The sequence below is a fragment of the Tamandua tetradactyla genome, chromosome 17 (genome assembly GCF_023851605.1).
Source record: "Tamandua tetradactyla isolate mTamTet1 chromosome 17, mTamTet1.pri, whole genome shotgun sequence".
Taxonomy (NCBI): Eukaryota; Metazoa; Chordata; class Mammalia; order Pilosa; family Myrmecophagidae; genus Tamandua; species Tamandua tetradactyla.
Window position 1 is genome coordinate 63067512 of NC_135343.1, and position 131067 is coordinate 63198578.

The window sequence follows — 131067 nt, forward strand, 5'->3', positions numbered from 1 at the left end:
TGAACTTGGCATATGTTTCATCTACTAATTACTTCATCTGCGATTACTGAAACTGTTAGACTGAAAAGGTCTTGTAGGGGTGTCAATCCCCTGTCTGGTGCCTGATTGTTGGAAATAGTTTTTGTGTGAGGAAAATATCAGTGATCTGGTATTGAACTAACTTTAAGATGTTCAAAGGGAACTTCAAATATGTATTTAAAATTGAAAAGAGTCTGAGATAGATGTCTAAATATTGCACAGTCTATGCAAAGGTAGAATATGCTTGAAAAATTTTTATGAGGTTCCATCAAGTTCTGAAATTATTCATGTGTATATGTTCTGTTATTAAATTAATTCATGTTTTCAAAGTAATTATAGCTGGGAAGAATACAGATGAAAATATAAACATTTTAATTTTTGCAAATTTGCAGTACCTTACTGAAATTTATTGTCAAGTTGATTTCTTGACCTATTGCATTAACCCAATTGCCTTTCCAGTGGAAATATTTTCTTCCATCCTTTCATTATTTGTCTTCAAACCCACTGCACAGACACTTTTCCTTTTATACCTTCTGACACTCTGCATAGGCTCCTTGGGGACTAGGCTGGATACTTAGACTCTATTCATGGGGATTCCCTGGAGATGTGTCCTGAGTGCAACAGGGAACAAGGTGGTGTCATGGTCCCAACTCCTCCTCTTCTGCATGCTGTAGGTCTCAGGTGAGAGGTTCAGAAGAGAAATATCCTTATAAAGTTGGAGAATGGTTTAACATGTAGATTGAACTGACAATTCCATTTCAAAGAGAACTGATTATATATGATACATATAAAAAACCTGCTGGGTTGGTTTGAATCAGCCGTGTACCCAGGAAAGCCAAGTTCTTTAATCTTCATTCAATATTGTTGGGTGAAAGCTTTATGATTGTTTCCTTGGGGATGTGACCCATCCAACTGTGGGTGATAACTTTTGATTAGATGGTTTCCCTGGAGATGTGTCTCCAACCATTCAAGTAGGGGTTGTTTCTGGAGCCCTGTAAGAGGGAACTATTTTGGAGAAAAAATCAAGAGTCAGGAGAGTTTCCAGGACTGACAAAGCCTTCAGAATGGACAGAGCTCTGGGAAAGCCAGTGAAGAGAAAGCTAGCAGGTCTCACGATGTGCCTTTCCAGCTGATAGAGAAAGCCTGAACATTATTGTCCTTCTTGAACCAAGGTATCTTTCCCTTGATTCCTTAGATCGGTCATTTTCATAACCTTGCTTTAATTTGGACATTGTTATGGCCTTAGAACTGTAAACTTGCAACTTAATAAATTCCCCTTTTTAAAAGCTGTCCATCTCTAGTATATTGCATTCTGGAAGCTAGCAAACTCAAACACCTACACTTAGGTTGTTTTTTTTAATTTCTAAATATTGTGTGATCTATGTTATTTTCTGACTGCAGCTGCCTGTAGGGACATCATGATGATCCATTGTCCAGTGTACGTGGCTTGGTCTCCATGAGAGACTGTCACTATTAGTTGAATATCCAGCCTGAATATTAGCTGCTACTTACCCTAGTACCAGCAGAAACCATGACAGCCTTCTAAAGAGTGCAACTATGGTGCTTTCAACTGGGCATTTGGGGTCTCTGACTGATTCAGTGACAGTGTGTTTGAAACAAATTGCACTCTGACCACCAGCAGGTTCCAGGCTAATGGTGTGGCAGATTATTACTGTCAGAGGGTAGCAGCTTTCCTCACACAGTGCTTCAGACTCACACACAAACCTCGCCAGGACTGTAGATCAGTGGGTCTTATAGCCTCAGCTGCTTCCTACACACACAGACACGATCTTGTTTGCTTCCTCCATCTGTCTGAGAAATCACATCTTTCAGGGGATTCTGTCATTGAACCCACATGTTTTCACAGATGGATCAAATGACTGGGTATATAAAGTTCTGTGTCTTACTTTCTGGTGGAGGGTTCAGTGTTTTTTACATCCACATGGATTGATTCTTTCTTGCATGTGCCTCCTCCCACAGCTTGTTCCTCATTTATATTGCTTCTGTAAATCACTCTCTGCTCTGTATAGCTCATTTTGGGCCCTGGGCAGCTTCTAGCACTTTAAAAATGGGTCTTTCCCTTGCATTGTGAGATGAGCAGTGACTGGCAGGGAAATGGCAGAACAATCATGTCACAGACCTGCTCCTCAAGTCTTCATTGTTATGGTTCTCAGGTGAAAAATTTAGCACTTAAAATTTATTGATATTGCTAACTTTGCCTATTAGGAAATAAATGCCTTTAGATAAAGATTGAAATAGTTATATCCCAAGATTTTAAGGAAATGCTTCATATACAATATATATGTTTTAATTTTTTGACATAATAATTTTTGTATGATAATTATACTTCTGATTTTGGATTCAGAAGGGACATTTTGATGAATGCAGTCCCTGGTCTCCATGTCTGTTCCTACTGTTGAGAAGGTCACTATCATCTGAGTCCAGTCAGAGTATTTTCTACGCCTCCAACCTGAAGAAGTACTGAGCCTGGGACCAGCAAACCACAGACACCCCCTAAACTGTCATTTCCTGTACGTGCACCTGGTTGTGTGGAATTCTCCATGATTAAGGGGCCGTGGGTCAGATAGCAACAAGGTTCACTCTCAGCATCAGCAGGCTCTGGGCTGAAGACGTGGTGGATCCTTCTCCTCAGTAACATTAGAATTGTCTCCTCACAGCCCTTCAGCCGCAAGCACAACACTTTCTAGACCTCACCTCATGCTTCCTTTCCACGCAGGCCTGGATCATCACACCTGGTCAGTTTTCCTGAAGGATGTGCATCCTGAGAATTAAGGGGCTCAGTGTCTCTTGGATCTCCTAGAATGGGAGGGCACTGTGACAAATCCTGTGGAGACCTCTGTATCACTTTTCTGTTGTGGATGAAATAAATTACCAACAACCTCAGAGCTTAAACATTAGAAACTGATCATTAGCCCAAAAAGGATCTCATTGACCAAAACCCACCATGTCAGCATGCCGCATACCTTCTGGAGGCTTGAGGGGAGATTCTGTTTCCTTGCCTTTTCCAGCTCCTGGGAGCCTAACTCTCCTGGAGCTTCTGGAGACCCTCTTTTTCCATCTTCAGTTAGAGCAACACTGCATCTCCCATAGTCAGACCCCTCTCCCTTAGTCACATCTTCCACTATTCACTGTCCTGAGACGTTCTTTGTTTTAATGGCTCATGAGATTAGATTGGATCTATCCAGATAATTTCCCTGATTCAAGATCTATAGCCATAAGCACATCTTCAAAGTTCCTTAACATTCATATATAATTCTGCACCATGACTTAGTGTCACATTTTATAAATGCTTATTGGGACTGGGGCCATGTTGGCCTCAGGTAATGTTTGAATCTTTCCACTCACCTGCCTATAGCATCATTTCTCACTCACATGGCCTCTTCTAATGTGTTTTACCTCCTTAAATAATGAAGTTGTGTCCTACTGAAAAGGCCCTCTTTGTTCCCATGCGTTTCCTAAGCAGCTATTAATATCTCAGGTTGTATATCAGATACCATATACTAACAGTCCAAGGTGCATTGTACTGGGCAGAGTAGCATCTATATCAAATTTGTGTTTACCTGAACCCCTGCATATGTCCTTATTTGGAAGTCGGTTCTTTGCAGAGTGAACAAGTTAATGTAACATCATTATGGGTTAGGGTGGGCCCCAAATTTAATATAACTGCTGTCTTTATAAGAAGAGCATTGATTTGGACACAGAGAACCAGGGAGAACACCATGTGAAGCCAGAAGCAGAGACTGAAGTGATGTGACTACAAGCCAAGAAATGCTGAGGATTGCCAGCACCTGCAGAAGCCAGTAATTCATTGGTTTAGAGCTTCTATTTTTATTAATTTCCCTGGGGTAGTTTGTGGTTTTCTAAGCTATTTTCCATTACACATAGGTTATCTAATTTGTTGTAATATCATTGTAGCCTCTGTTATATTATCAGAGATATTTGAATCAGCATTCACTGCCTTTTCCATAGAGATAGATGCTCATGACAGAACAAGCAAAACTGTGGCCCTGCCCTCTGCTATGTAAGATCAGAGAGTTTTCTCCCCTGATGTATCAACTTCCAATTCCTTGTTCCTTCTTGACTTAAATGTTCCTATGTTAACTCCCCCTCAGTCTCCTTCACTTCGTCTGTTATTAAAACCCTCCCTGTTATCATCCTCCAAGTCCAATATCTTTTGAAAGCTGGCCTTCTCAGGTTCAAAATTTCACCAAAATCTTGTCTGCCTGCCTCTGACCTTACCTACTGGAAGCTCATTTCCAGCCAGGCCTTTCTGCTCAGGCTTTTCTGACTGTGCTTGTACAGTCTTATCCTAATGCCTTTTCCCATTTCTATGCTCTTTTGTAAAAAATTGAAAGATAGAAATTTATTGCTCTCAGTCATTCTCTTCCTATGAAAGGTCATCCCCTGGTTATCTAATGCTACTTAGAAATGTGTGCAAATTCCCCAAGGAATTTTTTCCATCAGGTATCTATTTTTTTTTTTTTTACATATCTGACACTTCCTTCCCATGTTCCCTCGAGTAAATGACTTAACTTCTCAATGGAAAGGTTTTTCAGATGTATAATGGTTATAAAATTTGCATCTCTTTTGTAGGATTTTTTACAAAATGAATCACTATGTATAAAATGCTTTGAGAAGCACCTGAAACACAGAAAATACTTGGGTACTACCATTAATAGTATTTTCATGTCTCATTCAAAAATGCCTTTGGATTCTTCATTATTTATTAGGTTTTTCCCATATTATTTATTCATTTTTACTCCATAATATTTACTTATCTGTAAATATCATAGATAAAAGGAGCACGAGAGCAAGGTTTTCACAATCACTAAGTCACATTGTGTAAGCTACATCTTTATACATATATCTTCAAGAAACATGGCTACTGGAACACAGTTCTACAGTTTCAGGTACTTCCCATTAGCCTCTCTAAAACATCTTAAACTAACAAAGGGATATATTTGAAATGGGTCAGATTAACCTCCAGTATATCCTCTCAACTCTACTCAAAATCTCTCAGCCACTGACACTTTAACTTGTCTTGTTTTTCACTTTCCCTTTTGTTTGAGAAAATATTCTCAATCCCTTGATGCTGAGTCCCAGCTCATTGTTGGATTTCCATCCCATGTTGCCAGGGAAGTTATACCTCTGGGAGTCATGTCCCACGTGGGAAGGGACAGGGCAGTGAGTTTGTTTGCCATGTTGGCTGAGAGAGAAATAAGCCGCATCTTATTTCTCTTGACTCTTAGGCCTAATTTTATGTAGCTTTAGTCTATCCTTTGCACAGATGTTTCATGTGGGAACAAACCTCAAGATTGAGGGCCCAGTCTATTTCTTTGGTTGTTCCTACTGCTTGCAAGAATATCTGGAATTCTCCAATTGGCAAAGTTGAATTTTCCACCTTTCTCACCATTCCCCCATGGGGACTCTGCAAATACTGTTTTATTCACTGTTCACACAACTCTGGGATCAGGGCATCACTCTTGACAACATACAAAATATTGTCCCTTTTTCAAGGTTCCATGTATTTATAATGTTTGATTAAACTGTCTGTGTAAGTTATATTAGGAAATGGACTAAGTTTTAGTGATTAAATTATGTTTCTTTGGCTGGTTTAACAAATTACAAGGGTCCTGATGATTTATCATAACAAACATCAACTCTCTCAAAAGTTTGGAGGTTGGGAAATTGAAATCAGTATCATTAGTCTGAAATCAAATTGTCTCCCTTGGCATGTTCCTGGGGAGAATATATTCCTCGCCTCCACCAGCCCATTGTTACTGCCAGAACTACCTTTTTTTTTTTTTACTACATTTCTCCAGTCTTCAAGTCCAGCATCCTCAGATCTCTTTTTTGCTCTGCTGTCCATTACATTCCCTTCTGAGTTTTGGCAACAGCTATGGGTACCAGATTTTAAGACCAGGTATTTTCAGGTTATCATTCATTCTTCCATGTGTACCCTTCTGCCCCAATTTTATTTACTTATCCCACATGCAAAATAAATTCCTCCCATCCCAACATCTCTAAATATCTAAATCCATTGAAGTCTCAATGCTCATCTAAATAGCATTAGCTCAAAATTCTCAAATCATCATCTAAATCATCATTATCAAGTATGGGTGAGACTCTGTGTAGGATCCATTTTCTATCAATATTATCTCTATCTGTGGAACAACTAGGTGGAAAATAAGTTTACTGATTCCATAGTACTATGATGAATGCATAGTGGAAAGTTTTAAGACATTGCCATTTGAAATGTGTTAATAATAACGGTATTTACAGAACTCATGATGTTTGCATTTACTGTTTATTTGGCCTTTTACTCTCAGTTTCTGTCCTGGTTTTACTTTATGAGAGTCCTGTGTAGAGAACAGAGCTCTCACTCTAACCATTAGTTAAATCTGAGAGAGACCTGTAAAATCCCTTCTCTCTTTCCTGGCCTTATTCCTTTGCATCTTGGGAATGCTAAGTCCATGTAGCCTAAGGAGGTGATGGGTGAAATATTTGATGCATCTGTCCCTCCTACCTGTTGGTGCAGTAGCCAATTTTGCTTTAGTCTGTATTGTGTCCTGGATGTACAAAGATGCCAGGTTGACCTTGGTCTGAACAGGGGAAAGCATTGGAATTTTTTTGGCTTTTATAAAAGGGATTTATTAAGTTACATGTCTACAGTTCTAATGCCATAAAAATGTCCCAACTAATAAGGCATCAATTGAAAGTTACCTTGACTCAAGGAAGGCCGAAGTCTGTAATAGTTACAAACTAGCACATTAGACCTCAACTCACCACAGCAGTGTCCAGCTCTCACTTGCAAGTGAGATATTAAATTCCAGAGCAATTCTTATAATGTCACTCCAGATGGGGTCTAGCTTTCAGGAATGTTAACTTACACTAGGTCATCTTTAGCAGACCTCACTTGGTAACACTGTAGTCTCACTCACCTCTCCCCAAGCATCATTCCATTTTTTTAAATTTTCTTTTTCTTTTTGAGTAATTTTAGATCAATGGAAAAGTTGCAGAGACAGTTCAGAGAATTCCTGCACACTCTCATCCACTTCCTCTTGATGTGAACATCTTACATTATCATGGTTAGTGGCAATCTGAAGAATGCATATTGGTAAAATAATATTAACTGGGCTCTAAACTTTATTTGGGTTTAACCATTTTTTTTCTAATGTATTTTTCCTGTTCCAGCTTCTATCCAGCACCATATGCTGTGCAAGCTTTCCATGAATTTCTTACAAGAATGTTGGGTGACTTTTACAGAAGAACATTATGGGCGCTGCTAATGAATGCTTCCATTTGAAATGAAAGCATAGAATTTTATTCTATACATGAATATTAAATGTGTTTTTTAACCAATCTCAAAATTTAATATGAAAAACTGTTTTTTTTTTGCCTGTTTAATAGCAATTTGCTAAATCATCACATGCACTCATTCATCAAAACACGTAATTGGGCACTTTCTTCAGGGCACTGCAGCTACAACAAGGAGTGAACATTACATAGAATACAGCAATTATTTGAGCCCTCTATGCATATTAAAGCTGTCTGTGTATGAATTGACCCTTATAACTCACTTAGCCTGATGTTACATCTGCAAGAGGAACATGTGTGCTGAGTCCTCCCAGGTAAGGGCATGGGGTAGTGAGAGCAATGCACAGGCAGCAGAGAGGTTCAGGTCTTCTAGGGATGTCCAGATCCCTCCCCTTTATTACAGATTCTGTCCAGAATTCCTTCAAGTGTCTGAGAACATGGCCTTATAGTCAAAGAAGGGACAGATTCCGACCATCTTTAAATCTAATTCTCCTCTTCCCTGTGTTTTCATAGCACAGTATTCAGCCCTGAACCTGTGGATGTGGACTAATGCCAGGAAATCATCCATGGAGGAACGAGGTGTAAAACCCAGTCATTGCACTGGAGGAGAGAGGAGTCAATATCCCACAGCAAAGAAGTCAATGAGACAGTTTCTTCTCTCTGTACTCAGGAATCTCCCTTTACCATGAGATTGATTGATAAACCTACATTCACTATTTTCAGTTAATAACCAGTGAGCAGTCTATTAGTTCTCAGTGCTGTAGGTCAGGAGTCTGGCTGAGCACAGTGTGAAGGGTTCTCTGCTCAGGGTCTTAGGATAAAATCAAGTAATCAGTGAGACTCTGTTCTTTCCAGAGCTTGGAGTTCTCTTCCAAGCTGGTGTGGTTGGACAGAATCAGCTCCCTGGGTGGTAAGATTGAGATCCTATTCCCTTGCTGGCTGGGTGTCCTCATCTCCTAGAGGCTGCCCTCATCCCTTGCCATGTGGCTCCTCAACCTCCACAGCCAAAATCATGTGCCATGTCAAATCCTAATTATCTATGAACCCTACTGAGTGTTTATTCTCTGGCTGATACAATAATATTTAAAAGTTCCTGTGAAAGTCAGGCCTATTTGTATAATCTCTCCTTCTTAATGTCATCAGATTATATTTCATATGTATTTAAAGTCCAAAGAATTTCATTAAATATGCAAAATTACTTCACAACAGAATCCAAATTAGTGTTTGAACAACTGGGATAGGGTTTGTACATGCCAGCAGCCTTGAAAGGTGTGGGCTGTCTCAGAATTCTACTTACCATGATGCTCTTTTTACATCTTATCAAGTATTGCTTTTTCCCCGTTTTATTTTTGGCAGTGGTGAGTTTCGGAAAATTCAATTAAAAATCATTATTTGATTTTAGAGGGGAAGATAGAAATACTAGCTTCCCAGGTCTCACAGAAAGGATAATGATCTCATACATCCTGCTTTCTAGCAGTGCTAACGCACGTAAAATGACTTAGAATGTATCCGCTGAAAAAAAAATTAATTCTGATTCATGTTCCTTGGATTCTCACTGCGCTTATCTAAACACTCAGCTTTCATCCAGTCTTTAAATTTCCCCTGAAATTAGGCCCTTGTCTCCTTTTCACAGTTTTATTTCTCTTTTGTATTCATCCAGGGGCACGTCCTATGCATATTTTACAAGTGTTCTTCCCTGGGTTTTGCAAGCCAACTCCCTACTTCATTCTTGCATGAGGTCCGCTGTCCACTCTTCAAAAAGGGTATTTCCATACACACCATTTCATGTGGACCCCTTTGTCTCAGTCATTCATATGAGACAACCTGTTTCGTCAACATATTTCCATGACTATCTCATATTTTTTTAATATATATATGCATTGGAAGGAGATTTCATTGTGTTGAAGCAGGAAACCTGTCAATTACAAAGTAGAAATTTAAATTAAGAATATATGTGTGTTAACTTCATGGAAAAGCAGGAAAAATACCCTGGGAGATGAGGGCAGACCTGAAGAAAGTCCTGGCATCTTCCAAACCCATATATGTGTTGGATCAAGAACACGGTGGATCTTTGACTGAGTAGGAATGTCTTCCTGGGGGGTTGGGTCTGTGCCACCCCATTCCTGTGCTTGCAATGGCACCTTCACCTAAGGTAATGGACCCATTAGGAGACAAGTTATGGAAAACTAAACGTATTATTAGTTAGAATTGGAACAATACATGACTTAGGATGATCCACATTAAGGGAAATTTGTTGGGGGTGGAAGGGTGGTTGCTTTGCAGGAAAAGTGGAAATCATGAGGCAGGAGGGATTATGTTATGTATAAAATTGTCAATCTGTCTTGATTTTTACTCTTCTCCTCTAAGTCTGCTCATGGTGATGGATGACCCACGAGGGGGACCTGGATGTACCTTGCCACACTTGTATTAACTGTATTAACAAGTTTGCTTCAGAAGGTAAATCTCAGAGAAGCAGAATAGGTGAGTCTGCAGAAATATCCTTTGTTTGTTGACTGTCCTTCCCTGATAAATTAAAATTTTAAGAGGCCAGGTGTTATGTTTTATTTCTTCATAACCTAATGTTCTCAGTCAGGAACGATTCATATTGTTATGTGAATATTTCTATAAATATATACATGTGTTTTTGGTAGGAATAAATGAGGAACCGGCTCTGAGATCTTGGGAGGTGGAGTTATATTACCTATTACCACTAGGTGGTGCAGTGACCCTTAAGGTCTGTGAATACTTCATTTGTGCTATGAGAAACTGGTGGACCTAAAGGGGCAGTGCCAAGGGTAACTTGCAAGTATCTGGTGGCTCATTTTCAAAGACATTGTTTAGGTTGGGAGAAATATCATCAGTCTGTTTTTGAACACATTGAGGTGACTTTGAGATGTCAAAAAAGAACTTCAAATGTATTTAAAGTTCAGAATAGGCTGAGAATGAAACACACTTTGTGAATTACATCCTCATTCTATTCAATAATATGAATATAGTATACATAGTTCCTGGCACCGTATTTCTAAAGTTCTACGAAGTTCAGACATTTTACATTCACTGACATATTCTATTACAAAATTAAGTATGCAAGAATATTGCAGGTAGTTTGAAGCATAAAGTTGATAAAAAATACTTTAAAGTTCATTATTTTGCTAAACTTTGTTGAAAATTATAGTGTTCAGTTGATTTCTCAGATGTTTGCAGGACTCCAATCACATTTTCTGTGGTAATGTTATTTTTGTGACTTTTTCTTTCCCTTATCTGTCTTCACAGCTCATTGCACAGTGCGTTTCCCTTTATACCCTGTGCTGATTTGCATAGACTCCTGGGGACTCTGCTGCTGCTCAGACTCTATTAATGGGGATTCCCTGGAGATGGGGCCTGAGTGCACCAGACAGTGAGCAAGATGCTGTCACAGTCCCAACTCCTCATCCTCCTGGGGCTCTGGGTCTCAGGTGAGAGCTTCAGAACAGCAATGTCTTTATAAAGCTGGAGAGATGGTTTTCACATGCAGAGTGTACAGACTGTTCCATCTCAACACATCTGATTATATATGATAGATGAGGAAACCTGCATGTGAATATACATTTTATATATGTCTGTTTTATTATATGATCTTATTCTTTTCTGCCTACAGGTGCCAGTGGGGACATCGTGATGACCCAGTCTCCAGCCTCTATGGCTGTGACTCCAGGGGAGACCATCACCATGAACTGTAAGGCCAGCCAAAGTGTTAGCAACTACTTAGCCTGGTACCAGCAGAAACCCGGACAGGCTCCCAAACTGCTCATCTATGGTGCCTCCACCCGGGCATCTGGGGTCCCCGACCGATTCAGTGGCAGTGGGTCTGGGACAGATTTCACTCTCAGAATCAGTGGAGCCGAGGCTGAAGATGTGGCCACTTATTACTGCCAGTATTACAGCTATCCTCCCACAGTGCTTCAGCCTCGAACACAAACCTCTGCTCCCAGCTGTGGGGCACTGAGTCCTGCAGCAGCAGTGGCTCCCCCTCATCCCACCTCTGAAACTTTCTGCCTAGACGTTCATCTTCCTGTCTTACTTGTTCCTCACCAGGCTCTGTCTTTCCTTCAAATCTTCTTTCCCTTGTTATTGAAGTAATTATACTCTACCTCTTTTCTAAGTGCCAATTTTCTTCACTGCTTCTCTTTCAGTTATACTCATTCCTTCAAAGGCAACTTTGTAGTTCTTTACCTCTGTCCCATGATCTGTGATTGACTAAATCATGGCTTTTACCTCTGCTATAAGTGGAATATCTTGGAAAATATTTAATTAAAACACTTATTTCAGCTGTGGAAACAGAAAAACTTCAGGTCACATGGTATTATTTCTGCACACCTTTCTGAAACACATGGGTTTAGGACATTCAATTTCAGGAACTATGTGAGAAAGCCAGAGTAGTGTAAAGCAAAGACACCTACATAACCATTCCTTGTTAAAGTTGATATTAAAGAATCCATGCCTTTAAAAATATTTCTTGATTGCATCCTGTGTGTCAGAAGAAAAGATCATTCCTTGTTGAGAGAGAAAATAAACTCACTCAAAAGTATTATGATCCCTATGTCATTTTTCTATGAAGAAAAATAAAAGTGAGGTGAAATGTTTTGCTGTAGTAAAAGTGGATAGCTATTTAAAAGAGGGTGATGTATCATCAATTGCAATGTCATAAACGTCCCCAAATCTCAGTGCTTAAAATGAGAAGCATTTTCAACGCTGCCTTGTGGATTGGTTGGTTCTGTTGATATTGACAGGGTTGACTCATCTTGGTTGGGGTTGCCCTTGTGTGTCACATTAGCTGCCAGGCCCTGCTGGACCTCCCAGACCTAGAAAGGCACAGACATGTTTCTTGTCTTTCACATGTCTGTTTTTGTCCATCACCTTGGTTTTGAGTTGACTGGGTCACGTCTCTCATCATCTATGAGAATAATTCTAGCTGATTCTGCTGGCTCTTGGCAGGTTTACAGGAGAAAATGTAAACGTTTATAAAGTGAAGGTTAATTGAAGCCTAGACTCTATTCTTTTGACCAATGTAATTCACAGGACCATATTGTATTTAAGGAGAGTTTAAGTTGCCCATACTTGTTATTGAAGAGGCTGCAGAAAAAAAAATCACAATTAAAGGCATGGATTGAGGACCTGTAAGGCTGGTTTGGTGGTCTCAAGAATCAGAATCCTTGCTTGCAATGTGGAAGACCTGGGTTTGATTCCAACCCCATATGATTCTCCAAAAAAAAAGCAAGCAAGCAAATCTAATCCAACAAATGGTGCTGCAATGATGTGACATTCACGTTGAAGAAAATGAAATGTGATCCCTGCCACACAGAATATAAAAAAAGAAGACATGGATCCAGGGAGGCATGAAGTATTTGGGACATTATTGCAATTGATCAATCACAGATTGCCACAGGGCATGCACTGAGAAGGTATGATTTGTCCCAAATCAATGTTGTTGAGGAAATGAGAAGGGATTAGTCTCACATGCAGAGATGCTGTGCCTCTCAGGGGCAGAAGGAAACATTATGCCATAATCATTTATAGCTATGATAGGTGGGTAGGTTGTGCTGCTTTAGCATTAATTCCCTATTTCATTTTAATACCATGGATCTATCTGAATAGAAAGATGACTTTGGAGGAAAAACCATATTTCTAAGCTGGTAAATATGTTTTTATCTGGAACACAGTAGAGTTGAACCCAGAGGCTCTGGGCTGGTGAAACCATCTGACAGTCTCTCTTCTGACTGATGTTCTCCAAACCCCAGAAAAGGCTCCATTCATGAGGCTCAGATCATCAGGGTTGATGCCAGGTGCTGCCTGGGGGATGTTTCTGTGAAGAAAAAGGGAGGAGGAAGTTGAAACCACATGGTTGGATTAAAAATGGTGTAAGTCCTCCACCTTACTTTGGTTTTGATGATTAGAGAAGACAGTACCTTTTGCCTGAGGTTTTCTAAAAAAACCAAGAGGTATATATTGATATTTCAGTGCTGCTGGTACAGTTGCTAGTAACAGAAATATGTTCATGATGAACCATTTGTCAGAAGAATTCATGTGGAAATTGTCTTAAAAATAGTGCATGCCATGGTGGCTCAGCAAGCAGAGTTCATGCCGGCCATGTCACAGACCCAGGTTAGATTCATGGTGCCTGCCCATGCCAAAAAAAAAAAAAAACATGACATCTAAATGTTGGCAAACAGAATTCTCTCCCATGCAGGGAGAAATAGAGGCTTCCACTTTCCAATGTCCCATGACTGGTGTCCACTGTGAATGAACCATCAGAATCGTCCACTGTCAATCCATGCTAACAGTTTGAGCATATGAACCCATTTCTGTGATTTGTTGGACTCCATCTATGCCACCCACATCCAAGTACATTTTCTCCACCATGTTCCTAAACTCCTCCTCAAATCTGTAAACTGCATATTCCGTCTGCCATTTCAGTTTTAGCTTTGAGGGGACCCAACTCCTTTCCTTTGGTGGCATCCAAATCCTTGACCAATATGGAAGAATGGAAACTGGACCGGACAATGTTCAACAAGCCACAGTGACTTTATTCAGGACCGTTCATAGCAGGGGATGGGGAGTAGACCTCACCTCTGTTTAAACAAAGGGCAGCAAGCTTTAAGGGTTGTGAGTATGTTGGAGTAAAAGCACTAGGTTCTCACGGGTTGGTCACTAGAGTGAGGGAGGGACTTACTGAGGTTGCTTTTTTGGCTGGTTTGGTGCCACAGAGGTGGAGGAGGGATGTACTAGGTTTCCTTTAGGACCATGTGGTTGGGAATATTTTCCTTTGAGGTAATGGGGCTGCCTGGAGCTTGTGAGAGCAGAGAGACAGGAGGAGGGAGAGAAGGGGCTGCCTAGTTAGGAGTATTTCAGGGAGGAAACATGAGGGGCAATTCCCGGTACATTGGTATTTAGAATAGTTAGGATTCGAATGTGCCATTTTTTCCTTCTATTCCCCTGAAGTTCAAGTTCTTCTTCTCCCACACCTGGTTTCAAAGTGGTGAGGAGGAGGGAGTCAGAGGGAAAGGGGCATGAAGGAGAAAGGCTCTCAGCTTGGTCAAGAGATGGAGAACAGTCTTTGTAACAATGAAACAGTGTTTTCATATTTGACAGCACTAGATGTCCATCAAATTTCTTTCCCCAGGGTATTAATTTAATGCTAAAGTCTTGACACTTTCATTAAACTTAAAATATTTTACATATTGCATTACACAATCCATTGTTCTATTTTAATGTTATATTTCTGAATGAATCTGCTTTTCTTTATTGATTTCTCTTTTCACTTTGCATTTATTAAATAAAATCTAGTTGAGAATCTACTGTATGTCAAGTATTTTTATGGATATTTGCTTTATAATAACAATAATAACCAATGAAAGACATGAGTCTGTCTCTCAGAGTTTAAGTTTGAAGGGGTAACAGATTTTGTTAAGGAATATCAGAAATTGCAATTTTTTCAAGGGACACATATGTATGAGGTCAACATTGGGAAATATGTGGTTGTATGATTGACAGGAGGTGGATGTGAGTGCTGAGGTAAAGAGTGTTGTCGAGGATGACTCCACTGATTCTGGATTAGACGACAGGATGTGAGCGGCTCCTTCCCTTGGGTGGCAGTGGGTGGGGTTGGCTTGTGTGGACGTGTAAAGATTATGAGATAGGTTTCAGAGATACTGAATTAGAACTGCCATAGAAAGATTCAAAATGTTAAACTTCAGAAGAGAAGTTTGAACTGCAAATATAAATAAATTAGAACAGGATAAAACTGTTCTATCAAATAACATGAATATTGATAGAATTAAAGCTTTCTTCTATCCAGTTTATTTCTATTTATTGATTTATTCAACAAATGTTAAAGTTACCAAATCCTCTGTGAAATACAGTACTGGGTAATTTTAGGATATTATTTTTCATATGCAGCAGTAAATGTGTGAAATTATATAGATGATAAATATATATTTAATATTTAATTTTTATTATAAGAGACGACAATGAAAATTGCATGAAGCATAGGCACCATACACATTTTTAGTACCTAGCAGTCACCAAGATCTCATCATGACCTGGCGCATTTCTACCCCACATCCTGTTAAAATCCACCCCTCCCGTATCAACCATAACCCTCCCTTCTTGACTTCTCTGTATCTCATAGTAATCACTTCTTGGACTCACATTTTTTAATTCCAGATAGACATCACCAAACCATATAGTTTTACTTGTTATGGAACTTTATAGAAATGGAATCATCCTGCACACACTATTTTGTTGCTGGCATGTTTCATTCCATATTTATAGAACATCTAGTTTTTTATATGCATCTGCAATTTATTCACTTTCATTGCTGAGTAGAATTTCACTGTGTGAACCTACCACAATATATGAAATCAACTCTTTTTTAAACAATTTTCTTCACACCCATATATTCCATGGGCTTGAAGGTCCCTTCAATGAGACCACTGTGGGCTCCAGGCCTGTTGCCTGCCCCTGTGTCCCCTCTCCCTGTGCATACCTGCGCTCTGCCCCTACCTCTGTTTCTCCTGTGCCCGACCCACGCCTGGGTGGTTCCTTCCTGTTGACCAGAGACGCTGAGAAGCTCTGGCCTGTGCAATCCAGAGACCTTCCCTGCCATTCAGGGATTGAAACTACACCTTCTCCAAGAAGGTCTAAAAGCCAGTCTTGGGGAGGGACTCCCACATCCCTGTGTTTCCCTCAGGGGTGTTCCTTTAGCCCTAGGGTGCCATGTGGAGTTCTCTTACATCTCATAGTTACTCCTCTATCATAGTTTAATAATTCTTTATACTAAACTTTCCTTTTCCCATCTGTTGACTCTCTTCTAGAACCTGTCTGGTTTTGTTCAGGATCCAGTGCTTCTAGTATTTTGAATTTTGTCATGATTTTATTGCTATCTGTCGAACATTCTACCTGGCAGGTGCTTTCTTGTGCTTTTTAGAAGTTGAACACTGACATGAAATTACTATTTTATATATAGAAGAGATATTTTAAAATCATGTTTTATTATTAATCTCTCACTTAATTCCCTACAGCTCAGAGAACAGATTTTCAGAGCCTTTAGTGTTTTGAAATGTATTCATGTTTATTTGCTGTTTTTGCTTATGAGCATTTTTTAGGTGGTTCCATGTGGAGAGCCGCCTCCCGGGTTAGGCCTAGTGGTCGCGCTGCAGCCTGCTCTAGAGTTCCCCCCGCCCATCGAGTGAGCCAGGATGGCGCCCACATCCTGCTTCCGCTTATGACACATACACCCGCCAACCCAATCCTCCAATCACCCTTGTAGACGTGGCGATAGCCTATTGGCCTTGAATCATGTATATAAGATGTTACCCGGAAGGAGCGGGGGGAGACGACCCACAGGGAGCCGTACCTGACGGCCGCATAGAGGTTGTCCCCCCGCGGGGTATCTTGTCCCGCGCGGAACCTGTAACAGAGAATGCAAGCTTAACTCCAGTAAAAGTCTGTGCTCACAACCGCCGCGTGTTACGGATTCGTGTCTGCCATTCAAGTCGGTTTGTCTGCGTCTGTCTCTCTCTCCTCTGTCCCCTTCGCCGGCCGGGGACCAGAAGCTGAGCGAGACGGCGCCGGACAAGTGGTGGCCCGTACGGGGAGCCTCCTCGTACCTCCCTCCTGCGAGGAGCGCTGTGCTGTCCTTTCTCGAGCTGGTGAGGACGCGCATCCTGAGTTCGCGGCGGACTTTCCACGCCTGATCACCGCGGAAAGGTGAGTGCCGCTTGTTACGCGAGAGCTAAGGGCCGCGGGTTTTCAGGTAGCCCCGGTGACTCGGGAGAGCTCCCCGAGTGATTAAAAGACAGTGCCGACTGCAATCATGGGGCAGTCAGAAAGTTCGCCTCTGCTAGCTCCTTTAAAAACACTCTTAAAGCAGCGGGGTATTTCAGTTAAGAAAAGCTCCCTCCAGCGGTTCCTTGATGATGTTACGATTTTTGCCCCTTGGTTCGCCCAGACTGGGAGCCTCAGTTTGCCTTCTTGGATGAAGCTTGGTCGTGATATAGATCGAGCGCGCCAGACGGGCTTATGTATGGACCCAATCCTAGTCCCTGTATGGGAAACCGTCCGCGCTTGTCTTGAGGCAGAGGGTGCTACGGGCCTCGGCCCGTCCCTTGCCCTGCAACAGGCGCGGCTCGCGCTTCGAAAAACTCAGTCGATCTCGTCTGCAGACGGCTCCTGTGAAAGTGAGCCGCCCACTTGTAAGCCGCCAGAGTCTGGCGCTAGTTCAGACACCTCTGACTCAGAGTCAGATGGTGATGAGACCGAGGGTGCAGACGCGCCTCCGCTGATCGATTGGGGGAGGCCCCCTGTCTCACCCACGCAGCCTTCCGCCCCGCCAGCGTCTGCTGCAGGGGCGCGGCGGCTTCCGGTGAATGGTTTTGGTGATCTCGCCAAAAACCCTCACCACGGGCTCCCTCTGGTGGCCGAATCAGGTAATTACAGTGGCTGTTCTCCAACTTCTAAGCATCTGTTAAAAGGAATGGGATATGTCCCCGGCAAAGGCTTAGGAGCCTCATTGCAGGGGCGCGCAAGGCCTATACAAGCTGTCTCCAATTCTGACAGACGAGGCCTGGGTTTTTCCTAGGGGCCACTGAGGAGAGATTCCCACCCACACCTATAAAACTAAAGTGGAAGACCAGTACCCCGGTGTGGGTGCCTCAGTGGCCCTTACCAAAAGAAAAGCTGTCAGCATTGCATACTCTAGTGTCTATACAGCTAAAAGAGAGCCACATCATTCCCTCCACATCACCTTGGAACACCCCTATTTTTGTCATAAAGAAAAAATCAGGCAGATGGAGATTGTTACATGATTTAAGAGCCATTAATAATTGCATGGAGTCCTTAGGACCTGTTCAGATGGGGTTGCCCCTTCTCTCAGCTCTGCCAGAGCATTGGTCTATTTTCATCTTAGACATCAAAGACTTACTAAAGAAACAGAAAGGGGGAATAGGCCACGGCCTGTCCCCGAAGGCTCAACTGTCTGTAGCCTTATTTACATATAATTTTTTAAATGAAAATTCACTAGGAATGACACCTGCTCTTCAGCATACTACTCCGAGTCCTCCACATAGAGGTCTAGTCCGTTGGAAGGATGTCCTGTCAGGACAATGGCAAGGCCCTGACCCAGTGCTCAGCTGGGCCAGAGGCTCTGTTTGTGTTTTTCCCCAGGAACCAGGACGTCAACCTGTGTGGGTTCCGGAAAGACTGGTGAGAACCGTGACGTCGCCCGAGGACGCCAAGGAACTGTTGCCCAGAAAATTGATAAGCCTCCAACCAGAGCCACCAGATCCGGTCTCCAACTCTGCTGATGACGGCGGCGACTGACGAGATGGCAACGAAAACGCCGGTCACCCTTCGATTGTTTAGAAGGGGGACCAGTTTTAATAACCCCCGTTGCCTTCGACCTTTCCAAACTGGGCGAGACTGTACAAAGTCTGTGGAACCGAGTCACCTCTTGGTTCTCTTGGCCCAATTTGACTACTTGGATCCTCGTGGCAGTGGGACTATTAGTGGGTTTAGTCACTGTTAAATGTTTGTTAGAACGCTTGTTCCAGACACAGCAGCAATTACGTGTCACTACCATGTTGGCTATGTCACTCGCCCCTGATGCTCCTGGCAACGACCGTCCCGCTGCCCGGTCCTCCCCCTCACCGGACGGTCCATCCCGGCCACTCAGGGCGGGGCGCTCGAAAACAGGATCTGCTGCAAAGCCCATGGCTGTGTCCCGGGTGTAAAAGGCGGCACCAGAAGTCATAATTTTTGTCTAAAGGATGATCTCTAAGGCAGAGTCACGGTCCTGGCCAGACTAGACTCCGGCCATTGCAAAGAGACATCTAGTGACACTCTCGACCCTGGTTGCCGCTCTCCTGAGCCCCGCTTAGCCCAGTTGCGAGGCGAAGCACTGCAGGGAGAGTCACGTGGTTTCCAGTTCACGGGCTCTCCGGTCTCTATATGAGGAGGCATTCTGGTTGGTGCCTAGCAAGCCTAGTCCAGACTCCCCAAAGCACCAAAACAAGTAGTGGGCTAATCAAGCTCACGGGAGCTCACTCATCAATGGAGACACTGGGTCTAAGAAAGGGTCTACGGACCAAAAATAATAAAAAAGGGGGAGATGTGGAGAGCCGCCTCCCGGGTTAGGCCTAGTGGTCGCGCTGCAGCCTGCTCTAGAGTTCCCCCCGCCCATCGAGTGAGCCAGGATGGCGCCCACATCCTGCTTCCGCTTATGACACATACACCCGCCAACCCAATCCTCCAATCACCCTTGTAGACGTGGCGATAGCCTATTGGGCTTGAATCATGTATATAAGATGTTACCCGGAAGGAGCGGGGGGAGACGACCCACAGGGAGCCGTACCTGACGGCCGCATAGAGGTTGTCCCCCCGCGGGGTATCTTGTCCGGCGCCGTCTCGCTCAGCTTCTGGTCCCCGGCCGGCGAAGGGGACAGAGGAGAGAGAGACAGACGCAGACAAACCGACTTGAATGGCAGACACGAATCCGTAACACGCGGCGGTTGTGAGCACAGACTTTTACTGGAGTTAAGCTTGCATTCTCTGTTACAGGTTCCGCGCGGGACAAGATACCCCGCGGGGGGACAACCTCTATGCGGCCGTCAGGTACGGCTCCCTGTGGGTCGTCTCCCCCCGCTCCTTCCGGGTAACATCTTATATACATGATTCAAGCCCAATAGGCTATCGCCACGTCTACAAGGGTGATTGGAGGATTGGGTTGGCGGGTGTATGTGTCATAAGCGGAAGCAGGATGTGGGCGCCATCCTGGCTCACTCGATGGGCGGGGGGAACTCTAGAGCAGGCTGCAGCGCGACCACTAGGCCTAACCCGGGAGGCGGCTCTCCACATCTCCACATGTAGCTGGGAAGTGAATATATAAACCTACTAATGTTCTTATAATTTTTTCCGCTTGTTGTTCAGATTTTCCTTTTTTTATTTATTTTTCCTGGTTGTTTTACCAAGCTAAAATTTGGGAGCTAATACGCTGCCTTTATCACTGTGTTTGGTTATTAGATTGGTAAAATTCAGTATTATTATATATCTTCATGGGAAATTGGAGCATCTATCACCATGGAGTAAAGTGTTTTACATAGTAATGATTTTTGCTTTAAAGCATATGCATTTTGGATATTACTGTAACTACCTTTTTTGGTCTAAATTATCATTTTATAAATACATGTGTATAAGTTTTCATTCTTTATCTTTCAACCTTTCTATAGTTTTGTGATGTTTTAGATGTGTCTTCTTTTAGCAACCATGATTCTGGTTGAGTGTGATTCATAAATGTGACAAACTTTATATTTTAGTCAGAGAATCTGAAATGTAATATAATTACCAATATATTTATTACTTCCTAGCATGCTTTTGTGTTGCCTGGATAATTTTTATTATTCCTTCTTTTTTGTGCATTATATATAATGTGCTTTTACTTCTTTTAGAGTTTATTCAACAAATTATAGTTCACATAACAATATTAAAGTCTAAAATTAATTAAAATCTTTGTGCTGGTTTGAAACTATTGTGTACTTCAGAAAGCAATTCTTTAATCCTGATTCAATATTGCTTGGTGGGATCTTTAAATATGTTATATTCATGGAAGTGTGACCCACTCAGTTGTGGGTGGGTCCTTTTAAACAGGTGGTTTCCATGGACATGTGTCTCCACCCATTCAAAGTGGGGTTTCTTACTGGAGTTGTTTAAGAGAGAACTATTCTTGAAAAAACTTCAAAGCAGACACAGCCAACAGAGTTGTCAGAGTCAACAGGAGACCCAGATGTTTCAAGATGCAGAAAGAAAATGCTCCAGGGAGGCACTGGCACATTTACCTTGATACCCTCTGGTGCTTTACATAGGTTCCTTGGGGACTAGGCTGGCTGCGCAGACTCTATTAAGGAGGATTCCCTGGTGATGGGGCCTGAGTGCAACAGATGGTGAGTAAGATGGTGTCATGGTCCCAACTGGACTTCTTCCTGGAGCTCTGGGTCTCAGGTGAGAGGTTTAGAAGAGAAATGTTCTTATGAAGTTGGAGAATGGTTTACCATGCAGTTGTACAGACCATTCCATCTCAAAGAGAACTGATTATATATGATACATTAGAAGCCAACTGGGCTGGTTTGAATCAGCCATGTACCCAGAAAAGCCAAGTTCTTTAACCCTCATTCAGTATTGTTGGGTGGAACCTTTATGATTGTTACCCTGGGAATATCACCTACCCAAATGTGGGTGGTAACTTTTGATTAGATGGTTTCCATGGAGATGTGTCTCAACCCATTCAAGAAGGGCTTGCTTACTGGAGCCATTTAAGAGGGAATCATTTTGGAAAAAGCTTGAGAGCCAGAAGAGATTCCAAAACTGACAAAGCCAACAAAATGACAGAGTGCTAGGGAAGCTGGTGAAGACAAAGCTAGCAGATTTCACCATGTGTCATTCCAACTGAGAGAGAAAGCCTGATGATCATTGGCCTTTGAACCAAGATATCTTTCCCTGGATTCCTTAGATTGGTCATTTTCATGGCCTTAGAACTGTAAACTTGCAATTTAATAAATTCCCCTTTTTAAAAGGTGTTCTGTTTTAGGCATATCACATTCCGGCAGCTAGCAAACTAAAGCAACTACATTTAGGTTTTCTTTTCCTCTCTCTTTAATTTCTGATTTATTGTGTGATCTATGTTATTTTCTGACTGCAGGTACCAGTAGGGACATCATGATGACCCAGTGTCCAGTGTTCATGGATGGGTCTCCAGGAGAGACTGTTCCCATCAGCTGAATATCCAGCAAAAGTATTAGCAGCTACTTAGCCTGATACCAGCAGAAACGATGACAGCCTTCAAAAGAGTGCAACTATGGTGCTTCCAACCGGGCATTTGGGGTCTCTGACTGATTCAGTGGCAGTGTGTTTGAGACAATTTACACCCTGACCATCAGCAGTTTCCAGGCTGATGATGTGGCAGATTATTACTGTCAGAAGGTAGCAGCTTTCCTCCCACAGTGTTTCAGACTCACACACAAAGCTCGCCAAGACTGTAGGTCAGTGAGTCCTATAGTCTCGGCTGCTTCCTATACACACAGACATGATCTTGTTTGCTTCCTCCATCTGTCTCAGAAGTCACACTTTCCGAGGATTCATTGAGCCCACATGTTTTCATGGATAGATCAAATGACTGGGTATATAAAGTTCTGTATCTTCCTTTCTGGGGGAGGGTTCAGTGTTTTTTACATCCAGATGGATTGATTCTTTCTTGCATGTGCGTCCTCCCTCAGCTTGTTCCTCATTTATATTGCTTCTGTAAATCCCTCTCTCCTCTGTATAGATCCCCCTGGGCCCTGGCCAGCTACTAGGGCTTTACAAATGGGCCCTTTCCCTTGCACTGTGACATGAGCAAGAACTGGCAGGGAAATGGCAGAACAATCATGTCACAGACTTGCTCCTCAAGTTTTCATTGCTATGTTCTCAGGTGATAATTTTAGCCATTATAATTTATTGATATTACTAACTTTGCAGATTAAGAAATAAATGACTTTAGTAAAGATTGAAATAGTTATTTCCAAAGATTTTATAGGAACACTTTGTATGCAATATATCTGATTTACATTCTTTGGCTTAATTTTTATACGGTAATTGCACCACTGTCCTAGGTTTCAGAAGGGACATTTTGATGAACGCAGTCCCTGGTCTCCATGTCTATTTCTACTGCTGAGAAGGTCCCCATCATCTGAGTCCAGTCAGAGTCTTTTCTGCACCTCCAACCAGAATAACTACTGACCCCAGGACCAGCAAACCAAAGACACCCCCTACACTGTCATTTCCTTTGTGTGCATCTGGTTGTGTGGAATTCTCCGTGATTACGTGGCTGTGGGTCAGAGAGCAACAAGGCTCACTCTCAGCATCAGCAGGCTCTGGGCTGAAGACATGGTGGATCCTTCTCCTCAGTAACATTAGAGTTGTCTCCTCACAGCTCTTCAGCTGCAAGCACAACACTTTCTAGGTCTCACCTCATGCTCCCTTCCTACCCAGGCCTGGATCATCAGACCTGGTCAGTTTTCCTCAAGGATGTGCATCCTGCCAATTAAGGGGCTCAGTTTCTCTTGGATCCCCTAGAATAGGAGGGCACTGTGACAAATCCTGTGAAGACCTCTGTATCGCTTTTCTGTTGTGGAAGAAATAAATTACCGAAAACTTTTGAGCTTAAACATTAGAAACTGACCATTAGCCCAAAATGGATCTCACTGGTCCAAAACCACCATGCCAGCATGCTGCATTCCTTCTGCAAGTTCAAGGGGAGAATCTGTTTCCTTGCCTTTTCCAGCTCCAGGAGGCCTCACCCTCCGGGAGGTTCTGGAGACTCTCTTTCTCCATCTTCAGTTAGAACAACATTGCATCTCCCATAGTCAGACCCCTCTCCCTTAGTTAAATCTTCCTCTAATCACTGTCCTGAGAGGTTCTTTGTTTTAACTGACTCATGAGATTAGATTGGATCTATCCAGATAATTTCTCTGATTCAAGATCTATAGCCATAAGCACATCTTCAAAGTTCCTTCACATTCATATATAATTCTTCACCATGACTTAGTGTCACATTTTGTAAATGATTATTGAAACTGGAGCCATGTTGGCCTCAGGTAATGTTTGAACCTTTCCACTCACCTACCTCAAACATTATCTCTGAGGGATGATCCATGAAGTGGACCTGGATGTACCCTGCCCCACTTGTATTAACTGTATTAACAATTTTGCTTCAGAAGATAAATCTCAGAGAAGCAGGATAGGTGAATCTGCAGAAATATCCTTTGTTTATAGACTGTATTTCCCAGATATATGAAAATTTTAAGAGGTCAGGTGTTATGTTTTACTTTTTCATAACCTAATGTTCTCAGTCAAGAAAGGTTCATATTGTTATTTGAATATTTCTATAAACATATATATATATTTTTCAGTAGGAATAAATGAATAACCTGCTCTCAGCGCAAGGAGGTGGAGCTATTTTACCTATTGCCACTAGGTGGGTCTGTGGATCACTTCATTTGTGATATGAGAAACTGGTGGACATAAAAGGTAGTGTCAAGAGTAACTTGCAAGTATCTGGTTACTCATTTTTAAAGACATTATTTAGGATGGGAACAATATCATTGGTCTGGTTTTGGAGACATGGAGGTGACTGAGATGTCAAAAAAGAACTTCAAATGTATTTAAAGTTCAGAATAGGCTGAGATGGACACATAGTTTGTGAACTATATCCTCATTATATCAAATAATATGACTATATTACACCATGATAATCTCACCATAATTTTAAATTTCAATGAAGTTCAGAAATTTTATATTCACTGACACCGATTCTGTTACAAAATTAAGTATACAAGATTGTTGCAAGTAGTTAGAAGTATAAAGTTGATAATAAAATATTTTAAATTTCATAATTTTGTTAAACTTTGTTGAAAAGTATAGTTTGCAGTTGATTTCTGAAATGTTTGCAGGAACTACACTCACATTTCCTGTGGTAATATTATTTTCTACCTTTCCTTCCATTATCTGTCTTCACAGCTCACTGCACAGCACATTTCATTTTATGCCCTGTGCAGATTTGCATAAACTCCTGGAGACTGCCTGCTGCTCAGACTCTATTAATGGGGATTCCCTGGAGATGGGGCCTGAGTGCACCAGATGGTGAGCAAGATGCTGTCACAGTCCCAACTCCTCATCCTCCTGGGGCTCTGGGTCTCAGGTGAGAGCTTCAGAAGAGCAATGTCTTTATAACACTGGAGTGATGGTTTTCACATGCAGAGTGTACAGAGTATTCCATCTCAAACAGATATCATTACATCTGAATATATATTTTATATACTTCTGATTTATTATATGATCTTGTTCTTTTCTGCCTGCAGGTGCCAGTGGGGACATCGTGATGACCCAATCTCCAGCCTCTGTGGCTGTGACTCCAGGGGAGACCATCACCATGAGCTGCAAGGCCAGCCAGAGTGTTAGCAACTACTTACACTGGTACCAGCAGAAACCAGGACAGGCTCCTAAACTGCTCATCTACTATGCATCCAACCGGGCATCTGGGGTCCCTGAACGATTCAGTGGCAGTGGGTCTGGGACAGATTTCTCTCTCAGAATCAGTGGAGCCCAGGCTGAAGATGTGGCCACTTATTACTGTCAGCAAAGTAACAGCAATCCTCCCACAGTGCTTCAGCCTCGAACACAAACCTCCTTTCCCAGCTGCGGGGCACTGAGTCCTCCAGCAGCAGCTGCTTCCTCTCCTCCCCCCTCTTCATATTGAAACTTTCTGCCTAGCAGTTATTGTTCCTGCCTTACATTTTCCTTCAGTGGGTTTTGTCTTTCTCTCAAGCCTTCTTTGTCTTTGTTACTGAGGTAATTATACTTTAGCTCCATTCATTGCCCATTTCCTTCACTGTTTCCCTTTCATTTACACTCATTCCTTCAATGGCAATTCTGCTCTTCTTTAACTCTGTTACTCTTTTCCCGTGATCTGTAATTGACTATATCATGGCTTTTACATTTGCTACATGTGGAATATCTTCAAAAATATTTAATTAAAACACTTATTTCAGCTGTATAAACAGAAAAACTTCAAGCAACATAGTATTATTTCTGCACTCCTTTCTGACACACACAGGTTTAGGATATTCAGTTTCAGTAACTATCTGAGAAGCCAGAACAGTGTAAACCAAAGACACCTACACAACCATTCTTTGTAAAATTGATATTAAAGAATCCAAGGCTTTAAACATGTTTATTCTTAATCTGTGTTAGATGCAAAGACCACTCCTTTTATTCTAGTTGTTGAAAAAGAAAATAAATCCACACATAAGTGTAATGTTTCCTATATCATTTTGCTATGAAGAAAAATGAAGATGGGGAGTAATGTTTTGCTCTAGTAAAATTGGGCAGCTATTTAAAAGAGGATGGTGTATCAGCTATTTCCATGTCAGAAACCACCCCGAATCTCAGTGCTTAAAATGAGAAGCATTTTCAAAAATTGTCTTGTTGATTTGTTAGTTCTGTTGCTATTGACATGGTTGACTCGTCTTGGTTGGGTTTGCCCTGTATGTCCAGTTAGCTGCCAGGCACTGTTGGACCTCCCAGGTCTAGAAAGGCACAAACATGTTTCTTGTCTTTCATATATCTGTTTTAGGCCATCAACTTGACTTTGGGTTGGTTTGGCCCTATGTTTCTCATTATCTGTGAAAATAATTCTAACTGATTCTGATGAGTCTTGGCAGGTTTACAAGAGAAATGTAGAAGCTTAAAAGGTGAAGGTTAATTGAAGCCTAGATTCTATTCTCTTGACCAATGTAATTCATAGGACCAGAATGTATTAAAGGAGAATGCAAGTAGCACAACTTGTTTATGGGAGAGGCTGCAGAGTTAAATTTCAGAAAACATGGATCTAGAGGGTACAAGGTTGGTTTCATGGTAGAATTCTTGTCTGTCATGTTGGAGACCAGTTTTGATTCTAGGCCCATGAACTTTCAAAAACAAACAAACAAACAAACAAACAAGCAAGCAAATGAGCAAATAAACAGAAAACCAAAAAATCCAACAAATGATACTGTAATAATGGGATATTCACATGGCAACCCAGGATACAAAAAAGAAAAAAAGAGAACATGGATTCATGGAGGCATGAAATATTTGGGACAATATTGCAATTGATGAACCATAGAGGGCCATGGGGAGTGCACTAAGAAGGTATGATTTGTTCAACTTCAGTGTTGTTGAGGAAATGAGAAGGGAATAATGCAGAAATGCTGTACCACCCAGGGACAGAAAGAAAAATAATGCTGTAATAATTTGTAACTGTGATAGTTGTATAGGCATGTGCTTCTTTAGAATTAATTTCATATTTCATTTTAAAACCATGCATCTATCTGAGTAGAAAGTTGACTGGAGGAAAAGCTATATTTCTAAGCTGGTAAATATGTTTTTATCTGGAACACAGAGGAGTAGAAGCCAGAGGCTGTGGGCTGATGAAAGCATCTCACATCCTCTCTTCTGACTGATGTTTTCCAAACCCCAGAAAAAGCTTCATTCATGATGCTCAGATCATTAAGATTGATGCAAGGTGCTGACTGGGGGATATTCTTGTGCAGAAAAGGGGAGAAGGAAGAAGCCACATGTTTGGCTAAAAATATTATAAGTTTTCATTTCCTCTCTTAGGTTTTCACAATGAGAGAAGACAGTACCTTTTGCTTTGGATTTTCTAAGAAAGCCAAAGAGGCTTAATTTCTTAATATATCAAGAGGGTATATTAATATTTCAGTGCTACTAGTATAGTGGCTAGTAACAGAAACATGTTCATGATGAAGCATTTATAGAAACACTGCATGTGGAAATTGTCTTAATTCTAAATCATGAAGTCTAAATGTTTAGACTCTAAATAAACTCTGATAGTTTCAAAATCTAAAGTATCAGGAGAAATGGATGTGTTTTCAGAATTTCCCACCTGTGAGGGCTCTGGGCTCTTACTGCCATGGCCCTTACATAGATCTGGAGTCCAAGGCACATTTAATATGAGGTTCTTATTTAGATTGTCCTGTATTGTTGATTGTGGCTTGTGTAACAAGAAAAATGCTATACATTTTGAATGTGTACTTAGTTTAAAATAAATTATTGCAAATTACAATTTTGAAGTAAATTATTGCATGCTTCGTGGTCAAAAAGTCACATTTTCTGTGATGATATTTTTGGGATTAAGCATTCTATCCTTCCAGAATCCACCATGGAATTTGTTTCTATAATCATTGATTACTTTGCACAGCCCCCTCTGGCACTGCCCAGCCGCACATAGATTTCCAGCTGGGCTCCTGTGCCTTGGTGATGGGAAAAGAGCTGTGACTGGCAAGGCAAAGGAGACTGATGATGGCACATCCCTACCTCTTTCTGATGTTGCTGTTCTGGGACTCTGGTGGAAGGTGCAAAAGAACCTCAATCAAATAAGGTTTAAATCTTCAAGGATTAGGAAAAACTACTTTAGATGCTCACTGAAATAGATGTAACTTCCAGATAATATTGAATGTAATCAGTCTCTGAGGTGCATATAATCACAAGGAAACAATGTGTGAACAAGCTGTTTTTGAGTTTGTTGGCATAATCCATGCATCTGTGTTAATTGTTCATTCTGATTGCAGGTGCCTGAGGGGAACTTGTGAAGCCTGAGTTTCCAGTGTCCTTGGATGGGGATCCAGGTCTGAAGGTCACCTTGAGCTGCAAGTCCAGTCCTAGTATTTTATCCAGTCTCAGTCAGAACTACTTAGCCTGGTACCAACATATGTTAATTTGCATGATGCCAGAATGTGATACACCAGTATCAAATGGCTTTTAAATAAGGGACTTTAATAAGTTACAATTTTACGGTTCTAAAACTACAAAAATGTCCAAATGAAGGTCTCCAAAGAAAGATAGCTTAATTCAAGGAATGCTGGTGGGTTAGGAACAGCTCTGTCAGTTGGATGGTCATGTGGCATCTGCTGGTCCCTTTGACCTGGGCTCTATTGCTTTCTACCTCTCTTCTTGTGGGGGCTCCTCGCTTTGCTTCTCCTGAGCTGGCTTTCATCTCTTGGCTTCCCTCAGCTCTCTCCAGGTTCTGGCTCCCTTAACATCTCATGGTGACATATTGTAGGCTCCAAATATCTCCTAACGTCCCTATATCTGGTCTCAAAGTGTCAGCATCCATGATGGGTCTGGGTTTTATTGGCTCTGAGGCTTTGGTCATTTCTGACTCCCTACAAAATGATTCTGCTTTAAAAGGAATCCAGTAAAATAATCAAGATCCATCTAAAATGGATGAAGTCACATCTCCATCTAATCAAAAGTTTGTACCCACAATTGGATGTACCACATCTTCATGGAGATAACCTAATTAGAAAATTCCAACATCCGATATTGAATCAAGATTAATAGAAATGGCTTCTCCCACAATACTGAGATCAGGATTATCACATGTCTTTTCTGGGGTTCATAATACTTTCAAACTGGCACACAGCAGAAGCCAGGACAGTCCCCTAACTGCTCATCACTTCAGCATCCACAAGGCATCTGGCATCCCTGACAGGTTCTTGTCAGCTGTTCACAACAGACTTCCCTCTCAGCATCATGGGCTCCACACTGAAGATGGGCAGATTACTTTTGTTAGAAGTAGTACAGCTTTCCTCCCCTTATTATACACTGTTGAGTACAATGTTCTCCTTTGTGCTGCTTGTCAGGAAGTCTCTTACAAAGTAGCTGCTTCCTGTTCACACAGCCCTAGACATATGAACCTCCCTTATCTTCCTGGGGGGTTGCCTTCTGCTTTTTTTTCAAGATGGGTTTCAGGATCCAGGGGAAAGTTAGTGGGTCTGGTCTCTTTAATCCCTTTTTGTGATGGTCACATTCGGATAATGCAGTAAAAATCTCTGTTTCAAATTTCTATTGCTCTTGTAACAACTCCCATAAACATTAAATATGTCTCATTTACAGTTCTAAAATCATTAGAGCAAAATGGATCTCACTCACCTAAAATCCTGGTGTGGCAGTGTCTCCTTGTGGTAGCCTCAGGGAAGAATCTGTTTCTTGCCCTTTCCAACTTGTGGAGACCTCCCAATTCCCTGGTTGGTGTGTCCTTTCATTGGTCATCATAGTAATCAGCACTTTGTGTCCTGACCCTGCTTCTGTTGTCATGTCTTTCTCTGACCACAGTCCTGAGCGGTTCTTTCCTTTTAAGGATTCATATAATTTCACAGGGGCACCCAGATAATCCAGGCTGATCTCCCATCTCAGTGTCTGTGCACTTCATGATATTTTCAAAGTTCTTTTTGCCATATATGGTAACAGACTGTAGGCTTGAGAATTAGGTTCAGAACATCTTTGGGGTTATTGTACTGACTCCACAAACCTTTTGTGTTCCTTACATTGTCAGGACCATTGCCAATACTTTCTCTACAGATGGATGCAATGACTGAAGCAAGAAAAGTCCATGCAGCCCTGACTTGTTAGAGGCCCAGTAAGATTTATACTCTGATGAATCAATATTAAACTTTCCTGTTTTAATTGTTTACAATCTCCTTCTCTTCCACTGTTCCCTGCCATTTTATTCCACATTAAAAGGTTTACAAAATATAATCCTGGCCATTTCAGGTTCAAAATCCCCACCACTGACCCTGCACTGCCTCTGGACCTCCCTATTGGACCCTCTTTCCACCCAGGACTTTCTGCTCATCCCCTTCTGACTGTAGTTCTCTGTTGTCCTACCTCAGTTCCTTTGCTCAATTCTACCTTTTTCTACTAAAAACAAAAGAAAACAGAACCAAAAAGATGGAAAGTCATTTCTCTCATTCATACTCCTTATTAGACCTTTCTTTAATTCTCTAAACCTAAGTGGTACTTTAGAGCTGTCATGTACCCCAAAAAAGGCCATGTTCTTTTAAACCATCCTGTGGGGATTGTTTATCGATTGTGAATTGGGGATTTTGGTTAGGATATTTCATTTGAAATGTGACCCAGTCCATTCAAGGTGGGTCTTATTCCTTCATTGGAGCCCTTTATGAGAGGTTAAAAGGTAGGTGTGCCAGATTGAATCTGTTGTCGATGCAAAAAGCTGTATTCTTTAATCCTCATTCAGTATTGTTGAATGGGAGATCACTGATTGTTTCCAAGAAGATGTGTCTCTATCCATTCAAGGTGGGTTGTTTACTGGAGCCTTTTAAGAATGCACCCTTTGGAAAAAGCTTTCAAGCTCACATAGCCAGAGATCTTTGGGGATGAATAAGGAAAATGCCCCTGGGGGAGCTTCATGAAACAAGGAGCTTGGAGACAAAGCTAGCAGATGTCACCATGTCTGCCACATGCCTTTCCAGTTCAGAGAGAAACTCTGGACATCATCACCCTTCTTCAACCAAGATATCTTTGTATGTGGATGCCTTAGATTGGACACTTCAATATCCTTGCCTTAATGTGGACATTTCACAGCTGTAGAACTTATAAACTTGCAACTTAAGAATAAATTCCCCTTTGTAAAAGCCATTCTGTTCTGCCATATCTCATTCTGGCAGCTTGCAAATTGAAAAACAGGTAAAGCAAGAGAACAGAGTGAAAAATACCTATTTTGGAGACAGCCAATGAAACCAGGACCAGTAGAGAAGGACAAACAGACATCATCATGTGTGGTCTCATATGACATAGAACTCTGGTTGCCATCATCCTTACCTTAGGTTACTGAGGATTTCTTCCTTTTGATGCCTTAATTTGGACATTTTCATGGCCTTGGAACTGTAAATTTGTGACGTAATAAAACCTGAAATAAAAATCAACCTATTTCTGGTATATGACATTCTGGCATCTTTAAAAAACCAAAACACCATCAATGAGTATGTCATGAGCTTGATCCCTAAAGATGAAGTTTATTTTCTACTATTCTGACCCTTGCTAGCTCTTGGAATTTAGTTAGTTATTTTACTACACTATGGCTAGTTTTCACATATGTACGATGACTGAAATGATTGCATCTATTTTACAGAAATGTCATGGGACAAAATTCGACAATGCATTTAAACTGCTTTGTGCAATTCCTTTTACCTGGACCACATTCGGGCACTGCCATCATTTCCATACTACACAAGGGCCTCTTTATTCTCAGTCAATTACATCTTTAATTTTTATGAAAATATAAATATATTCTCCAACCTCAGAGTCCTCTGTTTACTTCCTTGCATCTTTGTTCCCATATGTTGCTTAAACACTTGCGACCATAGTGCTTTTCCACTCACCCTTACCCCACACACACAGTGAATTCAGCCATGGATTTTTAATTTCTACATTGAACAGTCATGTTTTTGTCATTAGCTGTGTTGTCAATACTTTAATATTTGGACAATTCTGATAATGATCAACACCTATGATATGTTTCAAATACCTCCTTTAATCATCATATAAACCAGGTGAAATAAGTTTTATTCTTGTCCCCAATGTTGCTGGGAACTGCTTATGTGTTGTGCAGTGGGTCTCTAAATGCCCGTTCACTGACTGGTGAGACCGGCTACAGTAATAAAATCTTTAGATTTTGTTAAAATGCAGATTAACAACTCCCAATTTTGAGAATTTGGAACTGTTTGACTGTATAGTAGCTTAAGAGTCAAATTTTCAACTTTTCCCACCTGATTCTGATATGCAGCTAATTTAGGGAACAGTGACAATCCTTGCAGATGATGTGTCCTTGAATCATTACACTTTGTGGATGAACTCATTTCTATCTAGGAAACCTTTTCTTCAAGCCATTCTAAAAAGTGCTGTTTATATTAATGTACTAAGAGCACTGTCCAGTTGTGCTTTTGCTCAGCTTTATAAGTTTTCTATTAGTGTCACTAATAGCTACATTTAAAGAAACCATGGCAAATGTAAAGATATTTTATTTATCAATGATTTACTCTCAGTCACTGATACAATTAGTTTATAAGATCCAAGTGTGGTTATGAGTTCAATCTCTCAAGACTGCAACTCAGTCTGAGAGAGACCTGTGAGAACCTTCTTTCACCCCTGGCCCTTTCCCTTTCCATCATGGGGCAGCTGGTTCCTCCTGGTTGGTGTGTCTGTCCCTGCAGCCTCTTGGCACATTGTCCAGTTGTGCTTTGGTCTCTTCAGTGTACTCCTAGGTGCACGAAGTGTCCAGTTGCCACTCAGTCACTGTATTGTTAATGTTGGAAATTTCCAGTTATTTATTTGAAAAATACTTGTTGGAGAAAAGCTCAGGAACCCCCTGTACAACTTTGCAAATAATAGAGGACAGTTTGTTATCTTACTACAGTGATTTCATATGGCAACTTGGCCAGGTGATGATGCCTAGTTGTCTGGTTAAGGAAAGACTGGCCTATTTGTTTCTGTGAGGACATTATATGGATTTAAATCAAGAGCAAGTTGGCTGCATCCATGTTTGCAGTAGGCTAAGGGGAGTGTCTTCTGCAATGAGCGATGACTACTTTAATCACCCAAAAGTTTTAAGGAGAATTCAGAGTAGAAAAGCTCCCTTTCCACTTTAACCAGCCTTCCTTTCCTGGGGAGTTCTTTGAGGACCTTCATTGGAGCTGCCAGTCCACAGCCTGCCTATAGATTTTGGACTCTAACATCCATATAGTTGGGAGATACTTTTATAAATCTCATGTTTAGAGAAGATTCTTTTGGTTCTGTTTCCCTAGAGAACCATGACTAGTACATAAGCATGGCCATGTTTCCCCTTAAACTTGTAGGGGAGAATATTTTGCATGGCTCTGTCTTCATTTTTGCCATTAGCTTCCCAGCAATGTATAATATTTTCTGACTTCCTTCTCACATGGTAACCTTCTTCTGTCTGTCGATCTGAGTTAAATTTCCTCTTCTTAGGAGGCTACCAGTCATATTAGAGAAAGGCTCACCATAGTCCCTTTTTGGCCTTACCTTATCCAACATCTTCCAGAATCTTATTTCCACACCTGATCACATTCAGGGGATTTGGCTTTAGGACTTGAACATATCTTTTTGTAGCATACAACAAAGTCCAGAACACAGGGTTAGTGGAAAATGTTGGAAATTATAGAATAGCTTGTGGTCAGTATTTGAGGGTAATAGAGACTGAGCAGTGCTGCCATAGAAGAAATAGGGAATAGTGAAAAGACACTTGCTTAGGTGGTTTTCTCATCTTGTGGATGATACAAATCAGTGACTGTTTATAGTTTGTAATAATTTCCTCTTTCCCAAGAAATCATTTTTTGCAGCAATAAGATAAACAGAATTGAAAATTCATCCTTCACAAACAACTAACTACTGATTTTGTTCTCAACCAGTAGAAAATAATAAATGTGTGACATCAAAAAAGTTGGCTGATATTTACTGTATGCTATGATATTGATCTCATGAAAGCAATAATGCATGAATCTGTTAAACAACATAAGCATCCAATTCAGATATAAGTATTGATTTTAAGAGCACTAGTTCCCAAAACGATTTACTGTGTGTAGCTGCTGAAGGTGAATTTATGTGCCACTATGAATTATGAGCTTTCATTTAGATAAATAAAGGTTCTTATAAAATACCTTTGCTCATTTTGATTCTCTGCTTGCCTGAGTGAAAAAATAAAATGATAGCTATTATGGGTTGCTGCATTAGTAGAAGAATAATTTTGGAGATAATTAAACAATGCCATTTTTATGTCAGTAACCTCATGTTTCAAATAGAAAATCAATATTTCTATGATTATTTACTTGTTCCTCATACAATTTTTGACACCTTAAAAAGGTTTGGAGATTCATTCTGGTGGTAGTGAAATATCTGATACTACAGTTGACTATTGTTAACTAAGTTAAAGTCCTCAATGTTTTTGTGAAGTTGACAAAAATTTGGTAAAGCAAAACTGTTGGGGAAAAATTAATTTTATCCCCATAACCATGTGGCCATGGACACATTTAGGAAATTTTTGTGGGAGAAAGAGCACAGAAAGCACATCATCTTGCATCAGGCATCAAATGTTAAGCATCTCATCTTCACCATAAATGTAGTGTAAATATCATTTATTCTATCTGGTTCAGGAACCATCTTTTAATATGTGGTTCATTTTTATCTGTGTCTGCTTTCTATTGCTTCATAATGAATTATCAAGCAGCAATATATTAGTTCAGAGTTCTGTAGATCCTAAGTCCTTACATAGGTGGTCAGTTTTTCTCTTGGGTTTTTGCAAGGCAAAAATTAAGTTGCTGTTGAGCTATGTTCTTTCCAGGATTTGGTGCCGACTTCCAATCCCAAAGAGTTGTCACTCCATAATCTGCCCATTGCAATTGTAAATTTGAGGTCCCTCCTTCTTTGCTAGCTCAGATCTAAGAAGCTGCCCTTAGTCCTTGTCATTGCCTGCTCCATTCCATGTTCAGCTTCAGAGAATCTTCCACTCATTGAATGCCTCTCATATTTTGAATCTTTCAGACATCACACACTCTGACCTCTCTACTCAGAACAAGCACTTATTGATATACTCAGGCTCTCTCTGATAATCTCCCTAGGTAACTGAATTTCTTTTACCTCAACAACCCCCTCACACAGAATATAAATTGCTGTTGCATTGAAGAGCTGAGAGAGGTATGTATACATCAGCAGCACAGCAATTTTAATACAATTGTAGAATTCTGCATAGTATATTATCCTACTCTATTATTTACCAAATAACAATTGACTCAAATTATATCTTTGGCCTTAGGTTGTGTTTGGGAAATTTCACTGTCAAAAAGCATCATGCAGCAGTTAGACAAAATGATGTGTGAAAGCACATAAAAAGATGCATGAACTTTGAGTACATAATGCTGAGTGGAATTAGCCTGACACAATAAAACAGATACTGTACAATTCCACATTTATGACCAGAAAATAGGTATAATGAGAAGCTTATAATTCAGAACATAGGGGACTTAGAAGTATAGAAGCTAGGGTAAACCATTAGGTAATGAGGTTAAACTCCAATATAAGGGAATAGATAGGAGTGAAGGTGATTCTCTAGCGGGTCTGTAAGTAATATTACCATACTGAAAATGAACAAGTTTGAAACGGGTTGTATAGACCTACGTGTCCCACTGATTCACACTAGAAAAGCGAATTAGCTCTTGCAAGAATTGCTTCAAAGATTTGATTCTTGTATAAGAGTGTTTAAATCCAGGGTGCGGGGGGAAAACTGCTATTGTATGCTGTGAAGTTCAAAAGGAAATTATCAGAACTACTGTAGCAACTGCAGAGGTAAATAATGGAGAGAAGGATAAGAGTTAAGAGGAGGTTTAGATTTCTTATTCGGAGAGGGTGTGTTTATTAGTTTCCTTTCTCATGGGAGCAATGAAATTATCTAAAATTGAGAATGTTGATGGACTGTGGTCTTTGGGCTCTACATGAGGTCTGATGAATGCAGGTGGCTGAAGGATGCACTGACCGAGAAGTAGATTGGCGAATGATGGTGTATACTTATCAATCATGACTGCGCTGCTACTAGAAGGAACAGAGTCTTGAGGCATTCAATGGTGTGGATGAACATGTGAGACATTTGGTGAGAGAAAATAAGCCAGAAACAAAAGAATAACAATGGTATGGTCACCTTTAGAAAATGCTTATAAGAATAACACAGGCCTAGACAATAAGCTTTTAGAGCATCTGCATTATTTCTGGAGTGCTGATATTATTTCTGGATTTTGAGATTATATGAATATATATACATATAATCTGACATTTAGAGATAAGAATGAAACCAATCATATTGGGGTTAAAATAATTCAGAAAGCAGGAGTAGGGAAGACAGTGTCTATATTTTAGAAGCACGCAAACTCTTTGAGACCAAAGGCAAAAAGATTTATTTGGTCTGGAACTGAAGTTTTCTGCAACACATAATCTAACTCAATCTACCTGTATATCTCATTTCAACAATTGAAGCACAGAATGAGAAAGCAGTGCTTTTAACCCTTTATAGATTATTGTGATGCCTGGATACATTCTAGAGTATATTATGCAGATAATCAAAAAGTACTGGTAAAGTCCTTGAGGGAGGTAGAAAGAAATAGAATGGAACTATTGAACCTTACCATCAGGGAATCCCCTGATTCTGAGGCTAACATTAGGGACACCCAAATCAATAAGCCATTCTCTCGATCCTGAAGCTTACTGTTGTGAAGCTTATGTAGGTGGCAGAGAAGCTTAGACTACCTATAGTCATGCCTAAGAGCTACATCTGGAGAGTGAGATGTGGCCTCAGTCTCTCCAAGCCCAACTCTACAAGTGAAATCACTGACCTTCCCCTACATGGGACAAAACATCCAGGTCTGTCTTTAAACAGAGAGAGTTGAAAAATTGTTGAGAGGTTACTCTGGAGGTTGCTGTTATGCAAAGCTTTAGTTAGAACTTGCTACCTATCAGCACCTGCCAAACACCATCCAGGACCATTCCAGCCAATCCTAAAGAACATCTAGGGCAATAGATAAGATTCCACAAGTGTTCCATGCACTAGAGTAACTTTCCAGAAACCTGCAACCTCCAGATGGGTCCCTTGTCCAGATAAGTCCTGAAACCTACAGGGCCCAGCCTTTCCAGAACATCAGATAGTTCCATCTTCCTACCCCATATTAGTGATAGACCTTTCCAGCATGAAAAATTTAGAATAGCCATAATCCAAATACCCATAAAGAGAGGGATGGAAAGATCAAAGGTGATGGTGGAGTTATACAGTGAAGATTGGATTGAACAAATGAATATGAATGCTGAATCATTAAATTGATATTGTCTTAGTCTCCAGAATCTTACAGCAGCTAGAAGTGAGAACATAAAATTGTGGAATTGTAACCCATGTCAAACTCTGAAATATGTTCTACAACTTATTGTGGTGCCATGCTTTGAAATTTATTGCATTTGTGTATGTGTGTTTTTTCCTTAATTTGAAAAATATTGTTCTTCAATTTATGTATATATGTTACACTATACCAAAAAAGTTAATAAAAAAGAATATATGTATATTAAAAAAAGAATATGTGTGTATTAACTTCATGGAAAAGAAAGAAAAATAAATCATGGTGTATGAAGGCAAACATGAAGAATGTTCTGGCACCTTCAAAACCAATGCATGTGGTGGACCAAGAACACGGGGGACCTTTAACTGAGTAGGAATGTCTTCCTGGTTGTTTGTGTCTGTGACACCCCATTCCTGAATGCCTGGAGATGGTACCTGGACTAACATAATGGGCTCATAAGGAGACAATCTATGGAAAAATGAGTGTATTGTTAATTAGAGCTGAAACAGTGCATGCTGAAGGATGCTCCACATTAAGGGAAACTTCTTGGGGGCAGAAGGGTGGTTGCTTTTCAGTAAAAGCAGAAATTGTTAACATTGCTAAACTGTCTCAATTTTTTATCTCTTCCCCTGACTCTGTTCATGGTGAGGGATGTCCCATGAAATGGACCTGGATGCACCTTGCCCTACTTGTCCTGTGTTAACAACTTTGCTGCAGGCAGAAAATCTCAGAGAAACAGGATGGGAGAGGCTGCAGAAATGTCCTTTGTTTATTGTCTGTTTCTCCTAGATAAATGAAAGGTTAAGAGCTCAGGAGTTCTGTTTCATTTATTCTTAATCTAATGTCTTAGGCCTAGAAAAGCTCATATTATTATTGTATAATTCTGTAAATTTTTAATTTAATTTAATTTTTTTTTGATATGAGTAAATAAGGAACCTGTTCTGAGATTTTGGGAGCTGGAGCTATTTTACCTATTACCACTAGGTGGGGTGTTTGCCCCTTAGGCTGTGAATCTCTTATGATTTGAGAAACTTGTGGACCTAATGGGCAGTGCCAAGGGTAACTTGTAAGTATCTGGTGACTCATTTTCAGAGACATTTGGGTTGAGAGCAGAATCAGAGGTCTGGTTTTGGACATATTGAAGTGACTTTGAGATGTCAAAGAGAAGCTTTGAATACATATTTAAAATTCAGTATAAGCTGAGATAGATGCATAATTTGTGCACTACATCTTCATTCTATCCCATGATATGAATATATTCCACATAGTTCATGGCACCGTATTTTAAAAGTTCAATTAAGTTCAGCTACTTTACACTGACTGACACATATATTCTATTACAAAATTAATTTAAGTAACACAAAGTGATTGCAAGTAGTTTGAAGCATAAAGTAGATAAAAAATATTTTAAATTTCATAATTTTGCTAAAGTTTGTTGAAAATTGTAGCGTTCAGTTGATTTCTGGGACATTTTCAGAACTATACTCACATTTCCTGTGGTAATGTTATTTTGTCCCCTTCCTTACAGTATCTGTGTTCACAGCTGACTGCACAGTGTGTTTCCCTTTATATCCTGTGCTGATTTGCATAGACTCCTGGGGACTTGGCTGCTGCACAAACTCTATTAGTGGGGATTCCCTGGAGATGGGGCCTGAGTGCACCAGACAGTGAGCAAGATGCTGTCACAGTCCCAACTCCTCATCCTCCTGGGGCTCTGGGTCTCAGGTGAGAGCTTCAGAAAAGTAATGTCTTTATAAAGCTGGAGAGATGGTTTTCACATGCAGAGTGTACAGACTGTTCCATCGCAAACAGATCTGATTATATATGATAAATGAGGAAACCTGCATATAAACATACATTTTATATATTTGTGATTTATTGTATGATCTTGTTCTTTTCTGACTGCAGGTGCCAGTGTGGACATCATGATGACCCAGTCTCCTGGCTCTCTGGCTTTGACTCCAGGGGAGACTGTCACCATGAGCTCCAAGGCCAGCCACAGTATTAGCAGCTGCTTAGCCTGGTACCAATAGAAACCAGGACAGGCTCCCAAACTGCTCATCTCCTCTGCATCCACCCGGGGATCTGGGGTCACCAACTGATTCAGCAGCAGTGGGTCTGGGACAGATTTCTCTCTCAGCATCAGCAGAGCCCAGGCTGAAGATGTGGCCACTTATTACTGTCAGTACCATAAGCTATCCTCCCACAGTGCTTCAGCCTTGAACAGAAACATCCTCTCCCAGTTGTGGGGCACTGAGTCCTGCAGCAGCAGCTGCTCCTCCTCCTCCCACCTCTTCATATTGAAACTTCCTACTTAGTAGTTAGATTTTCTGACTTGCTTTTTCCTTCAATGGACTCTGTCTTTCCTTCAAGTCTTCCTTGCTATTGTTACTGAAGTAGTTATACTCTACCTCCTTTCTAACTGCCCATTTCCTTCACCCCTTCCCTTTCAGTTCTACTCATTGCTTCAATGACAATTCTGTACTTCTTTAACTCGGTCACTCTTTTCCCATGATTTGTGATGGACTAAAACCATGGCTTTTATATGTGCTTTAAGTGGAGTACTTTGGAAAATATTTGATTAACACATTTATTTCAGCTGTATAAACTGAAAAACTTCAAGTGACATATTATTTCTGCACACATTTCTGAAACACATGGGTTTAGGACATTCAGTTTCTGTAACTGCCTGAGGAAGCCAGAGCAGTGTAAACCAAACACACTTACATAACCATTTCCTGTGTTCGTTGATATTAAAGAATCCAAGCCTTAGGAAACACTTATTGATTGCTTACTATGTGTCAGATGCAAAGATCACACCTTTTATTCTAGCTGTTGAGAAAGAAAATAATCTCACACATAAGTATAATGTTTCCTATGTCATTTTGATATGAAGAAAACTAAAGGTGAGGGGAAATGTTTTGCTGTAGTAAAAGTGTGTGGCTATTTAACAGAGGATGATATATCAGCTATTGGTATGTCATAGACCACCCCAAATTTCAGTGCTTAAAATAAAAAGTGTTTTCAAAGGTGCTTTTTGATTGGTTAGTTCTGTTGATATTGACAAAGTTGACTCATCTTGGCTGGGTTTGCCCTGTGTGTCAAGTTAGCTACCAGGCCTTGTTGGACCTCCCAGGCCTGGGAAGGCACACACATGTTTCTTGTCTTTCACATGTCTGTTTTTGGCCATTGGCTTGCTTTTGGTTTGACTGGGCCACATGTCTCTCATCATTTGTCAGAATAAATCCAGCTGATTCTGATGGCTCTTGGCAGGTTTACAACAGGAAATGTAAAAGCTTAAAAGGTTAATTGAAACCTAGACTCTATTCTCTTGACCAATGTAATTCACAGGCCCAGATTGTATTAAAGGAGAATGCAGGTTGCCCTACTTCTTTTTTTTTTTTTTTTTAAATTTTTTTATTAATCAAAAAAAGAAAAGAAATTAACACAACATTTAGAAATCATTCCATTCTACAAATGCACTCAGTAATTCTTAGTATCATCACATAGATGTATGATCATCAATTCTTAGTACATTTGCATCGATTTAGGAAAAGAACTAGCAAAACAGCAGAAAAAGATATAGAATGTTAATATAGAGAAGAGAATTAAAATAATAATACTAATAATATATATATATATATATAAAGGAAAAAGAAAAAAAACAAAAACAAAAGATACAAACATACAAACAAACAAACAAAAAACCATATTTCAGGTGCAGCTTCATTCAGTGTTCCAACCTAGTTACATTACACTTAGGTATTATTGTGCTGTCCATTTTTGAGTTTTTGTATCTAGTCCTGTTGCACAGTCTGTATCCCTTCAGCTCCAATTACCCATTATCTTACCCTGTTTCTAACTCCTGCTGGTCTCTGTTACCAATGATATATTCCAAGCTGATTCTCGAATGTCGGTTCACATCAGTGGGACCTTACAGTATTTGTCCTTTAGTTTTGGGCTAGACTCACTCAGCATAATGTTCTCTAGGTCCATCCATGTTATTACATGCTTCATAAGTTTAGTCTGTCTTAAAGCTGCATAATATTCCATCGTAGGTATACGCCACAGTTTGTTTAGCCACTCGTCTGTTGATGAACATTTTGGCTGTTTCCATCTCTTTGCAATTGTAGATAATGCTGCTATAAACACTGGTGTGCAAATGTCCGTCTGTGTCTTTGCCCTTAAGTCCTTTGAGTAGATACCTAGCAGTGGTATTGCTGGGTCGTAATCCATTCTGCCATTCTATGTCTTTTGATTGGGAAATTCAGTCCATTAACTGTTAGTATTATTACTGTTTGGATAATATTTTCCTCTACCATTTTGGCTTTTGTATTATATATATCATATCTGATTTTCCTTCTTTCTATGCTTTACTCCATACCTCTCTCTTCTGTCTTTTCATATCTGACTCTAGTGCCCCTTTAGTATTTCTTGCAGAGCTGGTCTCTTGGTCACAAATTCTCTCAGTGACTTTTTGTCTATAAATGTTTTATTTTCTCCCTCATTTTTGAAGGACAATTTTGCTGGATATAGGAGTCTTGGTTGGCAGTTTTTCTCTTTTAGTAATTTAAATATATCATCCCACTGTCTTCTAGCTTCCATGGTTTCTGCTGAGAAATCTACACATAGTCTTATTGGGTTTCCCTTGTATGTGACAGATTGTTTTTCTCTTGCTGCTTTCAAGATCCTCTCTTTCTCTTTGACCTCTGACATTCTAACTAGTAAGTGTCTTGGAGAACGCCTATTTGGGTCTATTCTCTTTGGGGTGCGCTGCACTTCTTGGATCTGCAAATTTAGGTCTTTCATAAGAGTTGGGAAATTTTCAGTGATAATTTCTTCCATTAGTTTTTCTCCTCCTTTTCCCTTCTCTTCTCCTTCTGGGACACCCACAACATGTATATTTGTGCGCTTCATATTGTCATTCAGTTCCCTGATCCCCTGTTCAAGTTTTTCCATTCTTTTCCCTATAGTTTCTGTTTCTTTTTGGAATTCAGATGTTCCATCCTCCAGTTCACTAATTGTAGCTTCTGTCTCTTTAGATCTACCATTGTAGGTATCCATTGTTTTTTCCATTTTTTCTTCTTTGTCCTTCACTCCCATAAGTTCTGTGATTTGTTTTTTCAGATTTTCTATTTCTTCTTTTTGTTCAGCCCATGTCTTCTTCATGTCCTCCCTCAATTTATTGATTTGGTTTTTGAAGAGTTTTTCCATTTCTGTTCGTATATTCAGCATTAGTTGTCTCAGCTCCTGTATCTCATTTGAACTATTGGTTTGTTCCTTTGACTGGGCCATATGTTCAATTTTCCGAGCGTCATCCATTATTTTCTGCTGGTGTCTGGGCATTTGATCAGATTTCCCTGGGTGTGGGACCCAGCTGGTTGAAAGCTTTTTCTGTGAAATCTCTGGGCTCTGTTTTTCTTTTCCTGCCCAGTAGGTGGCGCTTGTGGCACTCGTCTGTCTGCACGGCAGTCGGCCCGGGAAACCGCGCGTGGAGGCGGGGGTCGCTGGCCGCCGCGGCTTGGGAGAGTGCTGGTCCTAATTGCCCAGCTGGCCTGAAACGCCAAGTGTGACGGGAGGGCCCCGCTATCCAACGTTCCCAGTCAGACCAAGGAGCCACGTGCGTGGAGGGGACCCCAGTCGCCAGCCGCCACGGCCGGGAAAACGCGCGCCCCTCGGGTATCTCACCGCAGCAGATATTCCCTGCCCGTTCAGCTGTTCCAGAATGGGGTACGCTGTCTTTTTGGTCTCTGTCATGACTCCGGGAACTGTTTCAGATTGTTTCTGTTTCTTTAGTTGCTTTTCTGGAGGAGGAACTAAGACCCGTGCGTCTTACTAAGCCGCCATCTTCTCCGGAAGTCCGCCCTACTTCTTTATGGGGGAAGGTGCAGAGTCACATTTCAAAAGACAGGATGGGAGAGGTGCAAGGTTGGTTTAGTAGTAGAATTCTTGCCTGCCATGTGGGAGAACTGAGGTTGATTTCTGGCCCATACAATTCCCCCCAAAACAAGCAAGGATGCAAACAAAATAAACAAACAACAAATCCACAATAGTGCTGCAATAACAGCATATTCACAAGGGAAAATAATGATATGTGACCCCCACCATACAGCATACAAGAAAATAGACCATGGATCCAGGGAGGCATGAAATATTTGGAACATTATTGCAATTATTCAACCACAGAGGGCCTTGGGGAGTGCAATAAGAAGATATGATTTGTCCAATATCAGTGTTGTTGAGGAAATGAGAAGGGACTAATGCAGAGATGCTGTGCCACTCAGGGACAGAATGAAAAATAATGCTGTAATAATTTGCAACTGTGATAGGTGGATAGGCATCTGCTGGTTTATCATTAATTTTATATTCCATTTTAACACAGTGGATCTATCTGAAAAGAAAGTTGACTTTACAGGAAAACCATATCTCTAAGCTTGTGAATGTTTTTAACTGGAATACAGAACACTAGAACCCAGAGGCTCTGGGCTTGTGAAACCACCTTACAGTCTCTCTTCTGGCTGATGTTCTCCAACCCCCAGAAAAGGCTCCATTCATGAGGTTCAGATCATCAAGGTTGATGCAAGGTGCTGGCTGGGAGATGTTCCTGTTAAAAAAAGAAAGGGGAGGAGGAAGTTGAAACCACATGATTGGGTTAAAAATATTACAAACTGTGATTTCTTAATTAGATTTGATGATGAAAGAAGATGGTCCTTTTGCCTTGGATATAATATACCATGACATCTAAATGTTTACAGACAGAATTCAATCCCATGAGGGCAAAAGTAGAGACTTCCACTATACAACGTTGCATGACTGGTGTCCACTGAGAATGGGCCATCAGGATTATATACTGTCCATCTGTGCTGGCAGTGGAATCATATTAACCCATTTCTGTGATGTGTTGGACTCCATCTATGCCACCCACATCCCAATACACTTACTCCACCATGTTCCTAAACTCCTCCTCAAATCTGTAAACTATGCATATTCAGTCTGCAATTTCAGTTTTAGCTTTGAGGGGACCCAACTCATTTCTGTTGTTTGCATCCAAATCCTTGACCAGTGGCAAAGAATAAAAACTGCACCAAACAATGTTAAACAGGCCAGATGACTTTATCCAGGACTGTTTATAGCAGGGGATGGGGAATAGTATTCACCTCTGTTTAAACAAAGGGCAGTAAGATTTAAGGGTTGTGAGTACTTTGGAGGAAAAGGACTATGTTCTTACTGGTTGGTCACTAGGATAAGAGAGGGATTTACTGAGGTTGCTCTTTGGATATTTTGGTTCCTTAGAAGTGGAGGAGGGATCTACTGAGTTTTCCTTTATGACCACTTGGCTGGGAATATATTCCTTTGAGGTCATGTGGCTGCCTGGAGCTTGCAAGGGCAGAGAGATAAGAGGGGGAAGATAAGGAGCCTGGTCTCAAGTCAGGAGTCTCTCATGGAGGAAACATGATGGGCCATTCATGGTATTTAGAATAGTTAGGGTCTGAATGTGCCATATTTTCCTTCCTTTTCCCTGCAGTTCAAGTGCTTCTTTTCCCACACCTGGTTTCAAGTTGGTGAGGAAGAGGGAGTCAGTGGGAAAAGGCCATGAATGAGTAAGGTTGGCGACTTGATCAAGAGATGGAAAACGGTCTTCATAACAACCAAACAGCATTCATATTTGGCAGTACTAGATATCCATCAATTTTCTTTCCACAGGGTATTTATTTCATACCAAAGTCGTTACACTTCCCTTAAACCTAGAATATTTTACATATTACATTCAACAGTTCATTATTCTATTTTAGTGTCATATTTGTGAACGGATTTGCTTTTCTTCATTGATTCCTCTTTTCATTTTGCATTATTAAATGAATTCAAATTGAGAATCTACTATATGCCAAGTAAACTTCTTGTTATTTGCTTTGAAATAATGGGAATAACCAATTAAAGACATGAGTCTGTCTCTCATAATTAAGTTTGAAGAGGTAATAAACGTTGACTAAAGAAAACACAAATGTTTTGTAGGATGTATGTATGAGACCAACAGGGAGTACCTTCTATGTTTGTGTGTGTGCCATTCCTTAAACATAGTGGAAAGATTTGGTAGGTGTTTAAGTAGACAGATAGCCTGGCCAATTCGCCTTTTTAAAAACACTCTAGTTTTAGTGGAGTTAAATGTTTTCTTTAAAAAGGCAAAAATAGGTGTACGAAGTCTAGTTAGGAAGCTATTTCAGAAATGCAGGAGAGAGATGTTGGTGGCTTGGTCTAAAGCCATGGCAGTGGAGACAGGAAGAAGTGGATGCATTGGGGAATATGTAATTGTAAAATTGAAGGAGTTGGATATGAGGGCGAGGTCAAGGATGACTCCACTGATTCTGGCTTAGGCAACAGGAGGTGTGCTTTTCCTTCCCGTGGGTGGAATCGGGTGGGGTTGGCTTGTGTGGAGGTGTAAAGATCATGACATAGGTTCCAGAGATACTGAGTTAGAAGTGCCATAGAGATGTTCAAGAATGTTAAAGTTCAGAAGAGAAGTTTGACCTGTAAATATGAATAAATTAGAACATGGTATATCTGTTCTATCAACTAACAGGCGTATTGATAGAATTAAAGCTTTCCTCTATTCAGTTTATTTTTACTTATTAATATACTCAGCAAGTATTGATTGACCAAATACAGTGTCAGATCAGTGCTGGGTAATTTGAGGATATTATTCTTCATATGTAACAATAAATCTGTGAAATTATATGTATCATAAATATGTATTCAATGTTTAAATTTTTATTATAAAATGTGGCAATGAAAACTGCATAAAACACACGCACATGCATGTTTTTGATTAACAACAACCTAGCAGTCACCAAGATCTCACCATGACCTGGCATGTTTATGCCCCGCATCCTACTCAAATCCACTCCTCCCTTATTGACCATAAACCTTCCTTCTTGATTTCTCTGAATCTCATAGTAATCACTTCCTTGATTCACATTTTTAGATTCCAGATAGACATCACTAAACCATACAGTTTTGCTTGTTATGGAACTTTATGTAAATAGAATCATCTTGCACACATTATTTTGTTGCTAGCATATTTCATTTGATAATTATACATCTGTTTTGTTGTATGCATCTGCAATTTATTCACTTTCATTGCTGAATAGAATTTCATTGTGTGAATCCACCACAATATACCAAATTAATTTTCTTTTCAAAAATTTTCTTCACATGTATACATTCCATGGCCTTGAAGGTCCCTTCTATGAGGCCACTGTGGGCTCTAGGTCTGTTGCCTGCACCTGTGTCCCCACTCCCTCTGCACACCTGCACTCTGCTCCTACCCCTGGTTCTCCTGTGTCCCTCCCATGCCTGGGGTGTTCCTTCCTGTTACCCAGAGGCTGCAGACCAGCTCTGGCCTGTGCAATCCAGCAAACTTCTTCAGGGGATTGAATCTATATCTTCTTCTAGTAGGCCTGAAGCAAGGCTTGGGAAGGAACCCTCACTACCCTGTGTTTCCCTCAAGGATGTTCCTTCAACCCTAGGGTGCCATGTGGCATTCTTTGCATCTCATAGTTACTTCTCTCTCCTAGTTTAATAATTCTTTATATTAAGTTTCCCTTTTCCCATCTGTGACTCTTCCAAAATCTGTCTGGTTTTGTTCAAGACCCAGTGCTTCTAGTATTTTGAATTTTGTGTGATTTTATTGCTATCTGTGGAACGTTCTATCTGGGAGGAACTTATTTGTGCTTTTCAGAATTGGGACATAGACACGAAATTACTATTTTGCATATATATAGAGAGATATTTCATAATCACATTATATTATTAATCTCTAGCTTAATTGCCTACAGGTCAGAGAATATACTTTCAGAGCATTCAGTGTTTTGAAATGTGCTCATGTTTGCTTGTAGTCTGTGCTGTTTTGAAAGGATGTATATACCTTAGAAAAGCCATGTTTTAATCCTAATCCTGTTTTGTAAAGGCAGCCATGTCTTCTAATCCTTATTCAGTATTGTATGTTTGAAACTGTAATTAGAGCATCTCCCTAGGGATGTGATTTAATCAAGAGTGCTTGTTAAGCTGGGTTAGGTGGAGACATGTCTCCACCCATTTGGATAGGTCTTGATTAGTTTACCAGAATCCTATAAAAATGGAAACATTTTGGAGAAAGAGAAACTGTAAGAGAGCAGAACGATATAGCCATGAGAAGCAGAGAGTCCACCAACCAGAGACCTTTGGAATTGAAGAAGGAAAATGCTTCCTGGGGAGCTTCATGAGAGGAAGCCAGGAGAGAAAGGTAGCAGATGATGCTGTGTTCACCACATGCTTTGCCATGTGCCTTCTCATTGGCAAAAGCGACCCTGAGCTTCAGTGTTCTTCTTGAACCAAAGTGTCTTTCAATGGATGCCTTTGATTTGACATTTCTGTAGATTTGCTTTAATTAATTGGGAAGTTATCTCAGCCTTTGAGCTGTAAACTAGCAACTTATTAAATTCCCCTTTTTAAAAGCCATTCCATTCCTGGTATATTGTATTCTGGCAGGTAGCAAACTAGAACATTGTCTTTGCCTATTTGCAATTTTTTTAGGTGTTTCCATGTGTGGCTTGAAGTGAATGTGTAAATCTGTTAATATTTTCATAATTTTTTTCTGCTTGTTCTTCAGATTTTCTTATTTTTATTAGGAATCCCTTTGGGGATCGAGTATACCTCCTTATCATTTTGTATTTATGCCTTTTCTCCTTATAATTGTTCACTTTTTGCTCTCTATCTTTTGAGGTTTGATTATTAGATGGGTAAAATTCAATATTGTTATATCTTCAGGGTTAATTGAAACTGCTGCCATCATAAAAGAAAGTGTTTTACCTACTAATGATATTTGCTTTAAAGCATATAAATATTGGATATTATTTAAACGACCTTTTTTGGTTAATGTTATAATTTTATAAATATATATATAATTTTCATTCTTTTACTGTCAACCTTTCTATAAATTTATAACACTTTAGATGTGTCTTCTTTTAACAACCATGATTCTTGGTGAATGTGATTCATAAATGTCACAAACTTGATATTTTAGTTGGAGAATCTGAAATATAAGATAATTACTAATATATTAATTATTTCCTAGCATGCTTTGGTGTTGACTGCATAATTTTTATCATTCCTCATTTTTTGTGCATTATATATAACTTGCTTTTAATGTTTATTCAACAAATTATGGCACACATGACAATAGTCATGTCTATAATTAATTAAAATCTTTGTGCCTATTTGAAAGTGTCGTGTACCCAACAAAAATGATCCTTTAATCCCGATTCAATGTTACTTGGTGGAATATTTTGAGGAAGTTGTTTCCATGGAGATATGACTCATCCAGTTGTGGGTGGGCATTTTGAACAGATGTTTTCCACAGAGATGTGTCTCCCCTCATTCAAGATGGGGTTTCTTACAGGAGTCCTTAAAGAGAGAACCATTTTGAAAAAAGCTTCAGAGTTGACACAGCTGACACAGTTGTCAGAGTCAACAGCAGCCGAGATGTGTCAAGATGCAGAAAGAAAATGCCTCCAGGGAAGTTGTTTGAAATGAGAAGATTAAGGGTCAGCAGATTCCAGCCACACCTGACAGAGAGGCCTGCTGGACCCACCAGCCTTTCTTGAGTGTCTTTGTCAGGATGGCTTTGGATATTTTTCCAAGATCAGATGAGATCACGTGCATTCAGGGTGGTATGGCCATAGACACTTTAGATATTTTTAAAGCTTTAGAATGTAAATTTAAAACTTAATGAGTTGCCTTTTTAAGATCCATTCTATTTCTGGTATATTGCATTCTGGCAGTATTCACAAACTAATGCAATCTTCAAACATCCTCATGGCTAAACAAATATCTTTAGATCACTTAAATTCTGTTTATTTTCCATATTGACTTATACAATTTTTCAATTACTTTAAGCACATCCCTTTTCATTTACATTCATTAAATATCTGTGTTACTGTTTATGTAATTAATATGCATTCTTATTACCCACATTCATCACTTTCTGCTTATCTTTGTTTCCCAGCATTCCACCTTGGATATTTTTGATCAGCCTAAAGATCATTTGGAAATCCTCTGGAAAGTTTTGATAGTAATGCATGCTTTCATTGGTAGTGTTTTATTTTTACATTTTTTATTGTATAGTATAACATATACTCAAAGCAAAGTAAGAAAAAACCAATAGTTTTCAAAGCACACTTCATATGTGGCTGAAGGACACATCCCAGAGTTTGTCATGGGCTACCATATGATTCTCTGATATTTTTCCTTCTAGCTACTCCAGAATATAGGAGGTGAGAAGGCTTAATAATTTTTATCAGCACAATCAACTTTCTTCCTTTATTTTGTGAAAAACATATATACAAAAAAGCTATTTCAAAGCACAACACCACAATTATTGCAGAACATATTTCAGAGTTTGACATGAGTTATAACTCACAACTTTAGGTTTTTACTTCTAGCTGTTCTAAAATACTGGAGCCTAAAAGAGATATCAATGTAAGGAGTCAACATTCATATTCATTTGTTAAATCCTATCTACTATGTGTAACTCTACCATCACTTTGATTTCTCCATACCTTTTTTGGGGGGGTGTTTGGGCTATGACAATTCAAAATTTTTCATATTGGAAGGGTCTGTCACTAATATGGGGTAGGGAGATGGAACTATCTGATATTCTGGAGAGTTTGGGCTACGTTTTAGGACTTATCTGAACCAGGGACCCATCTGGAGCTTATAGGTTTCTGGAAAGTTACTCTAGTGCATGGAATCTTATCTATTGCACTAGGTGTTCTTTAGGATTGGCTGGAATGGTCCTGGTTGGGGGTTGGCTGGTTATGATAGGGAGGAAGGTCTAACTGAAGCTTGTGTAAGAGCAACCCTTAGAGTAGCCTCTTGGCTCCATTTGAATTCTCTCTGACACTGGCACTTCATTAATAATTACACTTCTTTTACCACTTTTGGTCAGGATAGAATTGTTGATCTCATGGTGCCAGGTCTGGATTCTTCCCTTGGAGTCATCACCCACATCACCAGGAAGACTTTCACCCTGAATGTCTTGTCCCACATAAGGGGGAGGTCAATGATTTCACTTGCAGTGTTGTGCTTAGAGAGAGTGAGGCCACTTCTGAACAACAAAAGAGGTCCTCCAGAAATAGCTCTTGGGCATGCCTATAGGTAGGCTAAGCTTCGCTGCTACCTACATAAGCTTCACAAGAGTAAGCTCTATGATCGGGGGCATCGTCTATTTATTTGAGTGTCCCTAAAGTTTGACACAGTATCAGGGGATTCCCTGATGGTAAGGTTTAGTAGTCCCATATTCTTTCTCCCATCCCTCAGGGGACTTTGCCAATACTTTTTGTCTATCTGCTTAGTATACTCGAGGACGTTTCCAGGCATTACATTAACCTACACAGGATTAAAGGAACTTTTTCTTATTCTGTGCTCCCTGTGTTTCAATTGTCCAAATGAGTTAAACAAATAGGTCTAATTACATTATGCACTACCAAAAATTTCAGATCCAGATCAAATAAACCTTTCTTCCATTGGTCTCAAAGAGTATGTGTGGTTCTAAAATATAGACACTGGCTTCCCTAACTCTATGTTCTGAATTACTTTAACCCCAATCTGATGGGCTTTGTTCTTATCTTTGAGTATTGGTTATATTTATAAAACAGCCTCGCAAAGTCCAGAAATAACAATCACCACTCCAGAGTCAATATGCCTGCTCTAAAAGCTTACGGTCTAGGCCCATGTTTTCTTATAAGTATTTTTTAAAGTTGACCATACCATTGTTATTCCTTTGTTTCTGTCTTATTTTCTCTCACCAAATATCATTGCATGACTCACAACTTTGTTCCTTTTTGTAGCAGCACAACCTTTGTTCATAAGTACACACCATCATTTACCAATCTATTTCTGCATCAGTGCATCCTTCAGCCACCTGCATCCATTGGGCATCATGTAGAAGGTCCAAAGTCCACAGCCCATCAACATTCTCAATTTTAAATAATACTGTTGTTTCCAAGTGACAGAAAACCAATAAATGCATGCTCACCAAATAGGAAATCTAAACTTCTTCTTAATTTTGTCCCTCTCCCCATTATTTACCTATGTTGCTGCTGTGGTAGTGCTGATGGTTCTCTTTTGAACTTAGCTCATACAACCCAACAGCAATTTTCCCCCTGTACCCTGGACTTAAACACTCTTTATATAAGAATCATATCTTTGAAGTAATTCTTGCAAGAACAAATTCATATTTCTAGTGTAAATTATTGGGTCATGTTGGTCTACACAAACCCTCTCAATCTTGTTTATCTTCAATATAGTAATATCACTTATAGACCCACTAGAGAACCACCTTCGCTCCTACGTATTCCCTTACATTGGAGTTCAATCTCATTAAATAATGGTTCACCCATCTCTAGCTTCTATGTATCTCTAAGTCTCCTTTATGTTGTACTATAAGCCTCTGATTATACCTTTATGCTGTTTATAAAAGTGGAATCATACAGTATCTATTCTTTTGTGTCTGGCTAGTTTCACTCCGCATCATGTCCTCAAAACTCCTCCATCTTTTCATGCGCTTCACGATGTCATTGTCTTACGGCTGCATAATATTCTATCATATGTATATATCACGTTTTGTTGTTCCACTCATCTGTTGATGGGTATTTGGTTTGTTTCCATCTTTCTGAGATTGTGAATAATGCTGCTATGAACATTGATGTGCAAATGTCTGTTTGTGTCATTGTTTCAGCTGTTCTGGGTATATATCAAGAAGTCAAAGGAGAATTCTACATTTAGTTTCCTAAGGAACCACCAAAACAGTCTTCCACAGTGGTTACACAATTATACATTGCCACTAGCGGTGCATAAGTGTCCCAGTTTGTCCACGTCCTCTCCCACATTTGTAGTTTCCTGTTTGTTTAATAGCAGCCATTCTTATAGCTGTCAGGTGGTGTCCCATTGTGGTCTTGATCTGTGTTTCCCTTATAGCCAATGAAAATGAGCATCTCTTCATGCGTTTTTCAGCCATCTGTCTTTGCTCTTCAGAAAAAATGCCTGTTCATATCTTTAGCCCATTTCATAATTGGGTTGTTTGTTGTTTTGTTATTGAGTTGTATCATTTCTTTGTATATACAGGAAATCAAACCTTTGTCTGAAATGTGATTTCCAAATATTTTCTGCCATTGAGTTGGCTGCTTCTTCATCTTTGGCACAAAGTCTTTTGAGGTGCAGAACCATTTGATTCTGAGGAGTTCCCATTTATCTATTTTTTCTTTTGTTGCTGTGCTTTGGGTGTAAACTTTAGGAAGCTACTTCTGTTACTAGGTCTTGAAGATGTTTGCCTGAATTTTGTTCTTGAAGCTTTAAAGTGCTAGTTCTTATATTTGGTGTTTGATCCACTTTGAGTTAATTTTTGTGTAAAGTGTAAGATAAAGGTCCTCTTTCATTCTCTTGGCTATTGATATCTGGTTCTTCCATTCCCAATTATTGAAAAGACTATTTTGTCCCACTTCAGAGGATTTGGGGCCCTTGTCAAAAATCAGTTGACCTTAGATTTGGTGGTCTCTTTCTGCACTCTTGATTCTATTCCATTGGTCAGCGCTTCTGTCTTTGTGCCAGGATCATGCTGTTTTGACCACTTTGACTTTAAACTAGCTTTTAAAGTCAGGGAGTGTTAATCCTCCCACTACATTCTCCTTTTTATGATGCTTTAGCTATTAGGGTTTTCTATTCTTTTCTTTTCTTTTTATGATGCTTTTAGCTATCACAAAAGCTATGATAGCTTTTATGATAGCTTCTTTTCTTTATCTTCCAGATAAATTTGGTAGTTAGCTTTCCCAAGTCTTCAAAGTAGGATACTGGAATTTTGATTGTTGCTGTGTTGAATCTGTAGATCAATTTGGGGAGAATTGACATCTATATTTAGTCTTCCTATCCATGAGAAGGGGATGTCTTTCCACCTATTTAAATCTCCTTTCATTTCTTTTAGCAATGTTATTTAGTTTTCTATGTACAAGACCTTTATGCCTCTAGTTAAGTACATTCCTAAGTATTTGATTCTTTTCGTTGCTATTTTGAATGGAATTATTTCCTTAACTGACCCCTCAGCTAAGTCATTTCTTGTGTATAGAAATGTTACTGATTTTTGCACATTAATTTTATATCCCACTACCTTGCTGCATTTGTCCACTACCTTAAGTAAATTTGCTGTAGATTTCTCAGGATCTTCCAAGAATAGTATCATATCATCTGCAAATGAGAGTTTTGCTTCTTCCTTTCCAATTTGGATGCCACTTATTTCTTTGTCCTGCCAGAGTGCCCTAACTAGAACTTCTAGCACTATGGTGAATAATAGTAGTGACAGTGGCCATCCTTGTCTTGTACCTGATCTTAGGGGAAACCTTTCCATCTTGCTCCACTGAGTACATGCTGGGTATCAGTTTTTCATATATTCCCTTTGTGATACTGAGGTACTTACTTTTGATTCCTATCTTTTGGAGTAGTTTTATCAGAAAAAGACGCTGAATTTTGTCAAGTGCTTTTTCAGCATCAATCGAGATTTTCATGTGATTTTTCCCTTCTGATTTGCTAATGTGCTGTATTACATTAATTGATTTTCTTGTGTTGAAACATCCTTGCATTCCTGGTGTAAACTCCACTTGGTCATAGTGTATCATTCTTTTAATGTGCTGTTGGATTCGATTTGCTAATATTTTATTGAGAATTTTCATATCTATGTTCATTAGGGAGATTGGACTGTAGTTTTCCTTTCTTAGAATATCTTAACCCAGTTTTGGTATCAAACTGATATTAGCTTCCTAAAATGAATTAGGTAGAGTTCCTTTTCCCTCAATTTTTCAGAAAAGTTTGAGCAGGATTGGCATTAGTTCTTTATGGAATGTTTGATTAAAATTCCCCTGGGAAGCCATCTGGCCTTGGGCTTTTCTGTGGAGCAAGATTTTTGATGACTGAGTCAATCAATTACTTGTAATTGGTGTGTTGAAATCTTCTATTTATAGAAGACCTTCTATTTATAGAAGATATAATTATAGTGGGCCATCAGAGGATCCACTCTTGATTGACCCTCCCCCATACCCAACAGCCCCTCTGCCCCCTCTAAGATCAGAGGGGAGAAATACCCAAGAGGTGGCAACCACCCCCTCTGATAGCTGTAAGGTGACCTTCAGTCTCCCCCATAGCAGAAGTGGCTCTGCTTACCACCCTTCTTCTGGTTCACAATCACCAGATTCTTCCAGAGCTCCAATTTTACAGTTGAGGCAGGTTGGCCTCATAAGGGAACCACAGATCTATCTGTGGCTTATAAAGTCCAAAGGACTATTTTTGGTCATCCAGGCCACCTTGATCAAATCCCCTATATACTAATTTGGATTGAAATTTTAACACCCACCTTTCATGGTCTATATCTCCTTTTCCTCTAGCAACATATATAATTGGAAAAACAAGAATCCCTCTTTTTCTGAAAAGCCCCAAGTGCTCATCTCCCTCTTGGAGGTTCTCTTTTTACCCACCAGCCCACCTGGGATGACTGCCAACAGCTCCTCCAGGCCCTCTTCAACTCTGAGAAATGAGAAGCGAGGAAGTTAATTCTTGGACCTGATGGACAACCAACCTCTGAATCAACCTGATTAGAGGCTGTGTTCCCCTCTACCCATTCCCAATGGGACCCCGACACTGATAGACTAAGGAGGCTCTCGATCAGTATTGCCAGACTCTGCTGCGGGTAATATGAGAAGCGGTCAAGAAGCTGACCAACTTGTCTTGGGTAAATAAAACCATACAAAAGCTGAACGAATCTCCAGCCACTTTCCTTGAATGCCTCCTTGATGCATACCACTTGTGCACCCCTATAAATCCAGAGGCACCCAAAAATAGGCGAGCCATAAATATAGCATTTGTCATCCAGTCAGCCATAGATATAAGAAAAAAATTACATAAATTAGAAGGATTTAAAGATAAAGTGCTGTCTGAACTGATAGATGTTGCCCAAGAGACTTTAATAACAGAGATAACCCCAGAACCACGCAATCCAAAAAAAAACCAAAATTTTAACATCTACAATGGCTGAACAGGAAAAACAAAAAGGTAAATGGAAAACCATTGAAAAAAGAAAAGGAAACCAAGGAAAAAGTTTGGGCCTAGGTGAAAACCAATGCACCTACTGCAAAGAAAATGGACATTGGAAAAATGAATGCCCAAAAGAGGACTTAAAGGACTGAAACCGGCCCCCATTCTAGTTGAAGAGGTGAATTGATGGGGCTGGGATTTCATTCCGTTGAGACCCCAGGAGCCCAAGGTCACCTTAGAAATTGGGGAAAGCCTATAAAATTTCTTGTGGATACTGGGGCGACCTTCCCCATTCTCCAGCAGGCAGAAGGGCCCAGATCTAAGGAAACAATCCCCATACAGGGAGCACCGGGAAAGACACAGTCTCACCCACGGACTAAGACTGGGATCACTAACCTCGGGGGAGGAACCGTCACCCACTCATTTCTTGTAATGCCAGAGTGTCCATACCCCCTTTTGAGGAGAGACTTTCTCCAGAAATTACAAGCCACCATCTCTTTCAGAAATGTTTCAGTCAAGCTCTCCTTCAATACAAAACCCTCGGCAATCCCCCTCACTTGCTCCTTATTGGAAGATTATTTATTTACTGCAGAGGTGGTGCTGCCAGCCCTAGGCCCATATTTGTGGGAATTAAAAAAATAAATACCAGGCATATGGGCAGAAACTAACCTACCAGGATTAACCACCCACTGGCCCCCCATTGTTGTTCAGTTGACTAGCACTGCCACCCTAATCAAAGTCCGATAGTACCCAATAAGCTTAAAGGCTAAAAAAGACATTGCAGCCCATATCAAAAGTCTTCTGGAGGTGGGTGTCCTAGTCCCCTGCCATTTGGTCTGGAACACTCTCCTTCTCCCATCCAAACACCCAGGACCCATCATTTCCAGCCAGTGCAAGAGCTCCAAGATGTAAACAAAAAAATTGAAACCATTCACCCCACTGTGCCTAACCCATATATGCTCTTGAGCCTGTTACCTCCCATCCAGCAGATCTACACTGTTCTAGACTTAAAGGATGCCTTCTTTTCACTTTCCCTGGCCATGCTAAGTCAACCCATCTTTGCTTTTGAATAGACTGACCCAGAGGGGGTTTCTCTGGACAACTAACCTGGACTCGGTTGCCACAGGGTTTCAAAAATTCTCCCACCCTATTTAATGATGCCTTAAGCCAGGATCTGGCTAATTTTAGGTAACAGCATCCAGAGATAACCCTTCTACAATATGTGGATGAACTCTTCCTGACAGCTAATAGCCTGTCAAACTGCAAAAAGGCAACTGAAAACTTATTACAGTAACTAGCCCAATTGGGCTAGCTGGTCTCAGCAAAAAGGACCAAACAAATAGCTCTGACCCAGGCTCTAAGGTGGAAAAAAGGGAAGGCTGTCAACATGTGTGCAGACAACAAATATGCCTTTGCAGCTGCACACATCCATGGGGCACTATATCAGGAGAAGGGACTTTTAACATTGGGAGGAAAGGAAATAAAAAATATACCAAAAATACTCGCCTTGTTAGAGGCTATATGGTTGCCAAAAAGGGCAGCTGTTATACATTGCAAAGGACATCAGACTGCTGAAACTCAAATCACCAAAGGAAATGTTCTGGCTGATAAAACGACAAAAGAGGTTGCCCAAAAACCAGTGGGGATGCTGCAGATACTTCCTGTTTTACCAGGGCAAGTGCTGCCGAGCCCTCCAAAATATACTGGGGAAGAAATTAGACTGGCCAAAACTCTGGGCACTAAAACAGATCTGGATGGTTGGAAAATTCTCCCAGATGGGAGAATCCTAGTGCCAGAGCACCTGGGGAAAAATTTGGTTATCCAGGTTCACCAAAGTACACACCTGGGCAGTACAAAACTAACTGAACTTTCCAGAGAGATTACTACATTCCTCAATTGCAGCAACAAGCCCAGCAGGAATCATCTAGATGCCACATCTGCACCCAGGTAAATTCCAACCAAGAGAAAGAAATGTCCCAAGGAACTAGGCTGAGGGACAAGCCCCAAAGGAACAGTGGGAAATAGACCTCATGGAAATATTACCTGGTTCATATGGATACAAATATCTGTTAGTCTTCATTGACACCTTCTCTGGATGGACTGAGGCATTTCCTACGAGGACCAAGACAGCACAAATAATAATAATAAAAAAACTAATTTCTGAAATTATCCTCTGATTTGGCCTCCCAACTACAATGGGGTCCGACAATGGGCCAGTGTTCATCGCCCAAGTTACACCATTATTAGCAAAAATATTAAACATCAAGTGAAAATTAAGTTGCATTCATAGGCCACAGAGTTCAGGGCAAGTTAAAAGAATAAATAAAACAATAAAGAAAATTTTAAATAAACTAAAACTCGAGCCTGGCGAAAACTGGGTGAGTCTCCTACCATTTGTCCTCCTAAAAAGTAAATGTACTCCCTATATTAAGGAAATTACCCCATATGAAATCATGTTCAGGCAACCACCCCCACTAATCCCTAAGTTGGAAGAAGAAAAAATAGCTAAATTAAATAACCATTCTCTTCTAAAATTATTACAGGCCCTGCAATCTGCCACCCAGAAAACTCTGGAACTGGTGAAGGCAGCCCATCTGGGACCAATAAATCCTGCCCCTAAAAAAGATCTATTTCAGGTGCAGCCTGGAGACCTGGTCTGGATAAAGAAGCTTCAGCCAGCCATCTTGGAGGCCCGGTGGACGGGACCCCTGCCAGTGATATGAAAACTTATTTTCCTGGTCCCCAGGGCTGACCATGCTCTTTTCTGCTGTAGCAGGGCCCCTAATTCTCACATTATTGAGCTTGATGTTTGGACCTGTGTAATCAACTGTCTAACCTCATATGTGCAAAGAAAAATACAAACTGTTAAATTATTAGTCCTTGGAACCCAATATCAGCAAATTTATAATGGAAGTAAAGAACAATGATTTAATTCTCTCATAAAACCAGTGTGGAATGTGGAGGGTCTGGAGCAGTCAGTCAGGTCCAAGCAGGAGCAATCAGTCAGGCCTGAGCAGGGAAAGTCCCCACAACATTGGGGCGGAATATCCCCAAGGGTTAAACAGTAACCAATGTTAGGAAACTGAGAGAATGGGATAGGTTTTGGCCACAGCTAATGTCATTTTTCTGCTTTGACGATACGCTTGCTTGCTAGCAACTGCAAAACCACAGCATGATTTTAGCCTTTATAAGCACACCTTGAAAACCTCTGGGGGCTGCTCTCTGAATCTTCCTTCTTGGAGGTTTCTGAGGCAGTCACCAGCCAGCTATTAAAGACTCCAAATTGGCTTGCAGTTTTGAATTATGTGGTCTCTCTTTCAGCGCGTTCCACAACAAAAGGTCATTTCTTTAGTTCATACTCCTAGATCTTTCTCTAATTCTGTAAACCTAAGTATCCACATGTGCTGTTTTAGAGCTGTTATGCATCCTCAAAAAGTTCATGTTCTTTTATTTCATTCTTCTGGAGTTAGATGTTTTCTGGATTGGACACTTTGTTAGGATATTTTCTTTGAGATGGGACCCAGCCCATTGAAGGTGGGTCTTAATACTTCATTGTAGTCCTTTCTGAGAGGTTAAAAATGTGGGTGTACCAGTTTGAATCTGTCCTGGACCTCAGAAAAGCCATGTGCTTTAATCCTCATTCAGTATTGTCAGATGGGAGCTGTTGGATTGTTTGCATGGAGATGTGTCTCCAACCGTTCAAAGTAGGTGGCTTACTGGAGCCCTTTAAAAGAAACTATTTTGGAAAAAGCTTTAGAGTCTATTCAGCGAGAGGCCTTCAGAGACGAAGAAGGAAAATGCCCCAGTGAGGGCTTCATGAAACAAGAAGCATGGAACGAAAGCTAGCAGATGTTGCCATGTTTGTCATGTGCCTTTCCAGTTGAGAGGGAAACTCTGGACATCATTGGTCTTCTTAAACCAAGGTATCTTTCCCTGGGTGCCTTAGATTGGATACTTTTAATCTTGGACAACCTTGCTTTAATTTGAACATTTTCACTGCCTTAGAACATGTAAAATTGCAACGTAATGATAAATTCCCTATTGGAAAATTCATTCTGTTTCTGGTATATTGTATTCCAGTAGGTTGCTGTGTTAGTTAGATTCAGTTGTCAGGTGAGCATACCTAGTCTTGTTGCTGCAGACATAAGCCAATGGTACGTGAACCGCATCTGTTGCTAATTACATCTGCAGTCGGCTAGGAGGCGTGTCTGTTGCAATGAGCAACGTTTGACTTAATTGGCTGGTGCTTAAATGAGAAATCGCAACATAGCACTGCTAAGCAGCTCAGCATTCCTCATCTCAGCACTTGCAGCTCATCCCAGGCCTTTGGAGATGCAGAAAGAAGTCACCTCGGGGAAAGTTGTTGGAACCCAGGGGCCTGGAAAGAAGATCAGCCGAGACCATCCTGTGCCTGCCACGTAAGAAAGAACCTCAGTGGAAAGTTAGCTGCCTTTCCTCTGAAGAACTAACAAAATAAAGCCCCTTTTATTAAAAGGCAATCCATTTCTAGTGTGTTGCATTCTGACAGCTAGCAAACTAGAACAGTTGCTAACTAGTGCAGCAGGTAAAGAAGGAGAACAGATGGAGAAATGCCCAGACACGTTTTGGAGACAGCCATTGAAACCAGGACCAGTAGGGAAGGACAAACAGACACCGCCATGTGTGGTCTCATGTGACAGAGGAACCCTGGATAAAGCAGCAGCCTTTCTACAATAGCATTTCTTCCTCTTGATGCCTTAAATTGTAAATTTCATGGCTGTAAAACTGTAAATTTCTAAGAAAATAAACCTGAAATGAAATTCAACCCATTTCTGGTATATGGCACTCTGGCAGCTTTAGAAAATAAAAATACCATAAATGAATATACACTGATCCCTAAAGTATGAAATGTATTTTATACTGTTCTGACTCTGCTAGCTATGAGAAGTTAGTTGATTTACTACTCTATGGGTATTTTTCACATGTGTATAATGGCTGAAATAATTGCATCTATTTTGTAGGAATGCTGTGAGACACAATAAGCTAATTCATGTAAACTGCTTTGAGCAATTCCTTGCACCTGGACCATGTGTGGGCATTGCCATCATTTCCATGCTGCACAAGTGCCTCTTACTTCTCAGTCTACTATATCCTCAATTTTTATCACAATATAACTATACCCTCCAAGCTCAGAGTCTCTTGTTTCTGCCTAACATTTTCATTGCCATATTTCATCTGAATACTCAGCGTCATGGTGCTTTTCAATTCACCTCATCTCAAAGTGATTTCAGCCATGGATTTTTAATTTTTGCATTGAATAGTCATGTTTCAGTCATTGGTCAAGTTGTCAATACCTTAATATTTAGATAATTATGACATGACTAGTATCTATGATAGGTTTCAAATATCTCCTTTAATCTTCATTTAAACCAGGTGAAATAAGTTTTATTGATATCCCTAATGTTGCTGGGAACTGCTTATGCATTGTAGAGTTGGTTTCTTAATGCTCATTCACTGATGAGACAGGCGACAAAAACAAAATCATTAGATTTTACTTAAATGTAGATTCACAATCCGAATCTGGGAATGTGGAACCGTTTGACTATATTTTACCTTAACAGTTATATTTTCAATGTTTCCCACCTAATTCTGATATGCTGCTCATCTGGGAAACAGTGGCAATCCTTGTAGAAGATGTGTCCTTGTTTCAATTACACTTTGTGGGTGAATTCATTCCCATTTAGGGTAACATTTTTCTGCATGCCATTCCGACACAGTGCTGTCTATACACTTTTCCTGAGATGACTGTCCAGTTGAACATGTTTCAGTTTTTTAAAATTTTTTCTTAAAGTGTCACTAATCACTGTTTTTAAAGAAATCAAGGTGGGTTTAAAACATTTTATTTATTAATATTTTACTCTCTGCCTCTGATACAATTAGTTCATGACTCCAAGTGTGGTGAGGAGATCACTCTCTAAACTGCAACTCAGTCTGAGAGAGACTTGCAAGAACCTTCTTCCACCCCTGGCCCTTTCCCTTTCCATCATGGGGCAGCCGGATCCTCCTGGTTGGTGTGTCTGTCCCTGCAGCCTCTTGGCACCCTGCCCAGTTGTGCTTTGCTCTGTGCTGTGCACTCCTCGGTGCATGAAGTGGCCAGGTGCACTCAGTGGCTGCAGTGTTAATGTTGGATATTACCAGTTAAATATTTGAAACATTTTTTGGAGAAAGTAGCAGGAGTCCTGCTGTACAACTGTATAAGTAACAGAGGACAGTTTGTCTCTATATCGAGTAATAGTGGACAGTTGTCTATTATAGTGGTTTCTGTTCTTCCATTTAGTGTAGGTGTATATTGTGACAATATTATTATTTGGTAAAAGTTTGCTTTTAAATTTCATGGCATCCTTTTGAGGAGTAATAAGGTAAACAAATAAAAGTGAGAGCTAAGAGAAAAATCACCTGCTGAATTTTTCTTTCTCAAAAACAACAAGATGATAAATGTGTAATTTATGTAAAACACTTGCTGCTATTTTCCAAATATATGTCTTAGGGCTGAACACATGAAAACTAGAAGTCATTCTTCAGTGCAAGGATGTTTACAACTGGTTCTCAAGGAAAGATTTATTTTAAGAACAGTGGGTCCAACAGCAATTTGTCATTTATATCTCTTGAAGGGTTAAGTATGACTTCGAAGCATGATTTTTCCTTAGATTAAATGAGGGTTCTTCTAAATTTGTTTTCCTTATCTTTGATTCCATATTTTCTTGGGCAAATATGAAATGTAAAGTGACACATCTTTTGCTTGGCTTCATTAGCAGAGTAATAATTTTGCAAACAGTAAACTAGTGTCTGTTTTATATGAATAAACTCACATGCTTCAAAACAACATATTTTAATTCCATTAATCATTTGAATTTTCTGCATCAAATTTATACTATTGAAGAAAAACTTCTCGACTAAATAGTGTTTTGGGGCAGGAAAAAGAGAAATTCAGCAAGGAGAACTCCAGCAATTACTTAATTTTCCAATTCCATGATTGCATTCTGGAATATTTGGGCAGACAATTCAATTAGATCCTCCTTGGCTTTTCTTGGAAGCAAAACAGTGGCCACTACAGGACTGTTCCTCATCTCTGAATTCATAAATTTTCTTAATGTCCACCCTAGTGGGAGTGAGAATCATCCCTTCATTTGATACTGCAAAAGTTCTGGTTCCAAAGGAAATATCTGTGGTGAGATGAGTGCTGGAATTTCTTTTTATATTAAAGCAGCATAGGGTGACAGTGTACTTGGAAATGGGAAGGGGTGTCAGCAGCACAACTGGGCTGTTCTTCCCCTTACCCATTTTAGGAAAGAGTTTGCACAAGACACAAAGATCTAAAATTTATTTGCATTAAAGCTGTTTGTGGACATGAACCCCTGAGATAAACTTGGTGTCACCCAGAGGGACACTTACCCGGGTTTGAGAAGGCTGCTCTGAGTGATGCATGCTTGGGCAAAAGGGTCTAATGAGATGAGGATAATCAGCTGTCAAAGAAGCATATTTTGCAAGTATTGCCAGGTCTCACTTGCAAGGAGAAAGGCTGAATGTCTAGAACAAGGCCTATAATGTCACTCCAGATGGGGTCTTGCATTTAAGAAGGGTCACCTTACATTATTTCATTCATGACAGACTCCCTTGGTCCCATCCAATATTCACTCAGCTATACTAAGGAATCCTTCCCTGTGTTTTTAACATTAAGTTTTGATTTTGTAATATTTTTAATAGGTGGAGACATAGTACAATGTTCCTATACATGCCCAATCACTTGTCCCTAAATTTAACATGTTACATAATCACAGCACATTTATCAAACTAAGAAATTTACATTGGCACAGTCACATTAACGAAAATCCAGACTTTATTCAGGCTAACCATTTGTTTTCTCATGTCCTTTTCCTTTTCTAGGTTCAGTCCAAGACACCACATTGTACTTGGTTTCCATGGGTTTGTTACGAAAAAATTATATGATCTTTAGAGAAGAATGTCATGGTCACTGCTAATGCAGTGTTGCAATTTTAAATGAATAGCATCAAATTTTATTCTATGCATCAATATTTTGTGAGTTTTTCCATCAATCTCATTATTTCATGATTACTGATGAGCTTTTGCCTCTATGCTAACAATCATCTAACTCATCACATTCCCTCATTCATATGAAAGAAGTAGTTGGGAATCTTCAAGGGGACCCGGGGATTCCACAGACCATGAACAGTTATTTGAGAACCCTGATGCATGATAAAGCTGGCTGCATGTGAATGGGCCCTTATAACTCAGTCTGTCTGATGATATGTCTGCAACAGGGACCCTTGTGTTGAGCGTCCCAGGTAAGAGCACGCAGCAATATAGCTATGCCAAGTAAATGTATCAGGGGGTGTCAAGTAGAATTTTATCTGTAATTAAGAGAGAGTTCCCCTGTTAATATTGAAAATATCCAGAAGTAAACCTAAGCTTAGAATTACACATTCTAAAAGAAATTGAAGAATAATACTTTTTTTAGAGATGAAGACAAAAACTACAAACAGTTATATCATGCCCCAGGTGGAAGGAAACATCCACATCGGTGCATCTGGTGCTTAAGCAGTATGGTTCTGGTCTCCTTGGGATGTGCCCAGCTCACTCTCATCTCTTACAGAAAGCCCTGCTGGGGAGTTTTTCCTTCTTAAGAAGATATGTCCATGAGGACAATCAGGGACAGACCATGACCAAGTTCAAAGTTAATTCTGCTTTAATTTTTATAGTACAGTATTCAATCCTGATTGTGTGACTTGGACAACCATTAGGAAAATATTTGTGGGTGAAATGGACAGATAACACATTGCTTCAGGAGATAGAATTGCCACCAGAATCTTGACCAGAGGCTAAATGGGATGATTATTTCATTTCTGGGGATTTGTGCTTCTTCTTTTAATATGAGGCACGTTGATATACAAATTTTAATCATTGAATAACCAACTAGCAACTTATTAGCTCACAGTGTTACAGGTCGGGAGGCTGCCTGGATGCACTGTGGAATGTTCTCTGCTCAGGGTCTTGCAAGCCTAAAATCAAGGAGGCAGTAGAGAATGAGTACATTCTTTCTAGAGCTCAGAGGTTTGAGGCAGCAATCCCTTCCTGAACACTGAGGAGGATGGCTCACCTTTGGGGCAAACTCATCCCTCCCACCTGCATGGAAGGATCCACTCTCCTTTCTGAGATACCTGAGATGCAGACAGAAATAACCTGGTTTTAAGTAAGCACTCAGGAATAGCCAGAGCATGGAGAGTGCAAAGGAAAACTAAGCAATGAAATCCAGAGTTTGCTCCAGAGAAGCTAAGTGAGAGGCTACAGGTGTTGGAGAGAGTGACACTGGCTTCCCTCTGAGCAGGTATCCTCATGTTGGTTTCCTAATTTGGACATTTCATGGCCTTAGAATTCTAACTTGCAACTTAATAAATTCCCTTTATTAAAGCCAATCCATTTCTGCCATATTGCATTCTGGCAGCATTAGCAAACTGAAGCACAAGCTGACATGATTTGGCAGAATCATTTCCTTAGGTGGTAGGACTGAGATCTTTTTTCCTCTTCCTGATGATATATCAATAGAACTGCCCAAAATTTAAAGATGAAGTGAGAAAAGAGAATAATGGAGGAATATCTGACAACTGTAAGGCAATTAAAATGTGTGACATGCATAATATGAATACTAAATGGACGATGAAGAAAGTGACAGTTTAAAATATTTGATGAAGTAATAGCTGAAAATTGTCCATAATTAGTGAAAAACATGAGACCTCAGATCTAGGGAGCTCATAGAATACCAGGAGGATAAATCACCCTCAAATACAGCCATGAGTATTATATTCAAACTGCAAAAAAAAAAAGAAAAGAAAAGAAAAACAGAGAAAATTTTGAAATAGACCACAGGAAAGATATATCCTACCTTAGAGAAAGAAGGGTAATTATTACATTGGCCATCTATTCATAAACCATGCAATCAAGAAGAGGTGAGTGAAATACTTAATGACAGAAAAAAAACACACATACCAACCTAGAATTCTGCATCCAGAACTAGCCTAAAATTGAAGAAGAATTAAAGACTGTCTAAGACAAACAAAACTTGGGGATATTTGCAAATTATCCATGTAACAAATGTTAAACAAAGCTGTTCAGAGAGAAAGGAAATGATATAGGTTGGAAACTCTGATTTATGTAGAGAAAGGAAAAGCAATTGAGAAGGAATAAATGTAGGTAAAATAGAACATTACTTTAAGAATGTTATAGAGATTTAGAATGTTATACATTTAGAATGTTATAAGAGATGGGGGGAAAATTGGGATGACACTTATGTTACCTGCACTGCACATGAAGTGCAAAAGTGTAGGTTGTAAATGCATGTAGATAAGTTGTAAATATATATTGTAAAGACTAGGACAACCAGTAAAATAATTTTAAAAATAATTTAATTGATATGCATAAAGATGAGAGAAAATCGAATTATATCTAACACAAAATGAAAACTAGAGATTCTAAACATCCCCAGAAGGGGTGAGAGGGAGAAGAAAAAAAAGAGAGATTTCTGAACAAGGGAGATGACAACTGTCCTAGAGGTTGACATGGGTGTTATGGAAAGGCAAAGACTGATCAGTTTGGCCTGGGAAGCTGGGGAGAGACTCCCCTGAACAAGGAGTGGAGGCTCCCCACCCACTGGATCTCTCTGGGCCTCGTGTAACAGACAAGGTTCCACCAAGTAAATAACAATTCCATTTCCCATCTGACCGTATGGAGCCATTTCGCTAAGCCTCACAACCGCCCATCCAGGGAGGTCTCGTTCTTTCATCGTTCATATTTTAAAAGCGCTTCTCGAGGTGGGGCCAAGATGGCGGCTTAGTAAGGTACGTGCATCTTAGTTCCTCCTCCAGAGCAACTACTAGGTGAACAGAAACAGTGCAGAACAGCTCCTGGGGCCATGGCAGGGAATGGACACACAGCGTACCCCAGTCTGGACTGGCTAGTCTGACTGCGAGACTCGGCTGCAGTGAGATCCCCCAGCGGCGCATGAGTTCCCGAGCAGCGGCAGCTGTGGCGGCCGGAGCTCCTCCCTCCCTCCTTCCCAGGCCGGCTGAGAGTCTCGGAGAGGCAAGTTTCCCAAGCCACGGCGGCCGGCGCCCCTCTTTTGCGGGCGGCTTTCTGGACTGGCTACGAGTCTCGGATCAGAGGGCTACCCAAGCAACGGTGGCCCTCCCCCGCGGGCGGCTTCCTGGTCCGGTGGCGAATTCCCCGGGCCCGCTGCGGCCGGCGACTGACACCCCTCCAGGGAGAGGAGGGAATTTCCGACAGTGGCAGGGACTGGGTCCAACCAAACACCAATAGGGGAATTAATAAAGGAGCCACAGGGTCCCCTCAAGCCGCGGCGGCTGACGCCCCCACCACGCGCGGCCCCCGAACGAACTGAGAGAATTGTATCGGAAATCCCCAGGCCGCGGAGATCGGTGACCGGGGGGATCCCTTCCAAACACGTGAGATAAACGTGTGCCACGAGCGCCACCTACTGGGCAGGATAAGAAAAACAGAACTCAGAGATTTCACAGAAAAATCTTACAACCTTTTTGGGTCTGACACCCAGGGAAATCTGACTAAATGCCCAGACGCCAGCAGCAGAAGATAACGGTCCATGCTCAGAAGATTGAGAATATGGCACAGTCAAAGGAACAAACCAATAGTTCAAATGAGATACAAGAGCTGAGACAACTAATGCTGAATATACGAACAGAAATGGAAAACCTCTTCAAAAATGAAATCGATAAATTGAGGGAGGACATGAAGAAGACATGGACTGAACAAAAAGAAGAAATAGAAAAACTGAAAAAACAAATCACAGAACTTATGGAAGTGAAGGATAAAGTAGAAAAGATGGAAAAAACAATGGATACCTACAATGATAGATTTAAAGAGACAGAAGATAGAATTAGTGATTTGGAGGATGGAACATCTGAATTCCAAAAACAAACAGAAACTATCGGGAAAAGAATGGAAAAATTTGAACAGGGTATCAGGGAACTCAAGGACAATAGGAACCAAACAAATATACGTGTTGTGGGTGTCCCAGAAGGAGAAGAGAAGGGAAAAGGAGGAGAAAAACTAATGGAAGAAATTATCACTGAAAATTTCCCAACTCTTACGAAAGACCTAAAATTACAGATCCAAGAAGTACAGCGCACCCCAAAGAGATTAGATCCAAATAGGCGTTCTCCAAGACACTTACTAGTTAGAATGTCAGAGGTCAAAGAGAAAGAGAGGATCTTGAAAGCAGCAAGAGAAAAACAATCCATCACATACAAGGGAAACCCAATAAGACTATGTGTAGATATCTCAGCAGAAACCATGGAAGCTAGAAGACAGTGGGATGATATATTTAAATTACTAAAAGAGAAAAACTGCCAACCAAGACTCCTATATCCAGCAAAATTATCCTTCAAAAATGAGGGAGAAATTAAAACATTCTCAGGCAAAAAGTCACTGAGAGAATTTGTGACCAAGAGACCAGCTCTGCAAGAAATACTAAAGGGAGCACTAGAGTCAGATACAAAAAGACAGAAGAGAGAGGTATGGAGAAGAGTGTAGAATGAAGGAAAATCAGATATGATATATATAATACAAAAGGCAAAATGTTAGAGGAAAATATTATCCAAACAGTAATAACACTAAATGTTAATGGACTGAATTCCCCAATCAAAAGACATAGATTGGCAGAATGGATTAAAAAACAGGATCCTTCTATATGCTGTCTACAGGAAACACATCTTAGACCCAAAGATAAACATAGGTTGAAAGTGAAAGGTTGGAAAAAGATATTTCATGCAAATAACAACCAGAAAAGAGCAGGAGTGGCTATATTAATATACAAAAAATTAGACTTCAAATGTAAAACAGTTAAAAGAGACAAAGAAGGACACTATATACTAATAAAAGGAAGAATTAAACAAGAAGACATAACAATCATAAATATTTACGCACCGAACCAGAATGCCCCAAAATACGTGAGGAATACACTGCAAACACTGAAAAGGGAAATAGACTCATATACCATAATAGTTGGAGACTTCAATTCACCACTCTCATCAATAGACAGAACATTTAGACAGAGGATCAATAAAGAAATAGAGAATCTGAATATTACTATAAATGAGCTAGACTTAACAGATATTTATAGGACATTACATCCCACAACAGCAGGATACACCTTTTTCTCAAGTGCTCATGGATCATTCTCAAAGATAGACCATATGCTGGGTCACAAAGCAAGTCTTAACAAATTTAAAAAGATTGAAATCATACACAACACTTTCTCGGATCATAAAGGAATGAAGTTGGAAATCAATAATAGGCGGAGTGCCAGAAAATTCACAAATACGTGGAGGCTCAACAACACACTCCTAAACAACGAGTGGGTCAAAGAAGAAATTGCTAGAGAAATTAGCAAATACCTCGAGGCAAATGAAAATGAAAACACAACATATCAAAACTTATGGGACACAGCAAAGGCAGTGCTAAGAGGGAAATTTATTGCCCTAAATGCCTATATCAGAAAAGAAGAAAAGGCAAAAATGCAGGAATTAACTGTCCACCTGGAAGAACTGGAGAAAGAACAGCAAACTAATCCCAAAGCAAGGGAAAGGAAAGAAATAACAAAGATTAGAGCAGAAATAAATGAAATTGAAAACATGAAAACAATAGAGAATATCAATAAGCCAGAAGTTGGTTCTATGAGAAAATCAATAAGATTGATGGGCCCTTAGCAAGATTGACAAAAAGAAGAAGAGAGAGGATGCAAATAAATAAGATCAGAAATGGAAGAGGAGACATGACCTCATGAACTACTGACCTCACAGAAATAAAGGAGGTAATAACAGGATACTATGAACAACTTTACGCCAATAAATACAACAATTTAGAGGAAATGGACGGGTTCCTGGAAAGACATGAATAACCAACTTTGACTCAAGAAGACATAGATGACCTCAACAAACCAATCACAAGTAAAGAAATTGAATTAGTCATTCGAAAGCTTCCTAAAAAGAAAAGTCCAGGACCAGACGGCTTCACATGTGAATTCTATCAAACATTCCAGAAAGAATTAGTACCAACTCTCCTCAAACTCTTCAAAAAAGTCAAAGTGGAGGGAAAACTACCTAATTCATTCTATGAAGCCAACATCACCCTCATACCAAAACCAGGCAAAGATATTACAAAAAAAGAAAACTACAGGCCAATCTCTCTAATGAATATAGATGCAAAAATCCTCAATAAAATTCTAGCAAATCGTATCCAACAACACATTAAAAGAATTATACATCATGACCAAGTAGGATTCATCCCAGGTATGCAAGGATGGTTCAACATAAGAAAATCAATTAATGTAATACACCATATCAACAAATCAAAGCAGAAAAATCACATGATCATCTCAATTGATGCAGAGAAGGCATTTGACAAGATTCAACATCCTTTCCTGTTGAAAACACTTCAAAAGATAGGAATACAAGGGAACTTCCTTAAAATGATAGAGGGAATATATGAAAAACCCACAGCTAATATCATCCTCAATGGGGAAAAATTGAAAACTTTCCCCCTAAGATCAGGAACAAGACAAGGATGTCCACTATCACCACTATTATTCAACATTGTGTTGGAGGTTCTAGCCAGAGCAATTAGACAAGAAAAAGGAATACAAGGCATCAGAATTGGAAAGGAAGAAGTAAAACTATCACTGTTTGCAGACGATATGATACTATACGTCGAAAACCCAGAAAAATCCACAACAAAACTACTAGAGCTAATAAATGAGTACAGCAAAGTAGCAGGTTACAAGATCAACATTCAAAATTCTGTAGCATTTCTATACACTAGCAATGAACAAGCGGAGGGGGAAATCAAGAAACAAATCCCATTTACAATTGCAACTAAAAGAATAAAATACCTAGGAATAAATTTAACTAAAGAGACAAAAAGCCTATATAAAGAAAACTACAAAAAACTGCTAAAAGAAATCACAGAAGACCTAAATAGATGGAAGGGCATACCGTGTTCATGGATTGGAAGACTAAATATAGTTAAGATGTCAATCCTACCTAAATTGATTTACAGATTCAATGCAATACCAATCAAAATCCCAACAACTTATTTTTCAGAATTAGAAAAACCAATAAGCAAATTTATCTGGAAGGGCAGGGTGCCCCGAATTGCTAAAAACATCTTGAGGAAAAAAAACGAAGCTGGAGGTCTTGCACTGCCTGACTTTAAGGCATATTATGAAGCCACAGTGGTCAAAACAGCATGGTATTGGCATAAAGATAGATATATCGACCAATAGGAATCGAATAGAGTGCTCAGATATAGACCCTTCATCTATGGACATTTGATCTTTGATAAGGCAGTCAAGCCAACTCACCTGGGACAGAACAGTCTCTTCAATAAATGGTGCCTAGAGAACTGGATATCCATATGCAAAAGATGAAAGAAGACCCATATCTCACACCCTACACAAAAGTTAACTCAAAATGGATCAAAGATCTAAACATTAGGTCTAAGACCATAAAACAGTTAGAGGAAAATGTAGGGAGATATCTTATGAAGCTTACAATTGGAGGCAGTTTTATGGACCTTAAACCTAAAGCAAGAGCACTGAAGAAGGAAATAAATACATGGGAACTCCTCAAAATTAAACACTTTTGTGCATCAAAGAACTTCATCAAGAAAGTAGAAAGACAGCCTACACAATGGGAATCAATATTTGGAAATGACATATCAGATAAAGGTCTAGTATCCAGAATTTATAAAGAGATTGTTCAACTCAACAACAAAAAGACAGCCAACCCTATTACAAAATGGGAAAAAGACTTAAATAGACACCTCTCAGAGGAGGAAATACAAATGGCCAAAAGGCACATGAAGAGATGCTCAATGTCCCTGGCCATTAGAGAAATGCAAATCAAAACCACAATGAGATATCATCTCACACCCACCAGAATGGCCATTATCAACAAAACAGAAAATGACAAGTGCTGGAGAGGATGCGGTGAAAGAGGCACACTTATCCACTGTTGGTGGGAATGTCAAATGGTGCAACCACTGTGGAAGGCAGTTTGGCGGTTCCTCAAAAAGCTGAATATAGAATTGCCGTATGACCCAGCAATACCATTGCTGGGAATCTACTCAAAGGAATTAAGGGCAAAAACTCAAACGAACATTTGCACACCAATGTTTATAGCAGCGTTATTTACAATTGCAAAGAGATGGAAACAGCCAAAATGTCCATCAACAGACGAGTGGCTAAACAAACTGTGGTATATACATACGATGGAATATTATGCAGCTTTAAGACAGGATAACTTATGAAGCATGTAATAACATGGATGGACCTAGAGAACATTATGCTGAGTGAGTCTAGCCAAAAACTGAAAGACAAATACTGTATGGTCCCAATGATGTGAATCGACATTCGAGAATAAACTTGGAATATGTCATTGGTAACAGAGTTCAGCAGGAGTTAGAAACAGGGTAAGATAATGGGTAATTGGAGCTGATGGGATACAGACTGTGCAACAGGACTAAATACAAAAACTCAAAAATGGACAGCACAATAATACCTAATTGTAAAGTAATCATGTTAAAACACTGAATGAAGCTGCATCCGAGCTATAGGTTTTTGTTTTGTTTTGTTTTATTTTTACTATTATTACTTTTATTTTTTTCTCTACATTAACATTCTATATCTTTTTCAGTTGTGTTGCTAGTTCTTCTAAACTGATGCAAATGTACTAAGAAACGATGATCATGCATCTATGTGATGGTGTTAAGAATTACTGATTGCATATGTAGAATGGTATGATTTCTAAATGTTGGGTTAATTTCTTTTTTTCTGTTAATTAATAAAAAAAAAACTTAAGTACTTTCATAACTCCTTTGGAGATGAGACCAGGTTTGAACTCACCTGAGGCTATTTATAATCCTAATTTCCTATTTTGTGTGAATATTTGTATTTCATTGTAATAATATTAATGGATTTTATTATAGGATGTTGCCTTAAACACCGCTGAAAGTGTGATGTTAAATCAAAAATTCTGAATTCTAGAGCTCCTCTGGCTCTTAGAGTTTGTGAACCTGTGGCAATTTTTGGATGTCTGCCCCATCTACAATCTTTCTTTTCTGGGAATTATTCTCAGTTTCTTAGAGCTGAACCTGACCCTGCCAGTCTGTTTCCCCCACCCCAGTCATAGGTAATTGGATCAGGCTGGACACTTGACCCAGATTTAAATGACCAAATTGTCTTTGTGGAAATTTAGAATTGGAATTCATAGATAATTGTCTCTCTTGGTTTGCTGGAACTGAGGACATGGAAACTGGGCATGTGAGAGGCAACCTTCTTTGGCTGTATGCGTGAGAAGCAGAGAAAGCTGATATGGAGAGAAGGAGGGAGGGAGGGAGAGAGGGTGAGAGGAGAGAGGCAGGGAGGGAAAAAGAGAGGGAATTAAAGCGAATGATGCAGATGTAAAGAGAGAGACAGAAATGAGTGTCTATGCAGGCTTAGAGGGTGAGAAGGCAAGTAGGAGTGTGCAATGCAGACCAAGTGTGAAAACAGGCTTCAATCCTAATGGTTTCCTGGTTCCATTCCCCAGCTGCCCTTTTCTGCCCTTGAGCTCTGTGACATGCAACTACTTTCTTATAATAAATTCTTACATCTCATTAAAAAAAAAAAGCGCTTCTCATTGAGCACCCACAACCTACCAAGCCCATTTCTCTCATTAGCTCATCGAACTCTCACCACGTCCCTGTGAGGTAGGCACTGTAAAAGCCTCATTTTACACCCGGGGAAATAACACAGAAGGACTAAATTAACCACAGCCACGGAGTGGGTGCGTGTCAGACCTGGACTTACGCCTGGAGTCAGAGCAAAGGCGGCTGTGCCACGAACCCCACAGGCAACCACCGCCTCCCTCCACGGATGGGGAAACCGAGGCTTGGGGACGTAAGTGATCCGTGGACATCATGCAGGTGGCAGAATGTGAGACCCCAGAGTCTGTACTACACACAGGCCTAGTGTCACCAGGCTGGGATTCCACGGGAGGCTGCACAGCCACTCGGGAGTGAACCAGAAGCTCCCCTCTGTTGCGATCCCTGTTAACCCCGCTCTGGCAGGTCATATGGGACCACACTGACATCAGCCGTCAGTGCCCGCCACCCAGCAGGCAATGCAGGGGAACCAGAAAAACTGCAGGAAGAAGGAACTGCTCCAAGCGCTAGTCTGTACAATCGGGGATTTTATATAAACTGGTCAGAGCAACTGAGAGATTCGTACGAGGGAAGGAACGGACAGGGGGTGGGGACGGGACGCGGGTCTTGGGCTCACCTTGAGGGGCAGGTACGCGGCGATGGTGATCCTGGCACTCAGGTGGACGTGGCCATGCTTGTAGCTCACGAGGAGGGCAGTGTACCCCTGGACCTCGGCTCTCACCCGGACACCGCTGCAGTGCTCAGACCCTGGCTGGAGCCTCCCTGCAAGGAGGAGGAGACAGTCAAACGACCACCTTGCACTTGCCTTTTGCAGGAGAAAACATGACAGGCTCAGAGCTCCTCTTTCCTCCTGGGCTCCATATACAATTTGATTTAGTTTTAATTTACATTTGCTTTTACATACGTATAATCCGCACTTAAGTATACACTTCCCAGTGGCTTCCAGTAGCTAGATCAAGACACAGAATATCATTGAAACTCCCACAACCTCCTGTGGACCCTTCCGTCCACAAGCCTACCTCCACTCAAAGAGAACTGCTACCCTGACTTCCAACAGCGCAGCTCAGCTTGGCTTGTTTCTACGTTTATTTAAATGGATCAGAGTGTAAGCTCCTTCCCGCCTAGCTTCCTTCACTCAATGTTGTTGTGAGATCCCTCCTTAGTTTTTGCACATTGTAGATCTTCTGTGCACACTCAGGTAAAGTATACCACTGTGTGGATACACACAGACACATTTATTCATGCTACTGCTGCACATTTGCATTCTTCCAGCTTGGGGCTGTGATGGACAGCACTGCCATGGACATTTTTGTGGGTTTCTTCTGCTGAACATATTCAGGCATTTCTGTGGGCATATATCTAGGAATGGAATAGCTGGATCACAGGGCATGCAAATGATTAGCTTGAGGAGTTACTGTCAAGTATTTTTCCCAGAATGGTTGTATCGATTTAGACTGCTACAGGTGGCTGCTCTTCTTGGTATTTTCATCTTTATTTTAAAAGCCATTCTGGTGGGTGCAGTTTTTGTTTTCTTCCTGCAACTTTTATTCTTTTTTTCACATGGGCAGGCACCAGGAATCGAACCCAGGACTCCCGTATGGCAGGTGAGAACTCTGCCTGCTGAGCCACCGTGGCCTGCCCCCTGCAACATTTTATTATAAAAATTTTCAAACATGCACAAGACCCATAACCATCACCCATATTCTCCAATCAACATCTTGTTATACTTGCCTTATGGCATATCTACCCATTCCTCAGTCCATCTCATTTTTTTAACGCATTTGAATGTAATTCGTAGATATCAACACACTTCATGCCTAAATACTATCTGTCATGGTCAGCTTCATGTGTCAATTTGGCCAAGTGGTGGCACCTTGTCTGGTTGGGCAAGTGCTGGCCTGTCTGTTGCGATGAGGACATTTCATAGAATTAAATCATGAGCACGTCAGCTGCAGCCACAGCTGATTCCATTTGTAATCAGCCAAGGGGTGTGTCTTCTGCAATGAGTGATGCTTAATCTAATTACTGGAAGCCTTTTAAGGAGGATTCAGAAGAGACAGGTTCTCTTCCTGCTTCAGCTGGTGAGCCTCTCCTGTGGGGTTCGTCCAGACCCTGCATCGGAATCATCAGCTTCACAGCCTGCCCTGCGGATTTTGGACTCTATGTTCCTATGGTTACATGAGACACTTTTATAAATGTTATATTTGCAAGTGTTCCCTGTTGATTCTGTTTCTCTAGAGAACCCTAACTAATACATCTTGGTACCAGGAGTTGTTCTTCAGAAACAGAATCTTAAAAATGGGTTTTTATGAATGGTTTTCTACTCTGACTGGACTCAAAGCACTAAGGACTCTGATTCCCATAATCAGAATGACACTCCCAATCCATGAAGTGAGTTGGCAAAAGAGATAGTCAAAATATCACCATTCGATTCTCCTAATGCTTTGCTTGTACAAAGCCAGGCTCTGGGGGATAATGTTTTTGACAACTTTACAGAGTTTTGTGGAAATAAGAAGTGCAGAGATGTTGGCTGGTTGTTGTTAGATACACTGGTTACATTAAGGAGTGAAAGGGATGGGCTTAAGGTTTCAAACGAGAAGCTTAAGCGCCATCTGACAGATGTAGAAGTTTCTATGAGTATCCTGAAGGAAAATCTTATTTCCTGTAGCCATAAACTTGAGATCTCTGAAAAAAAAAAAAAAGAAAACTAGAGAAGGCAAGAAAATAGTAGAGAAATAAAACAAAATAAAATAAAAACAAAAGATAAAAGGAATAGGAACAGTGAATATAAAATTTCTCTTGCAATTTCTTCTTTGATGCAATATTGTTCAAGAGCGTGTTGTTTAACTTCCATATATCAGTAAAATTTCCATTTCTCCCATTGTTATTGATTTCCTGCTTCAGTTCATCATGATCAGAGATTGCACATTGTACTATTTCAATCTTTTCAAATTTATTAAGACCTGTTTGTACCCCAGCATGTGGTCTATCCTGGAGAATTTTAGATGAGCACTTAGAAGAATGTTTATGCTGCTGTTTTTAGATGCAATGTTCTATATGTGTCTGTTAGAACTAGTTTTTAAATCATATTTTTTAGCTTCTTTTTGTCCTTTTTCCTTCTCTGTTTAGATGCTCTATTGAAGAGAGTGGTGTGTGGAAGTCTCCCACTATTATTGTAGAGAAACCTATTTCTCAACTCCAGTTTTTCTAGGGTTTGTCTCATGAATTTTGGCCACCTTGATTAGGCATGTACATGTTTATGATTGCTATTGCTTCCTGGTGAATTGTACCTTTTACTAATATATAGTGTCTTCTCTTTTTTATCCCTTATACCATTTAAAGTTTTTTTTCTGGTTTTAGTATATCTTCCCCAGCTTTTATTTCATTACTCTTTGTGTGGAATATCATTTTCTGTCCTTACACTTTCAACTTATTTGCATCATTTTGTCTAAAATGAGTCACTTTTAAAAAGCCTATAATTAGATCTTATATTTTATCTTTTATGCCAGTAGGTGTCTTTTTTTAAGGGGAGTTTAATCCATTAACATTCAATGTTATTACTGTGAAGGTCTTCCTTACTTCATCCATTTTTGTCCTTTGGCTTCCCCACTGAGATCCCCTTCCTCCCACCTCAAATACAGCAACATTGCATTTCTATGATGCCTTTTCCATACCTGCATCTTCCTTTCATCACAGTCCCATGAAACTCCATTTTTTTGGACTCATGCAAATAGATTTAGTTCATCTAGATAATCTAGGATGATCTCCTCAGTTCAAGGTCAAGTGCATCTTCAAAGTTCCTTTTGCCATGTAAGGTAACATGTGCACATGTTCCAGGAATTAGAGTGCTGATGCCTTTAGATAGGTAGGACATTTACCTACCATCTCTTCTCAATGTACCCTTGTTATATTATCAGGAGACTTTTGGATCACCAGAAACTGCCTGTTCCCTACAGATAGATGCTCAGGAGTGAACAAGCAAAGCTGTAGCTCTGTTCTCTGCTGTGTAAGATCAGATCCAGAGAGTTTTCCACCTGATGTATAATCTTCCAGTTCCCTGTGCCTTCTTGACTTAAATTTTACTATGTTAACTTCCTCTCAGTATCCTTCACTTCCTCTGCTATTATCTCTGCTCCATGCTAATATCCTCCAAATCCAATATCAAGATAAAATCCTGAGATTCTCAGGTTTAAAATTTCCACCAGAGACCTTGTCTGTCTGTCTCCTCTCTTGCTACTGTAACCTCAGTTCCAGCCAGGCCTTTCTGCTCAGGGTTTTCTAACTGTACTTGTACAGTCTTATCACAATGCCTTTTCACATTTCTGTTTTATTTTGAAAACCAAAAAAAAGAAAAAATGTGAGAAAAAGCTATTATTCTCAGTCATTCTCTTCCAGTTAAAGGCTAGTCACCAATTATCTAACCTAATTAGAAATGTGTTCAAATTCCTGAGTGACTTCATTTCATCAGGTATCAACTTTTCTTTTTTTACTTCTCTGATACTTCCTTTCCATATGTCCTTGAGTAAATTGCTTAACATCTCAGTGGAAAGCTTTTTCAGATGTATAATGGATATTTCATTTACACCTATTTTGTAGGATTTTTTGAGGCAAAATGGGTCACTACATATAAAATGCTTTGAGAAGCACCTGAAAATACTTGGGTACAACCATTAGCAGCATTTTCATGCCTCATTAAAACTGACTTTGATTCTCCATTATTTATTGTTTCAATGATTAAATTATATTTCTGTGGCTCCTTCAACAAATTATAAGGAATGTGATGACTTAGAATAACAAAAATCAACTCTCTTACAAGTTTGGGGGCTGGAAGATTGAAATCAATACAGCTAGTCTGAAATCTGTCTCTAAGGACACACTCCTTTGGGATATTCCTGGGTAGAAAGTGTTTCTTCACCTCCATCAACTGATTGTGGCTGCCAGACCTCCTTGATTTTTTTTTTCTTTTTGGTTTGATTTTTACTCCATTTCTCTTGTCTTCAAGTCCAGCATCTTCAAATGTCTTTCTGCTCTGCTTTTCCATTACCTTCTCTTCCAAGTTTTTGTAATACCTGGATTTAGGAACAGGTATTTTGAAGCTGTTATTCAATCTCCAATGGGTAACCTTCAGCCCCAATTTTATCCATTTTTTTTCCCCATGCAAAATACATTCACCTCATCTCCAAATCCCCAAACATCACAACCCATTGAAGTCTCAGTGCAATTCCAAAACCTCATCTAAATAGCATCAACTCAAAATTCTCAAATCATCATCTAAATCATCTATATCAAATATGGATGACACTCTGGGTAGGATCCATTTTCTTTCAAAATTCAACTCTATCTATGGAACGAATAAATAGAAAACACATTTACTGATTTCATCATACTATGGTCAGAGCACACATAGTAAAGAAGTTTAAGATTCCCGTTCCAAATGTGTTAATAGTAGCTGCATTTAAAGAACTCATGATGCAGGGCAGACCACTGTGGCTCTGTAAGCAGAGTTCTTGCCTGTCACACTGGAGACCCGGGTTCGATTCCCAGTGCCTGCCCATAACAAAACAAAACAAAACTCATGATGGTTGCAATTAGTGTTTATTTGTTTTTTACTCCCAGCTTTTGCCCTCATTTTAGTTTATGAAATTCCTGCATAAGAACAGAGCTCTCACTCTAACCATTAGTTAAATCTGAGAGAAACCTGTAAATTCCCTTTCCACTTTCCTGGTCCTTTACCTTTACATCTACAGAACACTAACTCCATGTCATCTGAAGAGGAGATGAGTGAAATATTTGATGCATCTGTCCCTCCTATCTTGTCTTACAGCAGCGAATTGTGCTTTGGCATGTGCTGTATCCTCCAGGATGCACAAAGATGCCAGGTTGACTTTGATCTGAACAGTAAAGAACATTGGATATTATAGGTGAGTTAAATGTCAAATATTTATTGGTTGAGAGTCTCAGGAGTTCAGCCGTGGAATTAATAGAGGATTAGGCAAAGTCTCTTGCTAACGCAGTTTTGCCATTTAACAAAATATGGTGGTAAAAACAATTTTCTCACCAAATTAGAAGACCGAGGTTGAGGAAATTTTCTGTTTATTGATTTTAGTTGACATGTGTTCATAATTATATCTAAGCAACTTTTGCTATTCTACTAACTCAAAGAGAATCTGCAGTGGTCCAAATTTACAATAATTTATATATATATATATATATATATTATATACATATATTATGTGTTTAACCACACGTTAATATGCACACATGCACAAACACATGCACAGAGAGAATATTGACTTATACAGTGCAGTTAAAGAATAAAAACAAAGTAGTCCAGTCCACACCTTGTCATGTTGGTGCCAAATATAGGTTAATTTTCAGAAATTTTCGTCCCTTGAAGAATTATATAAAGTGACCCATGTGTCCTAAATGCTAATGAACTTTTCAAAAGAAATAATTCAAAAATTATTTGAAAATGCATATTCCAATTATTCAAGGTAGTAGCAAAATCTCAATTTTGCTAAGCTTAGCAAGGTGCAGTTGTTAAAAGCAATACGTTCAGCAGATAGATACAAAATGCAGGCAGGAAGACACAAAAATAAACAATGAAAACTAGACAAATGATTTCATTTTGAAGTTCCATAACTGAATTGTGGAATATTTGGACCAAAAATTCAAGTAGATTCTCCCTGCATTTTTTGAACCATAGAACTGTCTCTAGTCTTTAGAGTTTTTCACTCTTAATATTGACACTAGTGGGAATGTGAGAATTCCCTTCATTTGGCTCTTCAGAGGTTTGGATCCCAAGGAAAAAATGCCTATGGTGAATTGAGTGGGAGCTTCCTTTTTCTTTCTACATTAAGGCCTAGAGACGTAATGTGATCTTGGAAGCATCAAAGGAGAATCAGCAGCACAACTTGCCTGTTCTTGGACTGAGCCATTTTAGGAAAGTCTTTGAGCAGAACATGAAAATGTAGAAAGGGATTGCATTAAAGTTTGTCATCTCTGTGAACCTCTGGGAAAATCTTTGCATCCTCCCATGGCTACACCTACCATGGTTTGAATAGTTCTGCTCGAAGAGATGTGTGTTTGGACAAAACGATCCAAGGAGGTGAGGACAATCAGGAGTCAAAGAAACACATTTTGGTCTGTAGTTTTCTTTTCCTCTATCATCTTTATCCGATTTTGGTATTACAGTGATGTAAACTTCATAAAATGAATTAGGCAATGCTTCTTTTTCTTCAGCTTTTTGGAACAGTTTGAGCAGGATTGGTATCAGTTTTATTTGAAAAGTGTGATAAAATTCTCCTGTGAAGCCATCAGGTCCTGGGCTTTTTTGTGGGAAGGTTTTTGATGATTGATTAGATCTCTTTATTTATAACTTGTGTGTTGATATTATCTATTTCTTCTCAAGTCAGTATAGGTGATTTGTGTGTTTCCAGGAATTTGTCCGTTTCATCTAAATTATCAGGTTGTTGGCATATAGTTGTTCATAATATTCTCTTATGATTTTTACAATTTCTTCCTGATTTGTGGTAACAACCCCCCTCTCATTTCTGATTTTATTTGTTGGTGTCCTCTCTCTCTTCTCCTTTGTCATGTAGCAGGGGACCATCTATTTTATCAATTTTCTCCGGAGAATTAACTTCTAGTTTTGTTGATTCTTTCTATGGTTCTGTTGTTGTCCAGATTGTTTATTTCTTCTCTAGTCTTTATTTTTTCTCTTCTATTATTTGCTTTGGGGTTAGTTTGCTATTCTTTCTCTAAATTCTCCAGGTGAATCATTAAATCCTCACGTTTTCTCGTTCTTGTTTTTTAATATAGGCATTTGGGACAATAAATTTCCCTCTCACCAGTGCCTTTGCCGCATCTTGGAAGTTTTGATATGTTGTCTTCTCATCATCATTTGTCTCCAGATATTTAGTGATTTCTCTAGCAATTTCTTCCTTGACCCATGGATTATTTGAGAGCATACTATTTAATCTCCATATATTTGTGAAAACCCTGTTTCTTTTGGTGATTATTAATTTTCAACTTTATTCTGTTGTGATTAGAGAAAGTGCTGTGAATAATTTCAATCTTGTTAAATTTATAGAGACTCAGTTTAGGTCCCAGAACATAATCTATCCTGGAGAACATTCCATGTAGAGTAGAGAAGAATGTGTATCCTGGTGTTCTGGGATGTAATGATCTATACAAGTTTATTAGATCTGAGTAATTTATCTTGCTGTTTAGGTTTTCTATTTCCTTGTTGAACCTCTATGTGGTTGTTCTATCTACAGTGGAGGGTGGTGTGTTGAAGTTTCCCACAACTGCTATTGATGTATCTATAGCTCCCCTCAATTTTTCCAATATGTGCCTCATGTACTTTGAAACTCCTTGATCAGAAACATGCACATTTATGATTGTTATTTCTTCCTGGTGAATTGTCCCTTTTATTAATATGTAGTGTCCTTCTTTGTCTCTTATGATGTCTTTACATGATATTAGTATAACTACTCCTTCTTTCTTTTGGTTACAGCTTGCATAGAAGATCTTTTTCCATCCTTTCACTTTCAATCTAACTGTGTCCTTGAATCTAAGATGAATTTCTTATAAACAGCATATAGATAGATTACATTTTGTATCCAAACTTTCAGTGTGCATCCTCTAATTGGTGAATTTAGTCCATTAACATTCAAAGTAATTACTGTAAAAGCAGTTCTTGATTCTACCATCTTGTCCTTTAGATGTTTTTTTGTCAGACCTGTATATTATTCTCCTTTGCTCTCTTTTCCTTTAAACTACTTTTACTCTTATTCTTCAATTCTGTGCACTACTCCAGAGTTCCCTCTCTTGTCTTTTCTTTTTAATCAGCTGACAAGGATCCAGTTAAATTTTCTCGTAGGGTTGATCTCTTGTTGACTAGTTCTCTCAATCTTTCTTTATCTTTGAAGAATTTAATCTTTCCCTCAATTTTGAAGGATAAGTGACTGGATAAAGAATTTTGGGGTGAAAGCCTTTCTCATTCAGGATCTTAAAAATGTCATACCACTGCCTTCTTGCTTCCATGGTGCCTGTTGAATAGTCTGAAGTCAGGCTTATGTGTTTTCCCTTGTATGTAGTAGATTTCTTATCTTGTGCTGCTTTCAGGACTTTCTGTTTGTCTTCAACACCTGAAAGTCTGATTAGCATGTGTCTTGGAGTGGACTTGTTCAAATTTATTCTATTTGGAGGTCACTGGGCCTCTTTGATGTGCATATTTGTGTTTTTTATAAGTGTTCAGAAGTTTCCTCTGATTATATCTTCAACTAACTTTCCCAACCCTTTACTCTTGTCTTTTTCTTAGGGGACACCCATAATTCTTATATTTTCATGCTTTTTGTTGTCCATCATTTTCCTAAGATCCAGTTTCATCTTTTCCATCTTTCTTTCTATTTGCTCTTTTGTGTGCTCAAGTTCTATTGTTCTATCTTCAAGGTCACTTATTCTTGCTTTTCCTTCTTCAAATTTGCTATTGTGTGTCTCTAGTATAATTTGTATTTGGTCTACTGTATCTTTCATTTCTGTGAAATCTGCCATTTTTATTTTTAACCTCCCAAATTCTTCTTTATGCTCTTCTAGTGTCTTCCTGATATCCTTTATTTCTTTATAAATATCCTTGCGTAGTAGTTTCATATTCTGTGTCCCATCTGGAATCTTGATTTCATCATTTGGGTGGGCCATTTCTGCTTGGATCTTTTGTGATTCTTTATTGTGCTTGCATATTTGATTATCTTGATTTGGTTATTTAGCAAGCTGTTTTTCTTCACTTTCCTAAAGTTTTATATTTATTTAGATTTTTACATGGGTAGATACCAAAAATTGAACCGAGCTTTCTGACTTGACAGGTGAGAACTCTGCCTGCTCAGCCACCGTGGACTGCCCTTTCCTTAGTTTTTGACAAAATAAAGTTTTGCACATTGTTCTTTGATTATTCTCTGCCAAATCAAGGTCCAGATCTCATGTAGGAGATGCAATTCAACTTAAGGGTCTATTATAAGGTACGTGGGGGTGCACTGGTTCTCAAGTGGCAGAATGGCTGACTGCCACAGCAGGAGACCCAAGGGGAACTCTTAGCACCCTGAACCTGCAGTCTTTGGACATTTTCTCCCTGCCTTCTATCTTGTTTCATGAAGCAGGAGTGAACTCACTCCCATGCAGTCTGTCATCTTCTCGGAAGCCACCCACTTCCTCCTGATGCTAACATCTTACATAATCATTGTTCATTTGCAAAATTGAGCTACTCATATGGGTAAGATAACATTAAGTGGAGTCCAGACTTTATTCAGGTTTAACCATGTTTCTCTAATGTATTTTTCCTGTTCAAGGATCCAAACCAGCACCACATGTTCTCTAATCTTTCCATGAATTTGGTCAAGAATGTCGGGTGACTTTTTACAGAAGAACATCATGGTCACTGCTAATGCAATGCTCCCATTTGAAATGAATAGCATAGCACAGCTGGCTGCATGAGAATTGATCCTTATAACTCACTTAGCTTGATGTTATATCTGCCACAGGAGCACATATGCTGAGTGTTCTCAGGACAGGGGATGGGGTAGTGTGAACAAATATGCGAGTAGTACAATGTTTCAGGTTTTCTAGCAATGTCCCTCTCTTCTCTTACTGATTTCTGACCAGAATTCCTTTAATTGTCTGAGAACATGGCCATATAGTCCAAGAATGGAGAGATTCTGACCATCTTTAAAGCTAATTCTGTTCTTCCTCGTGTTTTCATAGCACAGTATTCATCCCTTATCCTGTGGATGTGATCTAATGACAGGAAATCATTTGTTGGTCAAAGAGGCATAAAACACACTCTTTGTCTGGAGGAGGGAGGAGTCAACATCACTCAGCAACAAAGTAAATGGTATGATAGTTTCTTCTCTCTGGGTTCAAGAATATCCTTTTAACACAAGATTCATTCATAAACCCATATTAGTTTTTATCAGTTAAAAACCAGTGAGCAGGGCGGGCCGCGGTGGCTCAGCGGGCAAGAGTGGTTGCCTGCCATGCCGGAGGACCCCGGTTCGATTCCCGGCCCCAGCCCATGTAAAAAAACAAACAAACAAACAAAATATAATAAAATAAGAAAATGTTTAAAGATGTTTCCCTTTCTTCCTCCCTTCCTTCCTTCCATCCTTCCTTCCTTCTCTGTCTTTCCTTCCCTTCCTCCCTCTCTCTAAAAAAAAAAAAAAAAAAAAAACCAGTGAGCAGTCTATTAGTTCTCAGTGCTGTAGGTCAGGAGTCTGGCTGAGCACAGTGTGAAGGGTTCTCTGCTCAGGGTCTTAGGAGAATAAAATGAAGGAGTGAGTGAGGCTCTTTTCTTTCCAGAGGTTGGAGATCTCTTCCAAGTTGATGTAGTTGGACAGAGTCAGTTCCCTGGGTGGTAAGACTGAGATCCTACTTCCTTGCTGGCTGAGTGTCCTCATCTTCTAGAGCCTGCCTTCATTCCTTGTCACATGGCCCCTCAACTTCCACAGGCAACATCAGATTGTTTCTACCTTGTCAAATCTTAATTATCTAGGAATCTTACTGAGACCTTAGTCTCTGACCAGTACAACAATATTTAAAGGGCTCCTGTGAAATGGTCAGGCCCATTTGAATAATCTCCCCTTCTCAATGTCAACAGTTTTCATTTCTTATGCAATCAAAGTCAACAGTTTCATTAAATATGCAAATATGAGGGTCCTCTCAGAATTCTAGTTGCCACAGTGATCTTTTTGTCTTTTATCAAATATTGTTTTGTCTGAATTTTAATTCACACTATTTGATCAACTGGGATTGAATTTATACATGCCAGCAGCTTGGCAACTTGAGGGCCCTCTTAGAATTCTACTTACCACAATGCTCTTTTTATCTTTTATCAAATATTGCTTGGTCTTAATTTTAAATTTAAATAAAGAAACCATTATATGATTTTAGAGGAGAAGATAAAAGTGCTAGCTTCCTAGCTGGCCCAGGAAAAATAAGGATTCCACACTTCCTGCTTCTTCACAGTGTTAATGCCCATAAAATGACCTAGAAAATATCTGTTAAAAAACCAATTCATTCTGACTCAGGTCATGGATTTCATGGATTTTCACTGCACTTAATCTGAACCCTCAGCTTTCATACCAACTTTAATGTTACCCTCGGATCACTTCCTTGTCTTCTTTATTCACAGTTTTATTTGTCTTTCTTGAAAGTCTAAGACCATGTCCTGTGTATTTTTGGAATAGTTTGTACCTGAGTTTTGCAAGCCAGCTCTCAACTTTATTCATGCATGATGCCAACTAATCACTTTTCATGGAGGATGTTTCCATACACAACATTTTATGGAGACCCCTCTGCCTCAGTCATTTACATGACACAACCTGTTTCATCTCATGTCATCCATGACTATCTCAAGTTTTTAAATATATGTCAGCATAGCAAGAAGATTCTACTGTTTTGAAGAAGGAAAGCTGTCAATTACAAAGTAGAAATTTAACTTAATACTATATGTATATTAACTACATGGAAAAGAAGGGAAAAGCCCATGGGGGATGAGGGCAAACCTGAAGAACCTAGTGGCGTCTTCCAAACCCATATATGTGGTGGGCCAAGACCACAGTGGACCTTTGACTGAGTAGGAATGTCTTCCTGGTGGTTTGGGTCTGGGCCACCCCATTCCTGAATGCCTGGGAATGGCACCCCCCCCCAAGGTAATGGGCTCATAAGAAGGCAAGTTACAGAAAAAGAAATGTATTTTTAATTATAACTGGAACAATACATGTCTTAGGATGTTCCACTTTAAGGAAAATTCTTGGGGGCAGAAGGGTGGTTGTTTTGCAGGAAATGTGGAAATCATGATACAGGAAGGATTATGTTATGTTTAAAATTGTTAAACTGTCCCAGTTTTTTTATCTCTTCCTCTGACTCTGTTCATAATGAGGGAAGATTCATGAAATGGAGCTGAACATACCTTGCCCCACTTGTCCTGGGTACCAGCTTTGCTTTAGAGGATAAATCTCAGAGAAACAGGATAAGAGAAGCTGCAGAAATGTCCTTTGTTTATGGTCTGTCTCTCCAGGTTATTTAAAGGATCAAGAGGTCAGGTGTTCTGTTTCATTTTTTCATAACCTAATGTCTGAGGCCTAGAAAGGTTCACTTGTTATTGTATAATTTTATAAATACTTTTAATTTGGGGTAGAAATAAATGACAAATCTGCTGTGATACATCGGGAACTGGACTATTTTACCTATGACCACTAGGTGGGGCCATTACCCTGTAGGTCTGTGGCTCACTTTCTTTGTGATTTGAAAACTTGTGGACACACAGGGCACTGCCAAGGGTAACTCATTTTCAGAGACATTATTTGGGTTGAGAGGAATATCAGAAGTTCTGGTTGTGGACCTATAGAGGTGACTTTGAGACATCAAAGAGGAACTTCAAAAATGTATTTAAAATTCAGAATAGGCTGAGATAGACACATAATTTTTGCCCTACATCCTCATTCTATCCCATGATATGAATATACGCCACATAGTTCCTGCTACCATATTTTTAAAGTTTAATGAAGTTCAGAAATTTTACATTCATTGACACATATATTCTATTTCAAAATTATATTGCATTTACAAGATGATTGAAGGTAGTTTGAAGCATAAAGTTGATAACAGAACATTTTAAATTTGACAATTTTCTAGAGTTTCTTGAAAAGTATAGTGTTCAGTTGATTTCTGGGACATTTGCAGGACTACACTCACATTTCCTGTGGCAATGTTATTTTGTCCCCTTCCTTGCATTATCTGCCTTCACAGCTCACTGCACAGAGTGTTTCCCTTTATACCCTGTGCTGATTTGCATAGACTCCTGGGGACTGGGCTGCTGCTCAGACTCTATTAATGGGGATTCCCTGGAGATGGGGCCTGAGTGCACCAGATGGTGAGCAAGATGCTGTCACAGTCCCAACTCCTCATCCTCCTGGGGCTCTGGGTCTCAGGTGAGAGCTTCAGAACAGCAATGTCTTTATAAAGCTGGAGAGATGGTTTTCACATGCAGAGTATACAGACTGTTCCATCTCAAACAGATCTGATTATATATGATAAATGAGGAAACCTACATGTGAATATACATTTTATATACTTGTGATTTATTGTATGATCTTGTTCTTTTCTGCCTGCAGGTGCCAGTGGGGACATCGTGATGACCCAGTCTCCAGCCTCTGTGGCTGTGACTCCAGGGGAGACTGTCACCATGAGCTGCAAGGCCAGCCAGAGTATTAGCAGCTACTTAGCCTGGTACCAGCAGAAACCAGGACAGGCTCCCAAACTGCTCATCTACTATGCATCCACCCGGGCATCTGGGGTCCCTGACCGATTCAGCGGCAGTGGGTCTGGGACAGATTTCTCTCTCAAGATCAGTGGAGCCCAGGCTGAAGATGTGGCCACTTATTACTGTCAGAAAAGTAACAGCATCCCTCCCACAGTGCTTCAGCCTCGAACACAAACCTCCTCTCCCAGCTGTGCGGCACTGAGTCCTGCAGCAGCAGCTGCTCCCCCTCCTCCCGCTTCTTCATATTGAAACTTTCTGTCTAGTAGTTAGTCTTCCTGTCCTACTTTTTCCTTCAATGGACTCTGTCTTTCCTTCAAGCCTTGCTTGTCTTCCTTACTGAAGGAGTTATACTGTACCTCCTTTCTAACTGCCCTTTTCCTTCACACTTTCTCTTTCCTTTCCTTTTCTCTTTCTTTCAAACACAATTCTGTAGTTCCTTACCTATCACCATAGAAATGTATGACAGCTTTCCCATGATCTGTGATTGACTGAAATCATGGCTTTTGCATCTGCTATATATGCAATATTTTGGAAAATATTTAATTAACAAAATTATTTCAGTTGTATAGACAGAAAAACTTGAAGTGCCATAATATTATTTCTGCATGCCTTTCTGAAACACATGAGTTAAGGACATTCTGTTTCAGAAACTATCTGAGAAAGCCGGAACAGTGTAAAACAAATACCCCTACGTAACCATTTTTTGTTAAATTTAATACTAAAGAATTCAAGCCATAACAATACTTATTGATGGCCTACTATGTGCCAGATGCAAAGTTCACTCCTTTTATTCTAGTTATTGAGAGAGAACATAAACTCACACATATGTGTAATGCCTCCTATGGCATTTTCCTATAAAGAAAAACAAACAAAAAAAAACATGAGGGGAAGTGGTTTGCCAGAGGAAGAATGGGTTGCTATTTAAAAGAGAATGAGCTATCAGCTATTGCCCACTGATAACGCCCCCCAAATCTCAGTGCTTTAAATCATAAGCGTTTTCATCACTGTTCTGTCTGCTGGTCATTTGTGTTGATATTGACAGGCCTGACTCATCTCGGCTGGGCTTTCCCTTGTGGTTCCAGTAGCTTCCAGGTGCAGTGGGAGCTGCCTCATCTAGAAAGACACAGACATGTTTCTTGTCTTGCACATGTGTGTTGTTGGCCATCAGCTTGGCTTTGAGTTGACTGGGCCACATGTGTCTCCTCATCTGTCAGAGTCATTCTAGCTGATTCTGATGGCTCTTGGCAGGTTTAAAGAGAAAATGCAAAAGCTTAAAAGGTTAATTGGAGCCCAGATTGCATTCTCTTGACCAATGTAATACACACAAGACCTGCTTTTATTAAACGGGAGGGTAAATTGCTCCTACGACGTTATGGGAGAGACCGCAAAGTCACAATACAAAAGACATGGATACATGGAGACATGAAATATTTGGGTTATCTTTTGCAGTTGATCAAACACAGAGAGTCATGGGGATGCATTGGGGAGTTTTGATTCATCCAACCTCACTGTCATTGAGGAAATGAGAAAGTTCTAATGCAGAAATGCTGTGTCACACAGTGACACAAAAAGGTGGTGCTGCATTAATTTGTAACTGTGATAAGTGGAATGGCCTGTGCTGCTTTAGCATTAATTTCATATTTCATTTTAATACCATGGATCTATCTGAATAGAAAGATGACTCTGAAAGAAAAACTATATCACTGATCTGGCCAATATATATACATATATATTTTCCACACCGAAAAACATGCAATAGGTGTCAGAGATACTGAGTTATAAGTGCCATAGATACATCCAAGAATGTTGAGTTTAGAATTCAGAAGAGAAGTTTTAGCTGCAAATATAAATTAGAACAAGATATAACTGTTCTATCCATTAACATGAACATTGATAGAATTAAAATTTTCCTCGATTCATTTTATTTTTATTTTTTAATTTACTCAAGAAATATTAATTGACCAAATACTCTGTCAAATAGAGTTTCAGGTGCTCTGAGGATATTTTTCATATGTGTCAATAAATGTGTGAAATTGTAGGTAGGAAAAATGCATATTTAATATTCAACAGTTTATTTTAAAATATGGCAATGAAAATTGCATAAAACACATGCACATACACTTTTTTGTTTCTGTGTTTTTTTTTGCATGGCAAGCACCAGGAAGCGAACCCAGGTCTCCAGCATGGCAGATGAGAACTTTCCCTGCTGAGCCACCATGGCCTGCCCAACACATACACATTTTTGATTAACAACAACTTGGTGAGGCACCAAGATCACATCACCTGGAACATTTCGGCCCCACATCCTACTGAAATCCACTCCTCCCTTACCATCCATAATCCTTCCTTCTTGGTTTCTCTGAATCTCATAGTAATCACTTCCTTGATTCACATTTTGAAATTCCAGATAGTCATCACTAAATCATACAGTTTAGCTTGTTATGGAACTTTATATAAATGGAATCATCCTAAATACATTATTTTGCTGCTAGCATCTTTCACTCAATATTTATAGAACAACTATTCTTTTGCATGCATTTGCAATTTATTCACTTTCATTGCTGAATAGAATTTCAATGTGTGAATCCACCAAAATTTATCAAATCGACTCTTTTTTAAACAGTTTTATTCATACACCATACATTCCATGGCCTTGAGAGTTCCTTTGATGAGGCCATTGTGAGCTCTAGGCCTGTTGGCTGCACCTGTGTCCCCACTCCATCTGCACACCTGCACTCTGCCTCTACCTGTGGTTCTCCTGTGCCCCACCCATATCTGGAGGGTTCCTTCCTGTTGCCCAGAGACTGCAGACCAGCTCTATCCTGTGCAATCCAGAGACCTTCCCTGCTATTCAGGGGATTGAAACTACACCTTCTCCAAGAAGGTCTAAAAGCCAGTCTTGGTGAGGGACCCCCACTACCCAGTATTTCTCTCAGGGGTGCATCCTCTGCCTGAGGTGCCATGTAGAGCTCTCCTTCATCTCAAGGTTGCTTACCTGTCATAGTTTAATAGTTCTTTATACTCAACTTCCCTTTTCCAAAATGTTGTCTCTCTTCCAGAATTTACCAGGCTTTGTTTAGGATCCAGTGCTTCAAGTATTTTGAATTTTGTGGTGAGTTCATTTTATCTGTGGAACATTCTGTCTGGTAAGAGCTTACTTGTGCTTTTCAGAAGTGGAACATAGACATGAAATTACTATTTTAAAAGTATATGGATATTTTTAAATCATGTTTTATCATTGATCTCTAGCTTAACTGCCTGCAAGTCAGAGAAAATGTTTTCAGAGAGTTCAGTGTTTTGAAATGTGTGCATGTGTGTTTGCTGTCTCTGCTTGTGATCATCTTTATGTGGTTCCATGTGTGCCTTGAAGTGAATGTGCAAATCTGTTAATGTTTTCATAATTTTTCTGCTGTTTTTCAGATTTCCTTATTTTTATTAAACTTTCCTGTTTGTTTTATAAAGCTGAAATTGGGGGTCAAAGATGCCACTTTTACCACTGTGTATTTGTGCTTTTTCTCCTGATAATTGTCCCCTTTTTGCTCTCTGTCTTTTGAGGTTTGGTTATTCGATGGGTAAAATTCAGTGTTATATCTTCAGGGTAAATTGAAACATCTATCATCATGAAGTGAAGTGTTTTACCTAGCAATGTTTTTTCTTTAAATCATTGGCATTTTGGATATTATTATAATTACCCTTTTTAGGTTAATACTGTAATTATATATATATATATAATTTTCCATTCTTTTACTTTCAACCTTTCTGTAGCTTAATAATGCTTTACATGTGTATCCTTTTTAAGAACTAAGATTCTCGTTATGTGTGATTTATAAAATGTGATGAACTTTACATTTTAGTTGGAGAAAAGATGCTTTCTTTTGTCCATTATATATAATGCATTTTAATTCTTTTAGTGCTTATTCAAAAAATTATAACACACATGGCAATAGTAATGTCTAAAATTAATGAAAATCTTTGTGGCAGTTTGATACTGTTGTGTACCCCAGAAAGTGACTCTTTAATCCTGATTCAATCTTGCTTGGTGTGATTTTTTGACTAAGTTGTTTCCATGCAGATCTGACACAGCCAATTGTGGGTAGGACTTTTTGAACAGGTGATTTCCTTGAGGATGTGTCTCCACCCATTCAAGGTGGGGTTGCTTACTGGAGTCCTTAAACAGAGAACCATTTTGGAAAAAGCTTCAGAGCTGACATAGCTGACAGAGTTGTCAGAGTCAACAGAAGTTCCAGACATTTAGAGATGCAGAAAAAAAGTGCCTCTAGGGAGGTTGTTTGAAATGAGAAGCCAAAGGATGAGTGGACGCCAACCACACCTGACAGAGGTTTACTGGACCCATTGGCTTTTCTTCAGTCAAGATAATTTTCTCAGGACATTTTTGTTTGGATATTTTTATAGCCTACAATGTGAACTTGCAAGTAACGAATTTCCTTTTAAGAGCCATTTCAATTCAGGTGTATTGCATTCTGGCAACATTTAACAAATAAATACAATCAACTACCCTCATGGTGAAAGCAATATCCTTAGATCACCTGAATTCTTTTTAGTTCCCACATTGACTTATACAATTTTGCCAGCTATTTTAAGTACATTACTTTTCTTTTCTTTCACTAAATATCAGTGTTACTGCTTATGCAATTAATATGCATTTTTATTACCCACTTTATTACTTTCTACTGGTCTTTGTTCCACAACACTCTACCGTGAATATTTCTGACCAGCCTAAAGATCCTTTAGAAATTTTTTAAAGTTTCTGATAGCTCTAAACTTACAACACCCATATGAATATACAAACTAAGGCCTCCAAGGAAGATACATTAGTTCAAGGAAGTCTGATGGGCCATGAACACCTCTGTCAGCTGGGTAGTCATGTGACTGGCATCTGTTGGTCCCCTTCTCCTGGGCTCCATTGCTTTCAGCCTCTGTTCCTGTGGGGGCTCCTCTCTTTGCTTCTCCAGGGCTGGCTTTCATCTCTTGCTTCCCTTGGCTCTCTCCAGGTTCTGGATGGCTTAACACATCACAGTGATGTCTGCTGGGCTCCAAGCATCCCTAAATGTCCATGTTTCTCTTTTCCAGGTGTTGGCATCCCTATGAATGCTGGGCTCTTTTGGCTCTGAGACTTTGGTCATTTCTGACTGTCTCCAAAATGTTCCTTTTTTAAAGGATTCCAGTAAAATAATCAAGACCTACCTGACATGGGTGGAATTACATCTTCATCTAATCAAATGGACACACCCACAATTGGGCATGCCACATCTTTGTGGAGATAATCTAATAAAAACATTCTAACATACAGTTAATAGATTAATAGACTAATCTATTAATAGAAATGGCTGCTCCTACATATTGGATCAGGATTAAAACATGTCTTTTCCTTGCTTCATAATACTTTCAAACTGGCACACAGCAGAGCCAGGACAGTCCCCTAACTGCTCATCACAGGGCATCTGGCCTCCCTGACAGGCTCTTGTTGGTTGGTCACAACAGACTTTTCTCTCAGCATTAGCAGGCTCCAGGCTGGAGATGGGCAGAATACTTCTGTCAGAAATGTTAAGAATTTCCTCCCATTGTGATTCATTGTTGAATACAACCTCCTCTTCTGTTCTTCTTGTCCATGAGGCTCTTATAAAGTAGCTGTTTCCTGTTCACACAGCCCTAGACATACCTACCTCCTCTATCTCCCTGGAGGTTGACTACTGATTTCTTTTCAAGAAGTTTTTTAGGGTCCAGGAAACATGTAGTGGGTCCGGTCTCTTTATATCTTTTTTTGATGGTCTTTGTTGGATAATGCAGTAAAAATCTCTGTTTTAGTTTCCTATTGCTCCTGTAACAATTCCCACAAACATTAGAAATGTCTCATTTACAGTTCTGCCAATCATTAGAGCAAAATGGATTCATGTAGGCAATATCATGGTGGCGCAATATTCCCCTGTATCTCAAGGGAAATCTTGCCCTTTCCAGCTTTCAGAGACCTCCCAATTCCCTGGCTGTTTATCCCCTTAATTGTTCTTCATATTAAACAACACTTCATCTCCTGACCCTGCTTCTGTTGTCACATGTTTCTCTGACCACAGTCCTGGGAGGTTCTTTCCTTTTAAGGGTTCATATGATTTCACAAGGGCACCCAGATAATCCAGGCTAATCTCCCATCTCAGCACCTTGTACTTCATGATATTTTCAAATTTCTTTTTGCCATATATGTAACAGATTGCAGGCTTGAGAATTAAGTTGGGAACATCTGTAGGGATTATTAATCTGACCGCTGAAACCTTCTGTGTTCCTTATATTGTCAGGACTATTGGTAGTAAGTTCTGTAGAGATGGATGCACATGACTGAAGCAAGCAAAGTCCATACAGCCCTGACTTGTTTGAGACCTGGTGAGATTTACTCTGATGAATCAAATATTAAAATTTCCTATTTTAATTCTTTCTCAATCTCCTTCTCTTCCAGTGTTCCCTGTATTTCCTTCCATATTAAGGTTTTTCAAGATATAATCCTTGCCATTTCAGGTTCAAAATCCCCAGCAGTGATCCTGGACTGCCTTCCACCCTCCCTCCCTACTAAACCCTCTTTCCAGTCAGGACTTTCTACTCATTGTTTTCTGACTGTAGTTCTTTGTGGTCCTGCCTCAGTTTCTTTGCTCAAGTATACCTTTTCTTCTAAAAACAAAAAACAAAAGAAAACAAAACCAAAAAGATGGAAGTCATTTCTGTCACTCATACTTCTTCAAAGACCTTTCTCTAATTCTCTAAACCTAAGTATCCACACATGCTGTTGTAGGGCTGTCATGTACCCCAAAAATGTCATGTTCTTTTAATCAATCCTGAGGGGATAAACCTATTATGGATTGACCTTTTGGTTAGGATATTTCATTTGAGATGTGACCCAGCCTGTACAAGGTGGATCTTAATCCTTAATTGGAGTCATTTATGAGAGGTTAAAAGGCAGGTGTGCCCGATCGAATTGTTGTGGATTCCAAAATAACCATATCCTTTAATCCTCATGCAGTACTGTTGGATGGCTGCTTTTTGATTGTTCCCAAGGAGTTCTGTCTCCACCCATTCAATGTGCAGTTACTTACTGGAGTCCTTTAAGAAGAAGCCATTTTGGAAAAAGCTTTAGTGCCCACATAGCCAGAGATCTTTGGAGATGAATAAGGAGAATACCCCAGGGGAGCTTCATGAAAGAAGAAGCCTGAAATGTGTGATGCTGTAGTGCAAAGATCATTTCTTCTATCTGGATTGATGACCCATCTTTTAATGCGTGGCTCATTTTTACTGTACCTGCTTTCTATTGTTTCACAACAAATATCCGGACAGTAGCATATTAGCTCGAGTTATGTAGATCCTAAGTCCTGGCATAGGTGGTCAGTTTCCCTCTTGGGGTCTTGCATGGCAAAAATTAAGGTGTCTTCTGGGCTATGTTCTTTCCAGAATTTGGTGCGCTCTTCCAATCCCACATAGTTGTCACTGCATAATATGTTCACTGCAATTGTAGATTTGAGGTCCCTCCTTCCTGTGAGCTCAGCTCTAAGAAGCTGTCCTTAGCCTTTGACACTGACCCCTCCATTCCAGATTCAGCTTCAGATAATCTTCCTCTTATTAGATTCCTCTCATATTTTCCATCTTTCAGGCCTCACACTCTCTGACCTCTCCACTCAGAACAAGCACTTCTTGATAAGCCCAGGCTCTCTCTGATACTCTCCCTAGGTAACTGAATTCCTTTTATCTGAACAAACCCTTCATACAGAATCTAAATTATTGTTGGTTTGAATTGCTGAGAGAGGTATGTATATATTAGTGGCACCACAATCTTCAATACCATTGTAGAATTCTGCATACTGTATTATCCTACTCTATTATTTACCAAATAAAAGTTGACCTGAATTAAATCTTTGGCATTGGGCGTGTTTGGTAAATTTCACTGTTAAAAAGCATTTCATGATTTCAAAAAAGAGAAGATAGCACACCTACCAATCCAGTTGACATAGAAATGCTATCATTCCCACATTTCCCCTTCTTTCCAGGGTAAAATTATAATATGCTATGTAAAATAGTTGGTAAACATGAATTAATTTCCACCAGTACCTGTTACTTCTTGCATTTAAAGTCTCCATATGCAAGATCGAGTCCCAGAGCCTGCCTATGCCATAAAAACAAACCAAGAAACAAATAAAAACACCTAAACTCCTCGATGTATGGTTTCTTTGTCCTCCTTGAACATGCCCAGCCTGCATTTTCTGAAGTGTCCTCCACCTCCCTGACTTTTGCATGGCCACCTCCCTCAGTCATGCAGGCATCAGCTCAATTGTCTCCTTGACCAAATGGACATTCCTGTTCCTCACATTTTATGTGGGCCCCTCCCTTCTTCATTCTCCATTTCATATCCTGTTTATTCATCTCATCGTTCACGAGTGTCTGAAATGCCTGAATGTTCATAATGGTGAAAACTGATTCTACCATACTGAAGCGGTAAACAATCAATGTTGACAAGTAGAGTGAAAATTTAATTCACTAGATTTAAGATTGTTTATACATGCATAAAAATCTTTATGGAAACCAAGGCAAAACATAGAGAAATGAGCAAAACTTCAGAATATACTGCCACCCTTTATACCCAAGTATGTGGTGGACACAGAAGCCCGCAGGCATGTGCAAGGGGAGGAGAGCTTCTGGGTGGAAGTGGGTCTGTGCGGCAACATTCTTGAATTCCTGATGATGGGAACGTCACTAGAATAATGATCTGAGACATAGCTGCACTACAGAAAAATGAACTTATTCATTAGATATGGGAAAATATGTACTTCGGAAGCTTCCACTGAAGGAAAGCTCTTGGGAGCATTCATGATAATTGTCTGCAGCCAAGGTTGAAATCTTGAAAGAGGAATTATTTTGTTGCCCATAAAAAAGTTCAACTGTCCTTACTTGTTCTGTTCTCTCTTTCTCTGAGTTGTTTCATGGTGAGGGATTAGAGTTTATAAAATGAACTGGACACACATTGCCCCACTTACCTTGAGTCATGACATTGCCACAGGGGAGGCAATCTCAGGGGATTCAGGCTCAGAAAAGCAGCAGTGGTGACTTGTGTGTTCATTATCTGTCCCTCATAATAAAAGAAAGCTTTATGAGTGCAGGGCTTCTGTTTGATTCCTTTGTAACTTAATACCTTTTACCAGAAAAGTTAATTTGTCCAAGAGAAGTTTCACATGCAAATTTGAAATTCAGAACAGAAGCTGAGCCAGAGATGTAAATCAGCTGTACATTCTCATGTGAGCCATTGTTATGCATTCTGCAGGTACCAACAAATATATCCACTGAGTGTACATTCCCTATATATTCATGATATTATGTTTTGAAATTATACACTCAAGAACACATTTATTCAATTACAAAATTAATTTATGTTTTCAAGCTGACTGCATTTATTTTGAAAGAATAAAGTTGATTCCAAAAATATTTTACATATCAATATTTTATTAACTAATTTGAAAATTATAGGCTTAAGTTCTGGCCATATATATATGTAACCAATTTCCTATGTTTACGATATTTTTATCTGGTACCCTTCTTTGTCATCTCAACTCACTGCACACGTGTGTTTTCCTATAAGGGAAAGAGATGGATGATTTGCATATGCTCCTCAGACACCAGGCTGGCTTCTCAGACTCTATTAATGGGGATTCCCTGGAGACAGGTCATGAGTGCACCAGATGGTGAGCAGGATGCTGTCACAGTCCCAACTCCTCACACTCCTGGGGCTCTGGGTCTCAGGTGAGAGCTTCAGAAGTGAAGTTTCCAAAAAATGATTTTATCATGTAGAGTAATTAAACTATTTCATCTAAAACCATTTTGTTTATTTATGTTATATAAAAATCCCAACTATTTTAGATAACTATTGTAATTTATATTCTATGCAATATATGGTCCTTGTCCATTCTTGTTCTCAGGTTTCACTGGGGACATCATGATGCCCCAATCTCCAGTCTCCCTGGCTGTGTCTCCAGGAGAGACCACCAACATCAATTGTACATCCAGTCAGAGTCTTTTATCCAGCTCCAACCAGAACTACTTATTCTGGCACGAAAAGAATCCAGGACAGTCCCCTAAACTGCTCATCAGCTGTGCCCGGACATCTGGGGTACCTGAACGATTCAGTGGCAGTGGGTCTGGGGCAGGTTTCATGCTCACCCTCAGCAGTCTCCAGGCTGAGGACATAGCAGATTATTACTGTCAGCAGCATCATAGCTCCACTCACAGTGCTTCAGCCTCAAACACCAACCTCCTTTCCCAGCTGATGGTCCCTGAGTCCTGCTGTACTGAGTCCTGATGGTTACTGAGGCCTGTGGCTGCTCCGCCACCTCGCAGCCTCTACATATTGAAAACTTTCTGCTTAGTTGTCTTCCTGTCTTACTTTTTCTTTCCACAGTCTCTGTCTTTCCTTCAAGCCTTTCTTGTCCTGGTTACTGTGTAGTTATAGTGTAGTTCATTCCTAACTTCTGTTTAGCTTTATTCCATCTCTTTCTCTTATACTCATTCCCTCAAAGACAATACTGCATTGTTTTGTTTAAAACTCTGTCCCTCTAGAAATATATGGCAGCTTCTTCTATGATCTGTGACAGTCTAAAGTCATAGTTTTTAAGTCTGCTTTAACTTGAATTCTTTGCTAAAATCTTTAATTCATTCATTCCTTTCACTTGTTTGAGTAGAAATAAATCAGATGATCTTTTATTATTTCCACACCTCTTTATGAAACACATGGTTTAGTAAATTTATTTTCAGGAACTTCCTGAGAAAGCCAAAACAATTAAACTGAACATACCTATATAACAGTTTTTTTGTTAAATTTAATATTAAAGTATGCTTCCAAAAATATTTATTAAGTGCTTACTCTACTTCAGACACAGAGACCACTCATTTTATTCCAGTTGTTGAGGGAAAATAGCTTGGTGGATTAAGCATGGGTATCTATTTAAAATTGACGATGTGTTAGCTATTGCCATGTCATAAACCATCCGCAAATCCCAGTGGCTTGAAATCACCAGCATTTTTAGACCTGTCCAGTTTATTGGTTAATTTTTTTGATATTGGGAGCCATGACTCATCTTGTGGTCCTGCCCAGTGTGTCCAGTTAGCTGGCAGACCCCCTGTGGTCTGTCCACTGTCCATCTGTGCTGACAGCAGGGTCATATAAACCTATCTCTTTGATTTTTTGGACTTCATCTTTGCTATCCAGATGCCAGCACAGTTTCTACACTATGTTTTCCAAACTCCTGCTCAAGTCAGTAAATCACAGGCTGTTCACTCTGTCATCCCATTTTTATCTTTGAGGAGATTCAACTGGTTTCTTTTGTTTATACCCCCAATTTTTTACCATCATCAAAGAAAAAAAAAACTGGACCAGACAATGTTAAACAAGCCAGGGTGGCTTCTAGAGCAGGGTTTATAGAGTAGGTCTCAGTTCTGTTCAAACAAAGGGGAGCAAGCTTTTTAAGAACTAGACACAGGTTGGAAGAAAAGCACTGGGAGGCAGTAAAGTAACTGGACTGAGTGAGTGATTGACTGACTTTGCACTCAAGTGGATGATTCCACAGAGATGGGGAGGGATTTACTGAGTTTGCATTTTGGACCACTTGGTTGGAAAAGTATTCCTTTGAGTTAATGAGGATGTCTGGAGCCTGTAAGAGTAAGGAGACAAGAGAAAGGAATTAAGCATTTGTCTAGTAAGGACTCACTCAGAAGCCTGGGAAGCAGGAGAACAGGGGTGAGAGAGGTGGGTGGATGTGTTTGGGGAAGATCGATGTCCAGAATAGCTAAGGTTTGAAGTTATCTTTATTCCTGGAGTTAAAGTTATTCTCCTGTGTCATCCCACAGTTGTATGATTGGTTTCAAGGTAGTCAGGGGAGAGGAAGGGGTAATATAAATTAGTACAAACCATGTCCCTTCCATCCTGGAATGTAAACTTTGATAGAATTAATGCTTTCATCAGTCATTTTCATTTTAAATGCAGTTTTGTTGAAATACATTCACATATCATTCAAACCATCCAAAATACACAATCCCTGGCTCAGAGTATCATCACAGAGTTGTGCATATATCCCCATGATCAATTTGAGAACATTTTCATTACTCAAGAAAGGAAATAAAAATAAAAGAGAAAACTAAAATCCTCCCCATCCTTCCCCAATTATTGACCCATAGTATTGGTGTGGTACAATCCTGAGGAAGGAATGTTAAAATATTTCTGTTAACTGTAGTCCATAGTTTGCAGTAGATACTATTTTCCCCATGTGTCCCTCTATTATTAACTTTTTGTAATAGTGTCATATATTTGTTATAGTTTTTGAAAGAATATTTTTATGTTTGTGCAATTAATCACAGTGTTGTCCACCCAAAGATTCACTGTTAAACATTCCAGTGTTTTAAACTCCAGCTATCTTTCAGGTGACTTACACAACTCTAAACTTCCCCTTTAAAATGCATTCACATGTCAGTACTATTAATCATTCTCACAATAATATAGTACCATCACCTATATCCATTCCCAAACATTTACATTCAGCCTAATTAATCACTCTTTACATATTAATCAATCACCTTCCATTGTTCAGCCTTATTCTATATCCTGATAACCTATATTCTTCATGTTATGTCTTTGAGTTTGCATACTATAATTATTTCATTTAAATAAGATCATGCAATATTTGTTCTTTCATGTCTAATCTATTTCACTTAACAATGTCTTCAAGGTTCATCCATGTCATTGCATGCTTCACGACTTTAGTCTTTCTTATTGCTGAATAATATTCCATCATATGTATATACCATATTTTTAATGCATTCTTTTATGGATGGACATTTGTAATGGTTCCATCTTTTGACAATTCTGAATAATGCTGCTATGAACATCTGTGTTCCAATGTCTGCTGGAATCCCTGGTTTCAGATCCTCTAGGTATATCCTTAGTAATGGTATTGCCGGTCCATAAGGCAACTCTATAATTTGGTTCCTGTGGAAGCAGATTGTGAGATTTCTCATCATGATTTTGATTTGCATTTCCTTAACAACTAGTGAAGCTGAGTATTTCTTCAAGTGCTTTTTAGTTACTTGCATTTTCTTTTTCAAAAAATGTCTATTCAGGGTGGGCCGCGGTGGCTCAGCGGGCAAAGTGCTTGCCTGCTATGCCGGAGGACCTCGGTTCGATTCCCGGCCCCAGCCCATGTAACAAAAACGGAAAAACAAAATACAATAAAGCAAGAAAATGTTTGGAAATGTTTCCCTTTCTTCCTTCCTTCCTTCCTTCTATCCTTCCTTCCTTCTCTCTGCCTTTCCTTAAAAAAAAAAAAAAAAAAATGTCTATTCATGTCTTTTGCCTATTTTTCATTTGGGTTGTTTTGTCTTTATACTTTTCAATTGTAAGTTTTTTTTAATATATTATGGATATCAAACATTAATTAGATATGTGTTTTCAAAATGTTTTCTCCTGTTGGATCAATAGTCTTTTCTCTATTTTGACAACTTCTTTTGAAGTACTGGAGTATTTGATTTGAGGAGTTCCCATGTATCTATTTTCTCTACCATTGCTTATGATTTGGGTGTAAAGTTTAAGAAACTACTGCAATCACCAGCTCTTGAAGAAGTTTCCCTAGATCTTCTTCTAGGATTTTTATGGTAATAGTTCTCATATTTAGGTCTTTGATCCATTTTGAATTTATTTTTGTATAGGGTGTGAGATAGGGGTCCTCTTTCTTTCTTTTGGGTATGCATATCCAGTTTTCTCAACACCATTTATTGAAGAGACTGCTCTATCCCAGTTGAGTGGACTTAGAGCTTTGGCAAATAGAAAGTGAATGTAGATGTGAAAGCCTGTTTCTTAATATCGTTAAGATATCATTATCCAATATCGTTGTATTGATTAATTAGGCAATTTTTTATAAAGCACCATGCTATTTTGCGCACTTTAGTTTTATAATAGGCTTTAAAGTCAGAAAGGGTGATATCTCCCACTTCATTCTTCCCTCTCAAGATGCTTTTGGTTATTCAATCCACAATACCCTTCAAAATATAATTGACAAGTAGTTTTTTCCTTTCTACAAAATGTTCTGTAGGAATTTTGATATATATTGCATTGAGTCTGTAGATCCTCTGGGCAGCATCACTATTTTAACAATATTTATCATTCTAATCCATGAATATGGATTATTTTTCCATATAGTTAGGTCTTCCTTGATTTATTTTAGCATTGTTTTGTGGTTTTCTATGTAAAAGTCCTTTACATCTTTGGTTAAGCTTATTTGTAGGTATTTGATTTTTTAATTTGTATTTTTTTTAGTTTGCTAATGTTGACATAATACAATATACCAGAAATGGGTGGGCCTTAATGAAAGGGATATATCATATTACACATTTACAGTTCTAAGGCCATAAAATGTCTAACTAAGGAAATCAGATAAAGATACCTTGACTTAAGAAAGGCCAATGGCATCCAGAACACCTTTGTGAGCTGGGAAGGCCTGTGGCTGGTGTTTGCTGGTCCTCTGGCTTCTGGTTTCAAACAGCTTCCCTGGGACCATTTTCTTTCTGCTTCTCAAAGCATCTCTCTTTGTGTCAACTCTGAGCATTTTACAAAATCATTTCATTTTAATGGATTATGGAAAACTAATCAAAGCTCTCCTTGAATGAGTGGAGTCACATCTCCATCTAAAAAAAGTTATACCCACAGTTGAGTCGGTCAATCTCCATGGAAATGATCTAATCAAAAGTTCTACCCTAAACAATAGGTCTGTCTCAAAAAGATTGCATTAGGAAACAGAACATGGCTTTTTTTGGATACATAAAAGCTTCAAACCAGCACAGTATTGTAAATGGAATTTTTTTCTTGATTACATGATTGGATAGTTCTTTATTAGTGTATAAAAATACAAATTATTTTTGCAAGTTTGTCTTGTATCCACTAATTTGCTGAACTTGCTTATTATCTCAAGTAGATCTGTTGTCACTTTTTCCAAATTTTCTAAATATGCGATCATGTTATCTGTAATTAATGGCAGTTTTACTTCTTTCTTTCCAATTTGCATGTCCTTTGTTTATTTTTCTTGCCTAATTGCTCTGGCTAGTTCTTCTAGCACAATTATGAATAACAACACTGATAGTGGGCATACTTTTCTTGTTCCTGATCTTAGGGGGAAAACTTTCTGTCTTCCAATTCTGAATAAGATGTTAGCTATGAATTTTTTTAATATGCTCTTTAACATGTTGAGGAAATTTCCTTCAGTTCTTATCCTTTCAAATGTTTCTAATGTGAAAATGATGCTGAATTTTTCAAATGCCTTTTCTATATTGACAGAGAATATCATGTTTTTTCCCTTTGATTTATTAATGTAGTGTGTTTCCTTAATTGATTTTTTTCCGTTGAATCACCCTTGTATACCTGGAATTAAATCCACATGGCCATGGTCTATACTTGTTTTATTATACCGTTAGATTCTTTTTGCAAGTATTTTGTTGCAGATTTTTAAATCTATATTCATTAGAGATCAGTCTGAAGTTTTCTTTTCTTGTAGTATCTTTATTGGGCTCTGATATTAATGTACTGTTGGCTTCATAATGTGAGGTAGTGTTCCTTTAGTTTTTTGTGGAAAGTTTGATCAGGCATGGTATTAATTCTCAGGATTCTTGGGAAAATTCACCTGTGAAGCTCCCCAGTCCTCAGCTCTTTGTTTATAGGTTTATGATGACAGATTAATTCTGTTTATCTGTGATTTGTATAGTGTGGTCTTTGATTTCTTCTTAAGTCAGTATAGGTTAATTCTGTGTTTCTAAGAAGTTATCATTTCATATAAGTTGTTGTTTGTAGGCCTACAAGTATTCATAGGACATCTTATGATCATTTTATTTCTTGAGATCATGGTAATGTGCTCCTCTCATTTCTGATTTTATCTCTATGCAGTTCTCTCTTTTAGACATTTTCAGTCTAGGTAAATGTTTATCAATTTAATTGATCTTTTCAAAGTACAAACTTTTGTTTTTATTGATTCTCTACTGCTTGTTTCATTCTCCATTTCATTAATTTCTGCTCTAATCTTTATTATTTTTTTCCTGTTGCTTACTTTAGGATTAGTTAGCTATCCTTTCCTCAGTGTCTTGAGTTGTTCAGTTAGGTAGTTGATTTTAGCTCTTTTTTCCTTCTTACACTCAGCATTTAAGGCAATAACTTTCCCTCCTGGCACTGCCTTCACTGCATCTTATACGTTGTAAAACATTGCATTCCCAATTTCTTTTCTCACAAGGTATTTACTGATTTCTCCTTTGGCCCACTTACTATTCAAGAACCAATTATTTAGTCTCTATGTATTTGTGAATGATACTTTTCTCACTTTTTTTTTTCCCTTGGTCACACAGATTAGATTGTTTTATTAGAGAGTATTCTTAGATCTCTTAAGACACATATTTAATGATTATTTGTCATCCAAAAGACAAAATAAAAGCATAATGACTGAGATCTATTAATCACCAGGTCCAAGGATAGGTGACACTCAGAAAACACCTTCACTCAGAGTTTCTCATTATAAGCTGACAAGCTTGTCACAGAGTAAGGAAAGAGGAACTGGATAGTTACAAAGGCAAGGATGAGGAAACGTTAATCACATTTAAATCTTCAAGCAGAAAATTTTCTATTTATGTTCTTAAGACAACTGCCGGTGCCTTTTTCTGCATGAAAAATATATCTTCAGATGACTCACCTTTAGCAAAAGAAAAAAACATCCCTTGCTTAAAAGAGTCTTGCATATTCAAGAGTAAAGCTACTCACATATTTCAAAAAAGTGTTTCTACATTCCGTGTATTTATATACTATCTCTTTATCAGTTACTGAAGAATTTTTCTTTATATCCACTATATATTTACTTAAATGCATTTAATAAGGAAACTGTGTCTCTCCACTGAAAATGGAAAACCAGCATCACTTGTACTAAACAGACAATTACAGGAAGAAAAGCATTTGATGAAATTCTTGACTCGCGTCTTTACTACCCTAATAGAGCAGAGTGTTCTAAAAGCGCTCTTTTCTTCAATGACTCTGGTTGCCCTAGGAGCTCACACCACCACCCTTCCACCTAGCTCTGGATTCCTGCTGCTGGGAGTGCTGTGGTTCTCATCCCTTGAACTCTTATAACAGAATCCATTCCTATCCAATAAATTATTTTTGTGATGAGCTAGCCTTAGTTAGTTTCTGGTACCTACAACCAAAATTCTTCATCAAGACTGATATGTGTGGATGCCTGTATTCAAACATATTTGGTTATGAAAAATTACCCACCAGAAACATGGATAGGCTTCAATTTTAACTTCTGACCATTTGGAAAAGATAAAATGATGGAAGAAAGAAAACATGAGACTTAAAAGACAAATGCCCCTAGATGTTTCCAGCTGGTTATATATTTCTACAGAGGAACATAAATAGAGAAAGATATGTTGTCCTCTGTAATTATACCTTGAGATGCATGAAAGATCTCTGGCTCTGATGTGCTGGACTTTTGTGGATCACTGAGCTGCTAGCTCAGTGAGTTTTGCCAAGTGTAAAAGATAGGCACACACTGAGCTAGGATGTCCAAGAATTCCCTTAAAATCCTAACAGAATCATTTCCATCTGAGCTCATTGCAGTTCTCATACCTGAAATCCAGTCCTGTAGACTCCAATTCAGTAGTTCTAGGGTGGAGACTGTCTATTCTTATTTTCTTTGAAATGTATTCCTGATTAAGAACTTGTCTTAAAAAAACCAACCTGGAACCTCATCTCTTTTGGGAGCCGACTCTACTGGTAAAGCTCTAGACTTAAAGACTCTAGACTCATTTTTACCTTTGCTAACAAAAAAGGAGTTCTACTTCCTTTGAAAATTGTCCCCAAATAAGCCCCAACATAAAGGTAGCCAACTCTGATGAAACCAAGAGGTAGTCAGTAACCTATTACAAAAGGAAAAATGAAACCTTATTATATCTAAGTCACCTAACCTTCTGGGTAAAAATGAAACCTATGCAATTAGGACTTGGGGGCCATTTAGGAACAGAAATCAATTTGGACTAAAAAAATCCTACCCCCTAAGAGATGTTCTTACTGTGTGGCTCAATAGTTGACATAGCTTCTTTTTCAGAAATCACCATTTGACAGAAGTGGTCTCCAATGTTGGCCAGGATATACTTAGCTGTGTCCAAATCAGTCCCCACCATGTTTTTGGTTAAGGGCAACCATAAGCCATTTGCTTCACTGTCATACTTGTTTGGTGTTAAGAAGCCTTCTACCTGCAACACACCATGTTTGTTGAATTGTAACCTCCTGAAATGAAAGAAGCGACAAAACACAGGTGAGTCTTTCTGTTGCTCCTTATCCTTGTGGAGATTGTCCAAGCGGCACTCCCGGCACTTGGGGAGCTGGGCCACTATGTTCACACAGGAGTCATCCTGCACAAAAGCTTCGCCACTCTGCTGTAGCTTCTTGAGTTTGGCTGGGTCTGTAAAAACTGACTTCCGGGATGGGGCAATCTGGATTTTATTGTTGCTTCTTGTACAACAGCTTTCATTATCTTTTACTGAAGATTCCTTTAAATTCTGTGGCCGGCAACCTAAAGTTGAAGGTTCTACCTTTTTTCCAGCCCAACTATTAGGGCTATCATTATTGATATCTGCTTTCACTTCTGCCTTACTTGAAAGAGCAACATGGATGTCAGAGGTGGGAGATGTATGTTCTAGGTGCCTCTGTAGTTCAGGACTACTGGCAACTCCCAATTCTGCCTTGGAAGCCTTTGGAGGTAAGCACTCCAGAAGGCCAGGTGATTGCTGGGGAACAAATTCCAATCTGTTATCCTGATCAGTGTTTGTCTTCAGCAGAGTACAGCTACCTTTTGGCTCACTCAAGGATTTCAAGTCTCCAGTTCCAATCTGAGAGGTTTCTGTAGACACCAACCCTGCTTTGCAGATATCTGCTTTTGTTCTCAGTATTTCAGGCTTCGTATTTAGACAAGAAGAAAGTTCTTCTGGTAAACTCTGCTTATGACATCCTTGAGGGATTTTTGCTCCAAGGTTAGGTGGAGAGTTGGCAGGTTGGGGAGTATTTTGCTGTCTGGGGTCTTTACTAGGTGGAGTTGTTGCAGTACAGCCAAGCAGTATCTCCTTAAACACTGTTGTGGGATCAGACTGAACAGGACACAGACTAGGGGAGGCCTGAAGAGTTTTCCCTGAAGGTCTTCTATACCAGTCATGGCAATAGTTCCTCCCTCAGAGGAACTATTTTGCTTGTTTGGGAATGAGGCTTCCATTATTCTCAGAAGATTTCCGTTTTACAGGTCCAATTTTTGTAGAATTACCACATGTCACAAGATTATCATGAACAACTTCAACATGAATCAGTGCCGGATCGACAATTTTCAGTGCTGGAATCTCCTCGCAGTTGACTTGAAGAGTTTTTGATGCTGGGTTTCCATTTACAATGACTGCCGAGAACCACTGAGTAGATGGGTCCAAGCTATAAATTTTTACTTCTGAACCAACTAAATTTTTATCACCTTGTAAGAGATGGCTTTCATCCAAATGTTTCATAACAAAAGCTTGAAATTGCTTACTGAAATTCTGATTATCCGTAAAGGAAAGTCAAAGGTTGTTTAAATCCTGTACAGGCTTCAAAAGGTCTTTAGAAAGAAACACTCTTTGTTGATCTCCTAGAAATCGAACAGAAGTTACGGATCCCAAACCAGCTTTGTCCAATAGAGACTTGTACACTATTGCAGGCCACTGAACAATTCGTTCAGAAATTTCAGAAGACTTTCGTTCAGCCAAAACCAAGTTATGCTCTACTAAAAATGCTCTCCTTAGAAGGCTGTAGACTTCTATCCATCTTCTCTTCCTCCAAGATTCTCCATCAAATTCCACACACATCCCGCCTCCTGCCTCCTGAGTCACCCGCGGCGTAGCCGCTTGCAACCACCCACAGACTCCAGCCGACTCGGTGCCCGGGCCTCGCAGGACGCCCTTTTCTCACTTTTTAAAATTCATTTGCAGCTTCATTTGTATGAATCATTTCATGCATTCATGAATGCATGAAATGATTGTATGAATCATTTCAATCATTTAAAATTCATGAAGACTTGTTTTCTGCCCCAGCATGTGGTCTATTCTTCAGAATATACTGTGAACACTTGGGATGAATGTTTATCATGTTATTTGGGGGGCAGCATTCTATATATGTCTGTTAGGTTTTGTTATGGTCAGGTTCATGTGTCAACTTGGCCAAGTTGTAGTACCTGTTTGTCTGGTTCGGTAAGTGCTGGCCTGTCTGTTGTAATGAGGACATTTCATAGAATTAGATAATGATCACATCAGCTGCATTCACAGCTGATTCCACTTGTAATTAGCCAAAGGGGAGTGCCTTCTGCAATGAGTGGTGCTTTATCTAATAATGGGAAGCCTTTTAAGAAGGATTCAGAAGAGACAGTCTCTGTTCCTGCTTTGGCTGGCACGCCTCTCCTGTGGAGTTCATCCAGAGTCTCCATCTGAGTCGTTTGCTTCACAGCCGGCCCTGCGGATTTTGGACCCTGCATTCCTGTGGTCACGTGAAACACTTTTATAAATTTTATATTTGCTAGTGTTCTTTGTTAATTCTGTTTCTCTAGGGAACCCTAACTAACACAGGTCTAGACCCAATCTCATATTATTTAGGTTCTCTCTTTCTTTATTGATCTTTTGTTTGGATGTTCTAGCTATTGGAGAGTAAAGAGTGATATGTTGATGTCTCCCAGTATCATGGTTGAGTTATCTATTACTTCCCTCAGTTTTGCCACTGTTTGCCTCATATAATTTGGGTCACCTTGATTAGGTGCATGTATATTTATGATTGCCATTTTTTTCTTGGTGAGTTAATCCCTTTATAAATATATAGTGTCCTTCTTTATCTCTTATAAAATATTTACATTTAAAATTTTGTCTAATATCAACATTCCTGCCTCATCTTTTCCGGTTACTGCTTGCATGAAATGTTTTTTTCCATCATTTCATCTTCAACACATTTGTAACTGTGACTCTACAGTGAGTTTTTTATAAATAGTATATTGGTAGATCATTTTTTAATCCACTCCATCCATCTGTGTCAGGCATTGAAGAAGCACATTTTAAAGTCTAGCTTTTTGTCCTGCTTCTTGTTTCATGCAGCTCCCTCAGGGGCATTTTCCTTCTTCATCTCCAAAGATCTCTGGCTACATGGGCTCTGTGTCTTTTTCTAAAATTATTCCCTCTTAAAGGGCTCGAGTAAGCAACCCCACCTTAAACAGCAGGAGCCACACCTCTGTGGAAATCAACTAATCAAAAGTTACCACCTGAGTGGGCGATGGAGGTGCTGTGGCAGAGTTCTTGCCTGCTATGCTGGAGACCCGGGTTTGATTCTTGGTGCCAGCATATTCAGAAAAAAATACCACCCACAATTGGGTGGGTCATATCTCCATGGATAATCAAAGAAACTCAGGCAACAATATCAAGATTAAAGGACATGGATTTCAGGTCCAACAAGAGATTCAAACCAACACATCTTTCTGCAGAGAACCCTGCCAAGAATTCCTTCCTTCCTCAGAGAACATTCCCATGAAGGCAAATTGGGGACAGACCGTGTTAACTTCAAACCTAATTCCACTTTAATTTTTGTAGTATTCAATCCTGATTGTTTGATGTGGACACCCATCAAGGAGCAGAAACCACATTAACTCAAGAGATAGAGATACCATTAGAAGCTCGGGTAGGGGCTCAATAGGATGATCATTTCTTATCTCTGAATTTATGATTCTCCTTTTAACATGTGGATCTTTGATATAGAAAATTTCTATCATTTAATGACATATTAGCAATTAATTAGCTTACAGTGCTGTTGGACAGGACTGTGGACAAAATTTGAAAGGTTCTCTGATCAGCGTCTTATGAGGTTAAAATCAGGAGTCAGTAGTCCTACGTTCTTTATACAGCTCAGAGTTCTCTACCAAGGTGAGATGTTTTGGCAGAATCAGTTCTCTGTGTGGTAGGACTGAGATCTTATCCCTTTGCTGGCTGGAGCTTTCATCTCACAGAGGCTGCTGTATTATTTGTCACATATCTGCCTCGAACACCCTCACCAACAACAGATGTTTTCTGCCATGTCAAATTCAAATTTTCTATGAATCTTACATAGTTCTTACCCTCTGAGCAGTAAAGTAAAATTTGAAAGGCTCCTGTGAGGATGTCAGGCCCACAGGCATAATCTCCCTTCTTAAAGTTTAAAGATGTCATTGATTTGCAAAATCCCTTCATAACAGAACCTAAATTATGGTGCGAATAGCTGGGACACTAACCACCAGGCAATCCTGAGGACCTGCTTAGATTTCCGCTTAGCACAACATTTTATTTTTATCATTTATCAAAAATTTTGGTCCGCAATTCTATCAGTGTCACTGGGGAGTTTTGGACAATTTCACTTTTTAAAACTCATTATATGATTTTAGAGGAAAGGACAGAAGAGCTGGCACAGAAACAAGGTTTCTATCCTTATGCTTCCCTGCAGTGTTAATGTACATAAAATGACGTAGAAATTATTTTAAAGAACAAGAATTAATTCTAACTGTTGTTCTATATATTCTCAATGGTCTTAATCTAAACAAGCTTCCACCCATATTTTAAATGTCCCATAGGATAGAACCTTATCTGCTATTTACACAGTTTCATCTGTCTTTCTTGAACATCTAAGACCATATTCTCCCAAGGCCTGCACTTTTCTTGAAGGACTCTTCCATGAGATTTGCAAGCCATCTCCATCCTGTATTCATGCATGAGGTATACTATTCCCTCCTCATAGAGGACATTTCCATACCTGAAATTTCACAAGGAGCTGTCTGTCTGAGTGCCTCTGTATGACATGTCCTGGTATGTCCTGATGTGACTATCTGTTACTTTTGATTGTTTATAAGGATGGAAAGCTGAATCTAATCTATTGAAGCAGGAAAACTGTCAGTTAGGAAGCAGAAATATCAGTTATTTGTAAATTGAAGAATTATGTATATTAAATATAACATCACAAATGAACAGTAAAACAGAACCACAAATATGGAAGATGAGGCTGTGCCAATTTAAAACTGTCCTGTACCCCATAAAAGCCATGTTGCTTAATCTTCACTCAATATTGCTGTGTAAGAATTTTTTATTGTTTCTATGGATATGTAACCTGCCCAGTTGTGGGTGGTAATTTTTTATTACATTGTTTAAATGATGTGTCTCTACCCATTCAAGGTAGGGTTGCTTCCTGGAACCCATTAAGACAGAGTCCACACAGTCAGAGAATTTTGAGGACACAGAAGGAAAACACCCCTGGGGAAGAACTATGGAATGAAGAGAGACAGCTAGTAGGCATTGCCAAGTGCCTTCCCAGCTGACAGAGATGTTCTGAATGCATTGGCCTTTCTTGAATCAAGGGACTATTTCTTGAATCAAGGTACCTTTCCCTGAATGCCTTAGTTTGGGCATTTTCACAGCCTTAGAACTGTAACTTGCAACTTAACAAATTGCCTTTATAAAAATTGTTGCAGTTCTTGTACTGTATTCTAGCAGTTTTAACAAGCTAAGAAAGAGCAAGCATGAAGAATGTAGTGGCATATTTAAAATACAAATATGTGATGGACAAGATATTTAGTGGACATTTGTCAAGTAGGAATGTCTTCCCGATGATGAGGGACCATACCACACCATTCCAGAATGCCTGGTAAGGAGCTCCCCATCTAAAGTAATGGGATCATAAGAAGACAAATGAGGGAAAAATGAACTCTCTATTGATTAAAATTGGCACAATACATGCCTTATGAAACTCACCATCAAGAGGAAGTTCTTGGGGCCATTAGGGAGGTTTCTTCGCAGGAAAAGTTGAACTAATGGGGAGGAAAAATTGTGTAACATAAAATAGTTAATATTCTTCTATTTTTTTTTCTCTTTGTTACTCTGGCCATGCTGACAGATTCCCATGAAATGTACCTGGTCACAAACTGCCTCACTGTTCTGAATAATGGCTTTGCTATGGGGGAGGAAATCTCAGAGTAGCAGGATAGTAGGGGCTTCAGAAAGGTTCTCTGATTATTATCTGTCCCTTCTCTTGAATGAAACCTTTATGAAGTTGCAGGTTCTGTTTTACTGGTTCATAACTTAATATCTTATGCCTAGAAGAATTCATAAATTCATTATTTGCATAAATCTCTAAATGTCCTTGATTTTGGAAAGGGATTAATAAAGAATTGCCTTATCAGACCTCTGTTGAAGCTACTTTACCTATTAACCACCGTGAACTTGGTATATGTTTCATCTACTAATTACTTCATCTGCAATTACTGAAACTGTTAGACTGAAAAAGTCTTGCAGGGGTGCTAATCCCCTGTCTGGTGCCTGATTGTTGGAAATAGTTTTTGTGTGAGGAAAATATCAGTGATCTTGTATTGAACTAACTTTAAGATGTTGAAAGGGAACTTCAAATATGTATTTAAAATTGAAAAGAGTCTGAGATAGATGTCTAAATATTGCACAGTCCATGCAAAGGTAGAATATGCTTGCAACATTTTTATGAGGTTCCATCAAGTTCTGAAATTATTCATGTGTATATGTTCTGTTATTAAATTAATTCATGTTTTCAAAGTAATTATAGCTGGGAAGAATACAGATGAAAATATAAACATTTTAATTTCTGCAAATTTTCAGTACCTTACTGAAATTTATTGTCAAGTTGATTTCTTGACCTATTGCATTAACCCAATTGCCTTTCCAGTGGAAATATTTTCTTCCATCCTTTCATTATTTATCTTCAAACCCACTACACAGACACTTTTCCTTTTATACCTTCTGACACTCTGCTTAGGCTCCTTGGGGACTAGGTTGGCTACTTAGACTCTATTCATGGGGATTCCCTGGAGATGTGTCCTGAGTGCAACAGGGAGACAAGGTGGTGTCATGGTCCCAACTCCTCCTCTTCTGCATGCTCTAGGTCTCAAGTGAGAGGTTCAGGAGAGAAATATCCTTATAAATTTGGAGAATGTTTTAACATGTAGATTGAACTGACAATTCCATTTCAAAGAGAACTGATTATATATGATACATATAAAAAACCTGCTGGGTTGGTTTGAATCAGCCGTGTACCCAGGAAAGCCAAGTTCTTTAATCTTCATTCAATATTGTTGGGTGGAAGCTTTATGATTGTTTCCTTGGGGATGTGACCCATCCAACTGTGGGTGATAACTTTCGATTAGATGGTTTCCCTGGAGATGTGTCTCCAACCATTCAAGTAGGGGTTGTTTCTGGAGCCCTGTAAGAGGGAACCATTTTGGAAAAAAAATCAAGAGTCAGGAGAGTTTCCAGAACTGCCAAAGCCTTCAGAATGGACAGAGCTCTGGGAAAGCCAGTGAAGAGAAAGCTAGCAGGTCTCATGATGTGCCTTTCCAGCTGATAGAGAAAGCCTGAACATTATTGTCCTTCTTGAACCAAGGTATCTTTCCCTTGACTCCTTAGATCGGTCATTTTCATAACCTTGCTTTAATTTGGACATTGTTATGGCCTTAGAACTGTGAACTTGCAACTTAATAAATTCCCCTTTTTAAAACTGTCCATCTCTAGCATATTGCATTCTGGAAGCTAGCAAACTCAAACACCTACACTTAGGTTTTTTTTTTTTAATTTCTAATATATTGTGTGATCTATGTTATTTTCTGACTGCAGCTGCCTGTAGGGACATCATGATGATCCAGTGTCCAGTGTACGTGGCTTGGTCTCCAGGAGAGACTGTCACTATTAGCTGAATATCCAGCTTGAATATTAGCTGCTACTTACCCTAGTACCAGCAGAAACCATGACAGCCTTCTAAAGAGTGCAACTATGGTGCTTCCAACTGGGAATGTGGGGTCTCTGACTGATTCAGTGACAGTGTGTTTGAAACAAATTGCACTCTGACCACCAGCAGGTTCCAGGCTAATGGTGTGGCAGATTATTACTGTCAGAAGGTAGCAGCTTTCCTCACACAGTGCTTCAGACTCACACAAACCTCACCAGGACTGTAGGTCAGTGGGTCTTATAGCCTCAGCTGCTTCCTACACACACAGACACGATCTTGTTTGCTTCCTCCATCTGTCTTAGAAATCACATCTTTCAGGGGATTCTGTCATTGAACCCACATGTTTTCACAGATAGATCAAATGACTGGGTATATAAAGTTCTGTGTCTTACTTTCTGGTGGAGGGTTCAGTGTTTTTTTACATCCAGATGGATTGATTCTTTCTTGCATGTGCCTCTTCCCGCAGCTTGTTCCTCATTTATATTGCTTCTGTAAATCACTCTCTGCTCTGTATAGCTCATTCTGGGCCCTGGGGGGCTACTAGCACTTTACAAATGGGTCTTTCCCTTGCATTGTGAGATGAGCAGTGACCGGCAGGGAAATGGTAGAACAATCATGTCACAGGCCTGCTCCTCAAGTTTTCATTGTTATGGTTCACAGGTGATAAATTTAGCACTTAAAATTTATTGATATTGCTAACTTTGCCTATTAGGAAATAAATGCCTTTAGATAAAGATTGAAATAGTTATATCCCAAGATTTTAAAGAAATGCTTCATATACAATATATATGTTTTAATTTTTTGACATAATAATTTTTGTATGATAATTATACTTCTGATTTTGGATTCAGAAGGGACATTTTGATGAATGCAGTCCCTGGTCTCCATGTCTGTTCCTACTGGTGAGAAGGTCCCCATCATCTGAGTCCAGGCAGAGTATTTTCTACACCTCCAACCTGAAGAAGTACTGAGCCTGGGACCAGCAAACCACAGACACCCCGTAAACTGTCATTTCCTGTACGTGCACCTGGTTGTATGGATTTCTCAGCAATTAAGTGGCCATGGGTCAGACAGCAACAAGGCTCACTCTCAGCATCAGCAGGCTCTGGGCTGAAGACGTGGTGGATCTTTCTCCTCAATAACATTAGAATTGTCTCCTCACAGCCCTTCAGCTGCAAGCACACTTTTTAGACCTCAACTCATGCTTCCTTCCCACGCAGGCCTGGATCATCACACCTGGTCAGTTTTCCTGAAGGATGTGCATCTTGACAATTAAGGGACTCAGTGTCTCTTGTATCCCCTAGAATGGGAGGGCACTGTGACAAATCCTGTGGAGACCTCTGTATCGCTTTTCTGTTGTGGATGAAATAAATTACCAACAACCTCAGAGCTTAAGCATTAGAAACTGATCATTAGCCCAAAATGGATCTCACTGACCAAAACCCACCATGCCAGCATGCCGCATTACTTCTGGAGGCTTGAGGGGAGATTCTGTTTCCTTGCCTTTTCCAGCTTCTGGGGGCCTAACTCTCCTGTAGCTTCTGGAGACCCTCTTTCTCCATCTTCAGTTAGAGCAACACTGCATCTCCCATAGTCAGACCCCTCTCCCTTAGTCACATCTTCCACTAATCACTGTCCTGAGAGGTTCTTTGTTTTAATGTCTCATGAGATTAGATTGGATCTATCCAGATAATTTCCCTGATTCAAGATCTATAGCCATAAGCACATCTTCAAATTTCCTTAACATTCATATATAATTCTGCACCATGACTTAGTGTCACATTATGTAAACGATTATTGGGACTGGGGCCATGTTGGCCGCAGGTAATGTTTGAATCTTTCCACTCACCTGTCTATAGCATCATTTCTCACTTGCATGGCCTCTTCTAATGTGTTTTACCTCCTTAAATAATGAAGTTCTGTCCTACTGAAAGGGCCCTTTTTGTTCCCATGTGTTTCCTAAGCAGCTATTAATATCTCAGGTTGTATATCAGATACCATATACTAACAGTCCAAGGTGCATTGTACTGGGCAGAGTAGCATCTATATCAAATTTGTGTTTACCTGAACCCCTGCATATGTCCTTATTTGGAAGTCGGTTCTTTGCAGATTGAACAAGTTAATGTAACATCATTATGGGTCAGGGTGGGCCCCAAATTTAATATAACTGCTGTCTTTATAAGAAGAGGGAGATTTGGACACAGAGAACCAGGGAGAACACCATGTGAAGCCAGAAGCAGAGACTGAAGTGATGTGTCTACAAGCCAAGAAATGCTGAGGATCGCCAGCACCTGCAGAAGCCAGTAATTCATTGTTTAAGAGCCTCTATCTTTATTAATTTCCCTGGGGTAGTTTGTGGTTTTCTAAGCTATTTTCCATTACACATAGGTTATCTAATTTGTTGTAATATCATTGTAGCCTCTGTTATATTATCAGAGATATTTGAATCAGCATTCACTGCCTTTTCCATAGAGATAGAAGCTCATGACAGAACAAGCAAAACTGTGGCCCTGCCCTCTGCTATGTAAGATCAGAGAGTTTTCTCCCCTGATGTTTCAACTTCCAATTCCTTGTTCCTTCTTGACTTAAATGTTCCTATGTTAACTCCCCCTCAGTCTCCTTCACTTCTTCTGTTATTAAAACCCTCCCTGTTATCATCCTCCAAGTCCAATATCTTTTGAAAGCTGGCCTTCTCAGGTTCAAAATTTCACCAAAATCTTGTGTGTCTGTCTCTGACCTTCCCTACTGGAAGCTCATTTCCAGCCAGGCCTTTCTGCTCAGGCTTTTCTGACTGTGCTTGTACAGTCTTATCCCAATGCCTTTTCCCATTTCTATGCTCTTTTGTAAAAAATTGAAAGATAGAAAGTTATTACTCTCAGTCATTCTCTTCCTATGAAAGGTCATGCCCTGGTTATCTAATGCTACTTAGAAATGTGTGCAAATTCCCCAAGGAATTTTTTCCATCAGGTATCTATTTTTTTTTTTTTACATATCTGACACTTCCTTCCCATGTTCCCTCGAGCAAATGACTTAACTTCTCAATGGAAAGGTTTTTCAGATGTATAATGGTTATAAAATTTGCATCTCTTTTGTAGGATTTTTTACAAAATGAATCACTATGTATAAAATGCTTTGAGAAGCACCTGAAACACAGAAAATACTTGGGTACTACCATTAATAGTATTTTCATGTCTCATTCAAAAATGCCTTTGGATTCTTCATTATTTATTAAGTTTTTTTCTCTATTATTTATTCATTTTTACTCCATAATATTTACTTATCTGTAAATATCATAGATAAAAGGAGCACCAGAGACAAGGTTTTCACAATCACTAAGTCACATTGTGAAAGCTACATCTTTATACATATATCTTCAAGAAACGTGGCTACTGGAACACAGCTCTACAGTTTCAGGTACTTCCCATTAGCCTGTCTAAAACATCTTAAACTAAAAAAGGGATATATATGAAATGGGTCAGATTAACCTCCAGTAAAGGCCAGCAGCCTTGAAAGGTGTGGGCTGTCTCAGAATTCTACTTACCATGATGCTCTTTTTACATCTTATCAAGTATTGCTTTTTCCCAGTTTTATTTTTGGCAGTGGTGAGTTTGGGAAAATTCAATTAAAAAATCATTATGTGATTTTAGAGGGGAAGATAGAAATACTAGCTTCCCAGTTCGCACAGAAAGGATAATGATTTCATACTTCCTGCTTTCTAGCAGTGCTAACGCACATAAAATGACTTAGAAAGTATCTGCTGAAAAAAAAATTAATTCTGATTCACGTTCCTTGGATTCTCACTGCACTTATCTAAACACTCAGCTTTCATCCAGTCTTTAAATTTCCCCTGAAATTAGGCCCTTGTCTACTTTTCACAGTTTTATTTCTCTTTTGTATTCATCCAGGGGCATGTCCTATGCATATTTTACAAGTGTTCTTCCCTGGGTTTTGCAAACCAACTCCCTACTTCATTCTTGCATGAGGTCCGCTGTCCACTCTTCAAAATGATATTTCCATACACACCATTTCATGTGGACCCCTTTGTCTCAGTCATTCACATGAGACAACCTGTTTCATCAACATATTTCCATGACTATCTCACATTTTTTAAATATATATATGCGTTGGAAGGAGATTTCATTGTGTTGAAGCAGGAAACCTGTCAATTACAAAGTAGAAATTTAAATTAAGAATATATGTGTGTTAACTTCATGGAAAAGCACCAAAAATAAGCCATGGGGCATGAAGGCAAACAAGAAGCAAGTCCTGGCATCTTCAAAACCCATATATGTGGTGGACCAAGAACACGGTGGACGTTTGACTGAGTAGGAATGTCTTCCTGGTGGTTTGGGTCTGTGCCACCCCATTCTTGTGCTTGGAAATGGCACCTTCACCTAAGGTAATGGACCCATTAGGAGACAAGTTATGGAAAACTAAACGTATTATTAGTTAGAATTGGAACAATACATGGCTTAGGATGATCCACATTAAGGGAAATTTGTTGGGGGTGGAGGGGTGGTTGCTTTGCAGGAAAAGTGGAAATCATGAGGCAGGAGGGATTATGTCATGTATAAAATTGTCAATCTGTCTTGATTTTTACTCTTCTCCTCTAAGTCTGCTCATGGTGATGGATGACCCACGAGGGGGACCTGGATGTACCTTGCCACACTTGTATTAACAAGTTTGCTTCAGAAGGTAAATCTCAGAGAAGCAGAATAGGTGAGTCTGCAGAAATATCCTTTGTTTGTTGACTGTCCTTCCCTGATAAATTAAAATTTTAAGAGGCCAGGTGTTTTTTGTTATTTCTTCATAACCTAATGTTCTCAGTCAGGAACGATTCATATTGTTATGTGAATATTTCTATAAATATATACATGTGTTTTTGGTAGAAATAAATGAGGAACCGGCTCTGAGATCTTGGGAGGTGGAGTTATATTACCTATTACCACTAGGTGGTGCAGTGACCCTTAAGGTCTGTGAATACTTCATTTGTGCTATGAGAAACTGGTGGACCTAAAGGGGCAGTGCCAAGGGTAACTTGCAAGTATCTGGTGGCTCATTTTCAAAGACATTGTTTAGGTTGGGAGAAATATCATCAGTCTGTTTTTGAACACATTGAGGTGACTTTGAGATGTCAAAAAAGAACTTCAAATGTATTTTAAGTTCAGAATAGGCTGAGAATGAAACACACTTTGTGAATTACATCCTCATTCTATTCAATAATATGAATATAGTATACATAGTTCCTGGCACCGTATTTCTAAAGTTCTACATTCACTGACATATTCTATTACAAAATTAAGTATGCAAGAATATTGCAGGTAGTTTGAAGCATAAAGTTGATAAAAAATACTTTAAAGTTCATTATTTTGCTAAACTTTGTTGAAAATTATAGTGTTCAGTTGATTTCTCAGATGTTTGCAGGACTCCAATCACATTTTCTGTGGTAATGTTATTTTTGTGACTTTTTCTTTCCCTTATCTGTCTTCACAGCTCATTGCACAGTGCGTTTCCCTTTATACCCTGTGCTGATTTGCATAGACTCCTGGGGACTCTGCTGCTGCTCAGACTCTATTAATGGGGATTCCCTGGAGATGGGGCCTGAGTGCACCAGACAGTGAGCAAGATGCTGTCACAGTCCCACTCCTCATCCTCCTAGGGCTCTGGGTCTCAGGTGAGAGCTTCAGAACAGCAATGTCTTTATAAAGCTGGAGAGATGGTTTTCACATGCAGAGTGTACAGACTGTTCCATCTCAACACATCTGATTATATATGATAGATGAGGAAACCTGCATGTGAATATACATTTTATATACGTCTGTTTTATTATATGATCTTATTCTTTTCTGCCTACAGGTGCCAGTGGGGACATCGTGATGACCCAGTCTCCAGCCTCTATGGCTGTGACTCCAGGGGAGACCATCACCATGAACTGTAAGGCCAGCCAAAGTGTTAGCAACTACTTAAACTGGTACCAGCAGAAACCCGGACAGGCTCCCAAACTGCTCATCTATGGTGCCTCCACCCGGGCATCTGGGGTCCCCGACCGATTCAGTGGCAGTGGGTCTGGGACAGTTTTCACTCTCAGAATCAGTGGAGCCGAGGCTGAAGATGTGGCCACTTATTACTGCCAGCGTGGTTACAGCTATCCTCCCACAGTGCTTCAGCCTCGAACACAAACCTCTGCTCCCAGCTGTGGGGCACTGAGTCCTGCAGCAGCAGTGGCTCCCCCTCATCCCACCTCTGAAACTTTCTGCCTAGACGTTCATCTTCCTGTCTTACTTGTTCCTCACCAGGCTCTGTCTTTCCTTCAAATCTTCTTTCCCTTGTTATTGAAGTAATTATACTCTACCTCTTTTCTAAGTGCCAATTTTCTTCACTGCTTCTCTTTCAGTTATACTCATTCCTTCAAAGGCAACTTTGTAGTTCTTTACCTCTGTCCCATGATCTGTGATTGACTAAATCATGGCTTTTACCTCTGCTATGAGTGGAATATCTTGGAAAATATTTAATTAAAACACTTATTTCAGCTGTGGAAACAGAAAAACTTCAGGTCACATGGTATTATTTCTGCACACCTTTCTGAAACACATGGGTTTAGGACATTCAATTTCAGGAACTATGTGAGAAAGCCAGAGTAGTGTAAAGCAAAGACACCTACATAACCATTCCTTGTTAAAGTTGATATTAAAGAATCCATGCCTTTAAAAATATTTCTTTTTTTTTATTAATTAAAAAAAGAATTAAAAAAACAATTAGAAATCATTCCAATCTACATGTACAATCAGTAATTCTTAATAACATCACATAGTTGCATATTCATCATTTCTTAGTACATTTGCATCAATTTAGAAAAAGGAATAAAAAGACAACAGAATAAGAATTAAAACAATAATAGAAAGAAAAAAAAACAAAAAAAAACAAAAACAAAAAACCTATACCTCACATGCAGCTTCATTCAGTGTTTTAACATAATTGCATTACAATTGGGTAGTATTGTGCTGTCCATTTCTGAGTTTTTATATCCAGTCCCGTTGTACAGTCTGTATCCCTTCATCTCCAATTATCCCTTCTCTTTTTTTTTTTTAATTAACGGAAAAAAAGAAATTAACCCAACATTTAGAGATCATACCATTCTACACATGCAATCATTAATTCTTAACATCATCACATAGATGCATGATCATCATTTCTTAGTACATTTGCATTGGTTTAGAAGAACTAGCAACATAACCGAAAAAGATATAGAATGTTAATATAGAGAAAAAAATAAAAGTAATAATAGTAAAATCAAAACAAAACGAAACAAAACAAAACAAAAACCTATAGCTCAGATGCAGCTTCATTCAGTGTTTTAACATGATTACTTTACAATTAGGTATTATTGTGCTGTCCATTTTTGAGTTTTTGTATCTAGTCCTGTTGCACAGTCTGTATCCCTTCAGCTTCAATTACCCATTGTCTTACCCTGTTTCTAACTCCTGCTGAACTCTGTTACCAATGACATATTTCAAGTTTATTCTCGAATGTCCGTTCACATCAGTGGGACCATACAGTATTTGTCCTTTAGTTTTTGGCTGGATTCACTCAGCATAATATTCTCTAGGTCCATCCATGTTATTACATGGTTCATCAGTTTATCTTGTCTTAAAGCTGCATAATATTCCATCGTATGTATATACCACAGTTTGTTTAGCCACTCTTCTGTTGATGGAGATTTTGGCTGTTTCCATCTCTTTGCAATTGTAAATAATGCTGCTATAAACATTGGTGTGCAAATGTCCATTTGTGTCTTTGCCCTTAAGTCCTTTGAGTAGATACCTAGCAATGGTATTGCTGGGTCGTATGGCAATTCTATATTCAGCTTTTTGAGGAACCGCCAAACTGCCTTCCACAGTGGTTGCACCCTTTGACATTCCCACCAACAGTGGATAAGTGTGCCTCTTTCTCCGCATCCTCTCCAGCACTTGTCATTTTCTGTTTTGTTGATAATGGCCATTCTGGTGGGTGTGAGATGATATCTCATTGTGGTTTTGATTTGCATTTCTCTAATGGCCAGGGACATTGAGCATCTCTTCATGTGCCTCTTGGCCATCCGTATTTCCTCTTCTGAGAGGTGTCTGTTCAAGTCTTTTTCCCATTTTGTAATTGGGTTGGCTGTCTTTTTGTTGTTGAGATGAACAATCTCTTTATAAATTCTGGATACTAGACCTTTATCTGATATATCATTTCCAAATATTGTCTCCCATTGTGAAGGCTGTCTTTCTACTTTCTTGATGAAGTTCTTTGATGCACAAAAGTGTTTAATTTTGAGGAGTTCCCATTTATTTATTTCCTTCTTCAGTGCTCTTGCTTTAGGTTTAAGGTCCATAAAACCGCCTCCAGTTGTAAGATCCATAAGATATCTCCCAACATTTTCCTCTAACTGTTTTATGGTCTTAGACCTAATGTTTAGATCTTTGATCCATTTTGAGTTAACTTTTGTATAGGGTGTGAGAGGTGGGTCTTCTTTCATTCTTTTGCATATGGATATCCAGTTCTCTAGGCACCATTTATTGAAGAGACTGCTCTGTCCCAGGTGAGTTGGCTTGACTGCCTTATCAAAGATCAAATGTCCATAGATGAGAGGGTCTATATCTGAGCACTCTATTCGATTCCATTGGTCAATATATCTATCTTTATGCCAATACCATGCTGTTTTGACCACTGTGGCTTCATAATATGCCTTAAAGTCAGGCAGCGCGAGACCTCCAGCTTCGTTTTTTTTCCTCAAGAGGTTTTTAGCAATTCGGGGCACCCTGCCCTTCCAGATAAATTTGCTTATTGGTTTTTCTATTTCTGAAAAATAAGTTGTTGGGATTTTGATTGGTATTGCATTGAATCTGTAAATCAATTTAGGTAGGATTGACATCTTAACTATATTTAGTCTTCCAATCCATGAACACGGTATGCCCTTCCATCTATTAGGTCTTCTGTGATTTCTTTTAGCAGTTTTTTGTAGTTTTCTTTATATAGGTTTTTTGTCTCTTTAGTTAAATTTATTCCTAGGTATTTTATTCTTTTAGTTGCAATTGTAAATGGGATTCGTTTCTTGATTTCCCCCTCAGCTTGTTCATTACTAGTGTATAGAAATGCTACAGATTTTTGAATGTTGATCTTGTAACCTGCTACTTTGCTGTACTCATTTATTAGCTCTAGTAGTTTTGTTGTGGATTTTTCCGGGTTTTCGACGTATAGTATCATATCGTCTGCAAACAGTGATAGTTTTACTTCTTCCTTTCCAATTTTGATGCCTTGTATTTCTTTTTCTTGTCTAATTGCTCTGGCTAGAACCTCCAACACAATGTTGAATAATAGTGGTGATAGTGGACATCCTTGTCTTGTTCCTGATCTTAGGGGGAAAGCTTTCAATTTTTCCCCATTGAGGATGATATTAGCTGTAGGTTTTTCATATATTCCCTCTATCATTTTAAGGAAGTTCCCTTGTATTCCTATCTTTTGAAGTGTTTTCAACAGGAAAGGATGTTGAATCTTGTCGAATGCCTTCTCTGCATCAATTGAGATGATCATGTGATTTTTCTGCTTTGATTTGTTGATATGGTGTATTACATTAATTGATTTTCTTATGTTGAACCATCCTTGCATACCTGGGATGAATCCTACTTGGTCATGATGTATAATTCTTTTAATGTGTTGTTGGATACGATTTGCTAGAATTTTATTGAGGATTTTTGCATCTGTATTCATTAGAGAGATTGGTCTGTAGTTTTCTTTTTTTGTAATATCTTTGCCTGGTTTTGGTATGAGGGTGATGTTGGCTTCATAGAATGAATTAGGTAGTTTTCCCTCCACTTCGATTTTTTTGAAGAGTTTGAAGAGAATTGGTACTAATTCTTTCTGGAACGTTTGGTAGAATTCACATGTGAAGCCATCTGGTCCTGGACTTTTCTTTTTAGGAAGCTTTTGAATGACTAATTCAATTTCTTTACTTGTGATTGGTTTGTTGAGGTCATCTATGTCTTCTTGAGTCAAAGTTGGTTGTTCATGTCTTTCCAGGAACCCGTCCATTTCCTCTAAATTGTTGTATTTATTAGCGTAAAGTTGTTCATAGTATCCTGTTATTACCTCCTTTATTTCTGTGAGGTCAGTAGTTATGTCTCCTCTTCCATTTCTGATCTTATTTATTTGCATCCTCTCTCTTCTTCTTTTTGTCAATCTTGCTAAGGGCCCATCAATCTTATTGATTTTCTCATTGAACCAACTTCTGACCTTATTGATTTTCTCTATTGTTTTCATGTTTTCAATTTCATTTATTTGTGCTCTAATCTTTGTTATTTCTTTCCTTTTGCTTGCTTTGGGATTAGCTTGCTGTTCTTTCTCCAATTCTTCCAAATGGATAGTTAATTCCTGAATTTTTGCCTTTTCTTCTTTTCTGATATAGGCATTTAGAGCAATAAATTTCCCTCTTAGCACTGCCTTTGCTGTGTCCCATAAGTTTTGATATGTTGTGTTTTCATTTTCATTCGCCTCGAGGTATTTGCTAATTTCTCTTGCAATTTCTTCTTTGACCCAGTCGTTGTTTAGGAGTGTGTTGTTGAGCCTCCACGTATTTGTGAATTTTCTGGCACTCTGCCTATTATTGATTTCCAACATCATTCCTTTATGGTCCGAGAAAGTGTTGTGTAAGATTTCAATCTTTTTAAATCTGTTAAGACTTGCTTTGTGACCCAGCACATGGTCTATCTTTGAGAATGATCCATGAGCACTTGAGAAAAAGGTGTATCCTGCTGTTGTGGGATGTAATGTCCTATAAATGTCTATTAAGTCTAGTTCATTTATAGTAATATTCAGATTCTCTATTTCTTTGTTGATCCTCTGTCTAGATGTTCTGTCCCTTGATGAGAGTGGTGAGTTGAAGTCTCCAACTATTATGGTATATGAGTCCATTTCCCTTTTCAGTGTTTGCAGTATATTCCTCACGTATTTTGGGGCATTCTGATTCGGTGTGTAAATATTTATGATTGTTATGTCTTCATGTTTAATTGTTCCTTTTATTAGTATATAGTGTCCTTCTTTGTTTTACATTTGAAGTCTAATTTGTTGGATATTAGTATAGCCACTCCTGCTCTTTTCTGGTTGTTATTTGCATGAAATATCTTTTCCCAACCTTTCACTTTCAACCTATGTTTATCTTTGGGTCTAAGATGTGTTTCCTATAGACAGCATATAGAAGGATCCTGTTTTTTAATCCATTCTGCCAATCTATGTCTTTTGATTGGGGAATTCAGTCCATTGACATTTAGTGTTATTACTGTTTGGATAATATTTTCCTCTAACATTTTGCCTTTTGTATTATATATATCATATCTGATTTTCCTTCTCTCTACACTCTTTTCCATATCTCTCTCTTCTGTCTTTTTGTATCTGACTCTAGTGCTCCCTTTAGTATTTCTTGCAGAGCTGGTCTCTTGGTCACAAATTCTTTCAGTGACTTTTTGTCCGAGAATGTTTTAATTTCTCCCTCATTTTTGAAGGATAATTTTGCTGGATATAGGAGTCTTGGTTGGCAGATTTTCTCTTTTAGTATTTTAAATATATCATCCCACTGTCTTCTAGCTTCCATGGTTTCTGCTGAGAAATCTACACAAAGTCTTATTGGGTTTCCCTTGTATGTAATGGATTGTTTTTCTCTTGCTGCTTTCAAGATCTTCTCTTTCTCTTTGACCTCTGACATTCTAACTAGTAAGTGTCTTGGAGAACGCCTATTTGGGTCTAATCTCTTTGGGGTGCGCTGCACTTCTTGGATCTGTAATTTTAGGTCTTTCATAAGAGTTGGGAAATTTTCAGTGATAATTTCTTCCATTAGTTTTTCTCCTCCTTTTCCCTTCTCTTCTCCTTCTGGGACACCCACAACACGTATATTTGTGCGGTTCATATTGTCCTTGAGTTCCCTGATACCCTGTTCAAATTTTTCCATTCTTTTCCCTATAGTTTCTGTTTCTTTTTGGAATTCAGATGTTCCATCCTCCAAATCACTAATTCTATCTTCTGTCTCTTTAAATCTATCATTGTAGCTATCCATTATTTTTTCTATGTTTGCTACTTTATCCTTCACTTCCATAAGTTCTGCGATTTGTTTTTTCAGTTTTTCTATTTCTTCTTTATGTTCAGCCCATGTCCTCTTCATGTCCTCCCTCAATTTATCGATTTCATTTTTGAAGAGGTTTTCCATTTCTGTTCGTATATTCAGCATTAGTTGTCTCAGCTCTTGTGTCTCATTTGAGCTATTGGTTTGTTCCTTTGACTGAGCCATATTCTCAATCTTTTGAGCATGGACAGTTATCTTCTGCTGCTGGCGTCTGGGCATTTATTCAGATTTCTCTTGGTGTTGGACCCAGCAAGGTTGTAATATTTTTCTGCGAAATCTCTGGGTTCTGTTTTTCTTATCCTGCCCAGTAGGTGGCACTCGTGGCACACGTTTGTCTGCGGGTCCCACCAGTAAAAGGTGCTGTGGGACCTTAAACTTTGGAAAACTCTCGCCGTCCTGGGGGTTCGCTAGCCGAAGCGGCTTGAGCCGGCCCGGGGTCCGAACGCAGGGAGGGTTGCTGGTCGCAGCAGCCAGGGAAAGAGCCCGTCCGAATTTCCTAGTCGGCCCTGGGCAACACGCGTGGCGGGAGGGCGCCAGCGGCAGCGGCCCGCCCGAGAGAGTGCACGTTCCCTGGGAGTCACGGGGTCACCGTTCTCCGCGGCCTGGGGGTTTCCGATCCAATTCTCTCAGTTGGTCCGGGGGCTGCGCGTGGTGTGGGCGCCAGTCGCCTTGGTTTCAGGGGACCACCTCTCCAATTCTCCCAGCCGGCCCGGGAAGGGGGAAGGGAGTAACTCCGGCCGCTTCCCGCCCCGCCCGGTAAGGCCCGCGCTCCTCGGCGATCTCACCCGAGCTGCTTCTCTCAGCCAGCCAGCCGTTCCAGGATGGGGTACGCTGTCTTTTTTATCTCTGTTGTGGCTTTGGGCGCTTTCTGTATCATTTCTACTCCCCTAGTAGGTGTCCTGGAGAAGAAACTAAGATCCGCGCGTCTTACTAAGCCGCCAGCTTCCAGGAAGTCCTAAAAATATTTCTTGATTGCATCCTGTGTGTCAGAAGAAAAGATCATTCCTTGTTGAGAGAGAAAATAAACTCACTCAAAAGTATTATGATCCCTATGTCATTTTTCTATGAAGAAAAATAAAAGTGAGGTGAAATGTTTTGCTGTAGTAAAAGTGGATAGCTATTTAAAAGAGGGTGATGTATCATCAATTGCAATGTCATAAACCTCCCCAAATCTCAGCGCTTAAAATGAGAAGCATTTTCAACGCTGTCTTGTTGATTGGTTGTTTCTGTTGATATTGACAGGGTTGACTCATCTTGGTTGGGGTTGCCCTTGTGTGTCACGTTAGCTGCCAGGCCCTGCTGGACCTCCCAGACCTAGAAAGGCACAGACATGTTTCTTTCTTTCACGTGTCTGTTTTTGGCCATCACCTTGGTTTTGAGTTGACTGGGTCACATCTCTCATCATCCATGAGAATAATTCTAGCTGATTCTGCTGGTTCTTGGCAGGTTTACAGGAGAAAATGTAAAAGTTTATAAAGTGAAGGTTAATTGAAGCCTACACTCTATTCTCTTGACCAATGTAATTCACAGGACCAGATTATATTAAAGGAGAATGTAAGTCATTGTACTTTTTTTATGGAAGAGACTGCAGAGTCATATTTCAAAAGAAATGGATGGAGGGAGTGCAAGGGTATTTCAATGGTGGAATTCTTGCCTGCAATGTACGAGATCTGGATTTGATTCCCAGCCCACACACTTCACCAAAAAATCAGCAAGAAAGGAACTAAGCAAACAAGCAAACAAAGCAATCTAACAAATGGTGTTGCAATGATGGGATATTACATAGAAAAATAATGAAATGTGACCCTGCCATATAGCATACAAAAAAAAAAAAAAGAGAGACATGGATCCAGGGAGGCATGAAACTTTTGGAATATTATTGCAATTTGATCAACCACAGAGGGCCACAGGGAGTGCACTGAGAAGGTGTGATGTGTCCAACATCAATGCTGTTGAGGAAACGAGAACAGACTAATGCAGAGATGCTGTGCCACTCAGGAACACAAGGAAAAATTATGCTGTAATAATTTATAATTGTGATGGATAGGTGTGTGCTGCTTTGGCATTAATTTCACATTTCTTTTAAATGCCATGGATCTATCAGAATAGAAAGATGATTTTGGAGGAAAAATTATATTTCTAAGCTGGTAAATTCGTTTTCATCTTGAACACAGTAGAGCTGAACCCAGAGGCTCTGGGCTGGTGAAACCATCTACAGTCTCTCTTCTGACTGATGTTCTCCAAACCCCAGAAAATGCCCCATTCATGAGGCTCAGATCATCAGGGTTGATGCCAGGTGCTGGCTGGGGGATGTTTCTATAAAGAAAAAGGGAGGAGGAAGTTGAAACCACATGGTTGGGTTAAAAATATCAGAAGATCTCATTCCTTACTTAGATTTTGACAATGAGAGAAGGTGGTACATTTTGCCTTCGATTTTCTAAGTAAACCAAGAGGGACATATTGATATTTTAGTGCTGCTGGTATAGTTGCTAGGAACAGAAATATGTTCATGATGAACCATTTATCAGAATAATTCATGTAGATATTGTCTTAAAGATAAATCATGATGTCTAAATATTGGCAGACAGAATTCTCTTCCATGAGGGCAAACAAGTGGAGGCTTCCACTATGCAATGTCCCATGACGATGCCCCCCCACATCACATGAGACTTTCTCTACCAAGTTCCCTAATTCCTTCTCAAATCTGTAAACTATGGATATTTTCTACCATTTCAGTTTTAGCTTAGAGGTGAAACATAGACATGAAATTTTCATTCTAAAAATATATAAATATTTTACAATCTTCTTTTATTTATGATATTTAGCTTAATTGCCTATAGGTCAGAGAATATACTTTCAGAATGTTCAGTGTTTGAAATGTATCCATGTTTGTTTGCAGTTTCTGCCTATGATCATTTTTTGTAGGTGGTTCCACATGTGGCTTGAAATGAATGTGTACATTTGATAATGTTTTCACAATGTTTTCTGCCAGTTCTTCAGATTTTCCTACTTTTATTAATTTTTCCTGGTTGTTTTATAAAGCTGTCTTTGGGGATCTAATATAATACCTTTATCACTGTGTATTTATACTTTTTGTCCTTACAATTTTTCACTTTGCTCTCTATATTTTGAGCTTTGGTTATCAGATGGGTAAAATTCAATATTGTTGTATACTCAGGGTAAATTGAAACACCTATCATCGTGAAGTAAAGTATTTTAACTAGTAACATTTTTTGCTTTTGAGCATGTGCATTTTGAATATAATTAAAAATAACTTTTTTTGGTTAATGTTGTAATTTTATAAATATATATATATACATATACATACATACATACATACATATATAGATAGATAGATAGATAGATAGATTCCTGGAGCCTCCCCTAGCCAAAATAAAAATAAATAAACAAATAAAAAGAACAGTAGACTGATATCATCAAAGAGTTGGAAGAAAATATTTACATGCCTAGAATTTTAGATATAAAGATATCCTTCAAGAATAAAAGCTAACTGAGGAGATTTCTGCACAAACTTAAAACAAATGTATATTACTATCAGAAACTTTCCAGAGAAATTCTAAAGCCACAAGCTTCCACCCATATTTTAAATGTTCCCTAAGATCGGACCTTATCTGCTTTTGACAGATTTTCATTTGTTTTTCTTCAACATCTAAGACTGTATTCTCCCAAGGCCTGCACTTTCCCTGAAGGGCTCATACCTGAGATTTGCATGCCATCTCCCTCCTGTGTTTGTGCATGAGATCTACCATCCCCTCCTTATGAGGATGTTTCCATACCTGAAATGTCACATGGGGCCATCTGTCTGAGTGTCTCTGTATGACATGTCCTGGTACATCCTGATGTGACTCTGTTATTTTTGAATGTTTACAGGGATGGAAAGCAGAATCTAATCTATTGAGGCAGGAAAACTGTCAGTTAGGAAACAGAAATTTCAACTATTTGTGAATTTAAGAATTATGTGCATTAAGTATAACATCACAGATGAACAGAAAAACAGAACCACAAATATGGAACATGGGGCTGTGTCAGTATAAAACTGTCCTGTACCCCAGGAAAGCCATGTTGTTTAATCTTCATTCAATATCACTGGGTAAGAATTTTTGAATGTTTCTATGGATATGTAACCTGCCTGTTGCTTCCTATGAAACAGCCTGAAGGATATTAAGGAATGATGAGATAGAAAGAAGAAAGAAAGAAAGACACAGATGAGTTCAGGGAGTCTGAAGCTTAACTTTAACAAACAACAGCCAGCAAACAACTTTATTCTTATCCAGATCCTGCTTATACACTACAGGGTGACAAAAGGCATGCATGCACTTCTTGAGGGAACAGAGAGCTTATCTTGCAGTGCTCTCTTCCTTCATACTTAACATAACCATTTGGGGTAAACATTCCTCTCCTCCCACACTGCTCTACATAACAATCTCCACAGTTTACTGCCGCCACCCTGAGGCCAGCTGCTACCAACAAATTCTGCATGTCTTGTTTTAACCCTTGGCTCCTACATCTGCCCAGTTGTGGGTGGTAACTTTTGATTACATTGTTTCCATGATGTGGCTCTACCCATTCAAGGCAGGGTTGCTTACTGGAGTCCATTAAGACAGGGTCCACACAGCCAGGCAACTTTGAAGACACAGAAGGAAATATCCTTGGGGAAGAACTATGGAATGAGGAGAGAGAGCTAATGGACATGGCCAAGTGCCTTCCCAGCTGACAGCGATGTTCTGAACACATTGGTCTTTCTTGAATCAGGGTACCCTTCCCTGAATGCCTTAGTTTGCACATTTTCCCAGCCTTAGAACTGTAACTTGCAACTTAACAAATTGCCTTTATTAAAATTGTTGCAGTTCTTGTACTCTATTCTAGCAGTTTTAACAAGCTAAAAAAGAGCAAGCATGAAGAATGTAGTGGCATATTTAAAACACAAATATGTGATGGACAAGACATTTAGTGGACATTTGACAAGTAGGAATGTCTTCCCGATGATGAGGGACCATACCACACCATTCCAGAATGCCTGGTAAGGAGCACCCCATCCAAAGTAATGGGGTCATAAAAGACAAACAAGGGAAAAATGAACTCTCTATTAATTAGAATTGGCACAATACATGCCTTAAGAAACTCACCAGCAAGAGGAAGTTCCTGG

At 39.4% G+C, this 131067-nt stretch overlaps 2 pseudogenes and 1 gene segment (V, D, J or C); all 3 read left to right on the forward strand.

The window, feature by feature from the left end:
* Nucleotides 1-10730: 10730 nt before the first annotated feature.
* LOC143661178 (immunoglobulin kappa variable 3-15 pseudogene) lies at nucleotides 10731-11475 on the forward strand (annotated as a pseudogene). The gene is made up of 2 exons (XR_013164423.1): nucleotides 10731-10811; nucleotides 10994-11475. The product of XR_013164423.1 is annotated as an immunoglobulin kappa variable 3-15 pseudogene (transcript).
* Nucleotides 11476-25021: 13546 nt separating this feature from the next.
* On the forward strand, nucleotides 25022-25855 carry LOC143661333 (putative non-functional immunoglobulin kappa variable 6D-41). The segment is given in 2 exon segments: nucleotides 25022-25120; nucleotides 25281-25855. Coding segments are annotated over 2 exon segments (459 nt in total).
* A 13456-nt stretch (nucleotides 25856-39311) lies between these two features.
* On the forward strand, nucleotides 39312-120093 carry LOC143661179 (immunoglobulin kappa variable 3-15 pseudogene; annotated as a pseudogene). The gene is made up of 2 exons (XR_013164424.1): nucleotides 39312-39392; nucleotides 119609-120093. The product of XR_013164424.1 is annotated as an immunoglobulin kappa variable 3-15 pseudogene (transcript).
* Nucleotides 120094-131067: the final 10974 nt, after the last annotated feature.